Genomic DNA, 144,179 nt, shown 5'->3' with positions numbered 1-144,179 from the left:
AAAGTTTCATGCAGTTATAGAAAACCAGTATTTCTAATCTCACTATACTTTTCTGACTAATCTAAAATAATTATTGTTCCCTAGTTAAGTTACTTACTACTGCAAGGTAAAATTATGTGGGTGAGGGTCCTTCTAGTCAGGTGCAAGGCATAATGCAGAATGCTGAGATCAATTTCCTACTAATATCTAAATATTATTTCAGAGATGGTTACACAATGACATTGCATCTGGTCATTTGACTGTTTCCCACACTCACCAACACTAGAAGCTGCTAGGATTTACAAACAGACAGAGCTTTGCTCAGATCTCCTGGAAGTCATAAAACCATAAAATGCTTCTCTTCTTCCTACAGGAGCTACAAGCTATTATCTAGCACAGACATTGTGTCTCTGACTCCATAACCCATAAAGTAATTTAATTTCAAGAGTATTTTGCAAATGAGATATAATTATTTATAAAATTCTAGCTCGCTGTGGTGGCGTAAGTTACAAATCCACTGCCCTATTTCTCCTGGCATGGCTGGTGGTCCCTCCTAGCATCACAGCCAGTAAAACACTTAGCAAGTGCTGTCCCATAGACAGCAAGTAAATATTATTGGAGGAAAAAAGTCAGAGAAATTGTGTTCTAACTTAGTTGAATAAATTACTTACAGACTGACAATATGAGTCAAGTAATTCAGAGACAGTTGAGAGTGAAGGGGCAACTCTTCCATGTGACCTGACCATAACAGTGCTTAAGGGGTAAATAACAATTGTTACACACCTCTAAAAGCACTGCTAGGGTTGGTTCTCACACTACAGAAGCACTTCCAGGTTTGTTTGTTTTTTTTTTCTGATTTTGGATGGTAATCACAGTGCACCATACACTTCAACGCAATTACAAAATAATGGTATTATTGTTTTAGACACAGTAAGCGTGAAAATAATGCATCACAGTAAAGTAACAAAGAAGCATAGACTTCGGCAGCAAATAAGTACTGCCTGAACCATATAATCTGCACATTTCATTAACTTCTGAATAAAATGTAGATCTTATTTAGCCAACACTGTATTTGTTTTTCTCCTGCAAAGTAGAACTGACATAGCTGTCCCCTGCATTCTTGAATTCCATGAAAGTTTTTGATGGGATTTATATATTTGTTTTTGACCACTTATCACAGGCTAGTCATTTGTGACCAGTTACATGAATTTACTTTTTTTTAGGTCACAACATACATTTCAAAAAACTGCAGCAATTTCATGGTTGATTGCACTAAGTAATGGAGTACAAGAGGCAAAGCTTCCTCCGTGGGGTGTGAAAGGCAACCCCCCCCACATAAAACTTTCTAAAAAAATACATACAGCAACATAATTAAAATAATAGCACATTCAGTAAACAACTAGTACATAAAAATGCAACAATCAAACATTATTTTAATAAGTGGACTAAGGTACTCACGGAAAGTCGTGTGTGCCAGCTGCGCTGCTAGAAGTGCAAAGGCACTTAGGCACTTGGCGTTCAACCTCATGCCTTACCGTGTAGCTAAGTCAGAGTGAGGGAGGTATCCATAGTGATTACTAGGAGAATAAGTTAACTAAGGTAGTATAAGTTAATGTTTATCAGTAATGAAGATACATTCATGACCTCTGGGATCTTGAGAGGATTCTGGGGAAAGAGTTCCCTGATATCTGTGAGCAACAAGGTATGGCAGCCTGCAGGCCTTGATGAGAGCTGATGAATTGTTTGGTAAGCCGTTATCCTGAGAGGACAATTGAAATGGCATTAAGGAAGTTGCTGTCCTGAGAGACAGGGGAGCGACCCACCAGTATAAGTAAGTCATTTGAACAACTGAGACTTGTTATTAGTGAGCTTGTTTGGAAACCAGTATGAGAGTTTGGGGAAACTGTCTAACTGGTCCCTAAACGTTTTTAAATTAACCTACTGGATTACTATAAACATACATCTGGGAGAAAAGTATTCACATGACACGCATGAATTCTTTTTCTGATGATCCATCCCAGAGCTGAATATTATTTTTATTATTCTCCTAATATAAACCTTTCTTTAACAACTACAAATATGCTTCTTCTGACTGTTTCTGTGACTACAAACCTGACCAAGATGGCAATTGGCAAAGTACATTTTCCATAAATGTAAACAGAATTATTTTTGCATGGTGTATCTCAGTGTGTCTGTTCATCCCCTTAAAGTGCAGTCTTATTACCATTCATGTATGAAGAGATCAGAAGTGGTTTTTACACCACCAGTGATATATTTTGTGCAACAGAATATCACATGCACTTCACTGTTGCAACAGTAATGAGAAGTTAAAGGAATTTTCTACTCAAAGTTGAGTGCAGCATTACATCATAGAAGGAGCATGAGCTCACAGTAGTTCATCATTGCTGATGATGTGTGAACTGACTGGCTATGCCATCTGCTTTGCCATTCATGCAGCTTTTTAAGTGGCACAGCTGTTGAGGCTGCTAACGGAGGAGAATGATCGAAATGCTACAGTAACAATTACTCATCTAAGGAGGCAGGAACGTTGTGTATCAAGCTGAATGTAACCAGCTTTTGGAATGCCACGAATACATAGCTATTCATATCCAAATAGAAGAAAACATCTGTTTTGTGTATGTCTATGCATGTCATACCAGGACCACTAAGTACATACTTTGCCTGAGTTACTGGAGTAAAGTGACTGATTAAACAAAGCACTCTGCTCAACTCTGCAGTAACCATGAGTAGCCAGGGTGATCGTCACCATCATAAAAAAACATTGAACTCGCATCTTAGAGGGGGTTTCCAGCTACAGAAAGTGGGCTAACTCACCAAGGCACTGATAAAAGGCTACAATTCAGGAAAAGTAGGATGTCTTACTTAAAATAAACCTTATGAATAACATTAATGAAATCAGATTATTTAAAAACAGCTTTCACAAAATGACAGAGGCCCATAAATTATATATTGGTATTAAACTGCATGCCATAGTCAAGTAAAACTGATATTTATAGATGATTAGATTTCTAGTATTTTTCTAAGTTGGAAACAAAATTAACAATAATTACATACAATAAGTATGTAACTTGCTGAAAAATCAACCATACATCTGGTGGTGTTGAAATTATTAAATTCATTCACCAGTGCAGTTAAAATTCAAACATTTATTCATGTTACACTTAAAACATTGAGTAGTAGCAATGCAACTGCTTAATGAAACACACAAATGCTTTTTTTATTCAGAGTAGATCATTGTTTTATTGTTCTTCCTGTAAAGTATTTATATTTATATATTTCCATATATTTTCCTTCTTTATCCATTTTCTGTACTGCTATGCCAACCATCAAACCTTCTCCAACTGGTCTCAGCCTATAAGCCCCTAGCAGTGGGGACCTCCCAGATCCACTAGAATGAGACTCATCTGGAGGGACATTCATACTGTCACCTCATGGCATGCCTCTGCTAACCTGCAGGGATTAGTGTTAGACAGCAGCAGAGTGGACCAGCCAGGACCTCCAACCATCCTCCCTGAATGGACACTCCCATTCTTCCTGCCTGTGACCTTAAGAGCCCAAGCCGCTAATTGACCTCAGGTTGACTGGACCATAGTCATAGTTCTACCCCTGTATGTCACAAGTGCAGGCTTATCTCCATTATTGTTCAGTTCATAATATTCATTTCACCACTTTTGCTTCACTTCAAAGACATTCTAATGAGTATATTAAAGTCCAGCAAGTTTTTTGCCTGAGATTAACTGCTTTCATAGTGATACACCATTTTCTCCCAGAAGGATATCGGGCTTAAAATGTTCTTCTGATAATTCTTTACCACATGTAACAGGAGCATGCAATGCAGACTAAACAAAGTTCACTTTACAGAAATATGCACACACGCATGCATGCACATGTGTGCTCATACACACACACACACACACACACACACACACAAACACACACACACACACGTGGGCGCAAGCGCACCCACACACACACACACACACACACACACACACACACACACACACACACACACACACACACACACACACACACACACACACACACATACTTATTCACCCGCACACACACATCCACACTCACACACATGCACGTATACACACACACACACACACACACACACACACACACACACACACACACGCAAACACATTCAAACATAGCTTCTGCTTTTTCATTTCTAAAGCTTTTCATAGTACAAACCTGGTCATTTGGTGAAACACAAACAAACACAAAAGCACCTGCAGGCAACAGAATTTTAATTGCATCACTTCCTTTTATACCAAAAAAAAATCAGATTACACACACAGAAACAATGAATAAAAATAACCCATTAAAAATAAACCCAAATAAAGTATAACCCCCCCAAAAAAAAAATATATATATATATATATATATATATATATATATATATATATATATATATATATATATATATATGGTATCAGTACTGATTCCCAAAGGAACTTTTCACTGAAGCACAAACAGCCGAGCATACTTCCGCAAAAAGTGCTTTTTACCAAAAAAGCACTTTTGCGGAAGTATGCCTACAGCTAGAGGGAGTCGTGGGAGAAATGACTGTTGCAGAGATCATACTATGGTGCAGATAAGGGAATATTCCATTTTCCTTACTGTAGTGCGATCTCGGAGTGAGAATATTAAAGTAATGGGGGTGTGTGCAGTTGGCTTGCACCCCTGCATAAAAGTAGATTTATTGTTTGTTTTTTAACGCACTTTAACAAAAGCGCTTTTTCGGTGAAAGCGCTTTCGTTAAAGTGTGTTCGATGATTGTGGATTCGGACTATTGAACTTTCGTTCCATAGTCCTAGATCCATATATGTATATATATATATATATATATATATATATATATATATATATATATATATATATATATAGATATAGATATATATATAGATATATATGTATATATATATATAGATATATATGAATATATATATATATATATATATATATATATATATATATATATATATATATATATATCTTATATAGTAAATCATAGTCTCTTTAGCAGCATTAGAACTTCAGTTTCAAAATACATGGAATAAACACTTGACCTTTTAGGCCAACGAATTTCTTAGCATTTGATGGTTTATTTTTATTCAATGTTTTTTGCATGTGTCATGAATTTGTGCTATAAAAACAAGTGTTATCACTGCAATTCTTGTTCTGATGAAGTCTGTGTTATTTGGAAGAAAGTACTAAACTTTGTTTATTATATTATTGTCTTTTACAACTTGAGCACCAAGGTGTTTGTTTTTATTCATGATATCATGGATGGATAAGCACCATATATGGTGGCCAGGTGGATTAGGCAGGTCAGCTGTGTGAGAAAATCAGCTGCACCAAGAGACTGACCAGGGTGCAAAGAGAATACAGAGAGGCCATCATGCTATCCAGGCAGTTGCTTCCTATGGTCACTGTGCAGCAAGTGAAGAAGAAGTTTGTTTCCTGGATGCATAAGGCAGGGCCCCTGCCAAAATAAGTGCTCATATAGGTTAGATCCACCTTGCAGGTCAAACTTAGGAGGAAAATGGTCAGCTGTTGTGATTGGCTGCATGTAGTGGACACAACATGATTTGCAATGTCAGGCAACATTGTTGCATGATGTAAAGGAACACCAGTATGGACAGGTAGTAATACTTGATTTGCAGTGACTCTGCATGTGTGCACTGTGCACATAACTTTCTATCCCAGAAATGGGTAGGCACAGGCATGACAAGGGTGACTGTGGCTGATAATGCATTGTGCTATAGCTGCATTTCAAACATAACCATGTCAATCACTTCAGTTGCATTACAAATGTCCTATAAAAGGCCTATTCCAGTGTGACAAAAAATGCAATCACTGTATATCAAGAGACCATATTATGGTAAGCAACGTAGGAAGTAGACAGGATAACAGAATGGCTAAATTAGCAGCAGACAGGAATACCAGTAATGAACCTCAGGACTACATTAAGCACACAAGGGTGCATGGAGACAACAGGACAGATGCTGAGCAGAAGAGATCATGAGTTGGTGAGGGGTAACAAAGCAGAGGGCATGACAATGGACTGACCTGCTGTGTGCAGCGATTGGCTCCCTGACACAGAATGGAGTACAGGGCAAGAGAGATTTCAGTCCTCCTGAGAGAGAGAGGTATAATCCTAACAAGCGACAGAGTATGGGGCCAGACAGGCTGCCTTCTGCTGGGAGGGGGGCTCAGCCTGACAAGAAACAGGGAACAAGGTCTGTCTGGCAGGCTAGGTTTCTCAGGTTCCTTTCTGCTTTGTAAGGTTTGCAACACCGCACTATATGCAGACAGACTGCAAAGCATGCTATAAGGAGACACAATGCCGCACTACAAAGGCCACAGGTTGTGCTGTCAGGGCAGTTCTTCTGCACAACAAGCATTGATAACATGTCCATTGCTATCACACTATGGCATAGCATCTAAATTGTAACAGCAAAGTAGAACAAGGGTTCCAGCCACTGAATTTGGGGGGGTAGTACTGAGATAATTATCAACTGGCATGGATAGACATGCATATACTCATTGATCCACATTTGTAGCCTACAGCATACATGTCTTGTCGTAGGATCAAAGGATCAGAAAATAAATAACTGGAAAAGTTCACCTCTCCAAGGAAGAGGTGCTACAACAGGCTTTCCACACTCACTGCAGGTGTGTCTTTAAAAAGGTAGAGTAGTCAAGGCTTTCCATGACCAGGTGTAGTCTGTATGACCATAATAAGAGAGATGTATAGGTGTGTCATAGGGTGGCTAATATGATACTAAATGCCATGACTGAGACACTGGAAATGGCCAGAGACAGGCTGACCTTAAGTAATGGACAACCACCACAGAAATGTCACATGTAGGAGAAAGAATTCATGATATCCTTCTGTGGAGAAGGTGACAGATCTGTCATGCTTGGCAGGGGCTGGGATATGGGAGCTGGTTTGGTGATGACTGCTCAGATGTCCATTGTGGATGCACCAGCTTAGTATTACTATGTTCCATTATTGGTGGACAGGGACCCACTACTGTGAATAGCTTGCTATGAAAACATAACACCATGGCTGCAACAGGGACAACCTGCACTACAAGGTGCATATGTACCCACTGACTATGTATGCAATTAGCATGTAGATGTCTGTATGTAACATGGTGGTAGGAATGACAGTTGTGATCCAGCATTGCCACAGGTATGTTATCTGCACGTATTCATAGGTTTCTCTTGTAAAAACTTCAGCACAACAGGTAGAAACATGCCTAATGATACTCTCTGCACTGCACACTATCAGCCAGTTAATGGAGTGGATACCATTTTGGTTGATATACCACACATCATAGGGAGAAAGGAAACCTGAAAGTATAGGAGGTACAGTCAGTGGTCCACAGAACCTCAGAGAAAAAATGTCAATGTAATGATGATTCTCTCCTGTATATGGAAACCAAAAATACTGTTCAACAAGAAGCATTATTATGGCAAGGAACTGGCACAGAATTTGCAAGGCTGACACCTACAAAATTAATATATTCACTGTCAGATGCTGAAAGATCCCCATAGCAAAGATTGTTAACACTACACAAACCTTCATATCCACTTGGATATGCAGGCTGCATATCAGTCTTGATTCCTATTAACTCCCACACAGTAGTGGCAGATACTGCCCCGGTCATGTAGGTAGTGGTATGTTAACCGCTGGTGGAAGGCTGTACATTCCTGTGATGCCTGTGCACTGGCCCAGCAATGAAGGAGCCTCAATCCTCACCACTAACACCAATAAGGGGCGTCTCATATAGGAGGAAAGGATAACAAATACACACAGTAAATTACAATTTCCCTTAAGAGCACACAGAGATCACAGTCAGTCCTGGGCTGGTTGCTCCCTTGCTCTGCAGGTCCCCAATTAGACTCCCCACTGGCACAGTTATAGGGTCCAGATCTCAGCCTAGTGGGCAAGCTAAAACCTCCAGCACCCTCTCCGTCCAACCAGTGCTTCGTGTCCCTGCTCAAGTAGCTCACACACACACACACACACACACACACACACACACACACACACACACACACACACACACACACACACACACTTTGAGAAGAGTTTATACAACCACACTCCTGGGAAAGGCTGAAATCACTGCTACCACCCAGCTAATATTTATCAGCTATCCAAAAGCCCTTAAAAGGGTGTCCAATTGTTACTGTGCAATATTAGCATCCGATTGGTAGTATAGCTCATGGCTAAAGCTATTGGAGTGGCTTTGTACAGTTTTACCAAAGGCATGCAGGTACTCTAAAGAGCTTAAATTATCTCTACAAAAACAACCACAGTTGAGAAGGTTTAAAAATACTTTTTACTACACAGTGCTAGTCAAGAGTTTAGAGATCACAGAGAAATACTTAAAATAATTCAGTAGTACAATTCTGACATCACAGAAAAACACTTAGTCTAATCTTTCTAGTTTCTAGCTATTTCTAAGAGAAAACACAAGTCTAAGATAAACTTACATATAGAACACAGGCAGAGTTCTGATGAGTTGAATGGTCAAGACAAAATGCTTAATGCTCTCTAATTCTCTCTGTTTTTAAAGTCACATTCCTGGTTCACATTACATCATTCTTCACACTTCCCTCGGTTCCCAGGCTAACAGGCTATATTTTTTAGTAAGCTCACATCAGGTCAGGAAGCAAAGCCATTATGGACATTTATGCATTCAAATTCTGCCCATTAAATCTGGCCTTAAAACAAAAGCAAGAATTCCTTCATCTAGACCAGCCAGAGCCAACTTTAATGATCAAAGACAGTCATAAAATGCTTGACTGAGCTTCCTTACAGCATTGTGCACTGTTGTTACATGTTTTCCAGTTCCACATGTAACACTATTTTTACCATTTAAGACAACAGGCCTGTGGTTTACATTAATATTTACAGATGACAGAATTATCTCCAAAATTCTATCTGGCTAGGCTGGCAGACTTCACATCCCCCCACCCCGGAGAACTCAAGCTAGTTTTTCAAGTGACCCTTGAGAAACACTGCTTGAGAGGGTTAGGTCTATCTGAGTATACCTTACCCCATTCCTGTCTTGAGAGCCCATCTGCATTGGCATTGCTAATCCCACTGCGGTGCTGTACTGACATATCATATGCTTGCAACTCTAGGAACTCTAGGCACCATCTTAGCAACTTGCCATTTCACTGGCTGGCTCTGTTTAACCATGTTAGGGGGTTGTGATCTGTCACAACAGTGAATTTCCTTCCATACAGATAAGGCTGAAGTTTTTGCAGTGTCCACACTATGGCTAGACATTCCTTTTCTACAGTTGCATAGCATTCCTCCCTGGGTTGGAGCCTACAACTGATATAAACCACTTCGTGCTCTTCCCCTCTAAAGAAATCTGGCTAAGTACAGCCCCCAACCCATGGTTTGAACCATCCACCTGCACAACAAATTCTTTGCTGTAATCTGGACTGGCCCAAAGCTTCTTTAAACTTCTGGAATTCCTGCTCACATGCTGGGGTCCACACTACCTTATCTGGCCTGTTCTTCCTTGTCAGGTCTGTGAGGAGAGCAGCTATGGTACTATAACTGGAGATGAACTTTCTTTAGTACCCTGCTGTCCCTAAAAATGCTCTCACCTGCTTTTACTTTTTAGTAACAGGTGCAGACATTGCCTGAATGGCTTCCATTTTGGCAGGTTCTGGCCTTATCTTACCACTCCCCACTCTATGTCCTAGGTAGAAGACCTCTGCCATACCCACCTGACATTTGTTCGGTTTAATGGTCAACCCTGCCCTCTGTAGTCTGCCCAGCACCTCCCTGACATAATGAAGATGCTCTGGCCAGGAATGGCTGCAGATGACAATATCATCTAGGTAAGCAAGTGCAAACCTTCCTGCCCCTGCCAGGATATGATCTACCAGCCTCTGGAATGTGCGATTTCAACTACCCCACCATTAACTGGGAAAACTACTCATGTACCAACTCTTTTGCTCAACGTTTTCTGGAATTCATAAATTCCAACACCTTGGATCAACCTATTCACACCTCCACCAGGGGCAGCAATATCCTAGACCTGGTCATTACCAACATGGGCAACCGGTGTTCCACACCAGAGGTCAATTCCTCGTTGGTCAGATCCAACCACAAGCTAATCACCCTAGACATCCACATCCCGCCCCACCCCCAAATAGGGAAACCACCGTAAAAAATGTCTCCAAAGCCAACTTCACACTTCTTAAGACAGAAGTGGCAAACTTCATGACGCCCATGCAGACAAACAAATGAGGTACGACTGCTGAATCCTACACAAATGCACTTTATATGCACTTACACGAGTGCATGGATCATGCTATCCCTAATAGAACCAAGATGCTATCCTCCAAAAAAAGGAAGCCAATCTGGTGGTCCTCTGCCATAAACAAACTCTACAACAGAAGAAAGACACTGTTGTAAAAAAGAGTAAAATCCCATGACTGGAGGAACTCCCTGGTCAACCTCAGTAAGAAGCTGAGATTCCTCATAAAATCCTCCAAAGCTAGTTACGAAAACAGAATTGCCGCTGACTCTAAAGACAACCACAAAGCATTCTATAGCTATGTCAAGAATCTCAATGGCAACACTCAGATCTGCTCTGCGTTACAGCACAATGGCAGTAAATATACAGAACCAACTGATATTGCTAACATCCTGGCTGATAGGTTCAGTGCTAACTTTACCCTCTCTCACCCCCATGAGGGCCCATCTGTATACCGGAAGAATGCAAAGTTCCTGTAATCATGGCTGCACAGGTAAAAAACACACTCTCCAAAGCCAAGAACACAGCATCCATGGGACCTGACAATATCCCAGGCTGCGTTCTACGTGAACTACAGAATGAACTGGCACCCTACATAAGTACCATGTTCAATCATAGCCTCACCTCAGGCTTTGTGCCCACTGAATGGCACATCACAGCGGTTATCCCACTCCACAAAGGGGGAGCCATGCCAGACCCCGGGAACTACCGCCCCATTAGCCCGACAAGCCTGGTCTGCAAGGCCATGGAACGTATCATCATGGAACTCATAAACAAAGACATTGGTAATCTCCAAACTCTGGACCCTACCCAGTTCGGATTTGTAAAAAGCAGATCATGTCTCCTAAGTCTGATTGACTTCTTTGAAGCAGTGACCAAAGCCATAGATTCGGGTAAGGTGGTTCACACAGCTTATCTAGATCTCACCAAGGCTTTCAACACCATACCCCACTCTGGAATTATAGATAAGCTCACTAAACTAGGTATAAATCCCTATGTCACAAGATGAGTTGCCAACTGGCTCATGGACAGAACCCACACTGTGAAAGTAGCAGATTCCAAATCCGACTTCAGACCAGTGACAAGTGGAGTACCACAGGGTTCAGTCCTGGGTCCTCTCCTGTTTGGTATCTACTTCTCTGAAGTACAGGCTAACACAGAAGGTCTTTGGCTATCAAAGTTTGCAGATGACTGCAAACTAGGAGCCATAATCGAAACTCCTAATGATGTGGACATACTATAAAAGGGCCTCACTGAGACAGATGCTTGGTGTCAAAGCCATGGCCTGAAGCTCAATGCCAAAAAGTGTATTGTCATCCCCTTTGGTAAAAACTATGTACCCATGAACTATCACATAGCTGGTAGTCTACTTAATGCCAAAAATGTGATAAGAGACCTCGGGACACAGGTGGACAGTAGTCTCTCCTTTGATAATAACATCACCACAGTGGTCAGGAAATCCTTCTACATGGCTCACCTCATCACAAAAGGTTTCTCATCCAGAAAAAAAGAGGTCAATGTTCCCCTCTACTCATCACTCATTAGACCCATTATAGAGTGCAATGCCCCTTTTGGTATGTACCTCACAAGACATCTACAACTGGAAAGGCCACAGAAATACCTCACAAAGAGGATTACGGGCCTCAAACAGATGCCTTAAGCAGACCGTCTCAAAAAACTCCAGCTTTACTCCATCGCATATCGCCTACTCAGAGGCAATCTCTGCCTAACATACAAAGCTATGTCAAACCCAGAGCTATTGGACATACTCCACTTAAAGAAATCCCAATCCCTCCAAACTACATGCTCTAGGGACCTAAACCTGGTCACCACAAAAAACAGAACACGCTGAAGGGATACATTCCTGTCCCAGGGACTTCCCATACTCTGGAACAGACTACCTATCTATGTCAAACAGAGTTCCCCATTAGCACTCTTCAAAAAAAATCTTGATGATTGGATGGGAAATAGAAAATTCACCCCAGGGATCACTTCCATGGCTCTGCTCGACAGGGTCACAGGAAAATAATTTTCTTGGGTGGCGAAAGCCAGGGTACATTTTTGGCTAGGATTATATAGGCCGTAGGGCCAGTAGTCTAGTACCTACCTATGAACCTATGGAAGTTGTTGGGGCATTCTTCATCCCAAACGGCATCTTGATGAACTCATATAAGCCAAAAGGAGTTACAAACGCTGAATTCTCTCTTGCACTGGGAGACAAGGGCACCTGCCAGTAACCCTCAGTAAGATCAATGGTTGTAAGATACTTAGCTCCACCCCGCTGCTCTATGGTCTCATCTGTCCTAGGCATGGGGTATATATCTAACTCTGTGTGACTATTTAATTTCCTGTAGTCCACACAGAACCTGGAGCTGCTATCCTTTGGCACCAGCACCACTGGGGAGGCCCAGGGACTGTTGGACTCTTGAATCACCCCTAGTTCCAACATCTCCTGTACCTCTTCTCTCAGAGTCTGTTTGACTCTCTCAGGCACTCTGTAAGGGAACTGCCTAATAGGCCTTTGGGGTTCTGTATCCACCTGGAGCTGCCCCAGGTGGGTGTACCCTGATTTCCCAGTGAACATGTCCCCAAATTCCTGCAACACTGCTCGGATTTCTCAAACCTGGGTAGGAGATAGCTGCTGGGACATAGCTACCCCTTCCACTGAGGTGTCAGTCTGAGCCTCACTGAGGAGATCAGTCCTCAGATCTTCCTCAGACTCCTTCTGCAATCCACTGCAAATGCTCAGCACAAGGGCCTCCCTATCATGGTAAGGTTTCATCATGTTAACATGGTACAGTTTGTGCCCCTGCCTTCTGCCTAGCAGTTCCACCATGTAATTAATCACCTACCTTTCTTACCACCTTGTAGGATCCCTCCCAAGCTGCTTGCAGTTTGTTGTGTCTGACAGGAATGAGAACCATTACCTGCTGCCCTACAGCATACTCTCTAGCTCTAGCATTCCTGTCATACCACACATTTTTCTGTTGTTGGGCTTCTGCCAGGTTCCCCTGGGCCAAGCCCATGAGTTCCCTGAGCCTTGTCCTGAGGTTTAGGATGTATGCCACAACAGACTCCTTGTGAGACACACACTCACCTTCCCACTCATCTCAAATTAAATCTAGAGGTCCCCTCACCCTGCCCATACAGCAACTCAAAGGGTGAAAAACCTGCGGATTCCTGGGGAACTTCTATGTAAGCAAACAACAGATGGGGCACATATTTGTCCCAGTTCCTATTAAACTGATCTGCAAATCCCCGTAGCATGGACTTGATTATAGAGCTTAACCTCTCAACAAGACCATTAGTCTGGGGATGGTAGGGGGTGGTCTTTATGTGCTTCACCCCACAGGACTTCCACAGACAAGCCAGCAGGTCTGACATGAAATTGGCACCTCTGTCAGTCAGTATTTCTTTGGGGAACCCTACCCTGCTGAAAATCTCTAACAAAGTATTTGCCACCTCCTCTGCCTCAATGAAGGACAAAGCCACTGCCTCAGGGTATTGTGTAGCATAATCCAATACCACTAGGATATACATGTTCCCTGTGGAATATGGGGTACTCAGTGGACCCACAATATCCATAGTTACCCTCTGAAATGGCTTCTCAATCACAGGTAAAGGCATCAAAGGAGCTCTCACCTTGTCTCCTGCCTTGCCTACCTTTTGGCACTGCTCACAGGTCCTGCAGTACCCTGTTACATCTCTGGCAATTCCAGGCCAATAGAAGTTCTGCATAATACACCACTTTGTACATGTTATGCCCATATGACCTGCAAAGGGAATATCATGGGCTATGGCTAGAAGTGCTAGATGGTAGGCTCTAGGCACTACCAACTGCTGTACTCTCTCACCCTCTAGCCCTCCTTCAGGGGTCCACTCTCTGCACAGTAACCCTTTGTCCCAGTATACAGATTCTCCCTTTCCTTTAAAATCAGGTGCCTCCCTAGCTACCTACCTCAGGCCTTGCAATGTAGGGTCAGAGAGCTGAGCCTGTTTCAACTCCCTCCTTTTAACCCTTCCCAGCTCCCCTTCCACAGGAAGTCTGGCATCCTCTGACAGTGGTGCCTCACTGTCAGCCTGGGTACTACTACTCACCTCTACCTTTGCAGTCACTCTGTCCAAGGGACCATCAGTACCCCAAAGCAGCTGTGGCTCACCTTCAGTCTCACTGCTACAGGGTAGCTCCCTCCCTGAAGTAACCACCTCACCAGTCATGGCTGCAAGTATGCAGTCTGTCTGGGTCTCCCCCAGGCTACCAGACCCACATGCTTGTCTCCTAGCCTGACTGCATGTAACTGCATAAGCACATGGTACTGCCTCATCCAAATACTTCCCTATCAGGATATCTGCAGGATGGTAGTTCGGTACCCCTGTTTTCTCAAGACAACCTACTATTGGCATTTTGTCTTTCCCACTTACTGGCTCCCTCACCTTTTGTTCCCCACCTTGCCTCCGTGGACACCTGTATGCCACATGGCCCCACTGGTTGTATTCAAAACATTTAACCCTAGCTTCTGGACATGTACCTGGACTAGTGGCTTCCCCTGCTACTGGCAGATTCTGTTGGGGCAGTCTGTGCTGCCCACCATGGGTTGCTTTAGACCCATGAGCAATACTGGGGGTCCCTTTCCTGTGCCAGGCTGCTCTGCTTGCCAGGTATAGGTCTCCCTTCTTCCCCAACTCATCTGAAGTAGCACATTTTCTATCAGCTAACCAGATTCTCAGGTCCTCAGGCAAAGTGCTAAGGGCTTGTTCCCTCACCAAAAGGTCTGCCAGCCTTTCAAAAGTGGTGACCTAACATCCACTCACCCACCTATGGAAATAAGTGCTCAGTTCAGCTACATATTCACACACACTTTCATCTGCCTTGCATCAATACTCACGAAACTTTTTCCTATATGTTTCAGGTATTAGCTTAAACAATTCTAACAAGTGATTTTTAACAGCAGTATAATCAAAACATGCAACATCAGACATTTTTGAGAAAACAGTTACCGTTTTAACATGGAGTAAGGGGGTCATAAACCATACCCAGAGCCTTTGGTCAACACCATACTATTTGCATACCCTCTCAAACATATGAATGAAACTATCAAAATTATCCCCCTTTGTAAACTGTGGACAGAATTTACTGACCTGTTGTGCTTCTGGGGTCTAGTTACTCCCTTCCCTATTACCTCCATGACTCTGGCAAAGAGTCAGCATCTCCTTCTCATGCTGCCTCTGCCTCTCCTTTTCCTCAGCTTCCAGGTGCAGCAGTTTCTCATTCTCCTCAGCCTGTAGACTCCTCAGTCTCTCAGCTGTTTCTATCTCCAAATACATGGCCTCCAACTCAAGTCTCTTTAGCTCCAGATGGACTTTTAAGTCCTCTACAGAAAGGTTGAGCTGTCCATTCTCTGAGGAAATAATATCTCCACTGCCAGTCTGATTGTCCTCCTGGTTGCTGTTTTCTGATGCAGCTTTAACCAAGGCTGCAATCAGGTCTGTCTTAGTCAGGTTTCCATGCACCAGTCCCCTAGCTTGGCACATCTCAGCCAGCTGGCTCCTTGTCAGCTTTCCATACTTCTCTGCTGACATGCTGCCTGCTCACCCTGACTAAGCTAACAAAAGAAATAAAACAATTGTGATCTGAACTCTGAGTATTCACTGCATGGCTGATTTAGAGTACAAAACACCTTCAAAGCTCACTGTACCCAAGCTACAGGAATTCACTCTACCCACACCACTACAAGCCAATTAGTATTTGCCAACCAATTGATATGTGATGTGAATATCCCACCACTGCAAAACAATTAATATGTGATGCCTGTGCACTGTCCCAGCAATCAAGGAGCCTCAATCCTCACCACTAACACCAGTGAGGGGTGTCTCATATAGGAGGAAAGGATAACAAATACACACAGTAAAGTGCAATTTCCCTTAAGAGCACACAGAGATCACAGTCAGTCCAGGGCTGGTCGCTCCCTTGCTCTACAGGTCCCCAATAAGACTCCCCACTGGCACAGATATAGGGTCCAGATCTCAGCCTAGTGGGCAAGCTAAAACCTCCAGCACCCTCTCTGTCCAACCAGTGCTTCATGTCCCTGCCCAAGTAGCTGACATACACACACACACACACACACACACACACACACACACACACACACACTCACTTTGAGAAGAATTTATACAACCACACAGACACTCTTGGGAAAGGCTGACACAGGTTCTCCAGCTGTGCCCCTTTTAACCAGATTGTACAGTAGAAATCACTGCCACCACCCAGCTAATATTTATCACCTATCCAAAGGACCTTAAAAGGGTGTCCAATTATTACTGTGCAATATTAGTATCCAATTGGTAGTATAGCCCACGACTAAAGCTTTTGGAGTGGCTTTGTACAATTTTACCAAAGGCATGCAGGTACTTTAAGAGCTTAAATTATCTCTACAAAAACAGCCACAGTTGAGAAGGTTTAAAAATATTTAATAACAAATAGTCAAAACACAAGACAATACTTTTTACTACACAGTGCTAGTCAAGAGTTCAGAGATCACAGAGAAATACTTAAAATAATTCAGTAGTACAGCTCTGACATCACAGTATAATATTTTTAGTTTCTAGCTATTTCTAAGAGAAAACACAAGTCTAAGATAAACTTACATATAGAACACAGGCAGAGTGCTGATGAGTTGGATGTCCAAGACAAAATGCTTAATGCTCTCTGATTCTCTCTGTTTTTTAAATTACATTCCTGGTTCACATTACATCATTCTTCACACTTCCCTGGGTTCCCAGGCTAACAGGCTACATTCTTTAGTAAGCTCACACCAGGTCAGGAAGCAAAGCCATTAAGGACATTTATGCATGCAAATTCTGGCCATTAAATCTGGCCTTAAAACAATAGCAAGAATTCCTTCATCTAGACTAGCTGGAGCCAACTTTAAAGATCAAAGACAGTCATAAAATGCTTGTCTTAGCTTCCTTACAGCAGAGTGCACTGTTGTTACATTTTTTCCAGTTCCACTTTTAACACTATTTTTACCATTTAAGACAAGAAACCTGTGGTTTACATTAATATTTACAGATGACAGAATTATCTCCAAAATTCTATCTGGCTAGGCTGACAGCCTTCACAATTCCTATTAACTCCAACATGGTAGTGGTAGATAATGCCCCAGTCATGGGGCTGATAGTGTGTTAACCACTGCTGTTGAGCTATACATCATATTAACTCCCACGTGGCAGTGGTAGATAATGCCCCAGTCATGAGGCTGATGTTTATTAACCGCTGGTCATGGAGATGATGGTATATTAACCGCTCATGAAGTGCTGTACATTCCTATTAACTCCCACAGTTAGCCACTAATAGAGGGTTGTACATTCCTATTAACTCCTACATGGTGGAGGTACATAATGCCTCAGTCATGGAGCAGGTGGTATGTTTAACCACTAGTGGAGGGTTGTACATTCCTATTAACTCACACATGGTAGAGGTAGATAATGCCCCAGTCATGGAAATGATGGTATGTTTAACCACTGATGGAAGGTTGTACATTCCTGTTAACTTCCACTTGCTATTGGTAGATAATGCCCTGGTCATGAAGCTGATGGTATGTTAACTGCTAGTGGAGTGCTGAATGTTCCTATTAACTCCCACATGGTAGTATTAGATAATGCTCTGGTCATGTGGCTAATGCTATGTTACCCGCTGGTGTAGGGTTGTACATTCCTATTAACTCCCATATGGTGGTGGTACATAATGCCCCAGTCATGGAGCTGATGGTATATTAATCGCTTGTGAAGGGCTGTCCATTCACATTAGCTCATTTACTCCAATGGAACTCAGGAAGTTTACACCTTAACTTCCAATGGGCAGAGCCTAAGCCTTTTCACAGAATCAAATGATGTCCTCAAATTTCAAACAAATGTTCATATCTCTTGAACCATAAAGAATACTAAAGAAGTGTGAATGGCAAATTCTTCAGCACAAACTATTTTTATAGTGGTTGTATTCATTAAGTTCTAGGTCTTAAACTGAATTTTATAAGTCATAGTAATCACAGTAGCTATTACATTTGTAATCTTTTGTAAACAACTTAGAATATCACAGCAACCATGCAAGTTACACACATACTGTCAGCAGCATTTTGTGCATCCAGCACAGACCTTTCATATGAGGCTAAGGAGCTCTGTCTGTGTTACTTGGCTGAGATATTTAGAGAAATGTGAAACTGACATCTATGTAAATTAATATCATAAAAGCAACATATAATACTGATTTACCTGCACTACACAGAGGTCAATTGTTAATGCTGTTCAGTTTGCCATTGTGTAAGCTTTAAGGTGAAATCTTTTAAAACCTTGTATAGAGCTTGGTTTTGGAGTTATTGATACAAATAAGAAAAAGTAATATTTGCTGCCTGGAGACATCAGTAGGAGGTAAAACCACATGCACCTGGATGTGTCACTCGGATGTAATGAGTTAACGCCCATATGGTAGTGGTAGATCATGCCCTGGTCACAGAGATGATGGTACATTTAACAGCTGGACAGCTGTACATTCCTATTAACTCCCACATGGTGGTAGTAGGTAATGCCCTGGTCATGGAGCCAGTGGTATGTTAGCTGCTAATGGAGGGCTGTACATTCTTATAAACTCCTACATGGTGGAGGTACATAATGCCCCAGTCATGGAACAGGTGGTATGTTTAACCAGTAGTGAAGGGCTGTACATTCCTATTAACTCCCACATGGTAGTGGTAGATAATACCCCAGTCATGAAGCTGATGGTTTATTAACCACTCATGGAGGGTTGTCCATTTAAATTAACACATTTACTACAATGGAACTCAGGAAGTTTGCACTTTAACTTCCAGTGGGCGGAGCCTAAGCCTTTTCACAGAATCAAATTATATCCTCACACATTTCAAATAAATGTTCATATCTCTGGAACCATAAAGATTATTAAAGAAGTGTAAATGGCAAAAACTCTTCAGCATGAACTATTTTTATACTAGTAGTATTCTTTAAGTTCTAGGTCTTAAATCGAATTTTATTTGTCATGGTAATCAAAGTAACTATTACACGTGTAATATTTCGTAAACAACTTACAATATCTCAGCAACCACTCAAGTTACACACATACTGTCAGCAGTGTCTTATTCATCCGGCTCAGACCTTTCATATGAGGCTAAGGAGTTCTGTCTGTGTTACTTGGTTGTTGAGATATTTAGAAAAATGTGAAAATTATATCTATATAAATTAGTATCATAAAAACAACAGATAATACCAATTTACCTGCACTACACAGAGATCAATTGTTAATGCAGTTCAGTTTGCTATTGTGTAAGCTTTAAGATGAAATCTTTTAAAACCTTGGACATAGCTTGGTTTTGGGGTTATTAATACAAATATGAACAAGTAATATTTGCTGCCTGGAGGAGTCAGTAGGAGGTAAAAGCACATTTATTTATTTTTATTTTATTTTTATTTATTTTACATTTGTTAACCGGGGGTGTCTGACTGAGCTGAAAAGGCCCTTTTTCAGCAGAGGCCCGGGTAGAAAAGCTCCACATAGAAAAATTACAGGTACATTTAGATATTTAGACATGTATACACACAAATTACAATAGACATGTTTTTACAGTGGTACGCTGCACATCAACAGTTACAGTGGAGAGAACAAGCAAGAAAATATTAATTTAAAAATAAAGGTAATTAATAGATTTGTTGTGTATAGCTGACATTTGGAACATAGGTAGAATAAATACATAGTACACAGGTATAGTACATACATTGTACATGCACCTGGAGGTGTCACTCGGATGTAATGAGTTAACGCCCATATGGTAGTGGTAGATCATGTCCTGGTCATGCAGATGATGGTATGTTTAACAGCTGATGGAGGACTGTACATTCCTGTTAACTTCACATGGTAGTGGCAGATACTGCCCGTTCAGGAAGATGATGGTATGTTAACCAGTAGTGGAGGGCTGTACATTCCTGTTACCTCCCACATGGTAGTAGTAGATAATGCCCCAGTCATGTAGGTGATGGTATGTTTAATCACTGGTGTAGGGTTTTACATTCCTATTAACTTCCACAAGATGGTGGTAGATAATGCCCCGGCCATGGGGCTGATGGTTTGTTAACTACTGTTGGAGGGCTGTACATTCCTATTAACTCTCACATGGTAGTGATAGATAATGCCCTCATTATGGGGCTAATGGTATGTTAACTGCATTTGGAGGGCTGTAAATTCCTGTTAACTCTCACGTGGTAGTGTCTCTTCGTAGTTCCGACCAGCACCTTCTAGGCATGTATAAGCTCAACAAAACGTATGGTAAACTCCTCTATAAACACTCTGAGTCCCTTGCGTGGAATAGACTACCACCTCACATTTGTATCATCACTAGTTCCACCTGCTTTAAAACTGAAGTCAAGCACTACTTTCAGAACTCAAAAGCCTATCCTTGCCTAAAACTTCTATAATCTGCATTTTCCTTTCTTTTTCTTTTCACTACATGTCTACATCTAATAATTCAATGACTAATCTGCTCACTAGGCAATACTACATTATGCTACTTGGGAAAGATATGTCATTATTTTAAAAACTTAAAAGTACTAGTTGTATTTACCATCATTTTGTTTTATTTTTATTACAGTTATTCATTTCACATGATTGCTGCATATGTAATTTTTGCTTATGTTGTATTGGTGCACTGTTTTTCTTGGGTTTTATATATTGCCTACTATGTTATCTTTTTCTGTTTGTATTGCTGGAGCTTTTCTCCTTGGATCTCCACTGAAAGTGGGCCATTGGCTCAGATGGACTAACCCGGTTAACAAATGTCAAGTAAATAAATAATAAATAACAATACCCTGGTCATGGAGCTGATGATATGTTAACCGCTGGTGGAGGGCTGTACATTCCTATTAACTCTGACATGGTAGTGGTAGGTAATGTCCTGGTCATGTAGCCGGTGGTATGTTTACCGCTAGTGAAGGGCTATACATCCCTTTTAACTCTCACATGGTAGTGGTACGCAGTGCCTTGTCATGGAGCTGATGGCATCTTTAACCGCTGGTGGAGTGTTGTACATTCCTTTTAACTCCCACACACTAATGGCAGATACTGCCCCGTTCATGGAGCTGATGCTCTGTTAACTGCTGGTAGAAGGCTGTATATTTCTATTAACTCCCACATGGTAGTGATAGATAATGCACCGGTCCTGGTGCTAATGGCCTGTTAACTGCTGGTTGAGGGCTGTACATTCCTATTAACTCTAACATGGTAGTGGTAGGTAATGCCCCGATCTGGCAGCTGATGGTATGTTTGCATTCCTATTAACTCCCACATGGTAGTGGTAGATAATGCCCCGGCCATGTGGCTGATGGTATGTTAACTGCTAGTGGAGTGCTGAATGTTACTATTAACTCCCATATGGTAGTGATAGATAATGCACCGGTCCTGGTGCTGATGGTATGTTAACCGCTGGTGGAGGGCTGTACATTCCTATTAACTCTAACATGGTACTGGTAGGTAATGCCCTGATCTTGCAGTTGATGGTATGTTTACATTCCTATTAACTCCCACATAGTAGTGGTAGATAATGACCTGGATGTGGAGCTGATGGCATGTTAACTGCTGTTGTACTCATTTGTAACATGGGAGGTGGTTGTGCACAGTGCTGTGGCAATGGTTCTAAAGGTGGACATTAACACATGTTACTCTGCAACTACTGATCCTTCTCTGAGCATCATACCAAGATTACATCTGCTGCACACTAGATAGTGTTGATGTTCATAGTGTCTCATTGCATTAGTTTCGTATATTCTTGAATCACTCTGCCATGCCTGATTCCATCATTTGCATATTTGGTGGATCTCATTAATATGTTAACAGTAATTTGCATGCCAGTCTCAAGTAAGTTGCATATGATACATTCAACATTATTTATTCCCTATCGGATTTGCACTAAGTGTTTCTCGGAATCAGCTCCTCCCTGCAGGTCTCCTCTCACAACAGTATTTAATGTAACAATATATGTTGTTTGATTCTGAATACTTATAATATAGTGTAAGTGGTGGGGTACTGAAATGCAGCCAACATGCTAAACTGAAGCAATGGAAAGATATATGTATGGGTCCAAGTATGCAGCTAAGAAGATGTAGGATGTTTGGTTGGAAGTGTTTGTATGGGCATTTCTACATCCCAAGCAAACTCCTAAGAATGTTAGATTTGTGCTGAGGAAGAAAGAAGTAATTGGGAACATATTTTTTGGGAGTGTAATGCATTGGCAAAATATAAACGTTTTGTGCAGACTATTCTGTCAGAAATACTAGGTGAGCAAACTGGTGTAACTAAGGAAATGATTTTTTTCTGAGCTGTCCTGCAGAATCAGAATTTCCTAGATGTAGTACGGCTTGCTGAGTTTAATTCTAGTGGCTGCCAAAAAAAAAAAAATCAATTACTATGTAAATCAGGGTCTAAACCAACCATACTAGAAGTAGTGAATACATTAACTGAGATAAAAGAAGTGGAAGTGAGGTGTTTAGAAAAGGGTAGGAGCAAATTACATAGAAAGAAATGAAAATTGTGGGAACAATACATGCAGAATAATGTTTTGGAAGCACAATGAGGTCTAGGAGAAGTCAGGAATTGAATCAGCTATGTAATGTTCGATTGCAATGACTATGTATTAGACGATGTGTAATGTATAATGTTTGCAAAGGAAAATATGTCATTACGGTTTGTTTTCATTTATATAAATGTAAGACTGCCTATGTCATAAGTGATAATTCAATAAAAGATGTTTCTTGTTTAAAAAAAAATATAGGAAAAGAAAAATAATAAATAAGTCACAGATGCTACTTACAGTCAGTCAGCCGTAGAATAGATTATAATTTTGAATATACATTTTATCATTACTTTTTTTCCTGTTTCACTGACCTGTTTTTAATAAAAACATGTCTCAGATTCAAACCTTTCAAGTGTCCATATTTTAGGCAAATCCCTGATTTTGGGCTCAAAGTTTTGCTCTGCCCCTTGTACACTATTATGATAAAACATTATGCCTTATAGCTAATGAATAATTACAATACAATAATTTGGCTGGGAGGGTGGCCTAATGGTTAAGGTGCACATAGTGCAGCGGGATAATTGGTTAGGCTTAAAATTGCTCACAAGGGCAGTTAGCTTAGTACTAATCTATGAACAATCATTACAGTCACAAATATCTTTTACTTAAAGAAAATGCATGAGAAGTCCAGTTCAGGTCTATGGGAGAATGAAGACTGAAATGTCAGGTGAAGTTAAACCCACCAAAATCAGAGTTCATCGACAAGAAAGCACTATCAGCAAGTTGTGTGGGCATTAATGCCTTTCTGGAGGTTAATTTTCTCCTTCTCCAAGTGAGTATGATAATGGAGTTTGTATATATGTTTCATGGGGTGGAGTGCAGAGTGGTTTGCTACCCCGCAAAAAAAAAAAAAAAAGTGGGATTTTTTGGCATTTTATTTTTTTTCCTGGGGATGCAATTTGTGGATTCCAATCCTTGGCAAGTTGGAATTCACCCATTAACAGTGAAAGCAATGAAGGCTTTGTCGTTCTATCAATATTCTAAGTCAACAGTATAATTATTTTAAAAATGTCCTTGATATAAGTTTTTCCCTTGATTATTTCAATAGTATAATTATTTAAAAAATGTCCTTGATATAAGTATTTTCCCTTAATTATTTCAATAGTATAATTATTTAAAAAATGTCCTTGATATAAGTTTTTCCCTTCCCTTGATTATTTCAATGGTATAATTATTTTAAAAAAGTCCTTGATATAAGCTTTTTCCCTTGATTATTTCAATAGTATAATTATTTTAAAAATGTCCTTGATATAAGCTTTTTCCCTTGATTATTTCAATAGTATAATTATTTAAAAAAGGTCCTTGATATAAGTTTTTTCCCTGATTATTTAACTTTTTTTCATTTTGTTCTTTATGCCACGGGTGCAAACATTAAGCTCTATGTTGAGGGAATATACTCTCAGTCTCCTCCATACTAGCTCAGAGTAACCCCTCCATTATTAGCATTAACCAAGTCTCAAACGTCCTCTCCAAAACAAGGGCCCATACTGGCGAGTGGAAGGAGTAAAACTGAAGCCATGGCTATATATGCTAATAAGCAACTGAAAAACGTAGTACAGTGATGTTTCTCCTTTATTAGGGACATATTTGATTTTATGCAAGTTTTGAAAGAAATTGAAACCTTAGATTTGGATTACTTAGTGACTATGGGCATTTGGTCATTGTATACGGTGATACCAAATGAAATGGGAATGTACTATGTAGGAATGGAACTGTTACACTGTAAACTTTCTTCTAACAATATGCTTAGTCTTATTATGGAAATGCTTGATGCGATTTTGACTTATATATATTTTTTAATTTAATTCTTTTTTCTTCCAACAGGTGAATGGGGTAGCCATGGCAGCAGACATGGCTCCAAGTTATATGAATGTTTTTATGATTGCTTGGGAGAAGCAATTTGTTATTAATAGTGAATTTTATAGTAATATTGTTTATTACCTGCATTTTATTGATGATGTGTTTATGATTTGGAGGGGTAATTTAAATAGTTTGCTATTATTTATTCAGTATATTAACTCTACCTGCAGTTATTTGAAGTTTGCATCGTGTTATGATTGTAAAAGGGTTAATTTTTTTAGATGTTTTTAAAGATGTCAATAAGTTAAGAAGTAAAGTATATAAAAAAGTGCAAAACAATACTTATTTAGATTATAGGTTCATAGGTAGGTACTAGGCTATTGGCCCTAGGGCCTATATAAGCCTAGCCAAACGGTACCCTGGCTTTTGCCACCCAAGAAAATTATTTTCCTGTGCCCCTATCAAGCAGACCCACAGAAGTGATCCCCAGGGTGAATTTCCTATCTCCCATCCAATCATCAAGAGTTTTCTTGAAGAGTGCTAATGAGGAGCTTTGTTTGATATAGATAGGTAGTTTGTTCCAGAGTATGGGAAGTCTCTGAGATAGGAATCTATCCCTCCAGCATGTTCTGTTTATTGTGGTAACAAGGTTTAGGTCCCTAGAGCGTGTAGCTTGGAGGGATTGAGATTCCTTTACGTGGAGCATGCCCAACAGCTCTGGGTTTGACATAGCTTTGTATGTTAGGCAGAGATCGCCTCTGAGTAGGCGATATGCGACAGAGTAAAGCTGGAGTTTTTTGAGATGGTCTGCGTAAGGCATCTGTTTGAGGCCAATAATCCTCTTTGTGAGGTATTTCTGTGACCTTTCCAGTTGTTGTAGATGTCTTGTGAGGTACATACCAAAAGAGGTGTTGTACTCTATAATGGGTCTAATGAGTAATGAGTAGAGGGGAACAATGACCTCTTTTTTCCTGGATGAGAAACCTTTTGTGATGAGGTGTGCCATGTAGAAAGATTTCCTGACTACTGTGGCAATGTGATTATCAAAGGAGAGACTACTGTCCACCTGTGTCCCAAGGTCTCTTATCACACTTTTGGTGTTAAGTAGACTACCGCCTATGTGGTAGTTCATGGGTACAGAGTTTTTACCAAAAGGGATGACAATGCACTTTCTGGCATTGAGCTTGAGGCCATGGCTTTGACACCAGGCATCTGTCTCAGTGAGGCCCTTTCGTAGGATGTCCACATTGTTAGGAGATTTGATTATGGCTCCTAGTTTACAATCATCTGCGAACTTTGTTAGCCAAAGGCCTTCTGTGTTAGCCTGTACTTCAGAGAAGTAGATACCAAACAGGAGAGGCCCTAGGACTGAACCCTGTGGTACTCCACTTGTCACTGGTCTGAAGTTTGATTTAGAGTCTGCTACTTTCACAGTGTGGGTTCGGTCAATGAGCCAGTTGGCAACCCATCTTGTGACATAGGGATTTATACCTAGTTTAGTGAGTTTGGTGAGATCTAGATAGGCTATGTGTACCACCTTACCCTCATCTACAGCTTTGTTGACCGCTTCAAAGAAGTCTATCAGGTTTAGGAGACATGATTTGCCTTTTACAAACCCGAACTGGGTAGGGTCCAGAGTTTGGAGATTACCAATGTCATTGTTTATAAGTTCCATGATGATATGCTCCATAGCCTTGCAGACCAGGCTCATCAGGCTAATGGGGCAGTAGTTCCCGGGGTCTGTGGTGGATCTCCCTTTGTGGAGCGGGATAACTGTTGCTGTGTACCATTCAGTGAGCACAAAGCCTGAGGTGAGGCTATGATTGAACATGGTACTTAGGTGGGGTGCCAGTTCGTTCTGTAGTTCATATAGAACACAGCCTGGGATGTTGTCAGGTCCCATGGATGCTGTGTTCTTGGCTTTGGAGAGTGTGTTTTCTAACTGTGCAATCCGTGATTACAGGTACTTTGCATTCTTCAGGTATAGAGATGGGCCCTTTAGGGGATGAGAGAGGGGTAAAGTCAGCACTGAACCTATCTGCCAGGATGTTGGCAATATCAGTTGGTTCTGTATATTTAGTGCCATTGTACTGTAACTCAGAGCAGATCTGAGTGTTGCCATTGAGATTCTTGACATAGCTATAGAATGCTTTGTGGATGTCTTTAGAATCAGTGGCAATTTTGTTTTCATAACTAGCTTTGGAGGATTTTATGAGGGATCTCAGCTTCTTACTGAGGCTGACCACGGAGTTCCTCCAATCATGGGATTTTACTCTTTTTTGCAACAGTTTCTTTCTTCTGTTGTAGAGTTTGTTTATAGCAGGGGGCCACCAGATTGGCTTCCTTTTTTTGAAGGATTGTATCTTGGTTCTGTTAGGGATTGAACAATCCATGCACTCGTGTAAGTGCTTATAAAGTGCAATTGTATAGGATTCAGCAGTAGTATCTCTATTGTCCATCAGCATGGGTGTCGTGAAGTTTGCAACTTCTGTCTTAAGAAGCATGAAGTTGGCTTTGGATAAATTTTTTACGGTGGTTTCCCTAATGGGGGGGGGGCTGGGATTTGGATGTCTAGGGTGATTTGCTTGTGGTCGGATCTGACCAATGAGGAATTGACCTCTGGTGTGGAACTCCGGTTGCCCATGTTGGTAATGGCCAGGTCTAGGATATTGCTGCCCCTGGTGGGGATGTGGATAAGTTGATCCAAGGCATTGGAATTTATGAATTCCAGAAAATGTTGAGCACAAGAGTTGGTACATGAGTAGTTTTCCCAGTTAATGGTGGGGTAGTTGAAATCGCCCATTATTAGGGTGTTAGGTTGTACCTTAATATTTTCCAGTGTATCAAGAAATGAGGAGTGGGAATCCTGGGGCATGGTGGGGGATCTGTAGCAAGCTACAATTTGCATTGCGGTTTTCCCCAGAGTTAGTTGCACTTGGATAATCTCAGATGCATTATGCTGAGCAACTAGCCTGGAGGTGTGGATATCCTTAATGAATATGGACATGCCTCTGCCTTTAGTGCATCAGTCCAAGTTAGGTGGCTGAAAGGTGTGCTATGAATTATAGCCTAGTAATGCAGGGGTGCTCTCTGGATCCTTGAACCAGGTCTCTGTCACTACACAGATGTCGATGTTCTCCATTTTAAGGAGTGCCTCGAGTGAGTGCATTTTGAGGTTTAGACTTCTAGCATTGAGTAGCATTACCCTCAGATTTTGCTTGCTTGTACCTGTTATGGTGGTGAATTTGTCATTTGAATCTTGCCTAAAAAGGCACTATAGGGGTGGCAAGAGCCTTAGCCAGTATCCGGAATCCCAAGGGTGACAGGTGCAGGCCATCTCTGGCAAAGCATCGTGGTTTGTCGATCATGTCATCCCAGGCAGACAGATACTGGATCCCCTTAGAATGACACCAGAAGCTTAGCCAATTGTTGAAGTCAATCATTTTGTCCTTGTACTGTGGTATCATTCTGGGTGATGGCAGGATGCTACTCAGGGCTAGGGTCATACCTGCCTGGGCTACAAGATCAGAAAGCTCCTCCATGTCTCTTTTCATGTAGTCCAGGGAGGTACGTCTCAGGTCATTCACACCAACATGAACAATGACAGAGTCATATTTGTACTTGCTGTGGAGTGACCTGAGTGCATGCGTTATGTGGTGGATCCTGGCACCTGACAAGCAGCTGACAGTGACTTTCTCCTTGTTTAGCCTGGTGAGTGGAACATCAGTGTGCCTGACTATAGAGTCACCTATGACTAGAGTGTTAGCTACGTTGTTATTCCTTATGGGCTGTGGTTGAGTTGCACACTGAATTTGTGGGCTATGTGTCATTTGGGTTGTGTTGGGGGTGGAGATTGCTTGCGTTTCTGCTTTGGAGGTCCCTGTTGCTTGGGTAGATTATTTTTGAGAGCCTCCACGAATGTAGGTGTGTGTTTTGTGTTTCTATGTGTGTGTTTTGGTGGTATAGGTTTTGAGGGACTATGTGGTGAGTGTGATGTGGTGCAAGTGTTTACCTCTCCTCTTGACTGTCTAGTCCAGTCTTGGGTGAAGAGAGCTTTGCTTCCAGTTTGGTTATATAAGTGCATCTCTCACAGGTTGTAGTGTTGGGTGGTAGGAGGACAGGGTTGTCTGTGTACATGAGGCAATTGCTGCATTGCCCCAAGATGCCCAGATTCATCAGGTAGACAGGAGAAAACACCAGGAGCTGACTCTTAGACATGCCTGGATAGGTGCTTATTTATTAAGTACTAAAACTGTGTTTCTCTAGACAAGTGAGGAAAGTTGAATGCTGTAGTAATTTGTAGCTTATTTAGTGCTTACAATGAGTTTTGAACAAGTGCTGAGCTCAAAAGAAACAGATTTGAGTGCTGAAACTAGAAAACTGGCTAGTTCTAAGAAACAAAATTAAGCTAGAAGGCTTTTCTCCAACACAGAAAGGCTTGGGGGATCAGAAGCTTACAAACAGTCCTGAATGCAGCAAATCTGTATCTGGACTAGACAACTTATAGGCAAGGCAGGAAACAAGCTTAGAAAATTTTTTTTTTGTTTTTTTGTTTTTTGTTTTTGTAAAGGGGAAAGGAGGAGCAGAAGCTAACTGGGTTGGCCTTCTCAAATGTTCTCCTTGGAATAGGTAGAATGAGGTAATGACACTAGACTGGGAGGATTGTCTCAGATCAAATTTACAGTAGGGGTGGGCAACTGCAAAGCCACCAAGTATAAAAACAAGATACCAATTGGGACGGAGGGTGCGAAACAAAAAATCAGAACAAACAAATCCAACCAGATGCTTAACAATTGTAGAAAATTCTACTTAATACCTCACACACAGTGAGTAAAATAACAGTGCTATAAATAACTCAGAAATAAGCAAAAAACAGGATACTTAATGTTATATATCTCAGATTCGTTAACTCAGAGCCCTTCCTCAGACTTCCTCCCATTAGCTCAGTGTGAAATGATGGTAGCAGTATGCATCCTAAAAGTAATAAAAACAATATTATCAAAGGGCAATTAATATGAATAAGTAAACTGACTGAGAAGGAAGAATTGTTTTTAAAAGAAGGAAACGCTTTGTGTCTGAAGTTTTTAGGTAGAGGTTACCTGGCAGAGGGAGCAGAAGTTTGAAGAGGTTGTAAGTCTAAGAAATAGAGCTGAGCACTGAATGGGTAGTTAAAAGAAATTTGGATAGGAAATATATATTGTGATTGGGAATTGGAAGATTTTTAGTGTCCCTGATATTAAAAAAATACTAGGGGAAGCACCCATTTTTGTGAATAAGAGGGGGAAGACTTTAAAAAATATTTTTAACTCGAATTAAAGTTATAAAAACCCTAGTAATTGTAAAAAAGAAATGCATAAGGGTTGCAGCTATAAATATTGTCAGTACTTGAAAGTAGATGCAGGGGAAGTTTGGATTAATAAAAAGAAAATAATTGTCAAAGGGTGCTACTCATGCGAATCTAAGTTTCTATTTTATTTAGCTGTCTGTTCAGCCTGCCCTGCCTATTATGTGGGCAGGACTACTAGAAAACTGAACTGCAGAATATATGAGCATTTATATGCCATTGAGACAGAAGATGCTAATAATTCATGGGGCAAAGATTATTCGAACACTAAATGTAAGGGTTCCCTTAAGTTTTTAGTTTTAGATCATGTACCTGACTTTTTAAATAGACTAGGTGCAGAAGAAGAATTAGACTGGAGGGAGTATTGTTAGCAATTAAGATTAGATGCTAGCAACCCTCCAGGCCTAAATGACAAAGAAAATTTTAAGATTCATTAAAATGTGGAGGCTTTGGCATTAATGCAGGTATGAGTTAATTAATTACTAAATTATTTAATTTAATTGATGTGGGAATTTTTCATTAGTAGATGTATAAAATGTTTTGGTGTTTCTTGATTCATTCAGTTTGAATAAGTCTTATTATAGACAAAAGTGCTTAGTGGATGGTTTTATGGTGTTTATAGTGAATAAATTCTGTGTTTTTTGTTTTTTCTTAGTCATTTTTGGTTATTGGATTACATTTTTTTATAACTTTCAAGTTCTGTTTTTTTACCAAAGAATATTTGAAAAAGTGATCAGAGCCCTACTTTTAGGAACCCCATCCCCTCCCCACACAACATAGTTTACCTGGACTTAGCCGTAGCATCGATACCATGCCCCACTCTAGTATCAATCGATACCATGCCCCACTCTAGTATCAATCGATACCATGCCCCACTCTAGTATCACGCATAAATTAATCAGTCTGTTTGTAGTTCACTAGATTGCTAGCTTCTTATGAAATGGAACACGTGCTTTCAGAATAAATGGTAATCTCTCCGAAATGCAAAATGTAACTAATAGCATCCTTCAGTGTTTTGTCTTAGGCTCCCTCCTCTCTGGGATCTGTTTCTCTGCAATACAAGCAAATTCCAATAACCTTTGACTAGATAAATTCACAGACAGCTGCAATTTAGGAATCATCATAAACTACCCCGTCAATGCAATAATATTCTAATAAGGTTTTGATCACACTAATAACTGGTGCTTTAATGACAGTCTCACCCTAAATGTGAAGAAATGCAGTATAGTTACCTATGTTAAAATTAGCTCTCCTGTGCAATATCATATAAGTGGAATTCATCTTAAGAGTAATACCATGATCTGAGATTTATGAACGTACACAGACAAGTTGCCCTTAAGTCAGCATATCTCCAATATTGTCAGAAAATCCTCTGGCCTCTCTCATCTCATCTCATCTATCATGGACTCAACCAAATCCCAGTCCATCCTGATTCCACTTCACAGTTTATTTGCCCCATGACAGGATTAAATCCTCCATTTGGCAAGTAGAGTTCTAAACAACTCTGCTAACTATAAGGAACCCAGCACCTTATTTTTATGTGGATTACAAATTTCCTGTGAGGTGATCTGTGCTGTACTTTCCACGTTATGTCAAACCCTGACCTATATGACCACCTTTTTCTCAATAAGAACATTTTCTCACTGAATACCTGCTCCACAGACTTAGATCTGCAATAAAATATCAACACATTCCAATTCAATGACAAATTCATCTACCACTGCCTCCCACACCTGTGGAACAAGTTTTCCCTATCAATTAGATAGCATGAAATCTTTACAACTTTTACATATCACTTAGTTGAATGGTGTTCTCTAATTCCATCACAGAAATCACTCATCGTGGAAGCAATGCAAGTTTTGTTCTGTCATTGTGTTGTAAGTCAATAGTACAATTAGTTTAAAAATGTCCCTGATGTGATTATTATTATAATTTTTTTGCCCTTGATTATTAGATTAGAGCAATGTTGAGGTTTATCAGGACTGAGCCAAACAACATATCAATATCCATAGCTAACATATTGGCTAATAACTTTAGCTCTGTTTTTCTCTACACATAATAAAGTCTCAGTCTCCTCCAAACTAGCTCAGGGTAGCCCCTACATCATTAGCATTAAGAAAGTCTCAAATGTCTTTTCCAAAAGAAGACCTCCACATGGCCAGACAAAGAGTATATGACAGTTTGTCATATACCGATTACAGTGAACCCTAAGTAACTGAGTGTAACCACTCAAACATCTCATCGAAAGAAAAAAAAATACTTTGCAAGTATCTAATTATAGCAAACTAAATATTATCACATTTCAATATATGCCAAGCTAAATATTATTGCATTTCAATCCTCCATCCAGCATTAGATTGCCAACAGTATCAGGCTCCAATGTTGCACTGGCATCAGGCAGGACCTGTTCCATAGTGAAAGACCATCTAAACATAACACATGTGTAAGTTGACAGATAAAAAAGCTCTGTGTAGACCTGATAATATATAACAATCCCACTTGCCAGTACCTCAACAACAGTAGAAGAAGCAATGTACACCTAGAATGTAGGCAACCCCATCTTGTGGTGTTTGTTGCTGTGCCTGTATCCCTGACATGCTTGTAAGAGGGATGTGACAGTGCTTATCATCAGAAAGCTCACCACCGTGGTGTGCCACAACAAAGAGTTAGTGACCACCGTGGCGTGCCACAACAAAGAGTTAGTGACCACCGTGGCATGCCACAACAAAGAGTTAGTGACCGCCGTGGTGTGCCACAACAAAGAGTTAGTGACCACCGTGGCGTGCCACAACAAAGAGTTAGTGACCACCGTGGTGTGCCACAACAAAGAGTTAGTGACATAAGGGAATAGAATCTGGGTGCATCCCCGAGAAGGACATATGGTGATGTGACCAGTTCTGTCCTTGCAGTCCCTCTATCCAGGACTCCAGGCAGTAAGAACTTCTTCTTGTCAGTGAGGGTGATAGCTGCCCCCTACACATATACTCTGTCTATTGCCATCACCTCCCATGTAATGGTTTGAGTGTTCATGCATGCATGCAGTATCATATTAGTGACCCTGCAGCTTACATGTTGTGGCCACCTTTTCTACTGACATGTGCAACCAGTTCCCCCCAACTCCATCCTTATCGAGTGTGTTACATAAACCCATTACGTAACATGACCACTATTCCGACAACAAGGTTTGTATATGCTGTTGTTTTAGCAGAGGGGAAATTTAAAGCATGTGCTTTTATTCTTCTATCATTAAGTTCATGATTTTTTCAATAACCTATGTTTATTTTTCTGTTTTATATGTATGTTTCTATATATATATATATATATATATATATATATATATATATATATATATATATATATATATATATATATATATATATATATCTAGGAACGGGTTTTAACATGAGCTGAGGTAGGGGAAATGTTTGTAGTTCGGAATAATACTGAACACCTACCTCGACCCATGTTAAAACCCGTTCCTAGATTGTTTTTTTGACATCGATATTACCGTTTTCGAACTTCCGTGTTCGACGATAGTACAGTCGACGGAGTACGGTTCAAAATTTTGATAGTAAACCTATATATATATATATATATATATATATATATATATATATATATATATATATATGTGTGTGTGTTTGTGTGTTTGCAAAGCCATGCATGCACAACTATATGTAGTCATCTGTATATGTATACATACATGTACAGAGAATAAATTATGTGGTGGAACACAAAGGATTTTTGACTTTTCACAGAGGTATAGGTCCCAGAATATCTGCCCACAAAGAGAAACAAAAGAGTAGTTTATGTAGGACCTATAAATAGAGCATGAAAGATGATGTCAGTAACAAGCAGGTGGAACGGTGATGGTTTCAACCACAGTTAACAAGCACAAAAAAACATACAAATACTTATAATCTTCTTTGCATCTCAATTTCATGGTTTCTAAATGAATCACATCTTACTCCTGTGATTATCTTGTTCAGAACTTTGAAAAGTCAGATGTAGAAAAACTAAAAAGCCAGATGCCATTTCACTGTGGGTTAATAGTGAGAATTCTTTCTACCTTCATTTCTTACAGTCCTAGGTGTGAAACTAATGAACTGGCACCTATTAAACTGAGCACATACTTTGGCATATCTGGTGTAAAAGGATCCACAATTCCAGTTTTCTGACAGTGATCACCTAGAGTTCCACAATAACACAAAAATACTGCATGTAGTATACAGCAACAGGGTCAGTGCTGAGAAACAAATAACCTGAGACATCTGCAACGCCACACCCTGTCAGCATGTACGTCCTTCTTTCCAGCCTCTTCCATCCTTCCTAGGCCGTCTGTCAGTGTCTTATGCCATCTGGTCTTGTTTCTGCTCTCTCATTTCCAGTGCCAATGCATGTCACGCAGAAACAGCCTTTGGCAAATCATATCAAGCATAGCTTTGTATTGGGCTCTGAAAGCTTGTAGTTACTTTTATAATTTTGCTCAAGAGAAATGTCTCCAAATAACAGTGTTGCAGCCCAAAATGAAAAGGTGCACTGATTACAATATGTTCATTTTTTTGACATTATTCTGTATCATAGCTGGATAATTATTTGGATGCTAAAATATCTGAAGTCTTTAAAAAGCCAGACGACATTTCACTGTTGATTAATAATGAGAATTCTTTCTACCGTCTTTTATTGCAGTCCTAGGTGTGAAACTAATGAAAGGCCTAGATTAAACTTGTTTCCCCTTTGTCTTGTCTGCTTACCATATCTGTCAAAGGCAGGATCTGTTCATATGTACATTCTATATATGCCTTTACACCACCACAGAAAATACAACCTCAGCACTTGCAATGACACTTTTGAGCATGAGTTTTTTAACAAGCAGTGCTGTTCTTGGTTTTAAGAGGCTAAGCATAAACAATGGCAACAGTTTCACACATCTGAATCCACAAAAAGCTTTGTATTATATCTGTATTTCTCAGCTCCATGGGAAGGAAATGTTAGCCACGGTCTAAACTATGCTCCTCATTTAAAGGGTGTTTTCAGCTTTAAGATATGAATCATATATCTATATATGTACATGCATATTTATATCTATCTATATATATCTATAGCTATAGAAATGTACCTATAGATAATATAGATATGGATGTCCGTCACTTCGTCACATAGCCATTTGTTCTACAGTGTGCCCAGGTGGTCAAAAAGATTGAAAGTACTGAGTGCTGAGCGCTATAGTTACTGACTGCAGGAAGTTTAAGCATCTGTTATTAGGGTAAGTGTAAGTGGGGTGGAAGTATGTGTGGGCAGATGTTTCTGGGTAAGAGTTAGATTAAGGGCCAGGTAAGGGGATTTAGGTGTGAGTGTGTTAGGATTAGGGTTAGCACATATTAGTAAGGATGGGCAGGGAGGACATGTTAGGTATGCCATCCATCCTGGTTTGCATGGGGCGGTCCCATTTTAAAGTGTTCTGCATCACATCCCACACCCCGCATCAGCTACATGCAAAACATTAAATGTCTCATTTTTTGGCCATGTCTGAAATTTATGTGCAGTCCCTATTGTTATCAGTCAAATATTATACTTTTTCTTGATACTTTAGGTAAAAAAGAAAGAATAGAATTGAAAGCAGTTTACATTTGTGGGCCCTTAGTGATCTTCCTGGCTCTAGCACTACCCCTAGATCATTGGCAGCCAATAACAGACCTTAGTGAAAAATAAGCTTTTTCTAATGTCTGTTATTGGCTGTTGATGAACTACAGGTGGCGCTAGAGCCAAAAAGGTCAATACAAGTCCAACTAGTTAAATATAGTTTATTTTTTTCTTTCCTTTCTTTTTAACATTTCAACAGGTATGAGTGTCCTGAAATAGTTGCAGTTCTTTTTTTAACAAATTAGACAGGCTGCTAAAATAGTCCCATTAGATGGCAGTGAGGTGCCCACAGTGCTGTAAGTTACTCATGTATTTCTGAAGGGGTGCTGACAGCCATCACCCCAACAGCTGCTGCTCTAGTAGGTTACATGAGTAGAAGAAGTTAAAGGAGAAGGAGTTGTACAGTTGTTTAATGGGTGAAGTACAAATGATATCAATCTTTTCAGTTAGCTCTGTCAAAAATGCTGTGTATTTTTTCCTCCTAAGGGGGGATTGAATGAGTAGCCTGGACAGCATACCTTTCAACTAACCCATATTTTCACAAAATGTCCAGATTTTTTGTTTGGTGTTTTTGGTCTGTTTTTCATAAAATTTGTGATTTTCTGGAAAATCATCAAGGACTGAAGTCACTAAATGGTGACATTCATTTGAGTTTCAGACTTCATATTCTTCAGAAAATGTTTGAAAACACAGATCCTCTTATTCTAGCAATGTTCTAAGTTTATAAGAGCAATATTTAAAATATGTCCCTATTTTTTGGCCTTTGTCCCCCATTATTTTAAGTTTTGTCCAGATTTATTGTGCTAGGAGTCTTATTTCACAGTTTCAGAAGAATTATCAATAGTATATTTGAATATAGATGTGAGTGTAGGGAGGGGAAGAAGGAAAATGTGCCAATCAATACAACTATTTTCTTTTATGTTTAATGTTTGCAGACGCCTGAGAGTCGATCCTTGGGTGTTGATGAATGAGACACTGGCAAACTAATCAGATTGTGATCTGCTGCCAGATTTGATCCTCATTTAGTCATTTATTGCAGTGTTACTTGTAAATTTATGCATGGTCTGAGGCCTTATCTGTGGTAAGATTGCAGTGGTGGCAGTATTGTGAGTTGTGCTCCAGGATGTGTGCTTCAGTACTTTTTATAGCTGGGTATACCTGGTTAATGTTTTATTCCAGTAATCCGGTGCCTTAATCTCTGGTAGGATTACAGTAGTGGCAGTGCTGTGAATTCTGCTTTAAGATTTGTGCTTCGGTACATTTTATACCTGTATGTACCTGCTTAAAGTTGTATTCCAGTAATCTGGTGTTTTAATCTGTGTTGGGATTCCTGTAGTGGCAGTATTGTGAATTATGTTCCAGAATTTACTCTTCAATACTTTGTATATCTCTATATGCCTGCTTAAAGTTGTATTCCATTCATCTGTTGCCTTAATCTGTGGTGGGATTGCAGTAGTAGCAGTATTGTAAATTCTTTTTAGGATTTGTTCTCCAGGAGTTGTGCTTCATTACTTTTTATAGCTGTATATACCAACTTAAAGTTGTATTCCACTAATGTGGTGCTTTAATCTATGGTGGCATTGCAGTAGTGACAGTATTGTGAATTCTGCTCCAGGATTTATACTTCAGTACTTGTCATAGCTGTATATAAAACTTCCCTTAGGACTGAAACCTGTAACTTTGTGTGGCCTAAAAGAAGCCTGTATGTGGAAACAAGGAGTCTATATTATAAGATTGATGGCTGAAACCATCGAAGACCATATGGTTGACATCATATGGTCGATGTCTTCAAACGTCAAACTTATAAAAACAACAAAAAAAAAGAATAAAGTGCCCTAACTGGTTTAAGCAGGGGGGCAAGCCCCCCTGCACCCCAACACCCCCCGCTACTTAAATATACCAACTCTGAGACCACACTACATTGCAGTAAATGGAAACCTCTGCTTACAGAGATTTCCATTTACACGTTCGATGTTGTGCGCTTTCGCTACTCTCGTGTCGACAATATCAGCTTCGATATTGTAGGCATTTGAGAATATAATATAGACCTGGAAACAAGCTTAGGGCAACTGGTTTGCACATTAAACAGTACTAATATCAAATGTTGGCATGATCTAACCTAGTGCAGTGCAAAATCCCAGAGACCATCCTAGGAGACTTCTGTACAATGCAGTCCATGACCTACAGTAGCTCTCCAAAATATAGGTCCGGACAACATGGATATGCAATTTCCAAATGTCTCTATAGCCAGCTTGATAGATATAAGCATCCTGAGACAATGTAGAAATTGTCTCATGTTCACAGACAACCATTTAATCTGAGGGATATGCATACATAACTTTACTAGAGGCAAAACTCTTGCATACAAAGAAGGTTGTCAAGACAACATGGTGTCCACCACACAAATAGACCACCCTATACTAAAGCACTAAAAAGCAACCTTCCCAAACCTCAAAGACCACCAAAGTCTAAACATGGTAACACCTATCCTCATCAATCTCTAAAACCCTCAAGGAAAGCATCACTATGCATCCCACATACCCTTACACCCAGGGGAGCCCCAACAGCAAAGCCCATAAGGAAAGTCAAAGCATTACCCAGGACTCTTGTTGTCATAGTGGACTCCATTATACTACACACAGATGCCCCACCCACCAGCGTGAAGATTGAGAAGATAATGGTTAGTTGCTTATCTGGAGCCAGGATCTGCCAGGTTAAGCACACATTCAAGTTACTACACCACAACTACCAGTATGATTCTGTCATACTCCATGGGGGTGTTAATGACTTGAGATGGACTTCCGTGCACTATGTGAAGGGAGACATCGTTGAGCTTTCTGAATATGTGGCTCAGGCAGGTATGTGTGTTGCACTGAGCAGCATACTATCTTCATCAAGGATGATGCCACAGTATGAACAAAAGATGACTGACTTCAATAATTGGCTTAGTTTCTGGTATCTTCCCACGGGGTTCACTACTTGTCAGCATGGAAGGACATGGTGAACAGACCATGTTGCTTTGCAAAGGATGGTCTGTATATGTCTCCCCTACGTTTCTGAATATTGGATAAAACTTTATACACCCTCTTAGGGTCTTTTTTAGGCAATGCCAAATTTACAAACCTACTGACTTAGCAAATAAAACCCAAAGAAACCTAAAGATGTTACTGCTAAATGCTAGAAGTCTAAACAAGAAACTCCACACTTTAACAAGCTGCCCATACCTTGGAGAATATAGGCATCTGTGCTGCTACTGAGACATTGTTTAAATCTGCAGAAAGTACATTGGCAGTGCAAGGCTTCAGTGCCTTCTATACATTTAGACCCCCAACTGCAGAGACTGAGATAAAAGGTGGAGGAGTCTCAATCTGTATTAGAAACAAGCATAACTCTATATTAGTTAAACAGGATGATGCCCTGGAATTTAGCTATGTGCAAATCACCATAGACAAACTCCCATACCATATCCTAGCAAGTTATAAGTCACTCCCTATGTCCCTAGAATCCAATAGCTCATACCTAGAACTGGTGGAGACACTCACCATTAAAACAAATACCCTATTCATGGTACATTTTAAGTACATCTCTATAGATGGTGAAACATACACTGCCTCATACTTGCAGACATGATGATTAACACAAATACCCTTGATAAAATAGTGCACACACCCTCCAGATGTTCAAACATAATGGAAGTGGTACTCACCAATATAGTAGAGTACTGCTCTCCCCATGTGCCACTTCCTCACTGGTAAGGTCAGACCACAAAGCTGTTTCCTGTGAAATTAAAATCAATACTGCAGCCCCAGCAAACCCAGTAACAGTTAATAACTATTCCAAAGCAAACTACATCCTATTAAGTGATAGTTTGTAAAAAATTCACTGCCGCACCCAACCCCAAGTTCACAGCAACCTATGCAGATTTATTGAAAGAGACACTGTACAACCATGGAAATGTCTGTATAGAGGCTTCTGTACCTACTAAAAGCAAGCCCAAAACAAACTTTAAAAACAAACCACACAGGCTGTATCCTAATCTTAATAGGGTATATTAAAAAAGGAAAAAGGCCATGGCTAAAATCAGAAAGGGCGACTCCCATAATGATAGGAGGTCTCTAAGCAAATTAAACAGGAACCTAAGAGGACTAATTAAGTCTCTAACAAGATCAATTATGAAGTTAAGATAGCCTTGCAGGCTAAAGCAGCTGCAAGGCCTTCTACAGCTATGTCTGAAACCACAAAGGCAGCACACATCATTGAGCTAAAATGGTGGTTAGTGGTGCCACTTTCACCGAGCAGAGCAGCATAGTGAGTTTGCTAGCTGACAACTGCAGTTCAAACTTCACCTCCCACACTCCCCCCTCTTCCCTCAATGAAATAATTAGTAGCATCACCCCCCACACACCCACACACACACACACACACACACACACACACACACACACACACACACACACACACACACACACACACACACACACTATAAACAGGGAACAGGTCCTTGCAGCACTTATTAAGGCCAGAAACACAACCTGAATGGGCCCCAACAAAATCCCAGGCTGCCTCATAAATAGTTGGAAGCATGACCTATCAGGATTACTTGAGTCACTTTTTAACTATAGCCTTAAAACAGTCTTTTTACCATGCAAATAGAGGACTGCAATAGTTATCCCACTTCACAAGGGTGGACCATTAACTGATCCCAGAAAATACAGACTAGTCTAATATGCAAAGCCATGGAATGAATTATCATGAACATTAACAAAGTAGACATAGGCAATGTTCAGACACTGGACCCAAACAGTTTGGCTTTGTCAAGGGAAGATATTACCTACTAAACCTGATGGACTTCTTTGGGAAGGTCTCTAAGGCAATGAATGAGGGGAAAATGGTGCATGACACCTACCTGGACCCAGCTAAGGCATTCAATATAATACCCACTCAGGTTTAGTTGACAAACTCACCAAACTGGGCATAAATCCCTGGATAACTCAATGGATTTCCAGTTGATTCATGCATAGGATCCAGGAAGTCAGGACTGGTGATACCATCTCCACTTAGAGACCGGTCACTATCGAGTTATCTCGAGCTCTGTGCTAGGACTGCTTCTATTTGGCTTCTATTTCTTGGAGGTAAAGGCTAATGTCAAGGGCCTTTGGCTGACCAAGTTCGCAGATAACTGTAAATTGGGAGCCATCATAGATTCCTCCCATGACACAAACATCTTACAAGAGGTTCTAACACAGACAAATGACTGATGGCAAAATCATGGACTAAAACTCAATGCCAAGAAATGCATTATAGTGCATTTGGTAAAACTGGTACCCAGGCTAAAAGACAGAGGCAGACAGTAATGCCCAAATGGAAATACATTGATAATATATTCCATTCATAAGACACCCAGTAGTCAGGGATCAGGGAACATATGTAGACAGTAATCTGGCTTTTGACCAGCATGTAGCCAAGGTAGTAAAAATCATTCTATGTTGTCCAACTTATGAGTAAGGGCATGGCTTCCAGGCCCAAGGAAATCACAGTGCCGGTTTATTTGGCCATTAACAGACCCATCATTGAGTATAATGCCCCCTTTGGCATGTACCTGATCAAAGACATGCAATACGGAAATGTCCACAAAAGTTCCTTACAGAAGAAACCAGGGTATAAATGCATGTTCCTGTGCAGATTATGTTAAAACCCTATCTATATACTCCATTGCTTACAGGTTACTTAATGTGATCTATGCCTGGCATACAAAGCATCCTTGGATCCAGCTCTGATGGACCTTTTGCACATCTGCAAAACTAACAGCATCAGAATCACTAGATCCAAGGATTTAAATTTTGCTTGTGACATAAATAGGACATGTTGGTGAGACAGCTATATGTCTCAGAGGATCCTTATGCTCTGGAACAGGCTCCACATCCATGTGAAACACAGTTCATCCTTAACTCATTGACCAATGGACGGGAAATTGGAAATTCATCTTGGGTCTGGCCTCCATGTGTCTGAGAGACAGAGGCAGACAGTAATGCCTAAAAGGAAATGCACCCACCCCATAACCTCTAGAAACTTCCTAACATACCCCTCCTAATAAATGACCATAATACATAAGGACACAGTTGGCTTGAATTGCATGGCTAGGCTTATAAAGGCCCTGGTAGTCATTAGCCTAGTATATAACTAGGAACCTATGAACTATAATCCATCATATTTCCTGTGCCACTTCATTCCTTGTCTATGAAGTCACATCAGTTATGTCTTTCCTAAGCATTTTGCTTTTCCATGTTTTGCTTGTTCTCCATGTTTACATGCTTTTACTGTTTGCTTGTCAGTATATAAAGCTGCATGGATCTTATGTCCCTCTTATCTTACAAAGCTCCTGCTATTTTGTTGGTCTTTCACTTTGGGTGGTAGGTCATCACTGTCATTATCCTTGAATTTGCAGTGTTCTTTGTATTTGCTATGTGGGACTAGAGTACATACACTGATATTTATAGCGTAAGCCTACTTACGTCACATAGGCATCCTAGAGGAAAAAAGTAAGGTGTTATATGCTTGTAGAGTCCTGCATAGTGTACAAGTATTATTTTTATTTAACATTTGTTTACTGGGAAAGTCCGACATGGAACAAAGCCAATTTTCAGTGGAGCCGTGGGGAGAAATGCTCCAGACGCATGTCTTTGAAACGTGGGAGGAAACTGGAGCACCCGGAGGAATCCCACATGACCGTAGGGTGGACATGCAGACTCCGCACAGAAGGCACTGCAGTCAAAAATTGAACAGGAGAACCACTTGTTGTGAGGCGACAACATTACTGCTGCACCACTGCGCCATCCAATATGTGCTGTGCATATTAGCTTTAAAGAAGGGGACAGGCTGAGAAGTGAGACAGCAGGCAGATGCAAGGCAAACTATTGAGCAAAACATTTTAGGGATCTCTTAAGATTCAAGTATACTTTTCAAGGCATTAGCACATTATTTTTGACTTCATAACCTCACTGTGCACCTGGCAGCATGGATGAATGCATGTGTTTTTTTTTATCTTTCACACATGTGCACTTAATTCAATTAACATATTATGTGATATGGACCAAGGCATAATCTGAAAATTGTGATAAATTCATATATAATGTGACCTAAAAATTGTGATAAATTCATATATAATGTGACCTATATCCAGAGAATAGTAAAAGACCAGGTTCAGAGACATTTACATTCATAGACTTGTGATAACTATTTTTTAATAATCTAAGCATAAGCTGTTTTGTAAGTGTGACTGAATAGCTTCAGATGAATTAATCTGCAGAAAGAATAACATGACAGCTGGAAGAATGTTCTGGCCACAGACAAAATGACAGAGAGGAAGCAGGTGCTACTAGCTGTGCACACCCTAGAAAGAAGGTACAGCTTTCTGTTGGATGGGTTTTTCAGGGAGCCTTAATGGGATCCTGTTTGATTAGCTCAGCGTGCCAAATGCTAGATGAAATACATTGCTAATAAGAACTTCTGCAATGACAGACAGCTGACACCTATTTAAATAATTAGGTTCAATCTGCCTCTTAGAATTGAACAGGCTGCTGCAAATGATATTTAACCAAATACCCTTGAACTGGGAACACATATAAAATGTAGATGCTGAGCTTGCAGCGTATGGCAAATTAAGCACTGTGAGGTCCTGTAATTCACCTTACGTCATAGGAAAGTACTAGAAATCAAACGTCATAGGGAGGAATATGGACACATTAAGAGATGCCAGTGAAGATGATCACTGTTTCAGAAATATACATCTTTCAGCAGCTAACCACTGCTAACATCATTCTTGACTAAACCCACAAGACTGTCATTTTTTTCAGACCTACCCACTTATGACATTATTTTGGGCACACCCAATCTGTCTCACTTCTAGTAATTGCTACCAATACATTTTAGTTATTATTGATTAAACCACTACATTTCCTGAGGCAGTACCACTGTAATATGACAACGGCAATGCTAAGTCGATAGCCTTAGAGCTACTATTACTTTTCTCCTGGGTAGGGGTACACAAAGAAATACTCGCTGTTGAGGGTATCCCATTTATATCAAGGATAATGCATCAACTTTTACAAAAAACTGTGCATAACTTTACATCTGTCAGACTGATGAGTTAGCATAGCACTTTAATAAAACGTCTGACGTCTATAATAAAGCAAGATGGTAACAAGGAAAGAAGTCGCTTGACCACTTCATTGTTTTGCCATGTTCTGAAGTATAATGTGGTCCCTTGTCCAGTATTGCTCCCGAGCATGATTGTGCAAAAGTTACTGACCTTAGGGTTAGGGTGCGGGTTAAGGTAAGTGCATATGTATGAAAGTGTTTACTGTTGTATATTTTATGTTAAATGTATGGTTGAGTTCCGTGTGTATGTGTTTTCAGTTGTTTACTTTTGTTTTGGAGGGGTAGAGTTAGGGTTAAGGTAAGTGTGTATGTCTTTGGAGCTGTTTATGTGAATGTGCGAGAGTTACTGACCTTAGGGTTATGGTGCGGGTTAAGGTAAGTGCATATGGTTTAAAATGTTTATTGTTTTTTTTCGTTAAATGTATGTTTCGGTTATGTGCATATGTGTAGTTAGTTGTTTACTGTTTTTTGGGGGGGTATAATTAGGATTGGGTATGTGTGTATGCGTTTGGAAGTGCGTAATGTGTTTTTTTTTTTTGAGGGGGTTGGAACAGTGATTTCTTTCCCTAGGAAGGAAATCGCTGCTCTTCGGATTCGACATTTTCAGCTTTCGCTGAAAATGTGTCGATGTAACATCGTTCGCTGTTTTAAGCGTTCAGTGTTGCAATATAGACCCATGAATACCAGGGGGTTGTGTGGAGTTCAACAAAACCTGACAATATACCTCGCTGGATTCTAAAAAAGCTGACTAGTTACCTCCCCTTAAGTTCTGATCAACCTTTTCTAAAATACAAAAAATAAAATTATTAGAATTAATTTTTAATAGTACATAGGTTATTCATTGTATTATCTATTGCACCCATAAATGAATCTACCTTTAGGAATTAATTATGCGTGTGCTCAAGTTGTTTGCAATTGGCTTAATGGACTTTTAAATACTATACTGTTATGGAATGTTTTAATCTGATGAAGTTCCATGTGGCAATAAAAAAGGAACAAAAGCACTTATTGTAACTTTTGGAAGTTCATTGGGTTACAAGTGCTCTTCTTGTTTTCAGTGGTGTGTCATAGATAATTATATTTAAACATTAATTACTACACTTCTCAATCTTATATGTACTTGTAACTATGTTTTCATAGCAGCTTTACTTCTAACATATCATACTATAGTACATTATCACCCACCTTCCCCTTTCTAATATTTCCATTCTGGAGGCAGTAAAACCTTTAGCTAGTACTCAGAAGCCCTGGTATGATAGATGTGAAGCCCTCCTTGTGAAATAGAAAGCCTTCTCTACCATCTCATCCCAAACTGACACCTACTGATTCCCCTTAGAATGACAACAACTACTTAGCCAATTGTCAGAGCCAATTATCTTGTCGTAGTATGTAGGCATTATTCTTGATGAAGGCAAGATGCTACTCAAGAGCAGTGTCTTTCCTGCCTCTAACATGTGCATAGTAAGTTTCATCATGTGTCTCTACATGTTCTGTCTGGGTGGGGTGCCACTCAGGCTACCATTAGGATATAGTCATAGATGTCTGATGTAAGGGGTCTCCCAATAGGATGTAGTTATAGATGCCTGATGTAAGGGGTCTACCACTAGGATGTAGTTATAGATGTCTGATGTAAGGGTCTTCCAATAGGATGTAGTCATAGATATCTGATGTAAGGGGTCTACCACTAGGATGTAGTTATAGATGTCTGATGTAAGGGTCTACCACTAGGATGTAGTTATAGATGTCTGATGTAAGGGTCTCCCAATAGGATGTAGTTATAGATGTCTGATGTAAGGGGTCTACCACTTCTTCTTCTTCTTCTTCTTCTTCTTTCAGCTTTTCCCGGTTAGGGGTCGCCACAGTGGATCACCTGTCCGAACTTGATTGGCAGTGGACTTTTATGGTGTCGAGTTGCCAGCCCAGTGCCCAACCTTCCACAGAAGGTGCACACCCACGCAGTCACACCTAGGGCCAATTTAGAGTGTCCAATCCACCTACAAGCATGTCTTTGGGATGTGGGAGGAAACCGGAGCACCCAGAGGAAACCCACGCAATCACAGGGAGGACATGCAGACTCCACACAGAAGGTACCCCAGCCAAGGATCAAGCCAGGGAACCTCTTGCTGTGAGGTGACAACGCTAACCGCTGCACCACCCTGGCCGCCCTATGTAAGGGGTCTACCACTAGGATGTAGTTATAGATGTCTGATGTAAGGGGTCACCACAAGGATGTAGTTATAGATGTCTGATGTATGGGGTCTACCACTAGGATGTAGTTATAGATGTCTGATGTAAGGGGTCACCACAAGGATGTAGTTATAGATGTCTGATGTATGGGGTCTACCACTAGGATGTAGTTATAGATGTTTGATGAAAGGGGTCTACCACTAGGATGTAGTCACAGATGTCGGAAGTAAGGGGTCTACCACTAGGATGTAGTTATAGATGTCTGATGTAAGGGGTCTACCACTAGGATGTAGCCATAGATGTCTGCTGTAAGGGGTCTCCCAATAGGATGTAGTTATAGATGTCTGATGTAAGGGGTCTACCACTAGGATGTAGTCATAGATGTCTAATGTAAGGTATCTACCACTAGGATGTAGTTATAGATGTCTGATGTAAGGGTCTACCACTAGGATGTAGTTATAGATGTCTGATGTAAGGGGTCTACCACTAGGATGTAGTTATAGATGTCTGATGTAAGGGGTCTACCACTAGGATATATTCATAGATGTCTGATGTAAGGGGTCTCCCAATAGGATGTAGTTATAGATGTCTAATGTAAGGGGTCTACCACTAGGACGTAATTATAGATGTCTGATGTAAGGGTCTACCACTAGGATGTAGTTATAGATGTCTGATGTAAGGGGTCACCACAAGGATGTAGTTATAGATGTCCGATGTAAGGGGTCTACCACTAGGATGTAGTTATAGATGTCTGATGTAAGGGGTCTACCACTAGGATGTAGTTATAGATATCTGATGTAAGGGGTCTACCACTAGGATGTAGTCATAGATATCTGCTGTAAGGGGCCTCCCGATAGGATGTAGTTATAGATGTCTGATGTAAGGGGTCTACCACTAGAATGTAGTCATAGATGACTGATGTAAGGAGTCTACCACTAGGATGTAGTTATAGATGTCTGATGTAAGGAGTCTACCACTAGGATGTAGTCATAGATGTCTGATGTAAGCGGTCTGCCACAAGGATGTAGTCATAGATGTCTGCTGTAAGGGGCCTACCACTAGGATGTAGTCATAGATGTCTGATGTAAGGGGTCTGCCAATAGGGTGTAGTTATAGAAGTCTGCTGTAAGGGGTCTACCACAAGGATGTAGTTATAGATGTCTGATGTAAGGGGTCTACCACTAGGATGTAGTCATAAATGTCTGATGTAAGGGGTCTACCACTAGGATGTAGTCTTATATATCTGATTAAAGGGGTCTCCCAATAGGATGTAGTTATAGATGTCTGCTGTAAGGGGTCTACCACAAGGATGTAGTTATAGATGTCTGATGTAAGGGGTCTACCACTAGGATGTAGTCATAAATGTCTGCTGTAAGGGGTCTACCACAAGGATGTAGTCATAGATGTATGATGTAAAGAGTCTACCACTAGGATGTAGTTATAGATGTCTGCTGTAAGGGGTCTACCATTTGGATGTAATAATAGATGTCTGGTGTAAAGAGTCTACCACAAGGATATAGTTATAGATGTCTGATGTAAGAGGTCTACCACTAGGATGTAGTTATAGATGTCTGATGTAAGCGGTCTACCACAAGGATGTAGTCATAGATGTCTGATGTAAGGGGTCTACCACTAGGATGTAGTTATAGATGTCTGATGTAAGGGGTCTATCGCTAGGATATAATCTTATATATCTGATGTAAGGGGTCTCCCAATAGGATGTAGTTATAGATGTCTGCTGTAAGGGGTCTACCACTAGGATGTAGTCATAGATGTCTGCTGTAAGGGGTCTACCAATAGGATGTAGTCATAGATGTCTGATGTAAGGGATCTACCACTAAGATGTAGTTATAAATGTCTGATGTAAGGGGTCTACCACTAGGATGTAGTCATAGATGTCTGATGTAAGGGGTCACCACAAGGATCTAGTTACAGATGTCTGATGTAAGGGGTCTATCACTAGGATGTAGTCATAGATGTCTGATGTAAGGGTCTACCACTAGGATGTAGTTATAGATGTCTGATGTAAGGGATCTACCACTAGGATGTAGTCATAGATGTCTGATGTAAGGGTCTACCACTAGGATGTAGTTACAGATGTCTGATATAAGGGTCTTCCACTAGGATGTAGTCATAGATGTCTGATGTAAGGGGTCTACCACTAGGATTTAGTCATAGATGTCTGATGTTAGGGGTCTACCACTAGGATATATTCATAGATGTCTGATGTAAGGGGTCTACCACTAGGATGTAGTCATAGATGTCTGATGTAAGGGGTCTGCCACTAGGATGTAGTTATAGATGTCTGATGTAAGAGGTCTACCACTAGGATATATTCATAGATGTCTGATGTAAGGGGCCTACCAGAAGGATGTAGTTATAGATGTCTGATGTAAGGGGTCTACCACAAGGATGTAGTCATAGATGTCTGATGTAAGGGGTCTACCACTAGGATGTGGTCATAGATGTCTGATGTTAGGGGTCTACCACTAGGATATATTCATAGATGTCTGATGTAAGGGGTCTACCACTAGGATGTAGTTATAGATGTCTGATGTAAGGGGTCTACCACAAGGGTGTAGTCATAGATGTTTTATGTAAGGGGTCTACCACTAGGATGTAGTTATAGATATCTGATGTAAGAGGTCGTCAGGCCTTTGTGACATCACTGATCCTGGCACCGGAGAAGCAGCTCATATAATGTGGAGTCTATATGCCAACGTATCATGTGACCTGTGGCTAAAGCATTTCTCTTTGTGGAAGCAGGCTTGGTGGACTTATGAACTTAAGCCCATGTTCCTAATGACTCGTAGGGGAGTTATGTGGAGTTTGTGGGAAAGAAAAAGGAGTTAAGGAGTGGGCACTGTTGTGTGCCCACGGAGATGATATTGTGTAGGATTTGTTCAAGTAGGCTTTCAGAAATTTCTCTTTACAGCCTTGGAATAAGTTTCAGGCTTAATGGTGTGCTGTGACTGATGTGGTGCTGTGCAGGCATGATCTGTACCATTAGTACATTGCTTTCAGAGATTTGCTTCTATGTTTCTTAAATATTTATATCTCTCACAGGCTGTCAATTGGTAGAAGCAATGAACAGTCAATAAACATAAGGCAGCTGCTACACTGCCTTAGAGCACGTATTGTATTATTACATTGGAGACCTACCTGAGGCTTGTTAGAAATAGCAGAGGAGACTTAGGAGGAAGAGAAAATCCCATTTCAAACTGTGAAGGCACACTTCACAGACTTGCCAGACAAGTTACAAATTGTTATAATAGTTATACTAGTTAAGGAACACAAGCAAAGGGACAAGAGGTGCAACAGATGAAATAAATGTCAGCTCTTGACTCTAAGTCATAGGTGATAGAGCCCTGATTATGACGTAAGTGGCTTAGACCCATAGAGCAAGCAGGTATCAGATGGGCCAAAAACGAGGGAGATGACAGAGCAGTAGTAACTTACCTGTGCCTGGCACGGAGAGGATAGATGTGTGTCTCTTACGCACATACTGTTAATGCCCCCAGTGAGAACCAAAAGATTTTACAGGGAGCATGTGTTTGTTAGGGGGACACAACTGTTTATGACCTTACAACAGATATCAAAATGAGTGTTATTCATGCAGTATGCCTAGGTATGCTCACCATTCAAAGGCTTTGGGGCATGCATGGGGAATATATAAAACATACATAATCACACTCATATAGATAGATATAAAAAGACAAGGAAAAAAGGAGTGCGGGAGAAAAATCATAAGGGGGGAATGAAATAGACCATAAATGATCCATATATTGTTCGCAGTGGTGCAGCGGTTAGCATTGCTGCCTCACAGCAAGAGGTTCTTCCGTTCGATTCTCAGCTGGAGTGCCTCCTGTGTGGAGTCTGCATGTCCTCCCCGCGGTCAAGAGGCGTTTGAAAGACATGCGTGAATAGGCATGCCTTCATTGTAGGTTGGGCATCGAGCTGGCACCTCGGCACTGTCTACTGCCAATCATTAGCTGACCAGAGTTCCGCTGTGGCAACCCCTAACTGAGAAAAGCCAAAAGAAAGACAAACATATTGTTTATAAGCAGTGCAGGTAAGGAAAGGGAGTAGAAAGGGGTAGGCACAAGGAGAGAAGTGTTCCAAGTGGACTGAAAACATGTCTGTAGAGGAATATAATCTAAGTAGGAAAGAAATTAGGGAACAGGAAAAATGGGAAAAAGGAATCATGGCTATAAAGGGAAGGAAAGATGTTACATGTGATAGACAGTTTCAGAAACTCAAGCTGTATTTCCAGTAATATAAACAGACAAGACACATTCACTTTTAGCTTCTCCGTGTCTCTCTCATATAACAAAAAATTCAAAGAATAAGGTCTGCTGTAAATGTGATGGCATTTTATGAGAATGAACTGCAAAAAAATGATTCCTGCATTTCAAATGGCAAGGGTATGGTACAGAAAGCATGACACATGATCGGCATATGGCTAGGAGCCTGATGCTCTTTTCAGATCAAAATGTCTGCATCTAAAAGGTCAATCAATTCCTTTTTGAATGGATTAAAATCTCAGGACTGCTAAGGTCATGTCAGATATTGAGAGACAGATGACCCAGTTCAGATGCAAATGACATAGTAATGCCTTTAGTGGAATATGTGCCTTGAAGTTCTTTCTAAATAAGCCAAACTTTAATTTCTACCTTAGCTGTTGTCTACATTTAACAGACATAGCAGTCAAAAGTAACACAGTAGACTTGCGGAAATGTAAATGTCATTATATCTGCAGTATTCTTGGAAGGTCTATATGTCATATTATGCTGATATGAGAACGAAATGCCTTTTAAACATGTTGACTTTTCAGTAAGACCTTGTTTTTATCTATACCAATGCTCTTACAGCCATAACAAGTCCACAAACTGAAATTGCAATTAATACTGAGACATATTATTCTTATAATGCCTATGAAATGTGCAGTATACCACAATGTCTGTAAAATGTATGGCACTATAATGCTGACATAATATGCATTCAGACTGCCAGCACATGCTGAAGCAGCCATTTCATTCATACCTGGATTATTAAATCACTGCCATAGTGGAAACAAAGAACAACTACTGTAAATTCACCTGCATCAAAAGTGTGAGATGAAGTGATGGACTGCAAAGTGTGATATTCTTAAATAAGTTATTAGGCTCAGATGATCTTTTGTTATGAAGTTCATCTTTCTAGGCCCCTCCCTTTCCTTTCACCCCACACTTGTTCTTTCTTTTCCTTTGGCTTTTTTGTTCTTTGGACTTCTCATTTTCAAATCCATCCACACATCATCTGTACCCCTATTAATATCCCCCATCTAGCCTATCCATATATATAGCCCATCATCAGAATTGGAGGAGGTTTGGGCTCTGGATCTGAGTGACAAAACAGCCTAAAGCAGCATTCAGTGATGGGCTGATTCATTATGTACTTCATGTGCATGACTTGGAGAAGTCAGTATACAAATCATGCATGTGCACATGTACACACACACACACACACACACATATATATATATATATATATATATATATATATATATATATATATATATATATATACACACACACACACACACACACACACACACACACACACACAGTACAGCATATATTCCAGTGTACTGCTGTGTACTAACATTCTCTTGACTGAATGACTGCCCCTGCCCTATACATATGAAGCACTGTATATTGTCCTGCGATGCCCACCAGTGGAGGAACTTTCAGTATAGCTACTTACATCGCAACCATTAGGAAAATGACTCTGCCTAAGTGGGTCCAGCTTTTAATTACCTGTAGCATAGCACAGCACATGATTTAGTTATGATAAACTCATCACCAAACACTGGCAGTTATTATTCATGGTATGTTTTAAGCATGCACTTTCTATACCAGCAGCTACTGGACAGTCAGTTCCACCAGTTTTTATGTAGTCACTACAATGACAATGCTGCCTTAAAGCAATGCCAGCTCCATGACCATAGATGTTGTGGACCTGAGTCCATACAGGGATTTAGGTAGCAGATATCAACACCTGAGGATGAGGCTGCAAGAGCTAACACTAAGCAGCCACTAGCCAGTCGTCCAATCTTTACTGGGAGAGGGCAATAGGTTTGTGCATGGTATCAGCATCACCCCTCACTCTCACTCTCTCCTGTCTTTAGTGGGAGGGGGTACTAGGATTGTGCATTGTATCATCATCCTCTCTCTTTCTCTCCTATCTTTAAGGGGGGCTATAGGTTTGTACATGGTATCAGCATCCTCTGTCTCTCTGTCCCATCTTTAGTGGGAGGGGGTACTAGGATTGTGCATTGTATTAGCATCTTCTCTGTTTCTCTCTGTCTCTCTCTCTGTCTCTCTGTCTCTCTCCTATTTTTATTGGGAGGGGGGATATCAGCATCCTCTCTCTTTCTCTCCTATCTTTAGTGAGAAGGGGCAATAAGTTTATATGTTGTATCAATATTGTCACTCCTATCTTTAGTGATAAGGGGCACTACAATTGTATATTGTAGTAGCATCCTTCACTGAAAACCATAGGGGCAGCTATGAGTACAACACAAAGTGTGGAGAAAGCCTGTATAAGGATCTCATGTTGTAAGAAAACATTGAGGATTAAAGATATTCTGTAGTAAAATAGCTTTGAGGGTATAAACACACCAGTGGAGCAGGATTTACAAGTAAAGCACATCTGCTATGCAGTAGAATGCTGATGAGTCATGGTAATCATTTATTTATTTTTTATTTTACATTTGTTTGCGGGAAAGTCAAAATGTACAACATGTCCTTTTTCAGCAGAGGCCCAGGTGAAAAGCTCCACATTTATAAATAACCATAAGATACATATACAACATACAGGTACAAATATTGATTCAATCTCAGATACATAAATTACTGTAAGATACATATACAACATACAGCTACAAATATTGATTCAATCTTAGATACATAAATTACTGTAAGATACATATACAACATACAGGTACAAATATTGATTCAATCTTAGATACATAAATTACTGTAAGATACATATACAACATACAGCTACAAATATTGATTCAATCTTAGATACATAAATTACTGTAAGATACATATACAACATACAGCCACAAATATTGATTCAATCTTAGATACATAAATTACTGTAAGATACATATACAACATACAGCTACAAATATTGATTCAATCTTAGATACATAAATTACTGTAAGATACATATACAACATACAGGTACAAATATTGATTCAATCTCAGATACATAAATTACTGTAAGATACATATACAACATACAGCTACAAATATTGATTCAATCTTAGATACATAAATTACTGTAAGATACATATACAATATACAGCTACAAATATTGATTCAATCTTAGATACATAAATTACTGTAAAATACATATACAACATACAGCTACAAATATTGATTCAATCTTAGATACATAAATTACTGTAAGATACATATACAACGTACAGCTACAAATATTGATTCAATCTTAGATACATAAATTACTGTAAGATACATATACAACGTACAGCTACAAATATTGATTCAATCTCAGATACATAAATTACTGTAAGATACATATACAACGTACAGCTACAAATACCGATTCAATCTCAGATACATAAATTACTGTAGGATACATATACAACGTACAGCTACAAATACTGATTCAATCTCAGATACATAAATTACTGTAAGATACATATACAACGTACAGCTACAAATATTGATTCAATCTCAGATACATAAATTACTGTAAGATGCATATACAACGTACAGCTACAAATATTGATTCAATCTTAGATACATAAATTAATGTAAGATACATATACAACGTACAGCTACAAATATTGATTCAATCTCAGATACATAAATTACTGTAAGATGCATATACAACGTACAGCTACAAATATTGATTCAATCTCAGATACATAAATTACTGTAAGATACATATACAACGTACAGCTACAAATACCGATTCAATCTCAGATACATAAATTACTGTAAGATGCATATACAACATACAGGTACAAATATTGATTCAATCTTAGATACATAAATTACTGTAAGATACATATACAAAGTACAGCTACAAATATTGATTCAATCTCAGATACATAAATTACTGTAAGATGCATATACAACATACAGCTACAAATATTGATTCAATCTTAGATACATAAATTACTGTAAGATACATATACAACATACAGCCACAAATATTGATTCAATCTTAGATACATAAATTACTGTAAGATACATATACAACATACAGCTACAAATATTGATTCAATCTTAGATACATAAATTACTGTAAGATACATATACAACATACAGGTACAAATATTGATTCAATCTTAGATACATAAATTACTGTAAGATACATATACAACGTACAGCTACAAATATTGATTCAATCTCAGATACATAAATTACTGTAAGATACATATACAACGTACAGCTACAAATATTGATTCAATCTCAGATACATAAATTACTGTAAGATGCATATACAACATACAGGTACAAATATTGATTCAATCTTAGATACATAAATTACTGTAAGATACATATACAACGTACAGCTACAAATATTGATTCAATCTCAGATACATAAATTACTGTAAGATACATATACAACATACAGCTACAAATATTGATTCAATCTCAGATACATAAATTACTGTAAGATACATATACAACATACAGCTACAAATATTGATTCAATCTTAGATACATAAATTACTGTAAGATACATATACAATGTACAGCTACAAATATTGATTCAATCTCAGATACATAAATTACTGTAAGATACATATACAACATACAGGTACAAATATTGATTCAATCTTAGATACATAAATTACTGTAAGATACATATACAACGTACAGCTACAAATATTGATTCAATCTCAGATACGTTAATTACTGTAAGATACGTATACAACATACAGCCACAAATATTGATTCAATCTCAGATACATAAATTACTGTAAGATACATATACAACATACAGCTACAAATATTGATTCAATCTTAGATACATAAATTACTGTAAGATACATATACAACATACAGCTACAAATATTGATTCAATCTCAGATACATAAATTACTGTAAGATACATATACAACGTACAGCTACAAATACTGATTCAATCTCAGATACATAAATTACTGTAAGATACATATACAACATACAGCTACAAATATTGATTCAATCTCAGATACATAAATTACTGTAAGATACATATACAACGTACAGCTACAAATACTGATTCAATCTCAGATACATAAATTACTGTAAGATACATATACAACATACAGCTACAAATATTGATTCAATCTCAGATACATAAATTACTGTAAGATACATATACAATGTACAGCTACAAATATTGATTCAATCTCAGATACATAAATTACTGTTAGATACATATACAACATGCAGCCACAAATATTGATTCAATCTTAGATACATAAATTACTGTAAGATACATATACAACATACAACTACAAATATTGATTCAGTCTTAGATACATAAATTACTGTAAGATACATATACAATGTACAGCTACACATATTGATTCAATCTTAGATACATAAATTACTGTAAGATACATATACAACATGCAGCCACAAATATTGATTCAATCTTAGATACATAAATTACTGTAAGATACATATACAACATACAGCTACAAATATTGATTCAATCTTAGATACATAAATTACTGTAAGATACATATACAACATACAACTACAAATATTGATTCAGTCTTAGATACATAAATTACTGTAAGATACATATACAACGTACAGCTACAAATATTGATTCAATCTTAGATACATAAATTACTGTAAGATACATATACAACATGCAGCTACAAATATTGATTTAATCTTAGATACATAAATTACTGTAAGATACATATACAACATACAGCTACAAATATTGATTCAATCTCAGATACATAAATTACTGTAAGATACATATACAACATACAGCCACAAATATTGATTCAATCTTAGATACATAAATTACTGTAAGATACATATTCAACATACAGTTACAAATATTGATTCAATCTTAGATACATAAATTACTGTAAAATACATATACAACATACAGCTACAAATATTGATTCAATCTTAGATACATAAATTACTGTAAGATACATATACAACGTACAGCTACAAATATTGATTCAATCTTAGATACATAAATTACTGTAAGATACATATACAACATACAGCCACAAATATTGATTCAATCTTAGATACATAAATTACTGTAAGATACATAACAACATACAGCTACAAATATTGATTCAATTGCAGATACATAAATTACTGTAAGATACATATACAACATACAGCTACAAATATTGATTCAATCTTAGATACATAAATTACTGTAAGATACATATACAACATACAGCTACAAATATTGATTCAATCTTAGATACATAAATTACTGTAAGATACATATACAACATACAGGTACAAATATTGATTCAATCTTAGATACATAAATTACTGTAAGATACATATACAACATACAGCTACAAATATTGATTCAATCTTAGATACATAAATTACTGTAAGATACATATACAACATACAGCTACAAATATTGATTCAATCTCAGATACATAAATTACTGTAAGATACATATACAACATACAGCTACAAATATTGATTCAATCTCAGATACATTAATTACTGTAAGATACATATACAACATGCAGCTACAAATATTGATTCAATCTTAGATACATTAATTACTGTAAGATACATATACAACATACAGCTACAAATACTGATTCAATCTTAGATACATAAATTACTGTAAGATACATATACAACATACAGCTACAAATATTGATTCAATCTTAGATACATAAATTACTGTAAGATACATATACAACATACAGCTACAAATATTGATTCAATCTCAGATACATAAATTATTGTAAGATACATATACAACATACAGCTACAAATATTGATTCAATCTCAGATACATAAATTACTGTAAGATACATATACAACATACAGGTACAAATATTGATTCAATCTTAGATACATAAATTACTGTAAGATACATATACAACATACAGCTACAAATATTGATTCAATCTCAGATACATAAATTACTGTAAGATACATATACAACATACAGCTACAGATATTGATTCAATCTCAGATACATAAATTACTGTAAGATACATATACAACATACAGCTACAAATATTGATTCAATCTTAGATACATAAATTACTGTAAGATACATATGCAACATACAGCTACAAATATTGATTCATTCTTAGATACATAAATTACTGTAAGATACATATACAACATACAGCTACAAATATTGATTCAATCTTAGATACATAAATTACTGTAAGATACATATACAACATACAGCTACAAATATTGATTCAATCTTAGATACATAAATTACTGTAAGATACATATACAATGTACAGCTACAAATATTGATTCAATCTCAGATACATAAATTACTGTAAGATACATATATAACGTACAGCTACAAATATTGATTCAATCTCAGATACAAATAGAAAATGAAAATACATGTTATGCATTTCTCTGATACAATCATATAGTCTAGATAGGATACAGAGAATAGCAGTACTGGGGTTGTAGGTAGAAAACAAGCAGGTTACGTTTACATATGCTCGGTAGGGGTACACTCTTCAAATACAAAAGTAACAGGTTATGTTCCTTTAGCTGCCTTAAGACATTTATTCCCTAACCAGGGTTTGTGGAAAAGTAGGTCCATGATTCTGATAGGTATTATTTGAGAGCTTTTTTAAAGTTGGAAGTGTTACTAGTTGCTCAGATATAGTTTTGACTATGCAGTTGGAGTAAAGGGAAACTCCACCTGCATTGCTAGGTTTGAATATATTTAGGAAAGATTTGTTACTGGAATACAATACTCTGTTACTGGAGTAGTGTATTAGATTTTGAAGTACTGGTATTTTTTTGGCTGATTTAGTATTCGATGGGCAAAAATGAGTTGATTATAGGCAAGTAGATTTGGTAGTTCGAGCCAGGTTAGCTGTTTTAAAGCCTAACAATGATGGGATCTGAACTTTGCTACTGTGGCAAACTTTGCAATTTTATTATAGCAAGTTTCAAGTTTTGCTAGGTCAGATTTCTTAACATTTGTAACACTTTGTGAGGCGTATAGTAGTATAGAGATAAGATGGGTTCTTGCAGTCGTGGCCTTTGAAGATTTATTTACAAAGTGTTGATTTCTGTACAGGGTTCCTATTTTTTTGTGAACTTTTTTTATGGTCTGTGATATGTGTGTGTCAATTTTTATATTATGGTCACTGACCACTCCAAGTAATTTTGTTTGGGGAAACTGGAGAAATAATTGTATGGTTAAATGATGATATATCGAATGGTGGTTGGGGGTCTGCAGCTCTAGTTGGATAGAAGCGCATGAGTTTTGTTTTTGATAGTTGGGGGTCTGCAGCTCTAGCTGGATAGATGAGCATGAGTTTTGTTTTGGTAGGGTAATATCCTGTCATTAGGTTTGAACATTAACAAGTCATCTCCATGGAAAGGAGGAGGACTCCATGGGGTGATGTGATGGGTAGGATAGGTAAAAAACTGGTTAATAATGCACACAGGAGCTAGATGGCGAAGTTGGCGAGGATAAAACGTACTATCATTCCAATGTCAGTGCCATAGCAGGCTGCATGAATCTTTATTTTAAGAAGTCTAAAAGGCTATATATTATGTACCAGCATGAGTCATTTGGTTCATGCTGCAATGTCAGTGTTACAAGGCAGCTTGTTTTGGATGCCATGGTTCTGGTGTATTATCCTCAGGATGATCTAAGATTTCCATAACATTTCTGGTTGTAGTTCAGGTAGGTTTTTAAATATCTGGTGTTATCTGTCTGATTACAAGTTGGAGAACTTAGTACAGTCAAAAAGTTAAAGGACAAGATGAAATTCAAACAATATAATGCATTCAAACAATATAACACAATATGTCACTACAGTAATACCATAAAAAACAGAAAAGAAAAATTAGCTGACTGGCCATTGGTGTAGAGGGTTAAGACTGTGAAGTGTAGTACAGGGTTTGTTTCCCTCGGCCCTCATTTGCCCACTGTATGACCTTGAGCAAGTCACTTAAACAGACATTGCTCTCAGGTCACTTCTGACAAGGAGCTATCAGTGTCTGTGTGTGTGTGCGTGTGCGTGCGTGTGTGTGCGTGTGTGTGTGTGTGTGTGTGTGCGTGTGCGTGCGTGTGTGTGTGCGTATGCACGTGTGTGTGTGTGTGTGTGTGTGTATGTATAGTGGGCCTGCCTTGTAAATAAATGTGTAGACCCACCACACATACAGTCCCTTTTCAGAGGTGACATGAGAGCAATGGGCTACTTACTAGCAAACACTTAACCAGACAGTCCTTGGGAGCAAATGGGACTTGGGCTGGGCTTCTCAATAGTTCCCAAGACTGTAAGCTTGTTAACTACCCGTGAACTAGAGTTAAAACATCTTCCCATGAAACTGAAGAAATGAAATACAGAAAGCTGATATTATTTTCTCTAAAACATAATAGCTAGCCTGAAATGTAATATCGCAAACAATATCTAACAAGAATATTTAATAAAGATAACTTAAACTTATGTAATTTAGTAAAGATCTCATAAAACTCCTGCACTAATCATTGTTCAGGCAAACTTCCTCACTTTGCTTTACAGCACAGCTCATAAAGACCAATATTTCCATACTTCATTACAAAAAAGCTTGGTAGGGAAAATGGTTCTGCACTATTTCTAAGACGTTCTGCTCAATAAATAGTTAAAAGTAAAATATGGAATTGCAGAATATCAAATTTTATTTATAATGGAAATAATTTCAGTAGGAGTAAAAAAGCCTGAAGGTGTGGGAGAGGAGTTCTGTAACAAAATTTCATTATACAGCATTTGTTTAAATGAAATTAGAAAAATTAATCTTCTACTGAAAATAGTCAATATTTACAATGTAAATAAATAGATAAAAGTGCTAAGAACTATTTGATTTTGCCTTTAAAATCCTGTTTACATCTGTTTCAGTGTTCATTAACGCCTACGCTAAGTATACACTAAGTGTACACAATCTGTATTCAAAAACATCCCTACTACATTTTTTGTGCTTTGTAGTCACTCATAAGTGTACATGTAGTCTACACTTTCTGGTAATCTTTACGAATCTCCCTCAGTATTTAATGCAGCAAGAAAATCAATAGGAAAACTAAACTTAGGAGGAAGAAAGTGTGTGCCTGTTGTCTGTTCATTCAGAGTGATGCGCACTTATTGTGGGCATTAATGAAGCCCATATATATCAATTTGTATGGTAATAAAGTGACACAGAAAATAATTTGAAGTAATAATAATAACTTGGTAAATCATAGACACGTGTGTGTGTGTGTGTGTGTGTGTGTGTGTGTGTGTGTGTGTGTGTGTGTGTGTGTGTGTGTGTGTGTGTGTGTAACAAGCTGAATACATTACTAGTGATATCATTTCTTTTAATTGATTATTGTCAAGCAACTTAGGTGTGCTCATTCAAAAGTTGATAACTGGGACTTACTGTCACAGGTAAAAGATCATTGAGTTGCATTGTCAGTGAGGGCATGCATGTGTGTGTGTGTGTGTGTGTGTGTGTGTGTGTGTGTGTGTGTGTGTGTGTGTGTGTGATAGTGTATTTGTATGTGTGTGCACATGTGTGTGCTTGTGTGTGTGTGTGTGTGTGTGTGTGTGTGTGTGTGTGTGTGTGTGTGTGTGTGTGTGTAAGCTCGTGCATGTGTCTGTGTGCGTATTTGTGTGAGGGTGCATGTGTGTGTGTGTGTGTGTGTGTGTGTGTTCGTGCATGTGTCTGTGTGCGCATTTGTGTGAGGGTGCATGTGTGTGTGTGTGTGTGTGTGTGTGTGTGTGTGTGTGTGTGTGTGTGTGCCATACCGCTCAACCTCTTTGAGCAACAAATCTGGACAAAGCCATAAATAAAAGTGGGACAAAGGCCCAAAAATAGGGCAATTTTTTAATATTGCTCTTACATGCATAGAAAGTTGATAGAATAACAGGTTTTGCATTACCATGAATTTTCTGAAGGGTATGAGGTCTGAAACTCAAATGCTTGTCATCATTTTCTAACGTTAACCTTTAATGATTTGCCACTAATTTGCCAGAAAAAAACACAATTTTGTGAAAAACAGAACAAAATATGAAGCAGAAATCTTGACATTCTGCAAAAATATGTACAGTTGAGAGGTATGATGTGCTCATGTGTACCTGAGTATGTGTGATTGTATGTTCATATGCACGTGTGTGTGTGTGTGTGTGTGTGTGTGTGTGTGTGTGTGTGTGTGTGTGTGTGTGTGTGTGTGTGTGTGTGTGTGTGAAACAAGCTAAATATATTACCATGGACATAATTTCTATTACTTAATTAGTGTCAATCAACTAAGGTGTGCTCATTCAAAAGATAGTAACTGGGGAGTCTGAGTTTGAAAGCAGCTTACCTACTGTCACTTTATTGCAGTTAAAAAGTCATGGAGCTTGTTTGTAAGTGCATATGTGTGTGTGTTTGTGTGTGTGTGTGTATAAGCGCATGTATGCATGCATGTGCACACAGACATGCGTGGGCATACACAAAATGAGCTGAAATAAATTGTTAGGAGCACAGTGTATTTTATTTCATCACAGTTAGATTACCCCAGGTGTTCCTGGTAAAACTGTGGTTATTTGGGGTACGGTCTGTGTCTAAAATTAAATGACCTATGGTTACACACAGATGAATAAGCATGGATGTAGATTTTTAAGGATAGTGTCTGTGTGAAACAAGCCAAAATATATTAGCATGAACAGAATTTTACTGGGTTGTTTGTAGTCAAACACTGGAGATACATTCAGAGGAGAAAACAGTGCTAGTCTGTGCTTGGGATGAGGATCTACATGTGAGAACTGATATACTTCTAAGTAAAAAAATAATCTTTACAGCAGTTATTCACAAAATGTTTATGTGACATCCTCACAGTCAAATGAGGTGCATCCTTTCAGAAGGATCTTATTCTAGAGGTCAGTCTGTGTGAAACATGAGTTAAAATGTCATTTGTAATATTTCAAGAAAGAAATGCAAACAAGTCTCCAAGTTATCAATTATTATTATAACTGGAGAGAACTTATCTATTACATTTTGCATCCATTAAAATCTAGCACCCTGGAAATGTTCATCAGTTTCTGTTAACAACAAAACTATGCACATGACCTTTCTCATGGAAAAGGTGTTCCATTACCATGGCATTACGTAAGAATCAATGATCAGATTCTACCAATAAAAATATACCACCTACAAAAATCCCTGTGTTTCCAAGGGCAAAGTGGCCAGCCATCTTCAGCGCTGGTCTGCTTCAAAGTCCTTATGTAGAGAGTGGCAGTTTTATATGCAATGCATATGTATGTATGTATTTATTTATTTATTTATTTAAATTATTAACAGGGTAGGTGGGCTGGTCTGTTGATCCTTTTCAGCCACAACCCAGGCTTTCATGGAGGATACAAAGCTTTCAGTTGTTACACTTGTACAGCTAGGACAGCTGTTTAATCATAGTCTTACCTCTGGATACGTACCCAGGGAGTGGCGCACTGCAACTGTGGTCCCACTTCACAAAGGCGGTGCCTCCACCGACCCTGGAAATTACCGGCCCATTAGCTTGACAAGCCTTATCTGCAAAGCCATGGAGAGGATCATAATGGACCTCATAAATAAAGACATAGGGAATTTGCAGACTTTGGATCCATCCCAGTTTGGCTTTGTCAAAGGCAGATCATGCCTTCTAAACTTGGTTGACTTTTTCGAAACAGTCACCAAAGCCATTGATGAGGGAAAGGCAGTCCATACAGCCTACCTCGATCTGGCGAAGGCCTTTGATACAATACCCCACTCGGGTATCATTGAAAAACTCATCAGCTTAAATGTTAACCCATACATCACAAGATGGGTTGCAAACTGGCTGAGTGACAGAACCTACAGGGTCAGAGTTGCTGGCGCCATGTCAGACTCAAAGCCTGTCACAAATGGAGTACCACAGGGCTCAGTCCTGGGCCCACTCTTGTTTGGCATCTACTTTTCCGAAGTACAAGCAAACACAGGAGGGTTATGGCTGACAAAGTTTGCAGATGACTGCAAACTGGGCGCCATAGTAGAAAACACATCTGACACAGATATCCTTCAGAAGGGTCTCACAGAAATGGATAACTGGTGCCAGAGCCATGGCCTAAAGTTAAATGCCAAAAAATGCATAGTCATACCCTTCGGGAAAAACAAGGTTACCCCTAGCTACCAAATAGGTGGCAATCCACTGAGTACAGAAGAAGTTATCAGGGACCTGGGGACCCAGGTTGATAGTAGTCTGTCATTCGACACCCATGTAGCTAAAGTAGTTAGGAAGACCTTCTACATTGCCCACCTTATCATGAAGGGATTCTCATCTAGATCAAGGGAGGTCATAGTCTCCTATACTCATCACTCATCAGACCAATGATTGAGTACAATGCCCCATTCGGAATGTATCTGACCCGACACTTGCAGCAGCTGGAGAGGCCACAAAGTTCCTCACCAAAAGGATAAAGGTCTCAAACATCTGTCCTATGCTGCCCGACTGAAAGAACTCCAGCTCTATTCAGTCGCACCGCTTGCTCAGAGGTGACCTTTGCCTAACATACAAGGCCATGTCAAACCCAGATTTGATGAATATGCTTCACCTCAAAAAATCTAGATCCGTCAGAGCCACAAGGGCGGGAGACTTAAACCTCGACACGGCTATTAATAGGACATGCTGGAGGGATAGATTCATCACCCAAAGACTCCCTATGCTGTGGAATAAAATCCCGTGATATGTGAGGCAGAGCACCTCGCTGGCCTTGTTCAAGAGAAATCTTGACCAATGGATGGGAGATCGCAGATATACCCCAGGGATTACCTCAGTGTCACTGCTCAACAGAGGCACAGCAAAATAATGGGTATAGTTCCCCATACTAAAGGGGTGGCGTAAGCCACAAAACTATAGGCTAGGCTTGTAAATGCCCTCGGGCAGATAGCCTAGTATGAACCTATGAACCTATGAACCTATGAACTTGTACATACAAATATTCAGTTGTTTACAATTGTGCATGCAGTACGGTAGCTGTTATAATAGTTATAAGAAAAATTACGTGGCTATTTAACAGTTCACAATCCCAGAAAATGATGGTACTATGCTTGAAGAGTTGTGTATAATTCTGCAGACATTCTACTAGGGACTGCCAAAGTATAATTGAGATATTGCCTTCTACATACAAGCACCACGTTTTAACATGCAGAGTCTTTTCAATACAAGCAATCTGCCAAGTTGAATTATAGTTAGTTTCCATTAGGGATAAGTATACCCACTTGGTTCATGTTAGGAATGCATTACGTGCTCAGAATATATACATGCTGAGTTGACATAAAATCTGTAGTAACAATCACACATATGTATCCGTAGAAGTCCCCTTTCCATTATTGAAATTATGATAACATCCCTTATAGTGTGCTATGCAGTAACATACACAGCTTGAAGATGAAGCTGTGTACATGTCTTCATACCTGAAATCACTAAGTGCATCTTGGACATATTATTACACAGTTTATGGGAATGAAGATAGAATATTTCACTTAATTTGAGAGGTTGCTTATTTTTCACCATTCACTTCCACTGCAAAATATACATGTGATATGCACTCCGTCTAACAGACTCATTAAATCACAGAATCATGCTTTTTATCATGATCAAAAAATACTGGAATTAGAAGCAATATGTATTTCCTAGAACAACTGATGTTTGCTCTCACTTTCAGTGTTATAACCAAAAGAATGGTAAGTGCAAATTGATACTGACTCAAGTGAAGACGATGTCTCCCTGCTTATATTGCTATTAGGTCATGCAGATGTTTTATATAAGGCTGAGTATCCAAGTTTCTTGGTGTGAAAATGTTATAAGAAAACCTGAAAGTAGTAAATACTAGTTTCCATATGTGGTCATATTAAATTCAAATGGCAATTAGAAGTTGACAGACTGTATCATTTCCAAAACACTGGCTTTAAAACAAAAGTGTAGCTATCAATGTCATCAAAATACACCTTCTAGATTTCCAGAAAGCCTTCAGGTGAAATATGAAATAAGAAAACACCTTAATTGATACAACTTACAGTGGTTTGTTTTCTTTTCTATTTATGCATGTTCATTGTATTTATTTATTATTTATTTATTAATTTACTATTTCTTCATTGTGAAGTGATATGGGTTGGTAAGTTACCTAACCATTGGCATGTTAGCAGCCACAGGTAGATTCTGTAAAGAGATGTAATTTGAGTGCATCTTTGAAGCTTTTAATGGTTTCTAAATTTCTGATGTATGTAGGCAGGTGGTTCCAGATAGCAGGTTCCTATATCTCTCAACTGCATAGATTTTTGCTGAATGCCCAGATTTTTGCCTTATATTTTTTGTTTGTTCCTCATAAAATTTGTGGTATATTGACAAATCATGAAGGACTGAAGTCACTAAAAAATGACACATTTGCATCTTAGACTTCATATCCTTCAGAAAATGCATGCGAACACATATCATGTTATTCAAACAACTTACTAAGTTTATAAGAGCAATATTTAAAATCTGTCCCTATTTTTGGGCCTTTGTCCCCACCCCCATTATTTTAGGCTTTGTCCAAATTTCTTGTGCTAAGAGGTTGAGAGGTATGCAGGTCTGAGTTTATAGAAGGCCTCTCACCTACAGCAGTTTTAAATGGAGGGCATACTGGAGATAAATCATTGTCCTGTGTACTTCTGAGTACATAAGGATTGTCTTGTAAAGATAGTTTCACTCTTAAAAAGGCCAGTGACCAGGTTTTATCACCTTGAAAATTAGAGTACTTAGAAGAAGAGTGGCCCTATGAGGCACTGAAAGCCATTTGGAATCTTTTAGCAAATTGTAATGATGCATCTGGGGGTCTGCTAATAGAATGAATGTGCAGATTTTATTCTTGGCAATCTGTATTCTGTGAGTATTGTGGGATGAATGCATAACAAGAAAAGGAAGGCCATATTCAAGTATGGATATTAAAATATTTTAGCAATGTGCATTTGTGTCATTTTTAAAATGTGATGATTTAATAAGCACATTCATTTCCATGGCTTCTTTACTCCTGTAAAGCCTACAGCAAAAATGACAAGCACATAAGATGAATATATATAAAGCACTGAAAAGTATTTAATATTGCTATTATTTATTTAATTATATTGGTTAGCCATCTGGAGATATAAACCTTGACTCTGGATGATTGTCACTAGTGAAGTGACACCCCAACCCCATTTGCAAAAATGGGGAAAAGGGGGTTGCAGATGGATGGATGGATTTAATATGATCAGACATGAAATAAGGAGCTTAGACTTCCAGTTAAGAATGCATAATAAGGCTACTGAGAAATTCTAAAAACTGAAGACTGCTTGAGTGAAAAAAACAATCTAAAACAATCTGATGAATAAAGGAAACAAATGTGTTGCTGCATATGTACAGTTCCATATGCTTCACCACAAATATATCTGCACTATAAAATAGAGAAACGTGCTATTATTATAATTATTATTATTATTATTATAGCTTCACAGGTACTTAGGTACTTACTAGGCTATTGACCTGTGAGGATCTTAAGAATCCTATCCTTACATTCCCATGTAGTTTCAGTGCTTATATTTTGTGTAGAAATAACTCAGAGATGAACAAGCAAAAATATGTTGGGGCATTTACATGTTTCCCATATCTGTGAGGGAGAAATAGGGATACTAAACCATGAGTGAATTTGCAGTTACCATTCATTTGTCCAAATTATGTTTGAATAGAGTAAAAGAGACACTTTGCTTTATGTGGAGTGGAAGACGGTTCCATAAAAGTGGTATTCCCTGTTATATAAACCCATCCCTCCAACATGTTGTTTTTGTTATTATTATTATTATGACTATGTTCCATATGTAGTCTAAAATCTTGTAAAAAGTATAATGCATACAGTTAATTTCAAGAGCCACAGATTTTTTTTATGTTAACTATATTTTGACAGTTGACAGTAATAATTAGCACGAAAAGGACCACTTAGCACATATAGGAAATAGTTTAAATAAAGCAGTCACTGAAGTCAGCTTTCCATTCTAAAGTTCATACTTATTTACAATAAAGTTCAAGAAAAAAGGAATAAAATATAGTTTGCAAATTTAAATTCAGTCTGCAGTGTTCAGTCAGTTGCACTCAAACTCTCTGGTAAATGTTTACGCTGTGCCCACTTTACACAATTCAAGACACATGCAGTGTTTCTTAGCAATCAGATGTAATGTTCTCTTTGCACAGGGCTATGAAATAATATCTGGCTCAAATAAGTGAACAGTACTAACAGAGACCTCACAAGACAGAGCTAGGCTCCAGTTAGCTTCCCTTTATACTACCTCATGAGCAAGGATAACCTGAAGTCGGTTCTCCTTGCTTTTCATGACAGACAAATATATTTCCAAGTGGCCTGTTCTTTGGAGGGTATAAGCTCCTTGCACTCACATGTTTGCCCTCCGGATTGCCTTCCTTTTTGATACATCCTACTCCTCCCTCACCACCCTTGACCCTCTATCGACCCAAAGTTTATGAACCTACTCACTAGCACCTTTTTATTTTGTTTTATTTTATTTTATTTTGCACCTTTTTCAAAGGCCTGTTTACAGCTGTCTCTGTTTAACTTTTGCCTACCTGCCTGTCTGTGAGCTAACACTCTGAAAGGGACCAGCCACCACTATACTGCCTGTATTAAGAAAGAAAAATACTAGAATTTGAAATTTTAGGTATGGATGGCAAAGAAGCAGCAAGTAGTTTTCATTTATTGCTACCAGCTATGCCTAAACAGCAGAAAGTCTGCATAAGCAGCAGAGCATATCTATTAAATAAAAGAAATATAGCTGAGATATTTAGAGATGCCTAGACTAGTTGGCATAATGGTTAAGGTCTTTGCCTCCCATGCGCAAGGTACAAGGTTTGATCCTGACGTCCAGCCAATGCCTGCTTGGAGTTTGCATGTTCTCCCTGTGTCTCTGTGGGGTTCCTCCCACCTCTGAAAAACATGCTGAGTGTTTCCATCTGAAACTCACCAATGAATGGAGCTGTGGGCAGCAGCATAGACTCTATATGATGCCCTATAGAGGGGAAGAGTTGTACAGACCAACCACTTTGGGGCTTCTACTGTGGTGCGCAGTATTCTCAAGATAGGAGAGCAGGGATCACAGACTGCACACCACGGCAGGGCTAGCCACTCAACAGTGTAAAATATGACTTTAGGTGATTCGGTCATGTTGACTAATGTCGCCAAATGGGCATGGGTAGTTACCGGTGATAAGTGGGTTGAGGACTCGGCATACTCCGACCTATGCCAGGGACCCATGCTAATGGTGGGAGGGGTGCATGTGCCCCTATTGGCCGGTGTGTGCCCACCATAAAGCCCAGCAGCCCCGGGTCAATAAGCTACTGGCTGGCCGGTGTCTAATTGTCCAGCCTGGGTTACCTGGGATAGCTCTGTTGAGTGAATGTTGGACATAAAACCAATCAATCTGCCAAATATGCACTAAGAATTGCTACATTTAATGCGGGTTCACTGATGGGACACAACTTGGAAGTGGATGACATGATGATACAGAGGAGGCTGGACATCCTATGTATCAATGAGACAAGATAGAAGGGCAGTGCAGCAAAGCCACTTGGCTTGGGATCCAGACTCTTCTACTCAGGAGGGGGGCAGGCTAGAAATGGTGTGGGAACTGTGGGTAGAGAGAGGCTTCAGAAGGCAGTGAGGGATATCATCAGAATTAATGACAGACATGGCAATCAGGCTGCAGTGTAATGATAGGGCAGTATTCATAATCTCAGCCTATGCCCCACAGCAGGGTTGTGATAGTGAGGGAAAGAGTGCATTCAGACAGCAGTTGCAAGACCTACTAGATACAGCAGGACAACATGAATTGGTGTTGATAGTGGGTGATTTGAATGCACATATCAGGACATACAGAACAGGATATGAGGACTGCCTGGATCCACATGGGTGGGGCAACAGGAATAAAGAAGGAGAGGCCATTCTAGACTTCTGTCTAGCAAATGGCTTGATAGTAACCAACACATGGTTCAGAAGGAGAGACAGTCACAAGATCACATACAAGAGTGGTCAACATGCAACTCAGGTAGACATCCTTCTAATGATGAAAAGGCTCCCGAGAAGAATCAATGATTGGAAAATCATCCCCAGTGAGACAGTCAGGCCATAGTATAAGCCACTGGTTGCCACAATCAACTTCAAGCAGTGGTCAGAGAAGGCTCTAAGGTCAACAGACATCAGGCTGAAGACCTGGAAGTTGACTAGAAAGAAAATACAACAGTTCAAGGAATTACTCAGGGCTCTAATACCCCAAGAAGAGGAGGAAATAGATGGAGATGAAGAAGAATGGCAGAGCCTCAAAACAGCATGTGTGAGGACTACAAAACAGATATGTGGACGAGTCTGGTATAGAAATAAGGTACATAAGGAAAGCTGGTGGTGGAATGCAGAAGTCCAGGAAGTCATCAAAAGAAAGAAGGAGTGCAGGAAAAAGAGAGAGATAGAAACGACTGACCAGACTAGGAAGAAATACTGGTTGGCTAACAAAGAAGCTAAGAAAGTAGTTACAATAGCAATGAATAGGGCATCAGAGGCACTCTACCAACTTCTGAAAAGTGAATCATTAGGTGGCACAAAGAAACTATATCAGGTTGCAAGGCAAACACAGAAAGATAAAGAAGCTAGTCAGACACCCTTCATAAGGGATGCCAACAAGATCAAAGGGGATCCACAACTGTGGGCAGAAAAGAGGAATCAAACTCCTATCACATTGCATGAAAGTTCTAGAGAGGATGATTGATAAACGGATATGCAGAGTAGTAGAATGTAAGCTGAGCAGTTCAGATTCAGATCAGGATGCAGCTCAAGTGACCCGATGTTTGCAGTGAGACAGATAGTTGAGAAGAAGCTTGAGATGAGGAAAGAGTCCAACTGGGCATTCTTAGACTTGGAGAAAGCATATGACAAGGTCTCAAGAAAGATGATCTGAGCAGTACTGCGGTGGTTTGAAGTCCCAGAAACATTAGTAGAATTAGTGCAGGCTATGTACAAGGACCCAATGACTCAAGTACAAACAGTGTTCAACCTCACAGAGGGGTGTCCAGTAGGAGGGGATATACACCAGGGTTCAGCTCCGAGCCCACTTCTGTTCATACTGGTGATGGACTACATTAGCAAACAGGATGAAGGGGACAAATCAACAAAGTTGCTGTATGCAGATGATGTGGCATTACAGACAGACTCTGAGCAAGAACTCCAGCAAAGAATAAAGCAATGGAATGCAGAACTGAAGGCACATGGGATGAAACTAAGCACAGATAAGACAGTGGTAATGGCAGCAAACTGGGGAAATCAGAAGAAGCTGAGAAGTGAGATATAACGGAAGATAGTGGAACAGGTAAACAGCTTCAAGCATCTGGGAAGGGTGGTTGAGGAGAAGGGAAGTCTGAATGAAGAAGTCAAAGCTAGAATCAGAGGGGCTGCAGCTAACTGGCATAGTCTCAGATGTAGCGAATGACAGAAGAATGCCAAAGAATCTGAAGAGTAAGGTGTACAAGACAGTGGTACAGAAACCTGGGCAGTAAAGGTAGAGCAGATGAAGAAGCTAGAGGTGATGGAAATGAAGTGCTTGAGAAGGGTGGTTGGATGCACTCTGTGGGACAGAGGAAGAAATGAGGACATAAGAGCAGAAGCCAAAGTAGCTCCAGTTGCAGAAAAAATCAAAGAGAAATTATTATGGTGGTTTGGACACTGCAGAATAGCAGAAGAAAATTTGGTGAAGAAGATTTGGGGCAGACAGGAAGAAAGTAAGAGGAAAGGAGGACATCCAGCAAAGAGGTGGATGAACTGTGTGAAAGAAGTTCTGCAACAGTCAGACATGAGTGACAAAGAAGGCAGAAGTGTGGCATGGAATCGAGAGAGATGGTGACAGTTAACATGATTCCCTGACCCCATGTAGAAAATGGGAAAAGGGGGGCTAATGATGATGATGATGATTTAGAGATGCCTAGATCAGACTGAGGAGGCCTTGAGATGGTATCATTATTATTCCCTGAGTAGCTGTCCCAGAGTTATGATGCATTTCAACAGTGACATAAATGCCTTATAGTATAGGAGAAGGGAGTTGTGGGATTCTAGATGTTGAAGAAGTAGCCTCATCAAGAGGAGCAGAGAGTTGTGTATCTAATAAAGGTATTTTTTGAGTGTGTTAAAGCTGTAGAACTTTACAACTGCTCACTTTTCTCTACCATCTTTTACTTTCTTTTTTCTCAGCCCCAAGCCAGCTGTGTCTTACAGAATTTGCGGCACCTATCCTGTGGCAAATACCACTAAGATAAGTAAAGACAGTGGGACATCCAACTGTATTGAAGAACCTTGCAGAACCTAAGTGTATGTCTCGTTATAATACAAAAGACATTAGTAGGTTGCGTTTTTTACTGTAATCCTTAATGTACTTAACATAAATACATGAGCCAGCAGCAGGGATTTCAGTCCACCCCCACCTCTAGAAACATTCTGATTTCTACCCTTCAAGTCTGTAAAATCACTCCACTCTAAACTGTACTTCTAGCCATTCCAGTCTCTAAAGAAACATTTATCCATCTTTTTTGGTATGTGATATATCCCCACTACCCTCCCAGTCTGTCTCTGAGTCAACATTAACTGATGCAATCACTTTCAGCCTTAGACATTTGAGTCACCCCCCCCCCCCAGGTACACACATTCTGGTTTCTACACTTAAAGTCTGTAAAACACTCCACACTAAAATGTAATTTTAGCCCTTCCAGTCTCTAAAGAAACATGTACCTGTTTATTTCTTCTTCTTCTTATATGTGATATATTCCCACTACCCTCCCAGACTGTCTCTGACCCAAGAATAGTTGACTCACTCTCTCTCAGCCCTCAGACAAGGTATTTCTTAGGGCATCTAACTGGTAAAATTAAAAAGGACTTTCACGCCTTTACATAATAAAAAAAAGCATTGGTAACAAAAGAAAGATTAACATTATAGATGTGACGTCTGAGCAACTGATAGTTTATTTTTGAATTGCACATACCTTGATTGGCTTATCCCGCTCCATTCGCCCTACAGGCTCACTCCACTCCCCTACCCTGCCCCCAATTCCCACCCACCCCTACATACTCTGAATTTATAGGTAACCACCTTTATTAAGACCCTCCCTTCATCCATCAGCACCATCTACACATGCCCTTCAACTTTCCACCACTCCAGCCCACCTACCAGTTCAATATCCACACCCATATCTCCTACTCACACAACTCACAACCTTACCAAATATAAATACCTCCTCTAATTGCACAACCTCACTCCCACTATGTCTCTTTGCCCCCAGTCTCATCTCCATTATACCCTCCTGGGTTTAACCTTCTTATTCATCTGCCTCTCCATAGCCACCATCAGCACCTCTTATCTCTTCACAATCACTCACGGTATCCACCCCAAATCCCCCACCCTAACCCACAACATTACTATCACCCCCACTCATGCAAGCATATACCCCACCATATACACCCAACCTTCTATATACCATGTCCCTCCCATGTGCCACTTCTATCTATCTAAAAAGCAACCAAGTTTACAATTTCACTACCTAATCAGCCAATACCTAACAACTATCACCTGTATAACTACCCAGATACTACTAGGAGGAGACATTCACCCCAACCCCAGGCCAGCAACCTCTGCTAATAAGCCATGCACCCATCACTATCCAGCTAAGCACAAACCCACCAACTTACTGATACTAAATATGAATACCCATAGTATCATAAATAAAATAGAAGACCTTCCTGCTGACATCTCCTTATATAACCCTGATATTATTCTCAACTCAGAGACATGGCTTAAACCACATATTAAAGATAATTCCATCACCCCACCTGGGTATAACATTCTCAGGGCAGACCGGCTACATAAAAGAAGTGGAGGCTTAGCTCTACTTCACAGAACCAACCTACAACTCCAACTCCTCCAAAAAGATTCCCCCAACTTCAACAATGCAAAGACTCTATTTGCAAAGCTCTCCCTTAATCAACATAAGCACCTAAACCTACTGGGTATCTATATGCCCCCAGATGACAACCTAACCACCCTAGAATCCATACTTCACTGGGCCTCATACAACTTCCCTCAAGAAACTATCGTGCTAGGTGATGTAAACATTGACTAGAACTCCATCCATTCTTCCACTCCCAGCCACCACATTAACCTATATAACTTCACCCAACTTGTAGATACTTCCACACACATTGATAAGGCCACAAAAAGAGAATCTATACTTGATTAGATCCTCACAAATCAACCAAATACTGCCCATCAATGTGGTACCCTACCAAACTCTCTGAGCGACCACAGCCCCACTTTTATTCTTAGGTAAAAACTTAAAATAATTAACTCTCCCTCCCTTCTACAAACCCGCTCTAACAAAAATGTTCCTACAGACAACATAAGAGCCTTGCAACATTGCAACTGGTCTCCCATCAAAACCCTTTCATTAGACAAAGCAGTTGATTACTTCAACTCCACATTCCTAAATATCCTAAACCAACTAGCCCCCTTAAAAACTATTAGAATACGTAGCAACCCAACCCCTTGGCTCCAGAAAACCACAAAAGCCTTACTTAGAGCCAGGGATAAAGCCTGGAAAACCTGGCACCACACCATATCACCTGCAGCTAGGCAAACCTTTCACAGGCTCCAAAACAAAGCAAAAAAGCAGGTTAAGCTCGATAAACAAAATTATTACTCAGCAAAACAAATACAGTACCAAACTGCAAAAATTCTGGGCAACAATAAATAACATCCTACAGCCCAGAAGAAGTACCACTCCCGCACCAAATATAACAGTTACAGACCTGGATATAGCCTCCAGCTTTAATAACTATTTCACCTCCTCAATACTCAAACTCTTAAACAACATTATTTCTTCCAACACCCCACCACCACCTCAGGCCCAGATCCATACCATATATCAAACAACCAACGAAAAGGTCAAAAAAGACCGGTGATAATGAAACAACAACAAGGATTCCACGTAGAAAAGGTTTATTCTTAAAACAAGACTTAGCGCCTCGGCTACCACAGCCTTCAATGAGTACAAAATAATAATACAAAACCACTCCCTTATATACCTTAAAAGTTAATCAATCAATTAATCAATATAACATTTAAAGAGACTCCACTTCATAAATAAAAGAAAGAAAAAAACATAATTATACAAAAACATAAATTACAATAAATATTTCCAATTAATTTCCATATTTAAACCATTCGGTGATAATGTATTATATTTTAATATGAAAATAGATTCTTTATACAGTAACATATTTTTTAATAGCTTATGATCGCCTTTTTTAACAAAAATCTGCCCTAAAATGGTTGCCTGTAATAAATCTGCATTACTATTATGAAATTCTAAAAAATGTGATGCAACTGATTGTTGTTCCAGATCCATACCATATCTTTCACACTTAAGTCTGTTCCTACCTCTACTATCCAAAAACTCCTAGCCAGACTCAAACCAACCATGCTTGTAGCTGATAACCTTCCTGCCAAATACCTCTAAATTGCATCCACAGCTATAGCCTATCCCGTTTCACTTCTAATAAATAGATCCATCACCAAAAACACCATTCCAGTCCTGCGGAAAACCTCATATATCATACCACTCCACAAAGGTGGCCCCTCCCTAGACCTTTCCAACTATCGACTAAGTGCAGTTCTCTCACCCCTCTCTAAGATCCTAGAAAGATGTATTCATCACCAGTTCCTCTCCTATCTCCTCACCAATAACCTTCTCTCCTCAACCCAACATGGATTTCGCCCATCCCACAGCACCACCACTGCCCTACTCAAATTCACCAATACTATACACTTCCGTAGGAATCTAGGTACATTTTTCAAAGCTACTTTCCTAGATTTATCCAAGGCATTTGACACAGTCTCACATAATAAACTACTGTCTTGTCTCTCTGACCTAAACCTTAACAATTCCACCCTCCTCTGGTTTAAAAGCTATTTAGATAACCACCAACAATCCGTCAAATGGCATAACTCTCTATCCCCCCCATTCCCAACCTCCTTAGGCATGCCACAAGGATCAATCCTAGGACCCCTTCTTTTTAATATCTTCACAAACCAACTCCACTCAGCTACCTCTAAAGCTGATATAGTCCAATATGCTGACGACACAACTCTCAAATGCTCTGTACCCAACATCCAACTTCTCCAACAAAAAGCACAAGAAGCCTTCATTGAAATAGAGAACTGGCTTAACAACTCACAACCCATACTAAATCCCAAGAAAACACAGCTAATTCTATTCCACTCTACTAAAACGAGCAACCTTATCTTCTCTATACTCTCTGCCAGCAAAACCCAAATCACCCCTGTCACCGAGGCTAAACTCCTAGGAGTTACCATTGACCAGCATCTCAAATTCACAAAGCACATATCAACAACCATCACTAAAGTCCACAAAAAGCTAGGTTCCCTCTATCGCTGTAAAAGTTATCTAACCACCGAATCTCGAATTGCAATAGCCAGGACCCACCTCCTATCTACTCTATTTTATGCATCCCCAACTCTAACTAATCTTTACAAAACTGACCTTAATAAACCTTCCATCTGTTACAACAAAATCACTAGATTCACGATCCCACCACTGCCTTTCCCTACAAGCCTTGCACTGGCTTGAATTTCCGAACCTATTAAGGTACCATCAACTCAGCCTAGCTCATCTAATTCTGTACTATCCCGAGAAAACCCCTGACCTGACTGGCATGCTGAACTTCTACATTTCAAATAGATAACTTTGGTCCTCCAACAAAGCCTTAATCTAAACCATCACATGCAAAAACAACTCCGGGGAATCACTATTTGCCCATGAAATAGCAAAAATATGGAACAACCTTCCCCCTGACCTCAGACTACAAAACTCCACACCATCCTTCAATAGCCTACTTAAATCATACCTCTTCATCAAACATCTATGCACCTGTGATTGACCCCCCTGAAGCCTCGTCCACTTACTATTTCTACACCCCATCTGTCCTGCACAACACAAACACCATGTAACTATACCTATCCGTGTGTGTGTGTGTGTGTGTGTGTGTGTGTGTGTGTGTGTGTGTGTGTGTGTGTATGCGTTTATATGTATGTGCATGTGTATGTATGTGTGTGTGTGTGTGTGTGTGTGTGTGTGTGTGTGTGTGTGTGTGTGTATATATATATATATATATATATATATATATATATAAAATATGTGTGTATGTATGTGTATGCATTGCATGCATATTTGCTTGAATGTATCTATGGAAAACTTACACATTAATATACTCTTTTTCAATTGTGAAATATCTTGCAGAGCTCTACCAGGTTCTTATCTACTCTCATTGTATATTCTGTACACTTGTATTTTTAACCAAAAGAGGGAATATCTTCTTATTGTATACTAACAGCTGTAAAGTCTATCATCTGTATACTACTACTCTATAATGTCTCTCTTGTAAAATTTTCTTCTCTCTGTAAACTTTTGGAGTTTTTCTCCCCAGGACTCCACTGAAAACGGACACTTGTTGTCCAATCGGACTATCCTGGCAAACAAATGTTAAATAAAAATAAATAAAATTTGGTGAAATGTCCAGAGCAATTAGGTTTGGGGCACCACAAAACTGGCAAATGGTGGCATTGTGGCAAATCTTGGGAATACAACCTAATCCTTTATAGACATAATATCAACTATCCTTTAACTGAACATTATAGGCATGATATTCAGTCAAAGGACAATCTAAGAGGGAACCTAATACTGAGGCTTGTAGTACACCAGTGTTATTGAAAGAGGATAGTGAATATGGGTTGTTAGCTGATATGCTGAAGTTTTTTTTGAGAAGAGATTGTTTGAGTTTTGCCAATAAGTTATTATGGCTAATGCATTAAATGGCGCTTTTTAGATCAACAAACCTTACATCTGTCATGTTTTCCTTTTTTATATTGGTAAACATCTAAGTAGTAAGAGGAATGATAGCACTGGTGATGCTGTACATTGGTCTGAGGCCTTACTGCCTGTCATAGTAGGTAGTAAACTGCATGATATGACGATATGGAAGATTCTAGTATTTTCACCAGAGGGTCAAAGTTAATAATGGAGGTATTCCTTATCTGCCTTGGATTGGGTAATCTCGGGGAGAAGTACAACTGTAGCATGCTTAAATAAAATTGGAGTAGTGTTACAAATTTGGAGGTGTGTGTTAATTTGACATTTAGGAATTGCCTACCATGTTAGAGCCTGACAAGAAATGTCTGACGTCATTTTCACGCGTAGTTTGAAAACTACCAATAATGGACAGTGGAGTGCATTAAAACAACTTTTATAGTCAGCCATTTGTAGGTAGAAAAACCTTTTATTAATCTTTTTTATACAATGAAATCCAGTTTCAATTCTCTAATAAACAGCCTTTGGTGAATGGTTCTGTCATCGCTGTAACAAAAGAAAAATCTCTATAGATAAAATGTCACGTTGTCCAGCAGTAAAAAGAACTGAACTTTATATTTTCCCTCATCTGTTCAGCCTCCTGCATTGGTATTTAATGTTTTTTTTTCATGTGTTTTGTTTTTAAGTTTTGCTTATTTTAAACTGACATTTTTGTAGTTTTGAACAGTGATCTCTCAGAGATCTATTTTTTCATTGTCTATCAGTAGAAACTACTTACTGACAGACCTACATAATAGTTACAAATTTAACCATTCAAAATTCTGAGACTTGCAAATAAGAGTCTCAGAACTATGAAATAGGTGTGAAAATTGGACTTAACTATTCAAGTGCGAGATTGCTGTGCCTCGAAGCTTTACCTTTTCTGCAGGGTATGGCAATCTTGGAGTTAGTATATATAAGTAGCTACAGTATGGGGAGCAACAATTTTTGGTATTTGCTGGTCTTCTATAGTTTTGCTATTTCTTTTTCATTATTTCAGGGCTGGCAATAGCAGGTCTAGAGTTACAGTAGGGAGTCCATCAACTTTTCCTTTCAGTTCACAGCACACATAATCATATGATATGTGTTCTGCTAGTAAAGTCAAAAAATCCCAGAAGCATATGTTTATTGTGTCGGTATAAACTGAAGCTAAAATAATACTTATTTATCAAAAAGTAATGCCGTCTGTATTTGTAATGTGGTTGAACGAAAGAATTTTGGCAAGAGCAGACTCATCCACATGTTTGAGATGCTATCCTTGCCCTTGCTTTGGAACTCTTACTTTATGCAGTGTATTATATAAAGCGCCATATCCAGGTGTACAATTTTGAAAATAAGTAATACAGAGATATTGTCATGTTTGGGTATGGTCAAATTTGGGACAGAATGGCCATTTGAAATTGGTAAATTGAAACATTTTCAAAACCCGGAATTTGAAACAAAAATACTCTGATGGTTCTGTTCAGATTAACAAAAATAAAAGCCATAAAACTAAAAAATAATAAAGTGCTGCTATGATAGCAGGCATAACAAGACTATATGAGGGTGTTCATGAACATAGCACTGGGTAAAGCACTACTTATGGCAGTTAGGTATTTGTAAAAAATCTTTGTAGCTTCAAAGGATGTGGCTAGATATTTTTCTAAAATAAACGTTTTTGCATTTAAGATGCATATTTAGCCACACTGACTTGGTGAGGGAAACTGAGGCATTAAGAGTGTCTGAAGTGCACAATCGTTGAAGATACAAGTCCTCTTGCCTGATATTTTTTACTGAGCACCGCAAACTACAGTCTTTCCACAGCAGGCCAAGCTGAATCATGCATTAATCCCTTAAGGGTTGCATAAATATAAATTCTAAATTATTGTTTGTTTTTCAAAAACATTTACCACATCACTGACTCTTTATTACTTACATTATGAAATGAGGAAGGAGATTTTGCATACAGTCTGAAAAGGATATTTTTAAGCATAATTCTTTATCTGGTCTAGTCAGTGCAAAAGTTTGCTAGAGATCTCTGGATTTCCCAGCCATATGGTATTCCTTTATGGAAAATGTTTTTAGCCATAGGCAGACAGCAATTATATACTCAAATCCCTACCATTCTCTTGAGTAACTGAATTTTTGTACTTATGGCTCACTTTTTTATTTTATGGGGAAGTAATAAGCTTGTTGTCTTTGTGGGGCATTTTAAGTCCAGCCAATTTCTTTTTTATTGATGAGAATTGAACCCTGCACCTTGTGTTTGTGAGGTAAACACCTTAACCACTATACTAAACCAACTAATATTAGCTACGTGTTACTACTGATATTCATGTTGCTTTTTCAGGAGAGATCCAGTGATGTAAAGAGTCTGTCTATGAGGGGCTACGTCTTGGAGAGATCCAGTGATGCAAAGAATCCATGTATGTGGGGCTACATCCTTGAAGAGATCCAGTGATGTAAAGAATCTCTCTACATGAGGCTACATCTTGGAGAGCTCCAGTGATGTAAAGAATCTCTCTATGAGGGGCTACATCTTGGAGAGCTCCAGTGATGTGAAGAATCTCTCTATGGGGGGCTACATCTTGGAGAGATCCAGTGATGTAAAGAATCTCTCTACGAGGGGTACAGCTTGGAGAGATCCAATGATGTAAAGAATCTCTCTATGTGGGGCTACATCTTGGAGAGATCCAGTGATGTAAAGAATCTCTCTATGTGGGGCTACATCTTGGAGAGATCCAGTGATGTAAAGAATCTATCTACATGGGGCTACATCTTGGAGAGATCCAGTGATGTAAAGAATCTCTCTACATGGGGCTACATCTTGGAGAGATCCAGTGATGTAAAAAATCTCTCTATGTAAGGCTACATCTTAGAGAGATCCAGTGATGTAAAGAATCTATCTACGTGGGGCTACATCTTGGAGAGATCCAGTGATGTAAAGAATCTCTCTACGTGGGGCTACATCTTGGAGAGATCCAGTGATGTAAAGAATCTCTCCATGTAGGGCTACATCTTGGAGAGATCCAGTGATGTAAATAATCTATCTATGAGGGGCAAAATCAGGAGAGATCCAGTGATGTAAAGAATCTCTCTATGAGGGCTACATCTTGGAGAGCTCCAGTGATGTAAAGACTCTATCTATGAGGGGCTACATGCTGGACAGCTCCAGTGATGTAAAGAATCTCTCTATGAGGGGCTACATCTTGGAGAGATCCAGTGATGTAAAGAATATTTCTATGTGGGCTACATCTTGAAGTATGATGATGATATCTTGTGATAAATCACATCCTGTTATGTATTTTAGCATTTAAAATCACAAAAGCCCATAAAGCAAGCCACCAGACAACCCAATATGTTGGTCATAGGAGACTCCATTGTAAGACACAGGTGTTCCACTCACCTGGCTGAGCAAGGAGAAAGTCACTGTCAATTGCCTATTAGGGGCCAGGATCTGTTAGATCACCTATGCAGTTAAGTCATTTGACCACAAGTACCAGTATAACTTAGTCAAAGTCCACGTGGACATACCTCTCTGAACTATATGAAGGGAGACATTATGGACCTCTCGAACTTTGTGTCCCAGACTGGTATGAGCCTCACACTAAGCAGCATTCTACCTTCACCAAGGATGATACCACAATATGAGCAGAAGATGACTGACTTTAATAATTGGCTTGGCTTCAGGTGTCATTCCAAGGTGGTGCAATATTTGTAAGCATGGGAGGATATGGTTGTCGGACCACATTGTCTGGCCAAGGATGGTCTGCACCTGTCCCCTCTAGTCTTTTAAAACTGACAAAAACATTGTCCTTCCCATACCTCCTTTTTTAGGCAATGTCAAAATAAACCTGCCGATATCGCAAAACCAGCCAATGTAAATCTAAAGGTGTTACTTCTCAATGCCAGGAGTCTGAACAAGAAACTCTACTCCCTCCAAGCTGCCCTAATTCTAGAGAATGCAGGCATCTGTGCAGTCATCTAGACATGGTTTAAAGTTGCATGACACTGTAGAGGTGCAGGAAAAGAGAACAACTGACCAAAAACCAACACATTTAGCACTTTAGACACTGTCATTCCAGTTAGTCTTTATGGTTAAAAGAGCACCTTGGCAGTGCAGGGCTACAGTGTTTTCCATACATCTAGACATCCTACTACACATGCAGGGTCTAAAGGTGGAGTTGTCTCAATCTAGATCAAAAACAAGCTCACCTCAATGCTGTGCATGTGCTTGAGTTTCTCCATGTCCAGATTACTATAGGCAATGTTCTATACCATTTCTTTGCAAGCTGTAGATCCCCCTCTTTAACCAAGGAACCCCATAACTCATACTTGAACTTATTGGAGACCCTCACTATGCAACCCAGAACCATATTCATTGGTCACTTTAACTACCCCACTATAAATTGGGAATCATGCACAACCCCAAACATGCAGGCTCAGTGATTTTGACTTTGTAAACACAAACACCCTGGACCAGATAGTCCACACGCCAACTAGGGAAGTAAACATACTGGAACTGGTCCTCACTAACATGGAAGAATGGTGCCCCCCCCCCCCAAGTGTAATGCCTTCTCAGGAAAGTTTCAATCATAAATCTGTCTCCATCAAAATAAAAATAAAACCGGTGACTCAAGCTAACCACGTAGCTAACCAAGAAAGCAAACCTTCTAGTATTAAGTGAAAACCTGACAAATGTTCAAGCTCAAGGTTATAACAAAAGCTAAAAGAAGCTCTGGATACTTTACGTATACAGTTTTTAGAGAGTGGCTACAAAACAGGAATCATTGAAAGGGCTATTAATGAGGTTAGATCTGCCACTGGGAATGAGATTAGACCCTATTTCTCTGACCCCCTGGACCAACGAGCTAAGGAAAAACATTTACCTGAAGGTAATGCAAGCAGGGTAACTCTAACATATTCAAATAACATTAAAGTAATTTGTGATGTGGTGAAAAAAAACTGGGCAATACTCATGGCGGACCAAGTGTAGGTAATGTGGTCGGACCCCATCCACAATTGTCCTTTAAAAACAATAAAATCCTGAAGCAACGTCTATGTTATAGACAGGGTACATTCTGAAAGGAGAGGTACATATGTATGTAGATCATGTAGTGCCTGTAGGCATGTATAGATGCTTACTTCTGTTACACACCCTAGAACTATGAGAAAGATTGAGTTTAGTTTTTATGCTGACTGCACAGATAAGAACATAGTGTATTTGGCACAGTGCACTGAATGTGAAGGGTTCTATATTGGGAAAACCAATCAAATGCTGAAAGAAAGAGTACTTGAGCATAATAATGATACACACAAGAGGAAAGAAAGTAATGCGCTAGCCAAACGTGATGGAAACTGATGATACCCATCGTTCTAAGTTTTTGGTTCTCCATAAAGTTGGTACTAATATAAGAGGAGGCGATATAGCTAATGAAACAGAATATATTGAGTTAAGATGGATTGTTGACCTGAGGGCTACTGAGGGCTACTTTATACCCAGGTCTGAATAATGCTGTGTCTTTAAAACCCACTCTGAAGAAGAGAGGATCCTCATTAATTGCACCATGTGATCTGACATCTCTTAATTGTATGGCTTGTTATCTGTATATAAGGTTTTAAGTGTATTTTATTTTTTCATGGTCTGAAGAAGCGGGTAAGCCATGAAAACACTCATCAGTTTGTTTGTGTACATCTATTTACTGTTATTAAAACTGTTTTTACTCAACCTCAGCCTTTTGGACATCTGTTTTTGGAAAATTTCAAGCTCCCCCAAACCCTGAGAACATACCTACCTATGCAAAATTGTTCAGAGAAAATGTGTGCAATCATGTTAATGGATGCACAGAGACAGCTGTGCCTTCCAGAAATTAGCACAGGACTCAAAACACAAGTCACCCTGGAGGAATCCCAACATCAACAGGTTGTGCAACAAAAGGAAAAAAGTAATTATAAAAGTTAGGAAATGCAATGTCCAGAAGAATAAAAACTATCTTGTCAATCTAAACAAACAAACAACTCAGTGGGCCAAGCATGTCTACCAAATCCAATTTTGAGGTAAAAATAGCCTCCCTTACCAAGGACAACCATTAGGCTTTCTTTAGCTATCTCAGCAACCTCCAAAGCAGTACACAACAATGTGCAGAACTAATTGCAAATGGCGCCACCTACATTTCAGCTGAAAGATATAGCAAATCTACTGGCTGACAACTTCAGCTCCAATTTTACCACCCTTTCATGCCCATCCACCCCTGAGGAAATTCCACTGACTATAACCCCCCAAAATCATCACTAGTTAGCAGTCGTAAATGCACTCTGCAAGGCCAAGAACACTGCATCAATGGACCATGAACATATTCCAGGAAGCCTCTTAAATAGCATCAAAGATGACCTGTCAGGACCACTGGAGACACTATTTAACCATAGCCTCTAGTCAGGCTTCATGCCATGCAAATGGAGAACGGCAATGGTCATCCCTCTACACTAGGGCCATCTTCAGACTCTAGATCCATAAGTTTGTCTAGTCTCATATGCAAAGCCATGGAAAGAATTATCATGGAAATAATAATGATGTAGGAAACCTCCAGATACTAGATCCAACCCAGTTTGGTTTTGTTAAGGGCAGATTATGTCTACTCATCCTGGTGGACTTCTTCAAGAAGGCACCATGACAACTGATGAGGGCAAAATGACACAAACTACCTACTTTGACATGCCAAGGCATTGTAAACAAACTTACAGAGTTAGGTATAAATCCCTATGTTACACACTAGATAGCCAGCTGGTACTCAGTAAGTTAGGATAGGGGAGCTCATCTCCACAAAGTGGCTGGTCACTAGTGGAGTCCCTCACTGGTCTGTGCTGGCTCTGCTCCTTTTTGGCATCTACTTCTCGGCAATCAAGGCCAACATCAGGAGCTTCTGGCGACCAAGTCAGCAAATTACTGTAAACCAGGAGCAGTCATAGAATTGTCCCAAAATACTAGATACTGCAGGAAGGGCTAATACAGACAAATAACTGATGCCAGATCCATGGTTTAGAACTCGGTGCCAAGAAATGTATAATAGTAGCCTGTGGGAAGTCAGCTACCTCAGGAAAGTACCTCACTGATAACACACACCTAAGAGTAGACCCAGTAGTCAGGGATTTGGGGACATATGTAGAAAATAACCTGGCTTTCGACCAACATGTGTTTAAGGTAGTAAGGAAATCATTCTATGTTGATCAACTTATAAGCAAAGACATGGCATCTAGGTCGAAGAAACATATTGTTCCACTGCATTTGACCTTCATCAGACCTATCATACAGTACAATGTCCACTTCAGTACCTAATTAGGCATATGCAAAAACTAGAGCATCCACAGAGGTTTCTTACAAAATGAATGCAGAGCATAAACACATCGTATGTGCATCACCTCAATGCACTATCCCTAGACTCTGTCATGCACAGACTATTGTGATCTACACCTGAAATAGAAGTCATCCTCAGATCCCATTCTGGTGGACTTTTACATATCTGTGAAACAAACAGTGCCAGAACTACCCCATCCAGAAACTTAAACTTTGCTTGTGACATAAACAGAACACGTTGAAGGGGCAGGTATGTGTCTCAGAGAATACCCCTTCTCTGTGAAGCATAACCTGGACCAGTGGATGGGGAATCAAAAATTCACCCCTGTTTGGCTTCTATGTGTCTAATGGACATATGCAGCCTTTAAATGTTTGACTATCCATGCCCTTGCTTACATATACTCATTAAATATCTATACCAGACAATAACCTCTAGGGCAACAAAACTTATTGGATACATTGGAGAAGCATGGTTGTGCTTAGAAAGGCCCTTGTGTCCGTTAGCCTAGTGCAGACCTATAAGCCTATGAACCTATAAAATGGTTTCTCATAACAGAAGAGAAAACAATCCTCTCAATGCCTAGTTCCCTCACAGTAAGTCTATTCTAGTCTCAGACCATGAGTGTGATAGAAGGAGTTACAATCAGCCCTAAAGCTATAACTATCCCCCCAGCCACAACTTAACTCACTGACTTCCTGTAACTCTGCCTACTTTGTTTAAAATGTAGACAATACAGTTGTTACAATGTTTGTATGCCTTTGTATTTTAAAAGTATTGTGCATGTGTATATGGGTGTGGGAGGTGGTTTGCATTTATTATTTAATTTATTGTGTTTTGTTAATGAGAAAGGTCCAGCTGTACAGAGCCCATTATATATGGAAGCCTGGGAGAAAAGCTCTATATAGAAACAGTTAAAAAAAAAATCCATCCATCCATCCATTCGTCTATCATCCAGCCAGCCAGCCACCCTTTTTCTAAATCACTTGACTCAGTGAGGAGCGCGGTGCTAGCGAGCTGACCAAGACTGATTAGACTTTTCCATTACCTGCAACAGCTGCCAGTTTATCTGGGTATCCCCATGCATTTCCTGGCCACTTGAAAGACATAACATCTCCGGCATGTCCTGAGTCTGTCCTGGAGTTTTCTCCTACTGAACTGTACTTGGGACACATCCCAAGGAAGGCAAGCAGGGGCCATCAAAACTTTGTGCCCAAATGATCCTTAGTCCACTTCTCAGTCTGGAGAAGCAGTAGCTCTACTGCAAGATCTTACACTGTTATGGACAGGGAACCCAGTGACCTTGTCAAGGAACCTCATTTCTGGCAGTTATATGTACAATCTCATTCTTTTGGCCACTGTCCAAACCTTTTGATCATAAGTGAGAACAGGGGCACAGACTGGCCACTAAATTGAGATTATGTCCCTAGAACTCAGCTCTTGCTTCATCATCATGATCTGGAACAATACTTGCAGTACTGCCAACATGGCACGGATCCACTAGTACACAGAACAATGCTTGCAGTACTGCCAATGTGGCACCCATCCACTGGTACACTTCCTGATCCCCTGTACCCTCACATGAACAAGGCCCCCAGATACGTAAATGTTTTCACTTGAGAGAACTGGTCTCTTTTCACCTGTAGCAAGCAATGTGTTCTCTTTGGAGGAAAAATCATGAAGTCTGATTTGCATATACTGATTCTCAGCCCATGCCCTTTGCACACAGCAACAAGCAGCTCAGTTGCAAAAAGTATTTGAAAATAATGTAGAATAGTGCAACAGCAAAATATATGTACACAAAGTGTGTAACGAAAAAAATTGTGTGTGTGTGTGTGTTTTGTGAGTGTGCAAAAATCCGCAGTACAAAACATATCAGCATATACTGAGGGGTGGGATAATGCTATACGGCTGAAGGAATTGTTATGACTTAGGTGCCTGAACTCTAAGGAACTCTAAGGAATCTTAGATCTTCCACACAGAGAAGTTTCCTTGTTATTTGTTGTTGGACCCAGTATATTGACATACTGGGTTTGTGAGACTTTGAGGGACAGCGCAGAGACTGTTTGTTTTAATTGCTATGACTTGGTTCCACCTTACTAAACAGATCCTGTCTTGTAGGTTATTTTTGATCCAGGTTAGAATAGATCAGAGCATGAAACTCCTAGAATCTCAACAGGTGTGTGTGTGTGTGTGTGTGTGTGTGTGTGTGTGTGTGTGTGTGTGTGTGTGTGTGTGTGTGTGTGTGTGTGTGTATAACTCTGCAGTACAAATCAAGTACAAGTACCAAAATCAAGAAGTGTAACACAGACATAGAATCCATTGCAGAGGACATAACAAATATATGAGGAAAGTGCTGTCCAGGGCATAAGCCATGCTGTTTGCCACTGCAGAGAGAGTTTCTACTTATATGGTTATGATGTTGCCTTGGATAATTCTATTAAGAAATTAGCAAATAGGACAGAATATGGCCATAGGCCAGTAGTCAGTGCCTACTGCTAATATGGCAGTAGGATACAACCTTTTCCCAAAACCACTGAAGGCATTTTCATAAATGTTTTGTTCATTAGCAAGCTTAATGACATTTGGGAGGTGTTTTATCAGCAGATCCATGTGGTTTAATAAACAGTAGCTGTTTACATGTGTTGAGAGCCGACACTGTGAAATCTGAATGGTGCTAGTAGTTAATGTGAATTCTAGAGGTTGAATGTAACACTGTGAAAGCTCAATGGTGCTAGTAGTTAATGTGAGTTCTAGAGGTTGAATGTAACACTGTGAAATCTGAATGGTGCTAGTAGTTAATGTGAGTTCTAGAAGTTGAATGTAACACTGTGAAATCTGAAAGGTGCTAGTAGTTAATGTGAGTTCTAGAGGTTGAATGTATCTGCCAGTGGGCAATTGCTTAGGGAGATGCAATTCAGATGAGGACAATGTTTGTGATTTGGGTATGTGGATGTGAGTGAGGTGCACGTAAATCTGTTTACATGTGTATGCATGTGTGTGTGTGTGTGTGTGTGTGTGTGTGTGTGTGTGTGTGTGTGTGTGTGTGTGTGTGTGTGCGTGCATTCATATCCGTCTTGGTGTGGATCTGCATCTACCTGTATCTGTGTGTGCATGTTTGCGTTGTTGGCCCATGCTTAAATTCTACTTCTCACTCATTATTTGGTTGTTAGGTCAAGTGTTAACAAAACTGGCACCTTTGCATATTTTCTTCTGTCAGTTAAAATGCATAAAAGCACTTGGTAATAAAAAAATTAACCTTGAACCAGTCTGCTATGCTTGTGTAGTCAATAATTGCTTTGTATTAAATACCCTGAGCTGAGCAGTGTATTTATCAATTTGTTATGACTTAAGGATGATTTTGTTCAGTGTCAAAAGGAGACAGGATGTTATGGCTAAAAAGACATTTCTTACTTAATCCTGAGAATTTTACAAGGTGTTCAGTATTATCTTAATTGAATTTTCTCTTTTAGTGTAATGCCATCCAATTACAAAATGCTCGTTTCATTCTAATTTTGTTACGGGGAGCAGACCCATTTAAGGGATAAGAGAAAGCAATAAAGAAGCCTGGCATATCGAAAGAACGACGTCATCATTTTAATTCCAGCAGAGAAACGTCTGCAATGAAATGGTTTAACCAGCATACTAACACTTACATTACAGATGCAAGATACACCAGAATAAATGGAGCAATGTCTATGATTACAGAAAGAAGATAAATGTGTATTTATAGAGTAAAACATACTAGTTCTCAGGTATCAGCATATTATACGTACTGACACTGTACTCCTTGTTATGAGCCTGGCACTTTTGATTCAGATTCCTTTTTTATTTCTGGTCTTGCTGTCAATCACAATGCTGCTACTACAAAAAAGAATGTTCTTATGCATAACCCTTGCTTAAATTCAAAGAACACAGATTAAATAACATTTATCTCTATGTTGTGCCATAGTAATACAGTGGTAAAAGAAGAGATGTTATGACTAGCTGTGTCATTTGAGGGTTTTCCAGACATTCAAGAACAATACAGCAGAAAACAGGCAAAGCTTAAAATGTTAAAAACTTTGTATAAGAATTCCATATATACATCTCCTTTTTGACAGTAACAAAAAAGCTGTTTATTAGTTTATTGACAATACCTGTCAGTTTCAGAGTTTGAAAAATTTTATGAGGATAACAAAATATATGCTTGAATTTATTAACGTCATTTTTGTGTATATTTTATCAATCCATCTTAAGATCAGATTAGGATATATACAATTATCGTTAAGGACTGATCACTCAATAAATATTACTGGATTTGTTTGAAACAATAGTATAAGTATACCAATTAAGACTCCAGTCATGCAGCTCTTTAGTGATCCCATTTCCACCTGTGTTACCAAGTGCTGGGGCACACTACATATTGACCTTACATCTCTGTACAGGATCTGCTGCAGATACTGCATTGTGGCAGCATGCCATCAGATACAGGCAAACAGAAAAAAGGAAATAAATCATGGATACAATTTTTCCTATATGCATTCTGTCTACCTACCTGCAAACCATTAACCAGTCATATATAACAGGCTGCTTATCAGATAGCCTCAGTGATCACTCCCCAACATTCCTACTCAAAAAATACCTATACCAAGCTAAACCTGTCATCTATTGTCAAATACGTAAAAAAATAAACTTTAACCCACTCACATTCATCTCATCCCTCAAAGAATGTAACTGGCATGCTCTAAAGTACCTCAGTCTAGATAACGCAGTTGAATTTTTTAATACTACCTTCCTGAACATCCTTAATTACCATGCCCCCATAAGATTTTCCAGAACCAAAGCACAACCCTCCCCATGGCTACAGAAAACCACTAAGTCAGAAATGAAAAACAGGGATAAAGCCTGGGAGCACTGGCGCAAAACCAAAACCCCTCAGCTAGACAGAAATTCCTAGAACTATGCAATAGAATCAAAAAGCTAATAAAACGGGACAAATTCCAATACTACCAGTCTGCCCTAGACTCCTCAACACAGCCCCAAACAATTCTGGTCCTCCATAAACTCCATCCTCCACCCAGGTAAAGTCAGTACCCCTCCTCCTAACATCCCTCACTCCTCAGAAAATATTGCTACCTCATTCAACACACACTTCACCCAAACCATACTATCACTAGCTAAACAACACAACCCCCTTCCCCTCCAACCCACACCTTCAACTAGTAATCTCCCCACTGCCTTCTCTTTTTCTCCTGTACCTACCTCCAACATCAAAAAACTCTTAACTAAACTTAAACCCACCAAATTAGCAGCAGACAACCTCCCAAGTGAATACCTACAAATCGCAGCTGATGCTCTGGCCTACCCAGTATCCATCTTGATTAATCGATCTCTGTCAGAAAGTTACGTTCCCACACTGTGGAAAGTCTCACATATAATTCCCCTCCACAAAGGCGGACCCTCTGCAGAACTAACCAATTACCACCCCATAGCTATTCTCTCTCCACTCTCCAAAATACTAGAGAGATGCATACACTCTCAGGTCTCAGACTACCTCCTTTCTAACAACCTCCTTTCCAGTACTCAGCATGGTTTCTGACCCAACCATATCACCACCACTGCCTTACTCTCCTTTACTAACACTATCCTTCAGCATAAAAACAATGGCTATCTCTCCTCTGCTACTTTCCTAGACCTATCTAAAGCATTTGACATGGTCACACACAAACAACTCATCTCTGTCCTCAATAACCTATCCTTCTCACAATCAGTCACCAACTGGTTTCAGAGTTACCTGTCTGACCGCCAACATTCTGTTGTATGGCAGAATGACATATCTCCCCAACTACCTGTCTCCATAGGGGTTCCCCAAAGCTCTATCCTTGGACCCCTACTCTTCTCTGTTTACACCAGTAATCTAGCCTCTGCCACCAAACATGGCACACTTATCCAATACACAAATGACTCGACCATCATCTGCTCAGCCCAGTCCCTACCCAAACTGAAAAAAGTCACACAGGAAGCCTTTTCCTTTGTTGAAACATGGTTATCCGATGCCCAATTAATACTCAACCCAAAAAAACTAAACTACTCATCTTCCAACCCACCAACCATACTCAAAACAACTCTTACTTTAACATCACAGCAAACAACACCACTATATACCCAACTGAACACACCAAATTGCTAGGAGTGGAAATAGACAATAAACTAAAATTTGACATTCACATATCCATGACCATAAAAAAAGTCCAAAAAAAACTAGGAGCATTATACAGAAATAAACAATTTCTCACCAAAGCAGCAAAGATTTCAATAGCAAATTCCCACCTTATCTCCACCCTACTTTATGCCTCTCCAATATATACCAACCTAAGGCAATGTGATCTAAACAAGCTAGAGACCTGCTACAACAAATTCACCAAATTCGCCACAGGGGCATCCTACCATAGTCACCACTGTCTCTCACTTGCTGAACTGCACTGGCTTGAACTCCCCCACATCCTTCAGTGGTATCAACTCTCACTCGCCCACAAACTAGTAAACCATCCACTAAATGTCCCATCCCTCCAGAATCTACTCCAACCCTATCGCACCACCAGACCACTAAGATCCAGCAACAAAAATCACTTGCAGATCACTAAAGCCAATAACTCTGCTGGTGAAGCACTATTCTCTTGCACCATAGCCAAATTATGGAACTCGCTCCCACCCACAATTACTTCCGTACCATCATGCACCCACTTCAAAACTTTAATAAAAGCGCACCTAAAAACATGCTGGCTATGCCCTTGCAACTCCCACTCTAATATCATCCACCCCATCCAACTGCTACCTTTCTTTCCACTCCACTAACTACCTTGATTATAGCAAGCTCAGATGCTCATAAGCCTAGTACTTAATATACAGCAGGAACTTCTCATTGTTACATTTGTTAATGCCTGTTATGTACTTCACAGATAAAGATTCTAGTTGTCTACTGATGTACTATGTTCTTCATCTGTATATATGTTGTAAGAAATTTCTATGTTAAATTGTTAATCGCTATGTAATCCAATGTAACTACTGTCTGTTTATTTTACTGTGGAGCTTTTCTCCCCAGGCCTCCGCTGAAAATGGACCCACATCCAGTCGGACACTCCCGGTCAACAAATTTAAATAAATAAATAAATAAATAAATAAAAATAAATAAAATTAACTTTCCTCTGTTGCTGGTCCTCTGACTTGTCAGTGACCCACAAGGAAACCCTCATTTATGCAGACAGCCAATTGTTTCCCATTTAAACCATAAACACACCCCTAGTTGGCTAAAATGAGTATTTGCTGTTCCTGAGGGGGGTGTTAAGCCTCCATTGCCTTCCTCATGTACATGTGTGCTCCCACACATATGGTGACAAAGCCTAATGTCACCAACTTGGCAGTGCCAAGCCAATGCCAAACTCCTGGCTTTCAATGCCATGCAGGTTCCCAAGTGCATGGTGGTTGTGATCAGCTAAATGGAACCATGACTCCTTCCCCGAGGATGGGTGAGCAAGTATCAGCAACTCAGTCACATCTTCAACTACCCAGCTCTTCCAGAACCCAAGCTACTACTTGAAATTAGGTCATCTGGGTTGTATTCAGAGTCTACACAACATAGCCTAGCAAGAAACAATATATATAAAACCCACTATAGCATTGCCGAAGCAGAACTCCCAAAGTGGAAACCTACAGGACAGGATAACACAGAAACCTACAGGATGACATTGTTCTTAGAAAATCAGATTTTGGAAAGAGAGTAAAGAAGAGAGTGAGGTGCCTGCCAAAGTGTCATGCCAGGAAAGGACAGAGAAGAAATACTCAGTCAGGACTAAAAAAGCAGATCCATAAAATAAGCAGTTATAAGCCATTGCCATTGTGGAGGCAATTAATTTGTCATGTGCAGTTTGAGGAAATGGGTAGTGGATCAGATAGAAGTACATAAATTGGTCGACTCTTTACCTAGTTTTTATATATAATTTGATCCAATAATTCACGAGCAGCTGGCACAGATCTCTGGAATTTAGCTTCACTGGGGCTGTGATGCCATGGAGGCTAATGAAAGGCTATAATGACATAATAGTTTGCCCCTCTCTAAAGGGGATACAAACATCAAATAAAAAGTTGAGCACTTCACTGTTAACTGGAGTGCATTCAATTACTTGGCAATAGAAAAAGGCTAGAGCCTTTGACCAGCTGGAAGGTTTGAGTTTTCTACTTGCATGAGAAGTTGGTTCTCGGATCTGAGAGGTCTGTTTTGGTGATAGTAAGTAAAGAAGTAAGGGCTGGGCAGTCTGATGGTTTGTAGATAATTTTGTGTGCTGTAGTTAATTGTAAGTATGTGAGGTAATGTGAGAGTTCCAGCCAATATAGTAAGTGTAAAGAGGAGTAGTTATGAAGGAATATTTTGCATTACTTGTGAGCTTGGCAATTTTATTGTAACAGGTCTCAAATTTGGTTTTCAGAGAGGACGGAATATTGGTAAGGAAAGGAACACCATATAGGAGAGAAGGTAGAAGAAAGGTTAAAGCAAGGTTTGTTTTGTAGAGCGGTTAACTCATTCTCTCCAGTACAGCTCTTTGTGGTATGTACCTTTGGGAGCACTTTACATGATCGAATTACTGAAAGCTCGAATTGCATATGGTCGAGACCATATGCTTGAGCTTTCAGTAACTCGAATGTGTAAAGTGTTAAAAAAATAACATTTTACTTACCTTAAAACATTACTTACAGACAGAGGCAAGGACCCCTGTATGCTCTGTGTGTAATAATGTTTTCATTTTTTTTTTGCAATGTTGACAGGAAACGGAAAATCTCCCGTTTTGCGCTTCTGCATACATCGCAAAATGGGAGATTTCCCTTTTCCCTACTTTAGTGAGATCTCGGAGTTGGTATATTTAAGTAGGAGGGTATGGGGGTGCAGGGGGGTGAAGCTCCCCCTGAAAAGCGATGTTTGACTTTTTGGGGGGTTTTTACATTTCATTTTAGGAGTTTGAGCTTCCAAAAATCAAACTTATGGTCTCGACCATATGAAGTTCGGGTTTTTGGGAATTCGAGCTTCTAAAGTGAATCCGTACCTTTAACTCCAAGTAGATGTGGCTTGAGCTTTTTAAAAAATGAATTTATTACCTTGCAGTTCTAAGAAATACTTACTGACAGAGGTTAAGAAGTGTTTATGTCTATACAGGGTACCCAATCTTTGATGTGTTTTTTATACTATTGTGCACATGCAGGTCAAATGTTAGGTTTTCATCTAAAATAATGCCTAGTAGTTTAGGAGTAAATAATAGGAGTTTGGTTTTGTTGGGATTTAGGGCAAGATGGTTGTTAGTCATCCAAGTTTTGTTAGATGTTACGGGCATTTTAGGTAATTTGCTGAAGTTCAGATGTAGAGTTGGTAGAGCAGATGATGGTTGAATCATCTGCATATTGTATTACAGATCCATGACTAAGAGTGGAATGAAAGTTGTTGACGAAAAGACTGAAAAGAAGAGACCCTAGTATGGAGCCTTGGGGAAACACCTGTGGATGTGCCAAAGAATATTGAGAAAGAGTACTGCCATTTGGTAGCTTGTTGTCTATTTTTGAGGTAGTTAGAGAACCAATTTTAGGATTAGGGGAGATACCTAGTTTAGAGAGTTTTGTGAGAAGTTGAAGGTGGGAAACTGTATCAGAGGCCTTAGAGAGGTCAAGGAAGTGTGAGGATACAATTTTACCTGCATCTCAAGTTTGGTTAACTGTATCCATGAAATATATAAGAGTTGTTGTAGTACTATGGCCTGGCCTGAACCCATGCTCAGTAGGGGAAATGAGTTGATTTTGAAATAGATAGTTTAGAAGTTGAATGTGCATGCATTTTTCTAAGATTTTAGAGCTAGGGGAGAGGATAGCAACAGGGCAAAAATTGGAAATGTCTGAGCTGTTGCTACCTTTGTGAAGGGGTGAATATATGCTTTTTTTCCAGATGTTAGGTACATAGGACTCTTGGATAGATCTATTAGGAAGTATGCTGATAGGGTAAGCAATAGTTTTAGCTGACATTTGGAGGTATTTTGGGGTAGGTTGTCAGGAGAGTTAGTGCCAGGTTTGAGCTTGAGAAGTAGTTTTGTTATAGTAGCAATAGGTATGGGGGAGAAAGAAAAGCTAGGTAGAGAGAGAGTAGTGGTGTTTTGTGAAGACTGTTTTGGTGGAACAGAGTTAGTATTGCAGTTAGTTTGAGGAAAGGCGGCAGTAAGATTAGATATGGTGTTGAAGTATGAGTTGAAGAGAGTCGTCATTTAGGTGTTTTGTATGGATTTGGATAAGGGTTGTTCTTACAGCCAGGGTTTAGCAGAAATGAAATGAAGTTCCAGAATTTCTTTGGGTTTTGTTTATAGTTCTTTTAAAGACATAGCTAGTGTTCTTTTTTATCTTTAATGACTAGATGCTTTACTTGATTATGGAGTTGTCTGAACTGTAAGAGATCAGACGGATTTTTATTTTTTGTCATAGTTTCCATGATTTATCCCTATCAGCCATGAGTTCCTTGGTGGTTCTAGAGCCAGATGGCATGGTTTGTTATTACTCTTTTTTGATGGAGTGGAGCTAGTTAGTTTAGTGTCTCAATAAATATTCATTTGAAGAACTCGACAGCTTCATCAAGGGGGAGGACTTTTATTATATTCCAGTTGATGTTTTTCAAAGTTTCATCTAGGGTTGTTGGGTTAAAATTGGTTACATTTCTTGTTTGTTTATAATGGTGTTGATTTGGTAATGCAGTGTTCTTATGTAGAATATAGACAGGCAAGTTGTCATTGATACTGTAAGGTAGTGGCCTGCTAATGAGATTTATTTGGGTCAGAGACTAGAATCCGGTTATGGATAGAACCACTGTCTTTGTTTCTATTACGTCTAGTTGTAGTGGTAATTATCTGTGTAAAGTTAAACAGGTTGATGTTAGATGAGGGAGAGTGATTGGAGAGATCTAGCCAGTTCATGTTTACATCAGCCAGGATAATTGTTTCATTTTTTATATACTGTTTGATACACAGGCAAGAATTTCTTCCAATAGAGGAATGTTGTTACCTGGGGGGATGTAAAGGGCTATAATCCAGAGACTCTTACAGTTTAGTAATGATATTATGATTTCAGCAGAAGAACATTGTGGACTGAAGTTAGAGTAAGGGTCAATAGTGAAGGTATTTGGAAAGAGTAGTACAACACCTCCTCCTTTTTTACTGAGTATATCTGTTCTTAAGGGGGAGGAATTCAGAGTCTTTTATATAGGGTTTTAGCCAGGTTTCAGTGGCAGTATTATATCTGGTTTGTTGTAAAATATCTAGGCATGGAATTCTGGGATTTTGTTTCTAACACTTTGGAGGTTGAGAGTTGTACTATTTAGTGATTTGTATGAGTCAGGGGGGTTGAAAGAAGAAGTGGGCACTGGGTTGGGGTGGATATCTACACATTGGGATAGGTTAGAGTGTTTGTGTGGATGAATAATGGGTAACTGATTTCTTTTTGATCTGTGGTGGTAAATCAAGGGTATGTGGTTGTAGGTGTTTTGTAGAGGAAGGATTTTTAGTTTAGTGTATAAAACTATGTTAAGTGCATACAGGCTGGGGGTATGTATTGCTGTTATAGATGGGAGGTAAGTATGTTGTGTGCAGTGATGTTACGTTTAATAGGAGACAGAAAAATAGGGAAAGAGAGGGAGAGAAAGAGAAGAGTAGTGTAGAAGGAGTAGTAATGAATGACATTGTGGATGAACAAAGAATGTAATAAGTGAAGGGATAGGTAGGTTGTGGTACTGAGGTGTAGAATGTGCTATTAAGATAGTTTTGGGGTTACTGAAAAAGTGAGTTGAAATATGTGGTTATTAAGTAAATTAAATATGGTCCATTGGGGAGGAGTGCAGGAGGAGGTATGATTAAGTATGAGATTGATTTAAAGTTAATTGTGACTGGATGGTTTTCTAGAAGGGGAGGAGTTAAGGTGAGCATAAATGTAACTGATGTAGGGGTGGGTGTGAATAGAGGTAGGGTAGGGGAGTAGAGTGATTTCAGAGAGGCACAAAATGGTACTGAAAATATAGTTCTCCTAAATTAATACTTCTCTATATAATTAAAACTGTTACGTAGAAGAATTCAGGACACTAGATTGATCTTGGACCTTTTATCTAAGAAAATATTCTGAAATACATCCAGAGTTTAAAATTGGACAGGGTAATGGAATGTAATAGGAGTTAGCCTACAATCCCTAGAGAATAAGGGGCAATTGATAACCCCACTAAATAAACCATTTTAATCAAATTATATAAGGGTAGGGTTTCTCCTTCACAAGAATTGTAGCAACATAGAAGGAGGAAACTTCTGACTTGTCAGTTTGACCCAGCTACACTGAGTAATAACTCAAACATTTCTGAAAGAATTAATTTTTAAATACACAAAAGCCAAATGACTGAAGCCAAAGCAGTATGGATTTATAAAAAGAAGCCATACCTGTCCAGTTTGCCAGTTTCCCAGATGTGCCCCCCCCCAATGACTATGCATAACACTGATCTAACCCTGCCAGTTACATACTGGTAGCCTAGTATACACACATACATAAATTAAAGCACGCTATTGCTGTTTGATTTTTGTCTCCTGCTTTGGCTTGGATTTTCGTTTTTGCTAGCCTAGTATACACATCAAACTACAATGGTGATTTTGTACTAGTGATGATGATGATTGATCATTATTTTGATTAGAATTTTTAATACTTTTTTCTTGCCCCATTCCTGCTAACCATCAGTCCATTTCCCTCTTTGCCTATTCATTCCCTGCTGTATATATCAAGAGATGAGAAACTTTTATCCCATTTGTTCCTCCTGGAGCATGCAGGAAACAGGATTTAGATAAAACAACAACCAGTTCACCAAAACAGTTTATTCTCTGTAGAATCTCTAGCGCCTCGGCTTTACAAAGCCTTCAAGGAGTAACTAACAATACACTTCCATTCAATATTTATACACACACCCATTAACTCATTATACAATTAAGAGTTCATTAAGCAATTAAGAATCTAATTAAAAAACAATAATATGTTTATATCACACTCTTCCAGCAACAGTCAACATTTAACCCTTTTGGCATTAGTGTTTGATATTTTAAAATGAAAGTTAATTCTTTCTTTAAAAGTAAGTTTTTTATTCTTTCCTCACTCGCTTCATTTCTAATAATCTTTTCTAAAATAGACACCCTAAAACTAGTAATGTCAGAGTTATGGTATTTTACAAAATGTTGAGCCAAAGGGCTCTCTAACTTATTGTTCTTAATATCTCTCAGATGCTCCATAATTCTAACTTTTAACATTCTTTTCGTCTGTCCTATATAAAATTTTGTACATCCACATTTTATAATATAAATGACTTGTTCAGTAACACAACTAAAAGAACCTGTAGCCTGGAAGCTTATTCCATTTATATAGGGAAAAACACTATCCACATGAGCACAAACTTTACATTTCCCACAATGTGTGGTACCTATATTTCTTATTGTTCTACCTACATTTTGAATGGGTAATTCAAATTTAGTATGTACTACTAAGTCTCTTATGTTCCTCCCTCTTCGATAACTAAACATTAATTTTTTATTAGTCATTTCACTTAATTCCTTAAAATTCTGTAGGAATCTCCAAAAATATAATATACATCTCTTAATATCATCACTACAGATATTATATGTAGACACCATAAAAATATTGTCCATATCTCTATCTTCTTTACTATGCATCATATCACTTTTCTTTTTTACCTGAAATCTGTTATTATATCTTTTACAAAATATTTCATCCCTACTTTTCTTTACCACTTGCATGTTATATTTTCTATTCATAAACATTTTTGTGGTGTTATTAACTTCCTTTAGGAATTCTTCATCATTATTGCATATTCTGGAGATCCTTAATAATTCACTATATGGTATAGCTTCTATTACATGATTCGGATGGCAACTAGTGCCCATCAAAAATTGATTAATACAATTAAATTTTCTGTGTATTCCAGTGACTATATGCTCTCCTACAAGCCCCTTTAGATTAATATCCAAAAAAGAGACATAATCTCCACACTGAATTCCATCAAATTTAATATTAAACCTATTCTTTTGTATATCTTGTATAAACTTTTCACTATCATTTTTACCTCCTTTACACAAAAAAATCAAGTCATCTATAAACCTAAAATAGTGTATAACATATTTTTTTACAAAAGAATGTGTATAGATACACTCAGATTCCATTAGACCCATAAAAGTATTAGCATACATGGGTGCAAATGCTGCACCCATGGCTGTACCTTGTATTTGGTGATAGGTTCTGTTATTAAAGTTAAAGTAATTATTTTCCAAACAGAATTTAACTAATTCCAACACATAATGTGTTAATGGATAATCTCCCATTGATTTAAGTAATGCCTCTATACCATGTATATTTTTGATATTCGTATATAAACTACTAACATCCAATGTTAGCCAATACATGTCTTCACACCAAACAATATTTTTTATTTTATTCAAAAAATCAAAAGAATCTTTTATGTATGATGGCAGTTTAATAGCTTCCTTTAGTAACACTTGATGTAAAATCAGCCCTAGATTATGTAAAAAATAATTTCTTGCCGAAACAATCGGTCTCCCCGGGGGATTATTCATATCCTTATGTAATTTTGGTAAACAGTAAAATTGTGCAGGACTACATTCTGTTATATTCAACTTATATTCTACATCATTTTCACTCCAGTAGCCCAGTCTTAGACCTTTATTAATTAATTCTAAATAATTTTCTTTCGCTGTTGTAACTTCTGTTAAAGAACTCTCACAATAAACTGATGTATCCGCTAACAAATTCATACACATTTTAAAATATTGCATGTAGTGCATAATAACAATTTTATTACCTTTGTCTGAAGGCTTTACTATCAATTCATTCTGTTTCGAAAATTTCATTAACTCACTCCATTCTTTTTTTGTTAAATTAAAATTCACATTTGAAATATTTACACTATTAATAATTTCATCAATTTCAAAACCTATCATGGTAGAAAAACTCTTAATGCCGTCATGGACAAAAGGTGGCATAAACTTCTTATTCATTTTTATCTTTCATGTATCTATTATACAATAAGCATTAAATTCACTGACACATGAAGAAAACGAGTCATCCATAGAGTCCTGACTACATTCCAATATATTGCTATCTGAACTATTAATTTCAAACTGTTTATACTCAACATTCTTATCTACAATATAATTGAAATAATACCATGAATGTAATTTGTGTACAAATTTAAAGATATCAATTTTATATTCATATTTTTTCGGAAGAACTGTCGGAACAAACTTTAAACCATGATTTAATACTGTATAAATTTCTTCATTGATAAAACAACCAGATAAATTCACAACTTTTTCATAAATATTAGAATTAGTACCATTTTGTCCTTTTGTTTTCGCGCCATGGGCGAAACGGCCCTCCCCTATATGTCTCTTGTTCAGTGTATGTTCTCTTTTGCTGCTGTTGCCTCCCCGCTTGTTTGTATGCTCCAAAATGTTCTGGCAGAAAACAATCATCAGCTGGTGGTGATAAGGGAGGAAAATCTAGTTCCTTATCACTATATCTTGGCACTTTATTATGTTGTTTGTCATTGTTCCTAGTCAAACTGTCAGTTCTACCTTGCTGGTTGACGTTAGCATTCGAGGGATTTCGATTATAGCGTGGTCGCTGATTGGTTCCACCAAAAAAGGCAGTACCATTCTCAAAGTCCCTCAAGTCTCTCGTAATTTTATGTATTTTCTGTTCAATACATTTGTTTTCATGAATATGAACTTTTTCTTGAATCTCAATTAAACAAGATTCAAACTTTGTTTTATCTAATGTAGCTGTTAAATTCATACACAATAAATTGATATCTTTTTTAATGTTGGATAGTTTCAGAATGTCCCGCTCTATTAGTATTTTCAGCCATTCTATAGAGCATTGATGTGCCGCTTTCTCCCATCTGCTCATGAAAGCTTTATCTGTTGCACATGTAGAAACAAATGGTTCCGATGGACCTTTTATCTAAGAAAATATTCTGAAATACATCCAGAGTTTAAAATTGGACAGGGTAATGGAATGTAATAGGAGTTAGACTACAATCCCTAGAGAATAAGGGGCAATTGATAACCCCACTAAATAAACCATTTTAATCAAATTATATAAGGGTAGGGTTTCTCCTTCACAAGAATTGTAGCAACATAGAAGGAGGAAACTTCTGACTTGTCAGTTTGACCCAGCTACACTGAGTAATAACTCAAACATTTCTGAAATAATTAATTTTTAAATACACAAAAGCCAAATGACTGAAGCCAAAGCAGTATGGATTTATAAAAAGAAGCCATACCTGTCCAGTTTGACAGTTTCCCAGATGTGCCCCCCCAATGACTATGCATAACACTGATCTAACCCTGCCAGTTACATACTGGTAGCCTAGTATACACATCAAACTACAATGGTGATTTTGTACTAGTGATGATGATTGATCATTATTTTGATTAGAATTTTTAATACTTTTTTCTTGCCCCATTCCTGCTAACCATCAGTCCATTTCCCTCTTTGCCTATTCATTCCCTGCTGTATATATCAAGAGATGAGAAACTTTTATCCCATTTGTTCCTCCTGGAGCATGCAGGAAACAGGATTCCCCTAACCAGGAATATCATCCAGGAAGCTACAGAGATATTTAGTATATATACTAAAATGCACACCTGTGGTTGATCTGTGCCGTGCTCCACCATAGTGGGGAATCATAGCACCAGACACTATAGCATGCCAGAAAACCCTCTGAGTTCATGTTTGCACTTTCCCCACCTTTCCTGTAACTAGACTAGTACAGATACAGATTTGCTGTATCCAGGACTGTATGTAAGCTTTTGTGTTAGAGGGAAGCCTTCTAGCTTATCGGTGGGAGTGGTAAGCACTAGGTAGCCTATCTACCACAAGAGGAGTGTTTTCTGACCCAGACATTGTAGTTTATTGGCTGTTTGGGCAGTTTTTCCATTTATTTCAACTTTCGAGTGTAAAAGCCTGCATTTGCGTTTGCTTCCTGCCTTTCTTGTAACTAGTCTGGTCCAGATACAGATGTGCTGTTTCCAGGACTGTTTGTAAGCTTCTGAGTGGTGCCACAGTCTGCTCTTCAATTTTTCCCTTAGATCTGCTAGTTCTCTCCTCACCTGCACTTTACTAGCTTATTAGTCTAGCACTTTACCAGACGTCTTGTAGCCATTATTGTAGCACATAAAAGTGTTGCCAGCACTAAATGTTCTACAAGGAAACAACTCCAGCACTTATTATTAATGCCCACCCCACCAGGTATGTCTAAAGGTCAGTTCTCTGTGCTTTCTCCTATTAACCTGGTGAATTTGGGCATCCTGAGGCAATATAGCAACTGCCTCATGTACACTGACAACCTTCTCCTCTTACCTCCCAACACTCAGACTTGTGAGAGATGCACTTATATATCCAAACTGGAAGCCACGCACTCTCCAGCCAAGACCTGAATAGCTGGTCAAGAGGAGAAGGTCAACACTTGCAACACACCACATAGCCCTCCAGAACACACACTAGCACTGCCTTCACATAAAAACACAAACCACACACCCACCTTCACAGAGGCTCTAAATAAAAATCAACCCAAACAGCAGTGACCTGCAAGACAGAAATGCACTGGACCACCACAACGCAACACTAATCATGAGACACATAACTCTCCTAAACAGTGTGCCACTCAACCAAAAGGAAAACAGCATGCCCAACACACTAGTCATAGGTGACTCTATAGTGAGGCACACTGATGTCCCACTCACTAGGTTGAATAAGGTGAAAGTAACAGTCAGCTGCCTGTCAGGTGCCAGGATCCACTACATAATGCATACACTCAGGTCCCTCAACAACAGGTACAAATATGACTATGTCATTGTACATGTGGGTGTGAATGACCTGAGATGTACCTCCCTGGACTACATGAAAAGAGACATGGAGGAGCTCTCAGATTATGTAGCCCAGGCAGGTATGACCCTAGCCCTGAGCAGCATCCTACCATCACCCAGAATGATACCACAGAACAAGCAGAAAATTATTGATTTCAACAATTGGCTAAGTTTCTGGTGTCATTCTAAGGGGAGCCAATATATGTCTGCCTGAGATGACATGATTGACAGACCTCGATGCTTTGCCAGAGATGGCCTGCATCTGTTACCCCTGGGCTTCCGGATACTGGCCAAGACTCTTGCCAACCCTATAGTTCCTTTTTTAGGTGGTGTTCCAAAGACCAAATTACCACAGTAACAGCTACAAACAAATGCAATCTGAGGGTCATGCTGCTCAACACTAGAAGTCTAAATCTCAAAATGCACTTGTTTGAAGCACTCCTTAAAATGGAGAACATCGACACTTGTGCTGTAACAGAGACCTGGTTCAAGGCAGCAGAAAGCACCCTTGCACTACCAGGCTATAACTCATTCCACACCTTTCAGCCCCAGAACTTGGACCGAAGCTCCAAAGGCGGTGGTGTTTCCATATTCATAAAGGATGCACACACCTCCAGACTGGTAGATCAACATAATGTATCAGAGATATTTCAGGTGCAGCTAACATTGGGTAAGATAGTGATTCAGGTCGTAGCCTGCTATAGGTCCCCAACCATGTTCCAAGACTCACACTCCATGTTCCTAAGCACCCTGGAGAATATTAGGGTCCAACCTAACACTCTCATACTGGGCGACTTCAACTACCTCTCCATTAACTGGGAAAACTATTCAAGTACCAATACACTTGCCCAACATTTCCTGGAATTCATTAATTCCAATGCCCTGGACCAGCTCATTCTTACCTTCACTAGAGGTAGCAACATCCTTGACCTGGTCATTACTAACATGGGTGACCACTGCTCTAAACTAATAGTCAACTCCTCCCTGGCTAGATCTGACCACAAATTAATCACCTTGGAAATCCACATCCCTTGCATCCCACCCCACCTCCACAAAGGTAACCACCATGAAAAACTTCTTCAAAGCTAACTTTGGGCTCCTTTTGGGCTACTAAAAGCAGAGGTGGCTAACGTCATGGCACCCATGCAAATGGAGAATAGTTGCATGACCTCCAAATCATACACCAGTGCACTGTACGAACACATATACAAATGCATGGATCTCACCATACCCAACAGAACCAAGACACTCTCCTCCAAAAAAAGGAAGCCAGTCTGGTGGTCCACTGCCATAAACAAACTCAACAAAAGGAGGAAACTGATGCAGAATAAGGTGAAATCCCAAGACTGGAAAAACTCCCTTATTAGCCTCAACAAAAAGTTGAGATCCCTCATCAAATCCTCTAAAGCTAGCTATGAAAACAGAATTGCAGCAGATAGTAAAGACAACCACAAGGCCTTCTATAGTTATGTAAAGAATCTCCACAGCAGTACCCAGATTTGCTCTGAGCTGCTGCACAATGGTACCTCCTATACTGAGACAACAGATATTGCCAATATACTGGCCAACAGATTCATTGCCAACTTTACCCCTCCCCCCAAAGGACCAATCACAATACCAGTAGATTGCCAGGCACCTAGTATTACTGCTGCACAAGTTAAAACATCACTGTCCAAGGCCAAGAATACAGCTTCTATCGAACCTAACAATATCTCTGGCTGTGTTCTACATGAACTACAGAGTGAACTGGCACCTCACCTGTGTGCCCTGTTCAATCACATCCTCACCTCAGGCTTTGTTCCTACTAAATGGTGCACTGCTACAGTCATCCCTCTCCATAAAGGAAGAGCGACGACAGACCCTGGGAACTTTCACCCTATTAGCCTGATGAGCCTGATATGTAAAGCTATGGAACACATCATCATGGACCTAATAAACAAGGATATAGGGAACCTCCAAACTCTGGCTCCCACACATTTTGGTTTTGTGAAGGATAGATCATGCCTGCTCAACTTGGTTGACTTCTTTGAGTCAGTCACTAGAGCTGTGGATGAAGGCAAGGTGGTTCATACAGCCTACCTTGATCTGGCCAAGGCCTTTGATACCATTCCCTACTCAGGAATCATAGAAAAACTCACTAAGCTAGACATCAACCACTATATCACTATGTGGGTTGCAAACTGGCTCACAGATAGAACCCACTGTGTAAAAGTAACTGACTCCAAGTCAAACTGCTGACTAGTCATGAGTGGAGTTTCAAAGTGTTTGGTCCTGGGTTCTCTCCTGTTTGGTATCTACTTTTCTGAAGTCCAGGCCAACATGAAGGTACTCTGGCTGACAAAGTTCACAGATGATTCCAAGTTGGGACCTATTATTAACTCCCAAAGTGATGTTGACATCACTAAGACCAATGACTGGTGTCAGAACCATGGCCTTAAGCTCAATGGCAAAAATGTGTTGTCATCCCCTTTGGGAAAAACCCAGTTCCCATGAATTACCACATCGATGAACACAGAAGGTGTTATAAGAGATCTGGGAAAACAGGTTGATAGCAACCTCTCTTTTGATCACCACATTGCCACTGTAGTCAGAAAGTCCTTCTATGTGGCACATCTCATTACTAAGGGTTTTGCATCCAGGAAGAAAGAGGTCATTGTCTCCCTGTACTCTTCCCTCATTAGGCCAATCACTAAGTACAATGCTCCATTTGGCATGTACCTCACTGGGCACCTGCAACAACTGGAGAGGCCGCAAAAGTACCTCACAAAGGGGATCCTAGGCCTTAAACACTTGTCCTATATGGACAGACTCAGAAAACTACAACTATTCTCTGTCTCATATCGCCTACTTAGAGGTGATCTCTGCTTGACTTACAAAGCCATGTCTGACCCAGCTCTATTAGAAATGCTACATCTAAAGAAATCCCAATCCCTCTGCACCACATGCTCCAGAGACCTCAACCTCATTACCACAATCAACAGAACATACTGGAGGGATAGGTGATAGGTGCATAACCCAGAGACTGCCCATGCTATGGAATAGACTTCCCATACATGTCAAGCAGAGCACCTCGCTGACCCTCTTCAAGAGAAATCTCAATGAGTTGATGGGAAATAGAAAATTCACCCCGGGGATAACACCAGTTGCTCTACTTGACAAAGGCACTGGGAACTAAGGTCAGGTGGCATGATGCCAGGGTAATCCTATGGCTAGGCTTGTAAAGGCCCCAGGGCCATTAGCCTAGTATACACCGATGAACCTATGAGTCACTTGGTGCTCTGAGCTACCCCAGTGCATATGGTACATAATACCCATTCTCCTGTAGGGGCTGTGATGATGTGAGGCATTGCCAGCTATTGCAGGAGAAGTAGGACAGTGGATGTGCAATATATACCAGCATAGTTAGCTGGAGTTTTGTAAAGAATTATAAGTCATTTGTATTTCAGACTGATTTGTACAGGTGCTTGTGTTGAAAATGTATTTGTAAAGTTGCTTGTGTTAAAAAATGTACCAACAATGTGTTCTGCTGGACAGAAAAGAAATATGCCAGTATGTCAGACTGTATTGTAACTGTTGAAATGAATACATTGTAACAGAGGATACTGGAAGAGAAGAGGTTAATCTTAGTCCATCTAACTTTGAAAAATAGTCTGAAATTAAATTACCTGGTTAGGCCTTAAAGATTATATCTTTCAGTTCTGATTGCAGCCAGAGATAAAATCTCTGTGAAAACCAAGACCAGGAATCCTACTGTATTGTCCTTACTGGTGAACTAATTGCTACCCTGGAAGGGTCAAAGGTTTCAAAATAATTTTATAGCTTCCAGATGATATAACACATCTTAGCAAAGCTCTATTTGTGTGTATGGTAACACATATGTGCAAGATTCTGGCTTAATTTCTAGTAAAGGGGTAGTGTTGGAACCAGAAGTCAAGTGAACAGATGTATGTGATGTCATTCTGTAATTCAGCACTGAAATTATGTTTTAATACTAGACGAGACTAAGTCTCAGAGCAGTCTGTTTTTGAAACCAGACAAAAAAGGACCACTAACCTACATCATCTTGCTTTGCTCTAGTAAGTGAACTACAGAACAGTAATTCTTTAATCAGCCAGGAAAATATAGCGTGAACCTTTCTATCTGTGTTATTTTTAATATTTCCTATGATTGAAACTCTTGTGTTTATTGTAAATAGATATTTAGTATTTTCATGTTCTTTTATTACTTATTATTAAATATATTTAAACTTTTCAATGTGGCTGGTCTTTTAGAGAATATCTCAATGTTACCATAGAGATCCAATAAGTGCTAGAACACCCCTGGTAGTGTCTCTTCGGGTTTCATTGTATGGCCAAGCTTTTAGTGGCAAAATTTCCCTTTACACTGAACAATGTTACCACTTGCAGCAAAAGACTCTGCGACTATAAACTGTGTAATTCTTGTTGTTCCTCTAAACAGCATGCCAGTCCAAAATGTTATAAAACTAATTTATTGAAACGTAGCGTGTATAAAACAAATACGTTGAAACTGAAGTCCCAATCACTTTTCCTGCACACTCGCTAGTTATACATTAATCCAAATGCGTTGGTGTACAAAATGCGAAACAAGGTCTATAAACAACCTGCGTTGGTAAGCAGAATACGAAACAAAATCAGTACACTAAATAAACTGTCATGAACAACTTAGCGAATAAAGGTTTAGCGCTTTCACCCAAATCTTATGGGCTTCTTCAGAAGGTTCTGAGGAACGTTTCAATAAATTAGTTTTATAACATTTTGGACTGGCATGCTGTTTAGAGGAACAACAAGAATTACACAGTTTATAGTCGCAGAGTCTTTTGCTGCAAGTGGTAACATTGTTTAGCGTAAAGGGAAATTTTGCCACTTAAAGCTTGGCCATACAACAAAACCTGAAGAGACACTACCAGGGGTGTTCAAGCACTTATTGGATCTCTATGGTAACATTGATTTATTGTTTATTTGTTGGAGAACATTACTACTTTTAGAGAATATTTTAATCTTTAAGAGTACTTATATTTATTTGGTGACACTGTGGACGCTCCTGAAAGCCTTTCTGTTTAGTTAGCATTACCATTGGTATTAGTATTAATTTCACTCAGTATATTTTGGTACCCTTGTAAGAACCTTAAAGTAGCTGGCTGGTGGCAGTGAATTTACCTTATAGTCTGGGCAGAGGGGGGCATAGCTGGTAGATCTGTGCCAGCCCTTCCCGTGTGTGTGTGTGTGTGTGTGTGTGTGTGTGTGTGTGTGTGTGTGTGTGTGTGTGTGTGTGTGTATCATCTACTTGGAACAGGGACAGAGCACTGATTTCTGCAGAGAGAAAGGCAGAGACTTATTTGGGGCCTGGAGGAAGTCTAGCCTCAGGTCTGTAGCATGCTCCCTGTGTGCTCTTAAGTGAAATTGTGCTTGGTGCAGACAGCTGCATCTGGAAAAACTGTGTGCATCTATTTTTGTTCCAAGTGAACGTCCCTCACCAGTGTCAGTGGTGAGAATTGAGGCTCCTTGATTACTGGCCCAGAGGAGGAATTTCACAGAGCCTACCAGTACTGCATAATTATAAAATTTTCCTATCTTCAGGATGAGCAAGCAGGCAACCGATACTCTGTTTTACCCTCCCAGCTCTCTCTCCCAAACAACTAATCAGTTGTGGGTCACTTGTTACAGTCAAAGACTCATCCTTCTATGCTGACTACACTGTATGAAGACTTAATTGTTCTCACATTTTAAGACTGAGTACATAATTCTGAGATTGCGATGTCACATCCAACACACACTCAGGGTTATCATGCAATGTAAAGTTACTCCCCTTCCATCCATTAAAGAAAAGTTGTTGGACATGCTGTCTTTCATTTCTCTTCCTATGCTGCAGGTCAAGACACGGACATCTGTCACTGCTATGACACATATGCTATGACGCTAAGCACAATATCTCTGCATCAGCCCTGCATTTATTATCTTAATCTTAGTCCTTTGTACAACTGCTTCTGCTTGTTTTTTTATTTGTTTATTTATACATTCAGCTATTTTAACCATGTAACTGAATTGCTCCAATAACACTTTTCAGCAACACCTCACATCATCAGCAAATATATACGAAGATTTACATACACCTGAGCAGTTACAATTCATCTCTGTAACAGTTCAAAAACACAAAGAAGGTAATGGAAAATTCTAAAAATAAATATTCCTGAATGTAGTAATAAAACATACTTACAATCAATTTTACAATAAAACAAATTTAATTATATATACAATTTTAGTATGGTGTTACTGATGACTAAAATTTAAACCCCAGAACCCAGAAAGTCCCCTTCCTACCCAAGAGTATACATTGATATGTTAACTGCTGCATATCTTTGTATAATCCAATTAATGGATAAAGACATATTGTAAGCATAAATAAAGCAACCTTATAATAGCATGGTTTTGTTCATTTCATAAAAGCAGACACTACTGCATTTGAATCGCTTTTTATCATTTTTAATGTTTGATACTGGATGGCTTATTGTGACTACTCTAACTTTAACGGCTAATGCAGGCCTCTGCATTTTTATCGTTTTACTCTTTTGGTCTTTTCCCATCTCCTCCTTCTTTAGCACAAGTAAAAAGGAGAAGTGGTACTTTAAGGCTATATTACCAACCCCTTAAGAACAAGTTTCAAAGTCAACTCAACCTTGGATGGATGGTGCAGTAGCATTATCGCCTCACAGCAAAAGGTTCTCTGGTTTGACTCTCGGCTGGGGTGCCTTCTGTGTGAAGTCTGCATGTTATCCCTGTGTTCGTGTGGGTTTCCTCTGGGTGCTCCGGTTTCCTCCCACGTTACAAAGACATGCATCTGGAGTGTTTCTCCCCAAGTCTGTGCTGAAAATTGGCTTTGTTCCAAGTTGGACTTTCCCAGTAAACAAATGTTAAATAAATAAACTACATTAGAATCATTAATGGCTGCGGATTTAAACATTTACTGCATTACAATTGTGTAACTCCTCATTATGCATTTTATAGTTGTGATAAACTCTCGATTTGTTTTGAGAATTTTTTGTGCTGCATTTATTATTTCACTTTGTGTAGAATTCTGCTAGCTCACTCTTCCCAGTGGATCAGGGTCAAAGGTTCATAGGAGGTTACTAGGTTAGTGGCCCTAGATCCTTTACAAGCCTAGTCATGTTAATCCCAAGTATCCCCATTTTTTCTTTTTGGGTGGTGCACAGAACAAATTCATAAACAGAGCAGGTCTGTGATCAACACCAGCTACCCTTGTCTATGAGGGACATGGGTGCCACCCCAGGAGTGAAACTGCAGTCTCCCATCCAATTATCTAGGTTTCATTTGAATAGGATCAGTGAGGAGCTCTGTTTTATGTGAATGGGAAGTCTGTTCCAGAGAAGCGGCAGTCTCTGGGAGACATATCTGTCTCTCCAGCATGTTCGGTTAATGTTACAAGCTACGTTTAAATCCCTAGAGTGAGTGACTCTTTTGCAATTTGATTTATGAATGTGCAGCATTTCCATTAGGGTACAGTTGGAGATTGCCCTTTAGACCAGGCACAAGTCACCTCTCAGCAGCCTATAAGATACAGAGTAAAGTGACAGGACTTTCAGCCTGTCCACACAGGTCATGGTTTGGAGTCCCTGTATTTTCTTAGTGAGAAACGTCTGAGGTCTCTCCAGCTGCTGCAGGTGCCTGATGAGGTACATGCAAAAGGGTGCATTATACTCTATTAGTGGTCTGATGAGTGGTGATTACAGTGGAGTTATGACATCCCTTGACCTGGATGCTATGCCCTTGCTTATGAGGTGTGCTACATAGAAGGCTTTACTTACCACTGTGAAAACTTGGTGGTCAAAGTTCAGATTGCTATCAACCTGTTTCCTAAGTCTTGCACTAATGGGTTGGAACTCGGGGGGGGGGGGTGTCAGTATTGTAATTTGTAGGGAATTACATTTTGCCAAAGGGAATAATAATGCATTTTCTGCATTTAGTTTTAGACCATGGCTTTAGCATCAATCATTTGTTTGTGTTGGGCATTTTTGTAATATGTTGATATCATTAGAGGACTCAATGATTGCTCCTAATTTGTAATCTACCTGCACAAAAGGGAGCCATCAACTGTCTTAGGGGCTTATTTTTTGAGATACAGGTATGTGTGTTAATATGTGTAGTGGTTTCTTTTTGCTTAGTGATAAGTGTGCGTGGTGTGCGTTTGGGAGGTCTCTCTTCTTTTGGTAGGCTTTTAGTGAATACCTGCACATATGTGGGCCTATGTGTCATGACCTTATTTTGTGTGAGAGGTGAAGTTTGTGTGAGAGGTGAAGTATGTGTGCTGACAACCTGTTTGATGTCTAGTTTGTTTTCACATGAGAGAACTGACTCCAATTCCAGAGTGTATTTGCATCTCTCACATACGGTGTTAGTTTGCTGTAGGAGTAAATGGTTGTCAGCATACATAAAGCAATTGATACATTGCCTTAAGATGCCCATATCAATCAAGCTGGCAGGAGAAATCATGGAAAACTGCCCATCCATTGCGGCAGGATTTTTCTGAATGTGGTATATGGGAAGGAAGTGGGCTAGCTGGACTTAGTCACAAACAGCAAAAATGAAGCAGTAATTCAATTAAAGACAGTTAAAGTGCAGCGCTGGCTTAAAATATACTTAGTTTTCAGTTTTTTTTTTTTTCAGTGGATGCCTTGGTTTCAGAGCAGATGCACTCCAGATCTTTGGCTGAATTTCGTAAATGTTGAGCAGCTCTGGTAAACTGAGCGCAAACCCATGCAAACGTGAGGCTTATATATACAGGCAAATTTAAACAGTTTTAACACAACTACCAATGGGAAAGCCCCATACTGACCCTTTCTCCAGCAATCTCTGACTTAGATGGGTCTTGATCTACACACTACAGCCTGAGCGGTGCAGGAAGGGCCTCTTAATGTAAGATGGCTGGTTTAGAGCACAGTGATACCAAACAGTCTATATTCAGGAGATCTGAATATAGTCTATGCTATGTAAGGTAAGGAAACAGAATTTCTAGATGAGAAGAAATAAGGGAGAGTCACTTAAAGGTTAAAGTGAGAGTGTTTAGTAGTATACTATTAGATGGCCTGAAGTGGTACCACCCTCTGAACAAACTGGCAACTCTTTGAGCAGCTGTAAACAGTGGGAGATTATAGAGACCATTTCCTACATGGGGATTTTAAACTGGAGAAGTCTGCTTATATGCAAGCACAGGGAACCACATTCTAGTGAAATGTGAAAAAACCTGTGCAGTATTAGTTATTGCTCATTATACTTGTGGAATGCTTCTCAAATCAGCAAATACCTGTTACCATGTATGTGTTAAGCTACCTAAAAAAATATGCTGTCAACAGCTGTATCTAGCAATAAATAACGGCAAACACACAAACAAGTACCGGAGTATTCAGACAAGTTTAGTGCATATCCAGCATTATGAGAAACAGTGCAATGAGCCACAACTCATAAAGATGGGGTGATTCAGAGACACATGTAGGGAGAAATAATGTGGTATTCATGTTATGCACATGACAGCATAATGGCATGCAAATGAGTGCCACTCCCACCATGTTAATGAGACTCACTGCAGTTTATCTCCAAGCAGAGAAATGGGTGAAGCAGAATGACTCTGTATAAGGCATGGGCTAGGTGAAGGGAGAGTAATTATATTCATTACAATTTTATTCAGAACCAAGAACTATCCTATTTCTCCTTTTATTTCTCATTCTAAAGACATGCGTCTGGAGCATCTCTCCCCGGGTCTCTGCTGAAAACAGGCTCTGTGGAACCTAGTCGGACTTTCCCGGTCAACAAATGTTAAATAAATAAAAAATAAAAAAATTCTTTGGCTTCTCAGAATCATCACTTCTGCCATTCCTGTTGTTGTTGACCTGCATGGGAATCTGAAGAATTGAATTAAATCTCTCTAGCAAACCACTTATTTGTTAATGGTAGGGAAAGTTTTAACTGTTTTGTCTCATAGTGCTTCCACAATCAGGTCAACAAGTCTGACATGAAGTTATTCCCACTGTTCATCAGTATGTGCCAGGAAAAAACAACCCTGCTGAAAAGATAACAGCATTTATTGATTTCCTGACTCAGGAGAGGAAAACTTCTCCACCTTATCTAATAACATAACCTACCACTAACGATATATACATCTCATCTAGGGTTACCACCTGTCCCACTTTGCGAGGGACAGTCCCTCTCTGGGCAGTCATGTCCTCAAAAAAATTGCAAAAATGGCAAATGTCCTGAGATTTTAGGGTAAAATTATTTCCTATATTTTATGTAATAGTTGCATAAAACATTTATTCTGTATGTGAAACACCTAAATGTTATAAGAAACAGAATAAGCAACTGAAATGCTACAATAATAAGCTTTTATTTAGGCAATAAAATGGAGTCCTGTCCTTTGTACCGGCCATGGGTATGTTTTGGCCTTCAAAATCTGATGTTTGTACCAAAAATGTCCCACTGTGGGCATTTGAAAAGGTGGCAACCCTGATCTCATCTATAGTGCTTGATGTGCTAAGAGACAAAAAATATCCATTGCTTCCCTCTGTATTACTTCTTTATTAACAGGCAAAGGAACCAAATCAGTGCAGCTTTGTCTTCTGCTTTGTCAAACTTTTTCCACTGCTCACACATCTTACAGTACCCTCTCATACCTTTTCTAATACCTGGCCATTAAATTTATTGCATAAGCATCTTTTTTGTATGTTGCATGGCTTGATGTACAGAAAAGGGGCTATCATGGGTTATGGCCAGAAGTATGCAGTGCTAGGCCTTTGGAACTACCTATATTACTTCTCACACTAGCTTTCCTTCAAGAGTCCAGTTTCTATACAATAACTGCTTTTCCCACTACAAAAACTCCTCCTGCCCTTGAGAGGTACAGTCTTCTTGCCACTTGCCTCAAGTCTTGTAAGGTAGGATCTAAGATCTGTGCCTTTTACATCTCTCTCTTCTTGATTGTCCCCAGTTCTCCTTCCATAGAAAGTTCAGTATCTTTTGACAAATGTGCCTCAGATTATTTTTACTGCTAACAGCTATTTGCTGAAGTAGTCCATTCCAGATGAAGTCCAGGTTCAGGCTTGTTACATCACCAGAGTCTGTTGTTGGCATTGGCTGCCCCCCCCCCCCCCCGTGCCTTCCCCATGTACTTATCTCCATGCCCAGAAGGTAGTGTATCACCAGTCATTTCCTATTAGAACATCTGATGGAATATTATCAATCACTGTCTCCTGTTTCTTTCGCTACCCCCCCCCCAGTCCAACTGAACCCTAACCATTGGCATTTGAACATTTTCCCTCCTATGATTCTAATTAGAGTGGACTGTCAGAACAAGTAAAAGTCTTCTCTAACAATTGCAAGCTTAATAATAGTTATGGCTGATGGAGTATCTCTTTTGGCAGTACAGTGCCCCCCTTGTGATAATCTGGAGCAGCTATAGTTTCAAGACAACCCACCACACCAGGATGCTACCTCTGTTAGCTCTCTCATGCAGTTTTTGTTTCCCACTCTGTCACTGTGGATATTTGAAATCCACATGCCTTTCTTAGTTACACTGGAGTAGTCAAACACAGCATTTCATACACCTTAGAAGTCCAAATTAAAGCATAATTCTTTTTCACGGTGGTGCAGTTGTTAGTATTGTTGTCTCACAGCAAGAGGTTCTCTTGTTTGATTCTTGGCTTGGGTGCCTTCTGTGCAGAGTCTGCATCTCCTCCCTGCATTCATGGGGGTTTCCTCCAGGTGGTCCGGTTTCCTCCCACATTCCAAAGACATGCATCTGGAGCATTTCTCCCTGGGCCTCTGATTAACATGAGCTCTGTTCCAGTCAGACTTTCCCAGTAAACAAATGTTAAGTAAATAAATAAAATAAATAAGCAAAACTGCTTAAAATTACAGAGATTTCTATTCCACATAGAATAATGTAGCTTTTACCAGAAAGTAATGAACGTATGTCTGAAAACAGTTTATTCTAGAATATAATTTTGCATTATCTGAAAGAACAATTATAAAATCCACACCTTTTCCACATTTTACAGCAATACTTTCTCTTTACTGAAAATGTGACTGACTTCATACAATTCTTGAGGAATAACAGCCTTTGTAATCATTTCAGGTCAGAAATCTACATTTGCTGATGTAACTAGAAGTCATCATATGGGAGGTTGGCATAGTAGTTAAGGCATTCACCTTATAGGCACAAGGTGGAGGATTTTATTCTCACATTGGGTAATTGGCTAGGAATAAAGCCCAAAAGTTGATCTAGCCTGGTGCTAATTTATACATTTAGGTTGTCTGGCAGTTGGCATATAAGATTAAGGCTGTGAGCTCTAGTTCCTCTGGTACAAGGTTTGTTTCCCTATGCCCTCATTTGCCTACTGTGTGACCTTGGGCAAGTCACTTAACCAGGCATTGCTCTAAGGTCTCCCCTGAAAAGGGGCTGTGTGTCCAGTGGGACTACTGGGTTAGCAAATAGATGTAATTATAATTAATTATTTTGGTGGGATAGATTTGTGTCCCAAAGACTCCCCATCTGTGAAATAGACACCCTCTCCATGTCAAGCAGAGTACCTCTCTAGCCCTTTTTAAGAGGAACATGGACAACTGGATGAAAAACAGAAAATAAACCCCTGGGATCCCACCTTTGTCCCTGCTGGACAGGGGAAACAGGTGCTGTCTTTGAGGGAACACCGTCCAAATTCTTGGCTAGGCTTATAAGGGCCTGTGGGCCAATAGCCTAGTATCATGCTATGAACTTCTGAACCTATGAACATGGCTCTTGAGGGGTGTGAAAATGGTCTGAATAAGGGTGTGTACATTCCAAATGGACCTGGCACCCTCAGACCTGAGTAATAATAGGGTCCCACTGGGACTAAGTGTAAGTTACTTTTGGAATGTTTGAGACAGCAAACTGCAATGCTAATCTCCAAATTAAAACTTGGCTTACCTGGAGTTCAGTTTTTTTTTATTAAGTTGTTTTAGAACTGTAAGTACCAGAAGCACAATGAACAGTCACCTTCACTAAAACCACTTGGTAGCTGATATAATTCCACCAGATTTTTTTTTTTTTGCCAAGGTGATGCTGTTTGTTTTCTTTCTGGTAGTTATTGGATGTCTTTTCACAAGTGAACCTCCACTGGACATTTCATCTGTCTTGTTTTACAAATGTAGTAGCTACTGCACCATTCTGGAGTTGGGATGTGGTTAAGCATCTCTGTTAGAGACACAAAGCTTGGAAATAAGGATTGTGGAATCAAATGCAGGTTTGCAAGACAGATATTTGTAGCCTTACCTTTTTATGCTGCTTGTCAATTCAAGTGTAAATTTCAACATTTTTGTTAAAAGTTCCAAACAATACTCATGTGCAAGTGGAAAACATTCCACTGCACCAAAAATAAATTTGTCATTAAATAGTCTGACAAGTATTTTCCACACATATTCTGTCACAGAGCAGATAATGTTATATCAGTGCATCTTTTTGTAATATTTCAATAGTGTTAAAGCAGATAATTGATTTATTCAGTAATAGATTAACCTGACCAAATACAGAATCTTAAACTTTAGTGACTTTAGATTAACTGATACCAAGATACAATCCATAGCAAAGGAAGTTGTCAAAGTCCCTGAAACTTCTTGTGCAGTCCCCCGCCCCAGCAGTGAGCTCATTTTGCTCCCAGCAGCAAGCCCACAAGTCAGGATAACTGATACTAAGATATAATCCATAAGAAAGGAAGTGTATGTTCACAGTTTATAACATTATATAATCTCCCGTTCTTTAAACGATACAGTAGTGGTTATTAAATTAGTGCATTGGTGCATGGTGCATGCCTCACTAGAGACAACAGCTGTGTGGTTTAAATCTTCTCCCCCATCCCACATAGATAATCTAAAGCCTACACCTAACAGCATATTTCTCAGTAATATCCAAGGGCATAGATCATTTGTGGCACAAGAATAAATATAACTTGTACTTATTTTTGTCTTTCACATTCTGGGATAATCACAAAGCTACCTTTTTTGCCTTAAAGGACTATACTGATTGTTTCTTGTTTTCCCCAGGTACTGTGGTAGGGTTCTGCCCACTCCATTCACCGTCGCTATGCTTGAGCTCACTCCTTTCTCCTACACTACCCCATTCCCCACCTGTGACAAAAGGAGATGCTGCCAGCACAGTTGGCTAGAACTTTGTAAATAGTTATATATCACTGGTGAATATTGAAATGATTTATACAAGATGCTTGTGTTACAAATGAATTAGAACTGTATGTCATGTGTACATCAAACTGCTTGTATAGATGTTTGTGTTGAAAAGGCATTTGTATGTGGTGTGTTTAAGATGTATCCATAGTGTGCCCTACTGGAAGAGAACAGAGATATACATGCACTATTGTAACTGTTTAAATGTATATATTTTAACAGTGGAAACTGGAATACAGGAGGCTAACCTCAGTCTAGCAAACATTAGAAAAATATCTGAAATTAAATTACTTTATAGACTAGGCAATAAATGATGGCATCTTTCAATTCTCAATGCAGCAAGAGACATAAAGTCTGTTCTAGGAAGCTTTCTATATTGTCTTTAGAGTGAACTAATTACTAGTCTTGAAAGCATGAAGGAATGCAATTGTTTTATGACTTCCAGCATCTGCCAAAGATCTGAGCAAAGCCTTTGCCTATCTATGTTTACAGGTAGATGCTAAATGCTTCCAGCTTCCATAAATGGTTGTTTTGCCTGGGAACTAGGAGCCAGATGACAAGAGGTGATGTCATTCTGCAAGCTATCCCAGCAGTAATATTTTAGATATTATTTTGAGAAGTCTCTTAGCAAGACAGAGCATTCTGCATTATGTCTTGGACCTGACAACAAGAACCACTCACCACATCTGCCTTGCTCTTTTAGTAAATTCTTAGATTATAGTACAATTCTCTTAGATTTAGTCAGGAATATAATGAAACTTAGTTTAGATGTTTATTTTTTTATTTATTTGAGACTGTCCTGCAATGTTCTTTTAAATATTTCTTGTGGTTTTGAACTCTGATGTCACTGTAAATATATTGCCTTGTTCTTTTATTATTTATTATTAAATATATTTAAACCTTTCATTCTGTCTGATTTTTGTAGATATATTTAAGTTTTGAGAGTACTTGCATATTTATTTGCTGACACTGTGTGGGTCTCTCCTACTAGCCTTGCTCTTGGTAAAACTACCATTTGTATTAGTATTAATATTACACAATAAGATTGAACACCCTTTGTTAAGAGCCTTAAAGCTGCTGATAAGGAGTGACTGGTGGCAGTGGAAACTACCTTATAATCTGGGCAGAAGGGGGGCATAGCTTGTAAACCGTTGCCAGTATTTCCCAGGTGTGTGTGTGTGTGTGTGTGTGTGTGTGTGTGTGTGTGTGTGTGTGTGTGTGTGTGTGTGTGTGTGTGTGTGTGTGTGTGTGTGTGCGTGTGTGTAAATCAAACCTCAAAGAGTGCGTGTGTAAGCTACTTTGGCAGGGACACGAAGCACTGGTTGGACAGAGTGGGTGCTGGAGGTCTTGGTTTGGTCACTTAGCTGAGATCTCAACTATATAGCTCTGCCAGTGGGGAGTCTTATTGGGGATCTGGAGGAAGAGTGAAAAACCAGCCCCGGATTGACTGTGGTCTCTGTGTGCTCTTAAGGGAAATTGCACTTGATGCAGAGAGCTGCATCTGGAAATACTGTGTGTGCACCTGTTATTCTCCCAGTGAACATACCCCACTGTTGCCAGTGGTGAGGATTGAGGCTCCTTGATAACTGGTCCAGTGGAGGGTCATCACATTTGGTTGGCAGTGGTGGGATAGCCACATCACACTACCCACCCCACTTCAATCACATTTATTTCCACATCATAACTCCCATCCATAAAACATCAATCTATCAAAGACCAGAGCTTATTAACCTACTAAAAAACACTTATTCCAGCAGCCCGCCAATCCCACTCCCAACCAATTTATCTATCAATTACCATAACTATAAACAACTCTCTCCTGTATCTCCCCTGCCTACAAACACCTTAATTTATCTAACAGACAGACACCTTTCACCCAATTTATTATTAATCACTACTCTTCAATACAAAATGCTACATTTTCACATAAGAATTTTTATAACATTCTCAGCTGCATATATTACTACTTCTCATACTCCGACACCCTTACCTCAACCCTGTCATAAACATACATCCCCATTCCCACAGCACAAAAAACAAACTAACATAGTTGTATCCACAGCAATCTATAACTCTAAACACATTGATTAATTCACCTGCTATATACCCACTCAGCATAAGGTTACTAATATAACCTTTACATACCACAACCTCAAAACTAAGTTTCTAAATGTCCTGATAAGCAGTGATATACATCCAAACCCTGGAATGAATGCAACCTCCCCTCCAGGTAATGCATGTTCCCCTCAGCCAGAGAATATATTTAATTTGTCTTGCAAAGAATCAGTTTTACTAATTCTGAATATTACCTTCAGAAGTATTCTAAATAAGATACAGGGACTCAATGCTGCCATCTTTCATTACTCTCCAGACCTCATCATCTTAACAGAAACACGTCTTAAGCCTCACACCAAAGACAATGAGATCACCCCCATAGGTTATAACATACTTAGGTCAGATCGAATAGGAAAAAGAGGTGGAGGAGTAGCAATCATGTTCAAAAATATCCTCATATTACAACCTGCAAATCAGTTTCCACCAACATTTAACAACGCTGAGATAGTCTAGACCAAACTTCAAATTAACCCTAATAAACATATAACTATCATAGCTACTTATATTCCCCCAGGAAACAACCTAGCCACCATAGAATACCTCCTCCACTGGACTTCCAAAAACAATCCTAATGAGACAATCATTCTGGATGACATTAACACTGATTGGCTCTCATGCAATTCCAACAATCCCAGCAACCATATTAATCTGCATGGTTTCTCACACATTTTTCAGTCCCCCACCAGAATAGATAAAAAATCAAACAGACAGACTATCCTAGACTGAATGCTTAAAAACAAACTCTCCTATTTCCAGTTCTCTGGCTGTCTCCCTGACAGCCTCAGTGATCACACACCCACCTACCTACTCAGGCAATGTACAAACCGTATCCAACATATCACCAAATACGTAATAAGAAGAACCTTAATCCCCAAGTACTAATATCCACACTTAAGCTAAGTAATTGGTGTCCCCTTAAAATCCTGTCCCTTGATGCAGCAGTTGAATACTTTAACAAGACCTTCCTCAGAATTCTTAACAATTTAGCCCCATGTAGGAATATTCTTATTAAGGCAAAATACACCCCATGGTTAACAAAAGAAACAAAAACTCTCATTAAACTCCAAGATAAAGCCTGGGGCCTGTGGTGCACTAACAAAAATCAGGCAAATCAAATAGAATATCAAAAACTTAGAAACAAAGCCAAAAGCCAAATTATACAAGACAAGAAAAACTATTATACTAAAATACAACAGAAACATGAAAAACAGCTGCAAAAAGTCTGGTCAACAATCAATAAAATACTTCACCCCAGACATGTTACAACCCCATCCCCCTAAACACCAAACAACTTTGACACCACTGCAGAACAATTTAATAAATACCTTACCGAGAACATCTTATCACTTGCCAACAACACTTGCCCCAACCAGTCATACCCTCACTAACTTAAAATAGCAGCATTACCTTCTCTTTCCAACCCGTCCCCACAAAGACCACCCAAAAACTACTTAGATCATTAAAGCCTACAGCAATAGTAGCAACAACCTGCCAGCTCACTTTCTCAAGAAATCAGCTGAAGCAAGCACCTACCTTGTAGATATACTCATAAACAGATCCATCTCAGGACAATATGTCCCACTCCTATAGAAAATATAACACATTATCCTCTACAAAAAGGTGACAATTCAGCCAAACTCTCAAATTACAGACCTATAGCCACCCTATTCCATCTGTCCAAAATACTAGAAAGATGTATTCACTTACAACTTCTACAGTAGCTTTCAATAAACAACCTCCTAACCAAATCTGAACATGGGCTTAGACCCAACCATATTACCAACACTGCCCTTCTCAGCTTGACCAACACCATTAATGATTATAGAAATCAAGGTATAATAGTTTCATCAGTCTTCCTGGATATTTATTTATTTATTTATTTATTTATTTATTTATTTATGTATTTGCAGTTTGTTAACCGGGAATGTCCATTGGGTCTAGAAGAACCCGTTTTCAATGGAGGCCCAGGGAGAAAAGCTGCATGATTCAGTATTTGCAAAAATATATTTTAAAATTCATAACTACAATGTTTGCAATAATAAAGAAACAAAACATTTTAAGTAGTCCATAAAAGAAAAAAATATTTTTGAATTATGTAATTCAGTAACCAAAAAGCTGTGAGGAAATTTAGAGAGAGAAAGAGAGACATTTTTGAGAAAAAAAGTAGAGAAAAAAATTGGATCACGAAGAGGACATTTATAGAGAGACACAGAGAGAGAGAGCGAGAGATTTGAGAAAAAAGTAGAGAAAAAATTGGATCAAGAAGAGGTTATTAGGATGTTTTTGAGATAGGAGGAAGCCTAGGGATGACTTAGATATAGAGGGTAGTGAAAGGGTAGATGTACCAGGAGGGGTGAGAGCAGGAGCATTGCCAGAGGGAGGAGAGATGAGAGTGAAGTATGATTTTAAAGTTAGAGAGATTATGGGTTGTTCTGATGTGAGGGGGAGGTGAATTCATCCCATGACCTAGCAAGGGAGGAAGATAGTAAATGTTGTCCTGGGGTATGTTTGGGTTTATAAAGTTTTAGGAGATTTTGATTATTGGATCTGAAAGTTCTGTGAGACTGATGCATTTTTAGGGTAGAAGACAGGGAGGGGCAGTTAGAGGGTTTAGATATGAGCTTATGTGCTGTCGTTAGCTGAATAAATATCAAATAGGTATGAGTTCCAACCAGTTGAGTGAATGGAGTGAGTTACAGTGGTGAGTTGAGGATTTGGATCCTGTGGCGAACTCTGATATTTTATTATAGCAGGAAGACAGTTTAGATTTAAGGGCTGATTGAAGATTGGTAAGGAGTAGGGCTCCATATAGGAGAGAGGGAATGAGGTAAGTGGCAGATAGGAGTTGTTTAGATGAGGGAGTAAGGTATTGACTATGACGGTAAAGCATTCCAAGCTTTTGATGTTTTTTTAATATTTGTTTGTAGATGTATGTCAAATTTTAATTTATCATCAATAATGACACCCATCAGCTTTCCATAGGGAACTATTTCAATAGAGGTCTTATTCTGGCTGAAGATAGAGAAGGATGCTTTGTCGATGCTGGTGTTTCTAGAGGGGGTGAAAATCATAATTTTGGATTTTGAGGCATTGAGTGCTAAATGATTTTCTAACATCCAAGACTTGGTGCAGGATAAGGCTGCTTGAGTTAAATTGAGCAGTTTAGGGAGAGAATTGGCTGAGCAGATGATAGCAGAGTCATCCGCATATTGGATGAGTTAAGTGTTAGGGATGCTTTGATGGAAGTCATTAATAAAAATATTAAATGGTAAGGGGCCCAGAATAGTGCCTTGTGGAACACCTGTTGGAGTATGGAGAAAAAAGGAAGTACTGTTATTCCACTTTACGGCTTATTCCCTGTCAGAGAGGTAGATGGAGAACCAGTTGATGGAAGAAGAGGATAGGTTGAGATGAGAGAGCTTGGATAGGAGAAGATTATGGGATACAGTATCAAAGGCTTTAGATAAGTCAAGAAGGAGGGTAGATACTATGTCACCAGAATCACAAGCGGAGTTAATGATTTCAAGAAAGGAGAGCAGGACAGTAGTGGTGTTGTGACCAGGTCTGAAACCATATTGAGTAGGGATCAGTAGTCCATTATTTAAGAGGTAGGGTAAGAGTTGTAGGTGGATGCATTTTTCAAGAATCTTTGCTATAGGGGACAGAATAGCTATTGGATGAAAATTGGAGACTGTGAAATTGGTACCCCATTTGTGGAGGGGAATAACGAAGGCTTTTTTTTCCAAAGGAGGGGTGCAAAGGACTCTTTGATGGGGCAATTTATTAGGATACAGATGGGTAGGGCTATGCCATTAGTAGCTAGCTTGAGGAAGTTAGATGGAATATTGTCAGGGGCATTAGAACTAAGTTTTAACTTTAGTAAGAGTTTATTTATTGTCTGGATAGAAACAGGCTTTAGAGTAAAAGGAGGGAGATGAGTGTTACTGGACATTGAGGGAGCTGGATTGGGAGTGGTGGGTGTGGTATTATTTGGAAAAGAGGTAAGTTTGGCTATACAGTCAATGAAGACAGAATTGAATTGAATAGCTAGGGTGTGATCAGGAGAGTTAGGGTCTGGGCAGGGGTTTTCATTTTTCCAGGGGACAGGACTGAGGAGATACTACTCCAGAATTTTTGTGGGTTAGATTTGTGGTTATTTTGAAGTTTAAAATAATAGGATTTTCAGTCGGTAGCTATTTGTTTTTTTACCTGATTACAAAGTTGCTTGTATTTGCTCAGGGAGATGGGTGATTTACGTTTTTGATAGCATTTCCATGCTTTGTCACATAGGTGCATAAGGGCTTTGGTCTGCTTGGTTAGCCAGGGCACAGTTTTGGACTTGACTCTTTCAGTTCTAGAGGGGGCAGAGTAGTTGAGTAAATTAGTAACCACTGTATTAAAGTGTGCAACAGCAGTGTCCAGAGGAAGGGTTTTTAGAGGGTTCCAGTTAGTTTGTTTTAAAGAGTCAGAGAAGGTTTGGGGCCTGAATTCTTTTAAGGTACAAGTGGAGATGCATTTGTGCTGTAGATGTAAGGGGGAAGGTGAGTGATATGCGTAAGCAGGAAGGTGGTTGCTTAGGGAGTCAGGGAGGGTACCACTGTCAGAGATATTATTAGGGTAGGAGACTAGTATCCAATCCAGAATATTGCCTGTGGTGCTATCTTTATTTAGTCTAGTTGGGGAGTTGATTAGCTGGGTAAAGTTATATAAGATAATGCTCTGAGATGGTGTGGACGAGTTTATGGAGGACCAGTTAATATTAACGTCGCCTAGAATTACGGTTTCATTATTTATATTGGAGGTGAACCATGATAGGATATCTTCTAGAATAAGGATATTGTTCCCTGGAGGTATATAGAGGGAGGCTATGCATATACATTTTTGGTTAACTTTGAGGAGGGCCACAGTTAGCTCAGCAGTGGCAAATTGGGGTATGGGTTTAGTATAGGGAGTCACTGTTAAGGTGGAGGAGAAGAGTAAGGCTACACCACCACCTTTCTTTTGTGGTCTATCATTTCTTAGAAGTCTATAGTTGGGTGAGGTTATTTTGGTGTCTCTAATGTGTGGTTTCAGCCATGTTTCAGAGATGGAAATAATGTCTGGGTTGTTATGGGAGATTCAGGCATGGAAGTCAGGTATTGAATACGCTCTGGGTGTTAATTGTAGCAAAGTGTAGAGTTTTTTGGGTAGGGGTGTATTAGTCAAGGTTTTGCTGGTGGAGTGGATGACTGAGGGTGCAGGATTTGGGTGTATGTTGCCAGAAAGGAGGAGGGAGATTAGTTAAGAATGAAGAAAGGATAAGTATTTATATTCCTTGGTGTTGGGTATTGGAGTAGTGGAGCCTGTAGTGACTGAGTTATTGGATTTGGAAAATAGATTACAAATAACAGGGAAGAGTTTCCTGTTAAAGAGGAGAGAGTCACTGTGGAAGTAGAGGTGGGGGGAGATATAGGCTGTGGAGGGTAATTCTTTTTTGTGGTATATTGAGGTTACATGAAGAGGGGAGAGTAAGAGAATTTTGGGAAGGATGTGAGGTGAAGAAGGTAGAGGTGAAAGAGAGATACAGCTATAGAGGATAGAGCAAGTGAAGGTTTTGTATGCATGGTTGAAATGTAATGTGAAGGATGGATGATAGACTGAAAGTTTAGTAAGTAGGGTAGACGTAAGTTGGGAAGAAATTAAGTGCAGAGTAAAGTATAAAATTGTAAGGAGTAGTGTAGTAAAGGGAGGAGGAGGGGAAATAAATGAGGGAGAGTCAGTTAAAGAGAGGGTAGATTGGTATTTAATTGGGTGAAATTAGAGTGGGAGTGGTCACATAGGTATACGTGTAGAGGTTGTGGGGCGGGTGAGGTTTAGGGGCAGGGTAGGGGAGCAGAGTGAGCCCGCAGGATAAACAGATCAGGTAGAGCCGAGAAAGGGGAGTACACTGGGAAACAATCAACTACATGCAGTCTCAAGGAGAGACAATGAGCTTTTGCTTGCACAGAGTTAAGCACAAAACAGAGAAGAAGAAAAAAAAATCATTAAACTGTAAGTTCCTGCCAAAGTTTGTTTAGCGGGTGAAACTAAATGCACAAAGATAATAATGTGTATTAGGAGCCTGTTTGAGTTATAACAGCTTAACAGGGAATTGAAAAGGGTTATTTGAGGTTTGAAATAGCTTACAGGGAATTAGGATTTATAGTTTAACTCAACTACTAAAGTTACATTACCTCAACTACTAAATTCTAACCAACTCATAATGGTTCATAAAATACTTCACCAGCCTGAAAAAGTTCCAGCTATCCAGAACTTAATAGTACCTTACTTCAGCAATCGATCACTACTCTCTACCAATAAATCATTACTAAAAGTCACCAAGGTGATAAATACAGCAGGAGACTCTCTCTATTCAAATGAAGTAGCAAAATCCTGGAACACACTCCCACTCAATATTAGATCTCCAACAAGCTCTGTACAATTCAAACAACTACTTAAAATTCACATCTCTGAAACCTGGCTGTGTTCATGTAGTACCCCAGGCTGAGCTCTGTTAACCATTCCAGTGAGACTCCTTCTGCTCTTCTATAACCCTATCCTAATATAAATTCTTTCTACAATCAACTCAGAACTTTAAACTTACCTTTGTACTACAAGATCTGCATCTTAAAAGACTCAAACTGTGAACAACTATAATCTGCCTGATAATGAAAGATTATCATGTTCTAGGACCACCTTTCTCCCTTAAGGTTTCTTTTAGCCATGTATATTACTTTTCTATTTTTTTCTTATCTTAGTATTGTATAATCCTTATCTAAATCATTGTTACATGTATATATTCTATTGGGTCTACTTCACATAAGCGAACTCTCAAATGTTAGAAATTCATATGACAGAGACCATATGACCGAACATTTGAATGTTCGAAAATGTGAACTAGACTCCCTGCACCCCCACACCTCCCCCCACACTTAAATATACCAACTCCGAGATCACACTCCAGCGAGAACAAGGGAAATATCCCTTTCAAAATGTCAATATTTCAAAACTTCGAATATATGTTCTGCGATCATATGGGTTTCGAAGTTGTGAATTTTGGTATTCTGAAAGGGACCCATTCTATTATGTAAATTCTCTGTTTATATTCTACTTTGTATCATCTCTTATTTATTACTCAGAGATTTTCTTCCCGGGCCTCTACTGAAATTGGGTATTTGCCCAGTTGGACCATCCTGGTAAACAAATGTAAACTAAACAATAAAATAGTATCTTTCTGCATACACACACACACACACACACACACACACACACACACACACACACACTATGCACTGTATTTTCAGTAGCTACCAGTTTAAACATACATAGTCCAACATGCAATGCATTGCTCAAACATAGATATAGATTTTGTTATATGTTTGCAACAGAATTTTTGTTATGTGGCAATCAGGGGTAACATCTTTATTTATTTAGTTAGTTAGTTAGTTAGTTAGTTAGTTAGTTAGTTAGTTAGTTAGTTAGTTGGTTAGTTGGTTAGTTGGTTAGTTAGTTAATTTGCCTATTGTTTTTTTTTTTTGTTACCTAGTAGGTAAACTGTCAAATCATTGACATATTGCAGATTAGTGCATATACAACTAGTATATAGGTAGTCTAGAAATGCACCTTTACAGATATCACACATTGAAACAACTAACGCCCCTCATGATGACTCTCTGAAAAAAAATTTGATCCTCTAAAATTGAACATGGAACTTAAATACTGTAACTGGTCAACATTGAAATCCCTTCCCCTAGATGAGGCAGTCTCACATTTTAATGAAACATTCCTTACCCTACTTGACTCTCATGCTCCCAAAAGGGTATCTAGAATCAAAACTCACATAGCACCCTGGCTAACCACAGAAACCAAAACCAAAATAATTAATAGGGACAAAGCATGGAACAAATGGCGTACTACCAAGTTACCACTAGACCGGGTCATCTTCCAGCAAATGAGAAATGAAACTAAAAAGGCCACCACCCAAGATAAGAAAAACTACTTTCACCACCTACAAAACAAAAACCAAAAGAACCCTCAAAAATTCTGGGCAGGATTGAACAAACTTCTCCAACCAGGAAGATCTACCACTCCTACCCCAGAAACTCTATCTGACAAGAACCAAGAAGAAGTAGCTAACAACTTTAATACTTTCTTTACCGGAACAATTCAGCTACTAGCTAACCAGCTACCTACTCCCTCTAACACACCTAACAATATGACATCCAACTCTCCACTGTCCTTTAACCTCCAACCCATATCCACTGCCTTCATCCGATCCTGCTTGAAAAAACTAAAGCCAACTACCCTCTCAGCTGATCTTCTACCTGCAGAATACCTGCAAATTGCTGCTGATGTCATAGCATACCCCATTTCAATATTAATTAACAGAACTATTACTGAGTCCACTATCCCAGCAATCTGGAAAATATCTTACGTCATACCTCTTCATAAAGGAGGAACATCCACCGAACTCTCTAACTATAGACCAATTGCCATACTATCACCACTTGCTAAAATTATGGAAAAGTGTGTGCATAACCAACTCATGTCCTTTCTCACCCAAAACAAGCTACTAACTGACTGTCAGCATGGATTTAGACCCCACCATAGCACGACCACTGCCCTCCTCTCTTTCACCGAGAAAATTAACCATAACCGAATAAAAAAAATATCTCCTCAGCCCTCTTTCTAGACATGTCGAAAGCTTTCGACATGGTAAACCACCAGTTACTTCTCAAAACCTTAGTAACCTTACATCTAGACACCCAAGTCCTAAACTGGTTTCAGGCCTACCTCGTAGGCAGAAAACAGGCAGTTATGTGGCAGAACAAACTCTCCTGCCTATTACCGAACAGTATAGCTCAAGGGTCCATCTTAGGACCTCTTCTGTTCTCAATATTCATAAATGATCTCCATTCAGTTATCCCGAAGCCACCTGCATCCAATATGCAGATGACTCAACTCTCATCTGTTCTAATCCTATCCTTGACAACCTTCTAATAACTACCCAACACTGCTTTACCAAAGTTGAAAATTGGCTAACTGACCATCAACTCATCTTAAACCCAAAACCCCAACTTCTTCTTTTCCACCCAACCAACCCAACACCTTTCACACACTTTACCATTCAATCCAACAATGGTACCATTATTTCTCCTACTACCAGTGCCAAACTATTAGGAGTAATCATCGACAATAAACTACGATTTGACACCCACATTATCCAAACTATTAAAATGGTTAACAAAAAACTAGGGTCTTTATATAGGTTAAAACCTTCCTAACTCCAGCCGCTAGACTAGCTACTGCACCTCTTATCCACCCTACTTTCGCCTCCCCAATCCTTACGAACCTCAACAAGTCTGACCTCAATCGTCTCTCCACTTCTTATAACAACATTGCTAGATTCATCACTGCCCTTCCCTATAGAACACACCACTGCATTAACCTGAAAACTTGACTGGCCAGAATTTCCTAATCTTCTACTTGAATACCAACTTATTGAAGCCTTTAAAACATCCAGATAACACCCTGCACTAAAGAACATCCTAACCTCCAACCTAAGTTCTTAACAAACTCTTAATACAAACTTGCAAGTCCCATAACCTAGGTATGGAATTCTCTTCCAAATAAGCTAACCTTACCATCACTAGCTCTATCTATAAATCACATTGGCTCTGCATGCACAAACCCTGACTAACTTTCCCATGAGCAATTCTTACAAGTAGGCAATTTTTGTATTATTCAACTAAGTGTGAATTAACCAGGATGTAATGAAATGTAATCAATTGTACCTTCTATTGTAATTATCTTCTCTCTCTTAATACAATGTAATATGTCTTTATGTCTTTTGTAACAATATATCACTGTTTAACCCTGTTGGAGCTTTTCTCCCCGGGACTCCACTGAAAATGGACATGTATCCAGTCGGACTATCCCGGTCAACAAATGTAAAATAATAATAATAATAATAATAATAAGTGTTTGAAAGGAAATGTCCCACGAGGTAACAATACAAATCTATCTGTGGAAATGGTGTATATCTCCACCTTCGTCATTGTCAATGTTTGAGCAAATATGTTTCCCAAGTGTATGGAAAAATAGCACCATATTGCTGAGTGACTTTAACCAGAGTATACCTGGCCTAGCTGCTCCACAACTCCAAAAGATGCCTAAATGGTATGGATAAACTTGTAAATGAGCCTACAAGACCCAATTTTAACACATATTTTGAATTAACTAATGTATCACATAGAAATATCAGTGTAACAGTCTTACCTAATCCACTGTCTCACTTTTTCAGCCATGAAAGATCCAGTCTTATTTGACCACCTATTTCTTTACAAAACCAGTGGCTCTACAAACACCTGCATTAAGAATATAAATCTACACCAACAAACAGCACTCACTCGAGCGATAGGCTCCTAACTCAATGTATTCCTAACCTACCGAATAAGTTACCACTAGAGGTCAAACAAAGCACTAATTTGGCTACCTTAAAGGCTACTCTTCATGACTGGATGGCTCAGCACAAGTTTATACAAGGGTCGTCATATACGGCCCTACTCGATTTGGCAGGTGAGCACTGTTACTTTCTTGAAAAGAGTTGCAGAACATTTAAGTGTGCCTAAACCTTTGAAAACAAATGTCATGCTGTTTGTACAGACAGGCCACCTGGAGGAAGGCAGACATATGGACTCAAAAAGAGGTAGATAAAATATGAATATTCATTTATGTATAAATATATAAATTGTACATCAACAGAGATATATAAAGAGAGAGGCAGACAGCCTGAGAATGATTCGGGACCAATGTAAGCATACTGCAACATTGACATTTGTCTGAGAACTGATCACTAGTAAATCAATACCTGGTTAAGCACCATGCAATCAATCACTTACAGTGCTTGTTTTGAAGTCCATTAAAAGACAAATACAGAACTGAACAATTTGTACCATGAACAAATGTCTAGCAATGCCTCCAGTGTTCTGTAGAATCATATGGCCATGAGTCAGGATGCAATTAGAACATTTATGCAGTTATTTTGATAAGATGCCACCATGGAGGTAGCCATTAGCAAATGAGATTCTGACTGATTTGAAGCGTAGTTTGCATTCTATTTTCTATTTTGCTTACAGATTCAGGTATGTTATATTGGGCAATAGCCAGAAAGCAGTTTTAGAACAGACCCTATAAAACAGACTAGTGGAACAAGATAGGGTATAATATATTCCAAACACTTATCAGACTTTTGTTTTCCTAAGAATTGTCATAAGCTTTTATAAAACTGCTAAGCAACAAAGAAATAGCATGCAGTAGAATCAGTACATTTTGTTCAGTAGCACAGTTCTCATACATTTTATGAGTGTTGTATTAAGCAGAATGCAGAATGCTTAATGTTCGAAAAAGCTGTTTTGTTATCTGTGATCACTGGGGAGCCGCAGGACATTTGGAAATAATCTTATGGAAAAAACAAATGTCTGAGTGTAAAAGGTGAGGAAACCTGAGGTTATTCATGGACATCATGACAATTATCCATCCCACCCATTATAATATATTGTCTCAAAAAATGCCCCCCTCTCATTAACATGATTCAAACTTACTCCCCACAATGAACTTTTTCACTCCTCAGGCAAACTACTATGGCTTCCAACTAAGGGCAGTAACACCTCAACTGACTCAGTGTACTCCTCTCACGTAGACAAAGCATGGATGAAACTCATTTCCACAGGCTGTGAAACAACTCAGCAGTCATAAATAAGGCATTTAAATATCATATGTAACAACACTATAAAAGAAATATTTATACACATATCATTTTTATCTGATTACCAAGTACTTCGCTCAGAAGGGATATTGAAATAATGGAGTGGGTACTCGGGAGAACAGAAACAAACACATAAATTGCTAAAACATATTACAGGAAAACAGAACAGCTTTGTGTTAGTAAATATAAATATGAAAAAAAAAGCACAAAACAATGCTGAAGACTGTTAATTACAGAGAAAAGACTGACTGCAGTAAAATGTTTATCCAGGACTAGACCAGGTAGCATTTAAAAAAAAAAAATCACATCTTCTATGGGACGCGATAATATCCTTGGCTGTGTTCTACATGAACTACAAATCGAACTGGCACTACATCTGTGTACCCTGTTCAGTCACAGCCTCACTTCAAGCTTTGTCCCTACTGTATGGCGCACTGCTATAGTCATCCCTCTCCATAAAGGGGGAGCGACTACAGACCCTGGAAATTATCACCCCATTATCCTGATGAGTCTGATATGTAAAGCTATGGAGTGCATTATCATGGACCTGATTAACAAAGATATAGGAAATCTCCAAACTCTTGACCCCACGCAATTTGGCTTTGTGAAAGGGAGATCATGCCTGCTCAACTTGGTTGACTTCCTTGAGTCATTCACCAGGGATGTGGATGAAGGTAAGGCAGTGCATACAGCCTACCTCGATCTGGCCAAGGCCTTTGATGCCATTCCTCACTCGGGAATTATTGATAAACTCACCAAACTAGGCATCAACTCCTATATCACTAGATGGGTTGCAAATTGGCTCACAGATAGAACACACATTGTGAAAGTAGCAGACTCCAAGTCAGACTGCTGACCAGCTACAAATAGAGTCCCACAGGGATCTCTCCTGGGTCCTCTCCTGTTCAGCATATATGTCTCAGAAGTCCAGGCCAACACAAAGGGACTCTGGCTGACCAAGTTTGCAGATGACTGCAAGCTGAGAACCATTATTAACTCCCCAAGTGATGCAGCATCCTACAGAAAGGCCTCATTGAGACCAATGACTGGTGTCAAAACCATGGCCTTAAGCTTAATGCCAAAAAATGCATTTTCATCCCCTTTGGCAAAAACTCAGTTCCCACTAATTACCACATCGATGGGAGCCCACTGAACATGAGGGCATTATAAGATATCTGGGAACGCAAACTGACAGCAACCTCTCCTTCGACCATCCCATTGCCACTGTGATCAGAAAGTCCTTCTATGTGGCACATCTCATTACTAAGGGCTTTGCATCCAGGAAGAAAGAGGTCATCATCTCTCTCTACTCTTCCCTCATTAGACCAATCATCGAATATAATTCTCATTTGGCATGTATCTCTCTAGATATCTGCAACAGCTGGAGAGACCACAGAAGTACCTCACGAAGAGGATCATAGGCATTAAACACATGACCTATATGGACAGACTCAAAAGACTCCAGCTATTCTCTGTCTCATATCGCCTACTTAGAGGTGATCTCTGCTTGACTTACAAAGCCATGTCTGACCCAGCTTTGTTAGAAATGCTACATCTAAAGTATTCCCAATCCCTCCGCACCACATGCTCCAGAGACCTCAACCTCATTACCACAATCAACAGAACATGCTGGAGGGCAGGTTCCTCACCCACAGACTGCCCACGCTCTGAAACAGACTTCCCATACATGTCAAGCAGAGCACCTTGCTGTCCCTCTTCAAGAGAAATCTTGATGAGTGGATGGGTAATAGAAAGTTCACCCCAGGGATCACTCCAGTGGCAATACTTGACAGAGGCACTGGGAACTAACATTGGGTGGCACAATGCCAGGGCTAGGCTTGTAAAGGCTCCAGGGGCATTAGCCTAGTACACACCTATGAACCTATGAACCTATGGGCATGAGATCACCATACCCACTTAGATGTCAAAAAGAAATAAGGTTAACAAATAAAAGGAGCAGTCAGGCAGTTATGTGTTGGGAGCTAGGTGTGCTTGGAGAAAGGAGAAGCTTCCTTTGAGACTCGGATATGTGTGTTCAGTTTGTATTTTCTGTAACATTTCCAATGTTAAGACATCTTGGATGTTGAACTGTTTGATTATTGTAACATGCCAACAGTCTATAAACAGGATTTATTGAAACCCTTTCTCATATAATTCTCTGGAAATGATTTTAGACCAACAGCCATTCTACCAGAGCCAGGATAACTGTTAGAAAAGCTGGTTTACTCTAAAAGAGCTCCTGCCATTTAAAAATATGGATTACTGTACATACACCAGTACAGTTCTGGTCAGATAAAAGCTCTATCAGTTCTTTTTACCATAACAGATGACATCCTAAGAATGAATTTGTGTTTAACAGTTTAAATACTAATGACCATAGTAGTAAAATAAGTCTTTGAGAACGGTACTGACTTATGGAAAGGAGGGAGATTAGTTAATAGAAGGAAATGTAATGATTAGACACACCCAGCTAAATAACCCAGGCAATAGATGAGATAAAGGCCAAAACACTGACCTGTGTCACTGTGCTTAATGCTACTCCTCTTCTACATGTCAACTAAAAAAGCACTGGAGGGGGATTCCTCACCAATACTATACGTAATGGCTTTTGTTTCATCACTGTTATTGGACCAGTGTCATTAACACAGCCCCATTTTGTGCTGCAGCTTCCAAAACGCATACTATAAAGGTTCTCTAAAGGCAATAATTAGCTGGCACTTGGTCAGTTGGCATATGGAAGGAACTAGGCTTGGTCATTCAGAGCATGGAAGGGACCAAGGGAGGCCAGTCAAGAGGTATTGGATCTGGAATAACATTCAACACAAAAGTATTGAAAAAATACTACAATAAAAATATGTACGTTGCACAGCTTAATTACTTATTTTATGTGTCATATAATAATGCATTGAATTGCTTATTATGTTTCAGTTTTTTGCTAACTTTGACTTTAGACACAGATTTGCAGTGTTATTGTAAGTAGCTTCGGTAGCGTTGTTGCCTAACAGCAAGAGGTTCTCCCATTCGATTCTCGGCTGGAGTGCGGGGAGTGCCTTCTGTGTGGAGTCTGCATGTACTCCCCGCGGTTGGGTGGGCATTCAAAAGACATGCGTAAATGGGCGTGCCTTCGTTGAAGGTTGGACGTCGAGCTGGCACCTTGACATTCATGAAATTCTAATGCCAATCATTAGCGGACCGGAGTTCCGCTGTGGCGACCCCTAACCAGGAAAAGTCAAAAGACAACAACATTGTAAGTATCTTCATACTGCATTTTCATATATTTTCGACTTCTTAATTTTACAATTACAATGGTGGATGACAGCTGCAAAAATTACGTTTGATGTTCAGAAAGAAATGCTGCAATTTTAAACAGAACATGTATTTGTTTTCTATAAGGTATACATTATAAACACATGGGGAACTTTCCAGCCTTTGCAAGATGAACTAAACCATATTGCTTCAACTTGTGCACCAAGGTTTAGCTTTACTATATTACTAACTTGGTCAAACGAACAATTACAATTCCTACATCATGCATAGCTTCAGCTTGCATATTAGCTGTTTCCTAAACATCAGACATATCCATTGAATTAGAGCAGAGTTACTAGGTGTGCAGTTATATGGGATACATATTTAACCTGGTTACTCTGCTCATAATACCTGTAAGTTTAAAGCATTAACAGAGTGATAAAACAAAAACCTGTTCAGTGGCATGCCTGCTACGCATTATTTTTTGTATTAATATCTGTATCTTCAGTTTATACAACAGTAACTGGTTGATTTTGAGGGGGGGGGGGTGCTGAGTTTATGCAACAGTAGCTGGCTAATTTTTTTTAGTATATTTGCCCCCCACCCACCAGCCGTCATTCCTCCTCAGTTCTTTCTTAGGCCCATTAACCTCATCAGTAAGTTACCTTATCAGTAACTTTATTGCCATTGCCTTATACAAGAGGTAACTAGATGGAGCAGGGGGATCCAGGCAGGAATGGAGTTGGGCTAATCCTAACCATCTGCATATCCATCAGTTTCTCCTGTCATCACCAAATATCTCACCAAACCCCGTTCCACCCCTCCACTGAATAAATGTACAGATTAGGGACTGCAAGAGAGAACCAATGCCACCACTGACCCTCCATCCAGCCTTGTGGCCAACCTGGTGGCTCATCCCCACCAATTTGTTGCCTCACCCCTGAAAATCCCACTGTGAAATTGTCATCTATATGGATAGTAGTGTGTTGCAAATTATACCCTAATCCTCCCCTTGATGGTAGACATAAGCACCCACCCATGTCTCAAAAGGACCTGCCACACCCTCTACATTCATGTGCATGCTTCCACCCTCATACCAAGGGCTACCATCATTGGTTTGGTAAGCCAAGCCCATATCCTTGGCTAGTCACTAAAGCTTTACCACTTGGAAGCCACCACTTGCATGTAGTGAAACAGCCATTGAGACCACTGTTTTTTCCCCAGTTAGGTGAGATAGCTTTGGTCACTCATTCCTACCTTCCCCTGCCTGGATCTTCACTTTTCAACCATATACAAGACATTATCCATCTATGCCACTGAGGCAGGCATAGTAGCTGGTTGAATTTAATTTGTAAATTTATGCCTTCACCTGTCATGAGTCCACTGGTATAAGAGGGGGAGCAGTCATTATATAGGGCCTGACAAACCACATGTCCTTTTAAAACAGTATCCGTGAATGTTCATATCATTGCCTGAAAGTCAGACATGTCACACATGATAAACAGCACTGCAAATTCCTACTTCCAAGCAGTGCACAACCTTTGCATTACATCGTAATAGTACAGAGCATGCAAAAAACAAAACATTAATTAAAAATCAAATATAACAGCAGACTAATTTCCAAATACTAGACTTTGAGCAGTTAATTAAATCAGTATCAGTGAATGTTATCTTGGCACAACATTGAATTGTTAGTGGAGAATGTATTTAGTTTAAGTCCAGGGGAGATTCATTTGTGTAAATTTTTATTAGGTTCCATGCCAGACAACTAGGAGTCCACAGAATGTCAGTCAACAAATGCATTATTAAAGGTATTGACATTTTTAGTCTGTCGCTTGTAATTTTCTCAGAAGTTGCACCAGTTAGACTTAACAACTGCTAGACGAATCCATTGGTCTGTTGTATGCACATGATACTCCAAACTTGAGATGTATAGGACTATTCTTTTGTTTCTAATTACTAGATATACATGTGTGTTATTATGTTATGTAAGGCAAGCATGCATGCGCTACACTATATTGATCATGAAACGTTAACCTTAACTGCATACCAAACTTGGCATGAACTTTTTATATTAAAAATAACTTGTAGACATTCAAAAGATATGTTAGTAAATGCACTTTTTCATTCTTCAGTATCATCATGATTAACTCCCATGATCTTTTTCTCTCTCTCTCTATATATATATATATATGTTTATTGTTGTATAAACTGAATGCCTTGACTATGACTACTGTATACATCCTCTCTTTTTTCCCATTGCCTTTGAACCTAAATATTTCAAAAACATTGGCCTGATGGTGCAGCAGTAGATAATCCTTCTGTGCTGCTGATCTGAGTTTGGGAACAGACTGAACCTGTTGGGTAGGCCATCCAGAATGGCTAAGATAAAGTGGTCAGTAAGCTAGCTCTCCCTATCCTGGGGGAAGTTCAAAGGAGTCTGATATCTGCATAACTTCTGGCAAAGAGTCATAGGTCAGCCATTCACATAACTGGGGTGCAGCAATGACATCTCTGATATCATTGTACTAGCCATTCCCTAATGTAAGGATGTTAACAAAGAAACATAAGAATGATGGATTCTGGCTTCATGCAGGCAGCTCTTCAAGGTGACCCCTCCCTCCCCAAGACATCAAAAGTAGTTACTAATGAGGAGTCGGAGATCCACCAGGTGACAGGATTACACCAGAGATACCTGGATGAAGAAACTGAGGGATGCAGGAGTTAGGCAGATGTGGAAGCAGGGATAACAGTTGGAAGGCTGTTTGGTACCATGAGGGGAGCAATTAAAAAAAAGAAAGACAATTGATATTGATTGATATTCCTAGTTCTGTGATATAGAAGGATGAATCCCTGACTATGACCCAGATAGCCCTAGTTTGACTACTGGCTCAGATACTGGAAGAGCTTTGCTAAATAGGGTGGCAGTGAGTTACTAAGTGAGTTACTAAGTTACGTTACACAGTGAGTTACTAAGCAGGCTTGCCTATCCAAGGAGAGAAGAGACAAGTGGTAATCTCAACTGGCTAAATTGCTCTTATGCTAGAGGAGGTTTAAATAACAACAATTCCCACAAGTTCAGGAACTAGGAGCTTGGCATTTCAAGTTTCTGATGTTAGCTTTAGAAAAAGAAAAAAAAGAAGAAAAAGAAATAAAAATTGACTTGCATATGTGTCTTGTTTAAGTTCAACATTTAAGTAAATAGATATCAGTTCCAGCCGACAGTCTGACTGTCGCTTTCATTCTCAGACTACAGTGTACCAACTTTTCACTACAGTAGAGTCGACAGCTAACAGTCATGTTTCTGTTCAAAATATGAACTCCTTTCAGCACACTTGCCTCTACTTTTACACCTGTAAAAAATGGTTCCATCTTACACAAATTTCACAAAAAATATTAAAAGCAACACAACTTATAGGCAAATTTAGTACATGAGGCACGAATTGCAACTTCACAATATTTTGGTGTGCCTCATAGCTACCTTTGTCATATCCATAACTGTTAATTGTATTCTAACACGGCTTTCATTTGCACGTTACTGTTTTAATGCATACTCACTTCATTTCTCATTTTTACTTTTTTAATTTGACTCATATTATATTTTGGAATGGATCAGTCTGTTTCTCTTAGTAGATTGCCCTTTGTTTCATCATTTCTTTTAAATGAAACTAACTGAATTCTTTCTCTTATTAGTGAATAAAGCAACACACCCAATCCACAGGCCTGACCCTTCCATTCACTAAATCTATACACGCATCTGTAGTATCTTTAAGATCCTGCTGACCTTGTTAAAGAAAATGATGAATGCATGCCAAATTCTTACTAGACCTGTCATAGTTACTGAAATGATCTCTGATTAGTGTTATTTTTGTCTTTCTCCACTTCAAGAAAGGTAAAGTACTAAATGCTATCAATACTTCTTCCCCGGGTACATGCTGGTTTTCAGTGTCCCCAGGTACATGCTGGTTTTCAGTCTTCTTGGCTAATGCCCTTGTAGTGGTAAACATATTAAACTTTTCTGCTGATTTTCTTGCAGAAAAATAATTCCTAGTGGTCACATTTGGAGCATTTTCCTATTGTGAACTGTATTTTTCTATTTCTAAATATATAAACTGTTGAAAGCAACTACGTCTTTACACATTTGTTCATATCTGCAGATATATTTCTCTGGGTTGCATGTCAATATCTTGACAGATATAAATGTTGAGAGATAAAATGTCAAATCCTAAGTGACAACATCAAAAATGTTGACATATTGGGTAAATAGAAAACCAACATTGTGTGATTGCAGTACAGTGTGGATTGGGGAACTGGCCTTTTCCCCACTATAGTGCAATCTGGGAGTTAATATAAATAATTAGCAGGGGTTGTGATGGTGGACAGGGGTGCAAACAAAGGCCGGTTTTGCTATTTTTTTTTCATTTTTGACATTTTGGGTGTTGGTGTTTTGTCACCTGACATTCAAAACATTTCCTCAATCGACATGAAGCCATTTCCCTAATTTTAACAGCATGTGACAGAACAACACAGAAAGTAGGAGTGGGCTTCAGTCTCAGTCTCCATGCGGTCTGTTGTCACAATGAATTCTACAAACACTGCATATCACATGGCATGCAAATTATCTACTGCTACAAGATATCACCATTACAGCTGTGTGCCTCATATTCTACAGAAGGGTGAAAGGTTAGTCTTCTGAAGGAACTATTGTTTATTTAAGTGTAGACAGAAAAGAATTAATATAAAAAGTGCGGCATTTTCTTTGGAAATTTATTTATTAATTTATTTATATTTGTTTACCCGGAAATTCCGACTGGACACAGGTTCTTTTTCAGCGGAGGCGCGGGGAGAAAAGCTCCACAGAGTGACAGTGATAAATGGTGTACAATAAGAATACTCTGCAAAAAATGCATGCTTGGTGGATCTTATAGCTTATCTTGGTGGATCTTAGTACTTATGATCACATAAGTAGGGCACAGAAGGAGAATAAGTTTTGAATTCATACTCAACCATATTGCAGAAGATAGTCTGTGGTATAAAACTGTACTGGTGTGAAAGCCAATAGGGTGCTGATGTATATGGTTCAGGGAAGAGATGTCAGTTATCACGCTGCCATGACACACAACACTGGCAAAGCCACATTTGGTGTACTGCACCTGGTATTGATGAAGGGAAATTAGGCTGCCAAAAAAAAACAAAATGTTGACTTTGTAGAATGATGGTGGTTGTGGAGTGTCTGCATTATAAGGAGAGACTAAGAAAGTTGTCTTATGTTGAGAAGAAGAGAGAAAAGACAGAATAAATATTATGTAGGAACTCTGTTCTGTCAAGGGGGTAAATGAGCTGAGTACAGCTAGTTTGGGAGGATGAAAGAAGAAAAGGGGACACAGACAGCAGCTTAAAGGGTGAAAGTCTATGACAGACATGAAGAAACACTGCTTGAAAAAAATATATAGGTATCTGAAATTTACTGCCAGTGTACAGGTTACAGGCCCTTGTATATATTATCTGAGGCAGTGGTACAATGTAAATCATGGCAGGGCCTTGCAATGTACTGCCTGGGCAGTGTTGTGGTGTACATCATTGTACAGGCCCTGGTATATATTATCTGAGGTAGTGGTACAATGTAAATCATGGCAGGGCCTTGGAATGTACTGCCTGGGCAATGTTGTGTATCTCATTGTACAGGTCCTGGTATGTATTGTCTGAGGTAGTGGTACAATGTAAATCATGGCAGGGCCTTGGAATGTACTGCCTGAGGCAGTGCTGCAGGGTAAGTTGTGATACAGAACTGGAATGTGTTGTCTGAGGTGGTGGTACAATGAAAATCATGGCAGGGCCTTGGAATCTACTGCCTGGGCAGTGTTGTGTTGTAAGTCATGGTACAGGCCCTGGTACATATTGTGTGAGGTAATAGTACAGTGTAAATCATGGCAGTGCCTTTAATGTACTACCTGGGCAGTGTTGTGGTTTACATCATTGTACAGGCCCTGGTATATATTATCTGAGGCAATGGTACAATGTAAATCATGGCAGGGCCTTGCAATGTACTGCCTGGGCAGTGTTGTGATGTACATCATTGTACAGGCCCTGGTATATATTATCTGAGGTAGTGGTACAATGTAAATCATGGCAGGGCCTTGGAATGTACTGCCTGAGGCAGTGCTGCAGGGTAAGTTGTGATACAGAACTGGAATGTGTTGTCTGAGGTGGTGGTACAATGAAAATCATGGCAGGGCCTTGGAATCTACTGCCTGGGCAATGTTGTGTTGTAAGTCATGGTACAGGCCCTGGTACGTATTGTGTGAGGTAATAGTACAGTGTAAATCATGGCAGTGACTTTAATGTACTAACTGGGCAGTGTTGTGGTGTACATCATTGTACAGGCCCTGGTATATATTATCTGTGGTAGTGGTACAATGTAAATCATGGCAGTGCCTTGGAATGTACTAGCTGAGGCAGTGTTATAGGGCATGTCATAATATAGGCTCTGGTACGTATTGTCTGAGGTAACAGTACAGTGTAAATCATGGCAGTGCCTTGGAATGTACTGCCTGAATCAGTGTCATAGGGCAAATCATGATATAGGCTCTGGTACATATTGTCTGAGGTAATGGTACAGTGTAAATCATGGCAGGGTCTTGGAATGTACTGCCTGAAGCAGTGGTATAGTGTAAGTCATAGCAGGACCGTAGAATATACAGCCTGAGGAATTGATGTAGTATAAGTCTTGTCAGCACCCTGGAGTATACCATCTGAGGCAGCAGTGCAGAGTAAATCATGATAGGGCCCTAGGATATACCACCTGAGGCAGCAGTGTAGTGTAAGTTATGGTACAGCCTTGGGATGTACCACCTGAGGTAGCATTGTAAAGCAAGTCACTTTTTCCTGTACACTTGGCTATGCCCCTGCCATGACCCAACCTAATCCTGATTCTATCAACTACTATCTCCTATATCTCTATCTTTAGACAGTATGTCTACTGGCTATGCTCAGACTACCTAATGAACTATATATTCTGTATGGAAGGTACTATGTTTTCATATATATATATATATATATATATATATATATATATATATATATATATACTTGCTCATTATTAAGTTTTCTCTCCTATTAACAAATGCATTATATTGTACTATGTTATACATATATTATGAAACTGTCTTTTTACTTTTTACTTTTTACTTTGCACCTGCACAAAAAAAAAAAAATGGGAATTAGGGTAGCTGTATTCAAGTTGTTTGAGAGAAAGAAGGTAGAACAACACAAAACATTTTTTATTTAGGAATTTGAATCTAAGGCACAGTACCAGTGTACATTTACTTTGCACAGAACAGTGCAAGAAAAAATGGGGAATTAGATGGGGTAGCTGTATTCAAGTTGTTATGAAGAACTCAGGTAGACAGGACAAAATCATGTGTCTTTACCATTCATGTGTCTATTTGTATTATTTGGAGAATAGATGACTCGTTGTTTGTTTTGTCCATTAATGACATTAAATAAAACAATGTGAACCAGATTCTTTAATGAATTGTTAATGGGTCGACAGTTAACAAAAAAAGGCAGATGTCTTACTTGGATAACATTTTTGTGGGTTCTGTTGTTGCAACTTAACAACAGGTTACTCCACAAAAGTATATGAAGCAATGCATTTTCATTAGGCATATTTATTTTGGTTCAGCCTGATTCATGCATTTAAATTTATAGTTGATCTTAAAAGCACTTAAAAATTATCTGTGACATTTAATTCTAGCTGCCTGCTGTTCCACTCAAAGCCTGCACAAAGGAATGGAAATGTTTTAGGAATCACTTTAAAGAAAATGCAAGATGACATTATCTGGTGTTTTTTGATGACAGCCTTAAACAAAATTTAATACCTTAAGCCCTGATCTCATTTCTCCTGGAACTAATGTCAATAGTTAAGGAACTGAATACAGATGAGTCTTATGATGTATTGAAACTACCCTTTTATTTTTCAGTTACATATTGTCTGTTCAGTGCTTAGAAAGAGTGCTGCTCTGTGAAGAACATAGGCTCCTCTGGTCACTAGAATATTGTCGCTATAGAGCCTATTTGTTTCAATAGATCATTCAAATCTAATAGCTTTAAATAACCAGTGTCAATAGCAAAGGAATCAAATGTCTGGAGTCTGCAAATAATTGCATTTAAAAAGAACCATGAAGTTAAATGTATCTGTCATGTGTAAATAGCTTATGGTCATGATCAGGGGAAAGAACACATTTTGATACAATTACCGAAGTCCTGTTGTCATCCCTGTAGTTCTATATTTTCTGGCATTAAGTTGTATTCATTGTTCTCATAGTAAAACAGTAAAACAATTTATTGTTGCTTTGTATCAAAAGGGACACAATTGACAATGTATAAGGCACCTGCAGCATTCTTCATGAATCAGCACTTGTCAACTTTCTGAAGAGAAACTACTTTTATGTGTTTATGTTTGTAAATGTGTGTGTGTGTGTGTGGGGGGGGTTGCCTGTGTAAACCGAATGCATGTTGTGGGTGAAGTGAACAAGTTATGAAGGCAGAGCAGATTCTGTAATTAGTGGAGCTGTGAATAAGATTTGGACTTTAAAATATTAGGTCCCTTAATTTCAACCATTTAAGATTATGTATTCTGTTTAGGAGAAAATGTTTTTACCCATTAGCCTTGGTTTTGTGGAATCTTTTTGCAAATGTTATTCTACCTTATTAATGATGAACACTAAGTACAGTCCCACAGGAAGAATGTAGGATGTTGTACTGCACCTCAACCTCCCCATCATCTAATATCTGACCACTTATCTGCCACTTCAGAATTCACATGTCACTTTATAACTGCAGGTAGGCTGGAAGGAGCAGGAAATGATAGAGTTTTTAATCTATCCACCTCTTTGCAATAGTAAACATGCACTACTGATGCACCAAGAACATATTTGCACTTCTACATGCTTACATCCAGGACATTTCACTTGCTCCAGAATATATACAAGTGAGCATGCTGTTTCAAGTGAGCTCCCCACTGCCCCTAAGTGGGAAGCACCATAGCTGCAAAATCCTGCATCATCCCTCCCTTAGGATGAGAGAGATGACCACTTGATCCTTCTTCTCACAGTAGGTGAGCTGCTTGTTAGACATGGGTCACTGGTGGTTAAGCAGGGTGGTCAGTTCTGGTACAAAACTTTTATCCAAAGACTGCCATGCCATGACCATCATAACAGTAGATTGGATGCAATGAAAATGATTATGAAGATGTAATGAAGAAGATGATGATGATGATTATAATGATGAAGACATAATCAGGCTCACTTAACTTCAAAGAGAATCTCCTCTTCATACAAAAGATGTCTTAATTCCCCTTTACTTACAGCTCCAATCTCATCAAGCATATTGTTGAATAGAGTGCACCTTTTGGTATCATTCAACTTGGGGGATCTCAGAGATTCAGAACTGAAAAGATCAGTGGACTCAAAACTCTTAATTATCAGGACAGACTGAAAGCCTTCTCTTTGTACTCAGTCATTTATAGACTCATCCATGGAGTTATGTGTTTAACCTTTCAAACCATGAAAGATCCAACCCACTTTGAACTTCTATTCTTTTCCAGAACAAATGGTAACTTCAGTGCCATGTTAAAGGGACTTAACCTTCATTAATGGATAAATAAGATATGATGGCATGACAGATTCATATCCTGGCATATCTATCTACAACCACTAGAATAAATTTCAGCTACATGATAACCAGCATAACACCCCTGCTACCTTCAAGGTAACCCTGAATAACTGGATGGGCAGCCACAAATTCTCCACAGGTCTGTCTTGCCTTAACCTCTTTAAAGTGGAGGAAATTTTTGAATATTTTTTTTTTTTTGGTTAAACTTGTTATGGATGAAATTAGATGAGTTGGACAGAAGGCTTTCCAAACTACTGTAGACATAAACAATAAGGAATTATCAACAAAAATGACCAGATCCCTTATGTCAGTGTCTGATTGCAGGAGCTGTGTTACCTAAATGGTATGTGAAACACATTCTATTTCCCTAAATGAAGTATACTGCATTTTTCACATTTAATTTGAGACCTTGTCCTTAAACTTTAACATGGGCTAACTCTTGCTGTCTTAATTGTGATTCTGTGGAAGTTTGAGTAACAACATCTAATTTGCAGTCATCTAAAAACTTAGGTAAC

The sequence above is a fragment of the Protopterus annectens genome, chromosome 13.part0, assembly GCF_019279795.1.
Source record: "Protopterus annectens isolate FY-2018-M chromosome 13.part0, PAN1.0, whole genome shotgun sequence".
Lineage (NCBI taxonomy): Eukaryota > Metazoa > Chordata > Ceratodontiformes > Protopteridae > Protopterus > Protopterus annectens.
Note: the sequence above shows the minus strand (reverse complement) of the source record.